We start from the raw sequence: 134,849 nt of genomic DNA, 5'->3' as shown, positions 1-134,849 counted from the left end.
TCCAGTTCTTTGTTGTTAGCGAAACTGGAGGGAACCCAATCAAACCGTCAAGTGACGCAGCATCATAAACGATTTTCTAAGATCATTATGTGACTTTGGGTGAATTTGGTGTAACTTGGGAAAAGTTCATGGAATTAAGAAATACTGCTTTTAAAAATCTTCCATTCCTGGGGGGTCAGCCTGGTGGCGCAGCGGTTAAGTGTGCACGTTCCGCTTCGACAGCCCGGGGTTTGCAGGTTCGGATCCCAGGTGCGGACATGGCCCCGCTTGGTAAGGCATGCTGTGGCAGGCGTCCCACATATAAAGTAGAAGAAGATGGGCATGATGTTAGCTCAGGGCCAGTCTTCCTCAGCAAAAATGAGGATTGGAGGCAGATGTTAGCTCAGGGCTAATCTTCCTCAAAAAACAATAAACTTTTCTATTCCTATCTGTTCATTCCTATCATTCATCTATTCTGAGCACAGTTGCTCAGAACTCACGTCTATGACAGAAAATAAGGATAGAATTGATGCTGAATCCTGCCTCTCCCAAGACATGAGTAACATTCACCCATGTCTAATTGAAAACAAAAAAGCCCCATCAACCATATTGTGCTGAGTTCCAATCAAGTTCCACTTTTTAAGTATAATAATTATTTATCAAAATCTTTGTTACATTTATGTTGCTTTGGTCAAATGCATACTAATAATTTTTGTTGTCATAAGAAAAAGTAAAAGAAAAATTTAACACTTAAAGCCTTACTCTCATAAGCAGCTTTACAACATTAATATTTCAATTTATACAGTTTTATTGCAGAAAAACATGATTGAGAGAGCAATAAAAGACTTTGAATAAAAAATATTTTAACAGGGGTTTTATGAGCTAAGTGGAATGGAAACATAAGATAAATGAGAAAAAAATTAGTTACATAAAATTTTGGTCTGTCAAAGAAGAGTTTGAGCATTTTTAAAGTGGACAATAGCAATAGTAACAAATGTTGGAGAGATTGTGGAGAAAAAGGAACCCTCATACACTGCTGGTGGGAATGCAAACTGGTGCAGCCACTATGGAAAACAGTATGGAGATTCCTCAAAAAACTAAAATAGAACTACCATACGATCCAGCCATTCCACTACTGGGAATCTATCCAAAGAGCTTGAAGTCAGCAATTCCAAAAGTCCCATGCATCCCAGTGTTCATTGCAGCATTATTTACAATAGCCAAGACGTGGAAGCAACCTAAGTGCCCATCAACAGATGAATGGATAAAGAAGATGTGGTACATATATACAATGGAATACTACTCAGCCATAAGAAAGAACAAAATCATCCCAGTTACAACAACATGGATGGACCTTGAGGGAATTATGTTAAGTGAAATAAGCCAGTTAGAGAAGGACAATCTGTGTATGACTCCACTCATATGAGGAATTTAAAAATGTAGACAAAGAGAACAGATTAGTGGCTACCAGGGGAAAGGTGGGGTGTGAGGGGTGAGCACAAAGGGTGAAGGGGTGCACCTGCAACACGACTGACAAACAATAATGTACAACTGAAATTTCACAAGATTGTAACCTATCATTAACTCAATAAAAAAAATAAGCAAAAAAATAAAAAATTTAAAAAAAGTGGACACTAGCAAGTATCAAAATACTATGATGTTTAGATCCCATTGGACACATCTTAAATAGTGAAGGAATAGTTTTATTTTTAAAGGATATTTATAACAATCAGACATGACATTCTTTGCAACTATTAGTTCGAACCCTATGAAATTGTTAGTATTCAAGCATTTTCAACCTAAAAATATGGCAAATTCATAGGATTCAAACTAATATTTAAACTTGTGATAAAAAATTTTAGACGCCAAACTTAAAAATGTGGAAAGAGATGCATACTTTTTCCAAAATTATCTTAGGGAGTATATGAGCCAAGAATTCCAGAGACCACTGCCCTGGAAAAAACCTTCTCTTGCACGTGTGTACAGGGAGCCATGTAACAGCAAGATATGGGAATAGCGTCTGTAAGAGCAAAAATTAGAAATATCCAATAACAAGAGAATAAATAAATAAATTGGAGTATTTTCATAACAAATTTTTATACCTATAGCCCCAAAAATGAAGGAATTAGAGGTACACACATGAATGTGAATGAAGCTTATAAATATTTGGTGAAAGAAGCGAGTCACTTCTGTGCTGACTTCCTTAAGAAAAAGACTTACAGCGTGATAACGTTTAGAAAATTTAAAACATGATATAACGCTATATTTTGTTCTGCAATACAAACAAGTAGTAAAAGTATAAAGATTATAGAGATAAAGAAGCACCCAGTTCAGCCTAGTTTTGACCTGGTAGGGAGGAGGCCCGGGTTTGGATATAGAGATGTTTCTCATATTATCCTTTATACTTTTTAACATATTTTAAATAAATGTTTATAACATGTTTTAAAGGGACCTGAACACTTTGAACAGTAGAAAAGCATTAGTGAGGCTCTGGGTATAAGATAAAGGACAAAATCTTTCAGACAAAATAAGCACAGCTAAATGTCCCACTTACTGAAAATTTAAGCCCCCTCTGAAAGCCATCTTTTCTGGGGGGAGGGTGGAAGTGGGATAGTTAAGGAGAGAGAGCAGCACGGGGATGAAGAAGTGGCACTGTGTGTTTTTAGGTAAGGCGAGTTCCTTATTATCACCGTGTATATAAACAGCGTCTGAATTAAAATGTGAACTTTGATCCCTTTTCCAATTGACGCTGGGTCCAAAGTCTTGTGTCATGAAATAGTAATAGTGGCCTTGACTGGCCGGCAAACCTGAAACCACATGTTCCTTTGGGCTGGGTGAACTTTCAAATTTTCCCCTTTGCTCGACGTATTCAGTTCCTTTCTTGCTGAATGATGTGTCATTTTTAAGTCCTTTCTTCGTTTCTCTTTCAGATACAGCCATCAACAGAAAAGGTGAAAATATTTATAAGGAAGGCATCTTTCCAACGGGAAAATGTCTACATTTTTATAGCACATTGCATCTCATAGTTAAAGATGCCATATGGAGTTCTCTGCCTCCGAATTGTTAGATAATGGTTTGTTAGTTTGTTTTGATAAAGAAAGTTGTTCAGAATTCTGAGTGGGACATCCGTAGTGGGGATGGAAGGATGGCCTTCGGTATTTAGGAAAAAGACTCTCTGGGATAAATTTCCCTTCTCAACAGTGTGTTCAATAACATCTCTGTTTCAACCCCATCTTCTCCCCTTCCACCCCCATCCCTCTCCAGTTACAGCCCTGCCTTTCTCATGCCTTGGTATCGAAACTCCAATACTCGCTCTCTCCTGGGAAGACAGAACCCCTAGGAAGAGTTGTCTACACTCGCTAATCCACTTCCTCTTGAATCCATTCCAATCCATCTTTTGTCCCCTTAACTCCGCTGAGACAAAGTTACCAAGGATCTCCCTGTCACTAATTGTAGTGGCCAACTCTCAGCCCTTCCCTCTCCTTGCCCCTCAGCAACACCTGACACTACCGGCCACTCTCTCTGTCTTACAACACTTGCCGGCTCACCTCCAGGACGCCACGCTCCGGTTTGCCGCTCACCTCCCTGGTAGCATCTTAGTCTCCATTGCTCATTCTTCCCCAGCTCTAAACGTTAGAATCCCAGGGCTGAGTGCCTCCCTGATTTCATCTAGTCTCACCGCCCTAAATGCCATCTGTACATTGACGGTTCCCAAATTTACATCACCAGGCCACTCCCAGCCTCTCCTCTGATCCAGATTTGCATCTCCAATGGCCTACTTAATGGCTCCACTTGAATTTCTAATGGGCATCTCACACTTAAAATGTCCAGAACAACTCCAGAATTCCCTTCCCCGGCACAAACTGCTCTTTCTTCAGTCTTTCCTATCTTAGTAAATAGTAGGTCTGTTTTTCCAATTGCTCAGGCCAAAACCTTGGAGCCATTCTTGACAATCTTTCTTTCACACCCAGACTTCCAACCCATCAGCAGTCCTGTGGGCTCTACCTTCTAAATGAATCCAGAATGTAGTCACTCTTGTCACCCCCATGGGCACCACCAGATCCTAGACCCCATCCCTGGATTTCTACCGGTCTCTCTGCTTCCCCACTTAGCTCTCTTGTGTGTATCCTCAGCAGAGCCCCTAGAGACAACCTTCTAAACACATCACTCCTCTGCTCACAATCCTCCACTGGCTTTCCCCCTCATTCACCATAAAGTCAAACTCCTTAAAGTGGTCAAGGTGTCATTGTGATCTGGTGTCCCAATACGTCTGTGCTCTCCTCCTGCCTCACTCTGCCTCACCCATCTACTCCAGCTGCTCCTTCTAGCTGTTCCTAGAACCTACCACACCTGCTCCCACCTCAGGACCTTTGCAAATGCTGTTCCTTCATGCTGGAAAACTTTCCTGGATTTGCTCCCTCACTTCAGATCTCTGACAATGCCACTTTATAAGAAGACCTTTTCTGTGACCCTATATCAAATAGCATCCCCAAGCTTAATTCACAACCCACTGCTAGGCCTCATTTATTTTCCTAACTCTTCCCACCACCGGCTAGGGTATAACTTTATTTTCGGTGGGTTCTTCTCTCCCTACCAGAACATAAGCTACGCTAGAGCAGTAAGTGTCTGCTCTGTTCAACGCTGAATCACCCACCCCCTGGAATGGTGTCTCACACACAGTCGGTGCTCAACAAACGTTTGTTGAGTGAACGAAGGATGGAGGGAGAGGGAAAAACCAGTATGACTTCCAGGTTTCTGGCTTGGTGACTGTTGGATGGCAGTGTCATTTCCTGAGGTAGGGGCACGTGGGGGAGGTGGAGAGGGCCAGCTGGGGAAGTTTCTCTTGGAACCAGGTGTTACCCCCTCCCCCCACCTAAGGTAACCCCTATTCTGACTTCTGTCACCATAGATCAATTTCTTCCCATTTCACCTTGTTGTGAACATTTTCAAACAAATGGAAAAGCTGAAAGAATAGATAAGCCCAAGCTTATATACGGTGTTCCTGAAAACAGAGAGACACACTCCTGTTGGATGAGGTTGATGTCGCCTCAACACCAAAACCAGACAAGGGCAGTTCATAAAAGGAAAGTGTAAGCCTAGCTCACAGATAAACGTAGTCAAATGTCCTGAATCAGTTACTATCCAATTCACTCCAGCAAAGCACCAACCACGTCTTTATTCTGCGCCTACCCTCAATTAACCGTCTGGCTGAATACAGAATTTATGCTGAAAATCACTTTCCCTCAGAAATTTAAAGGCATTTCTCCATTGTCTTTTAACTTCCAGCGTTGCTACTAAAAAGTCTGAATCCATTCTTGTTCTTGCTTTTTTAGGAATTCTGCTGTATTTTCCCCTCTCTGGAAATTCACAGGATCGTTTCCTCTTTCCCAGTGGTCTGAAATTTCATATTAAATGACTTTCTGTCAGTATGTTGGCTTTTCTTGTGCTGAGCACTTAGAAGGATTAGCAAACTGATATCCTTAACTTCTGGAAGTTTTCATTAAATTATTTCTTCTTTTCCGTTTTCTCTATTCTCTCTTCCTGGAACTCCTAGTATTTGAATGTTGGATCTCCTGAACTCATAGCCTAATTTTCTTATCATTTCTCTCTTATTTTCCTTATCTGTTTGTCTTTTTGCTTTATTTTGGGGAATTTTTCTCACCTTTAGCTTCCAAGATTTCCACTGAGTTGTTTTTTATTTCTGCTACTACACTTTTAATTTCCAGGAGTGCATTTTTGTTCTTTGGATAGTGGTTTTCTGTAGCATTCTCTTCGTGTTTCAGAAAGCATCTTTTTAAAAAATCTTTCTAAGCATGTTAATGTCAGTTCTTTTGAAGACTTTTCATTATGATATTGTTTCTAATGACAAAAAAAGCAAAATCCTAATTCACAGGAGAATGGATTAACAATTTGGAGCATAGTCATACAATTAGATACCTTTCAGCAATTAAAGTGAATAAACTAGAGCTACGTGTCTGAATGTGGATAAATCTCAAAAACATAAGGCTGGGAGAAAAGTAAGCTGTACAAATATATATACATTTTAACTCTATTTATACAACATTTAACAATATGCAAACACAATATTACTTACTGTTTATAGGTCCATTCATTGGTAGTAAATGTTTAAAAGCCATACAAAGGAATAACAAATTCCAAATTCAGGAGAAATAATAAACTCCAAATTCCAAATAGGGAGGCAGGGGAACAATTGGTGTACACAAGATACTTTAAAGGTTATTTCTACTATTTTGTTTCATAAGCTGAGTAGTGGGTGAACAGATTCTTTTTTTTTTTTTTTGATTTTGATATTTTAAAATGTTCATAACAATTATTTTGTTTACATAAAATAAGTGAAGCTATTATTTAAAAATAAACTTAGGGGCCGGCCCGGTGGTGCAGCGGTTAAGTTTGCACGTTCCGCTTTGGGAGCCTAGGGTTCACCGGTTCCCATCCCGGGTGCAGACATGGCACCGCTTGGCACACCATACTGTGGTTGGTATCCCATGTACAAAGTAGAGGAAGATGGGCACGGGTGTTAGCTCAGGGCCAGTCTTCCTCAGCAAAAAGAGGAGGATTGGCAGCAGTTAGCTCAGGGCTGATCTTCCTCAAAAAAAATAAATAAATAAAAATAAAATAAATAAATAAGAATACATAAATAAACTGAAAGTTTGTAGAAAGATCAAGTTTTATTTAAAATAGAAATAAGGAACTTGGAAAGTCAGATCTCTGCTTGGAAAAGTTAGCAAAAAGAAAGAGAAATTAAGAATACAATCCCATTTACAATTGCGACAAAAAGGATAAAATACTTAGGAATAAACTTAACCAAAGAGGTGAAAGACCTGTACACTGAAAACTATAAAACATTGTTGAAATAAATTGAAGAAGACACAAAGAAATGGAAAGATATTCCGTGCTCTTGGATTGGAAGAATTAACATTGTTAAAATGTCCATACTTCCTAAAGCAATCTATAGATTCAACACAATCCCTATCAAAGTTGCAACAACGTTTTTCACAGAAATAGAACAAAGAATCCTAAAACTTATATGGAAGAGCAAAAGACCCCGAATAGCCAAAGGATTCCTGAGAAAAAAGAACAAAGCTGGAGGTATCACACTCCCTGATTTCAAAATATACTACAAAGCCATAGTAACTAAAACAACGTGGTAGTGGCACAAAAACAGACACACAGATCAGTGGAACAGAATCGAGAGCCCAGAAATAAACCCACACATTTATGGACAGCTAATATGCGACAGGGGAGCCAAGAGCATACAATGGAGAAAGGAGAGTCTCTTCAAAAATGTTGTTGGGAAAACCGGACAGCCACATGCAAAAGAATGAAAGTAGACCATTCCTTTACACCATGCACAAAAATCAACTCAAAATGGATTAAAGACTTGAATGTAAGACCCGAAACCATGAAACTTCTAGAAGAAAACATAGTACGCTCTTTGACATCGGTCTTAGCAGCATATTTTCAAGTCCCATGTCTGACTGGGCAAGGAAACAAAAGAAAAAATGAACAAATGGGACTACATCAAACTAAAAAGCTTCTGCACAGCAGAGGAAACCATCAACAAAACGAAAAGACAACCTAACAACTGGGAAAAGATATTTGCAAACCATATGTCAGATAAGGGGTTAATATCCAAAATATAGAAAGAACTCATACAGCTCAACAACAAAAAAAACCCAACAACTCGATTAAAAAATAGGCAAAAAATCTGAATAGAGATTTCTCCAAAGAAGATATACGGATGGCCAACAGGCATATGAAAAGATGCTCAGCATCATTAGCTATCAGGGAAATGCAAATCAAAACTACAATGAGGTGTCACCTCACTCTGGTCAGAATGGCTGTAATTAACAAGACAGGAAACAACAAATGTTGGACAGGATGTGGAGAGAAGAGAACCCTTGTTCACTGCTGGTGGGAGTGCAAACTGGTGCAGCCACTATGGAAAGCAGTATGGAGTATCCTCAGAAAATTAAGAATAGATGTACCATATGATCCAGCTATCCCACTGCTGGGTATTTATCCAAAGAACTTGAAAATGCAAAGGCATAAAGATACGTGCACCCCTATGTTCACTGCAGTATTATTCACAATAGCCAAGACTTGGAAGCAACCTAGGTGGCCATCAAGGGACGAATGAATAAAGAAGATGTGGTCTATATACACAATGGAATACTACTCAGCCATAAGAAATGATGAAATCCAGCCATTTGTGACAACATGGATGGAACTTGAGGGTATTATACTGAGTGAAATAAGTCAGAGGGAGAAAGCAAAATACCGTATGATTTCACTCATAAGTAGAAGATAATAACAAGGACAAACAAACACGTAACAACAGAGATTGGATTAGTGGTTACCATGGGGGAAGGGGGGAGGGCAAAAGGGGCGATTAGGCTCATGTGTGAGGGGATGGACTAGAATTAGTTTTTGGGTGGGGACCGTGATGTAATCTACACAGAATTCGAAATATATTATGATGTACATCCAAAAGCTATATAATGCTGTAAGCAAATGTTACTGCAATTAAATAAATAAATAAAAATAAATTTGTCATGCAGCGTATTTTTAAAAAAAGAAAGAAAAGTTAGCAAAAATACTATGTATACATATAAAGGGATAGCAGAGAAGATATCAACAAAACTTCAGCTGTGGTTTACAAGATGTAAGTAAGTAAATAAACTAGGTTCACTTACTTTCAACCAAAAAGCGACAGTACCCTGAACATGACTGTACAAAAAATGGTCGAGAAGGAATTGCAACAGAAGGGAAATTGTGCGCGAAGAAGGGAAGGTTTTCCCAGCTGGGTAAAAGGACTTCCCTTGTTGTAATTCCACACAGGTGGGTATACGGACCTAATCTGGATATTGTCACGTGCGGCACTTTCCACCTGCCCTGGGGGCGGTGCAGACGGCCCTGGATGTACAGGTGAAGGAAGGAGACAGAGAGGTGGAGCTTTGGGTTGTCCGTAAATGTGAGCGTTCTCCCAAACCTGTGCCCTGGAATTTCTTGATTACTCTGAACGTCTAGTGTTTCTTCCCACCAATTAGGCTACCGTGTGGTCTGGTCTGCATTGCCCTACTTTCTTGTCCCATCAGTATCCCTATACGAAAGTGTCCCTGGAAGAAAGGATGAGAGAGTTCATTCTCCTAATGACATTTTCAATCTGGTCCTTAACGGTCATCATTGTGGCAGCCTGTTATCTCTCCTGCTCTCCCTGCCCCCTTGTGCCACTAGAGAGGGTTGAGACGGCCCCAAGAAGGAACTAAAGCAAGATGTTCAACAGCACTAAACAGATTATTTCAACAGGAACAAGTTAATCACTCTGCCCACCCCACCTCTCCCCATTCCCCAGAGGCACACACTTGCAAGAGTACTTCCAGCACTTTCTTCCAGTGTTTACCTCCATATTTCTAAATAAAATAATTAAGCTGGGGCCGGCCCCGTGGCCGAGTGGTTAAGTTCACACACTCTGCTTCAAGTGATCTCCAAGATCGCTGGTTCAGATCTTGGGTGCAGACCTATACACCACTCATCAAGCCATGTTGTGGTGGCGTCCCACATAGAAGAACAAGAATGACCTACAACTAGGATGTACAACTGTGTACTAGGGATTTGGGGAAAAAAGAAAAAAAACAGAGGAAGACTGGCAACAGATGTTAGCTCAGGGCCAATCTTCCTCACCAAAAGAAAAAGCATACTTTAAAAAAATAAAAAATAAAATAATTAAGCTGCTATTTTATGACTTCCCAATTTTAGAAACTATTTGTTGACTTCCTAAATAAAAAGATGTTGACTTCCTCATAAAAGAGGAGTATTCAGCCCTCTTACACCAATCCTACCACATTTCCCCACCCACTCCTTCTTTCCTTCCCCATATCTTCTCAATATAGTATATCAACATTGTGGTTAAATCAGTATTTAAATTATGAGGACAATGAGGAAATGTCTCAAAATAAGCTAAGAAAAACACTGTGTAAGAGGTGTAAATGGGATGAATAACTTGGATTTCTGGTTAAATATGGTGTATTGAACACAGGTATTTAATTTTATACCTTCCTCAAATCCTATTAAAATGATAGAAATAAGATACAAAAATGATATGAACCCACAAGTACAAATAGGAGAGGAGAAGAGAAAACAAAGCAATCTGAATCATGGAGAAGGAGGAACGGATGTGGCAGAGAGGAAAATGCAGAAACAAAGGGGTTTGCATGTGGGATACCAATAAGAGCATACATTCATCCACTCCTTCATTTAATAAACATTTGTTGAGTGCCTAATATGTCCTAAGCAACGTTCTAGACACGGGGTTACAGCAGTGAACTAAAAAGACAAAAATTCCTTCCTTCGTGGCGCTACAGACTAGTTGAGAAAAGATAGATAAAAAATAAATCAAATATGTATTATGATAAAGGGGAAAAACAAAGCACATAAGTGGAATAAGAAATGTCATGGAATAGTGAAGAAATATTGTCTGGGGTGGCCTGGAAAGGCCTTACTAAGTGTCTTTTGAGAAAAGACCTGGAGGAAGTGGAGGAGCTGTCCACACGGATTCTTGGGGTAAGAAACTTTCAGGCAGAGCGAACAACTAGTGCGAATGCCCTCCTGTGGTGGAAGCGTGCATGGTTGCTCCATCCAACAGCAAGGAGGCCAGTGTGGCTGGAGGGGGTGAGCGAGGGGGAGAGGAGTGAGATATAAATGAGAAAGACAACACTTGTGGAGACCTCAAGATGGAAGCTGAGGAATTTTCACTTCCAATATGGCCAAGTAATCGCCTATAGGACTGACCTTCCTAGATATAATAACTATAAATTCTGGGCAAAATGAAAAAAAAAATTTAATTTAAAAAACAAAACCCTACCTGAGGGCACTGGATTAAAAAAAAAAAAAAAGCCGTGCTACCTAACACTTGGAAAAAACCTGACATTAGTTAACACTCAGGAGAAGGGAATTGAGCGAGTTGAGTTTCCATTTTTCACAGCTTTTAGTCTAAGGGCAGGCCATCTAAAGCTAAGTAGAAAATCCTCAGTCTTTCTAGCCTGAAGGACCGGAGAACAACCACAGCAGCTGGAAGGTGATGGGGAAACGTCAGAGAGAAGAGCGTCAGAGAGAGGGGACCTTAAATTCTGCATATAAACTCTGCCCAAATCCCCAGATAGTGCGTGAATCATATGTACACAAGACGGATATAAACAACCTAGCTACAGATAAAAATCTGAACCGAGATTTGAGATTCAAAGTCTGCATTTGCATCCATTAATTGTCTGCTAAAAGACACCTCAATGCTTTTCAGAGGACTACAACAGAACCCAAAATCTCTACAACATAATATTCACCGTGTCCAAGATTCAATTCCAGATTGCTTACAAGCAAAGAAACAGATAAATGGGACCCATTCTCAAAAGAAAATACAATCAATAGAGCCCAACTCCAAGACGACTCATATGTTGTAATTAGTAGAAAAGGATTTTAAAACAGCTATTGTAACAATGTTTAATGACATAAAAATATGTTTGTAATGAATAAGCAGATAGGAAATCTCAGCAGATAAATAAAAACCATAAAAATAAATCAAGTAGAAATTCTAAAATTGAAAAACAATCAGAAATTTAAAATTAACAGCAGATAGAAGATGAGAGAGGAAAGAGTCAGTGAACTTGAAGCTAGATCAATAGAAATTATTTAATCTGCAGAATAGAGAAAAAAATGAAAAAAATTGAACAGAACTTCAAGGTCCTGTGGGGAAACATCAAAAGGTCTAATATACATTTAATCAGCGCTGTAGAAGAGAGAAATAATGGGACAGAAAAATTACTTACCAAAAATGACTGAAATTTTCCAAAATTTGGCAAAAGACATAAATTTAAAGATACAATAAGCTCAGCAGGGTAAATATGAAGAAAACCACATCTAGGCAAATCATTATCAAATTGCTGAAAACCGAAGATAAAGAGAAAAATCTTAAAAGCAGCCAGAGAAAAGTTATAGATTATATACAGGGAACAATTCGAATTATCATAGATTTCTCATCAGATACTGGTAGAGCAGACAGCAGTTTTAATGTACTGAAAGAAAAAAAAATCTGTCTACCCAGAATTATTCTATATCCAATGAAAATATCCTTCAAGAATTGAGGCAAAATAAAAGTATTTTCAGACAAAAGAAAACTAAAAGAATTCATTGCCAGAAGACCTACACCATGAAATAAATAAAGTGCTTTGGATTAAAGGGAAATGATAGCAGATGGAAACCTGGGTCCTCAATAAAAACTCTGGACACTAAGGCTCAGATGAACTTCCTGGTTGATGATCACACATCGATGTACAGGGAAGGTGGCGCACCCCTCAGGACACGGAAGTGTCATACTTGGGAGCTGGTCAGACCTGGCCCTGTGTGTCTCTTCATCTGGCTGGACCTGGTTTGTATCTTTTATGATAAAACTGTAATCACAAGTATAGCACCTATCATTGATCATATCATTGATCACCTATCACTGATCATTCTAGTGAATTATCATATCCGAAGGAGTCATGGGAGCCTCCAAATTTGTAGCCAGACGATCAGAAGGGAGGGTAGCCTGGGGACCCCCAAGATTGTCATTGATGTCCTTAGGGGTACTGGGAACCCAAAAATTTGTAGCCAGTCAGAGGTGTGGTGTTTTTGGAATTCATGAACTTGCAGCTGGCGACTCCAGTGAGGTCAGTCTGTGGGAGACTCTGCCTTTAACTGTGAGAGTTGATCTAATTCTGGGTAGTTAGTGCCAGAATTGCATTGCATATGGATCAACACAAAAGACTACTCTTTTTCCTCTTGACCTCTTTAGAACTCATACAGCTATTTTAAGCAAAATTTACAACATTATAAGGGGGTGCTCTGGACTGAATTGTGTCCTCCCGAATTCACATATCAAAGCCTTCGCCGGCAATGTGACTGTATTTGGAGATAGGGCTTTAGGAGGTAATTAAGGTTAAACGATGTCATAAGAGTAGGATCCTAATCCAAAAGGATTGGTGGCCTTGTAAGAGGAAGAGAGAGAGAGAGGGAGCTCTTCCACACACGTACACTGAGAAAAGGCCATGTGAGCACACAGCGAGAAGGTGGCCATCTGAAAGCCAGGAAGAGGGCTCCTACAAGAACCCAACCATGCTGGCACCCTGATCTCAGACTTCTAGCCTCCAGAACTGTAAGAGAACAAATTTCTGTTGTTTAAGCCCGACACGCTGTAGTAGTTTGTTATGGCAGCCCAAGCATACCAAGACAGGTGGCGTTTACAACATATGTAGATACAATACCATAAGAACTCTAATATACAGGGTGGGAGGGCAGGGGGCGGTAAATGGTCCTATACAGTTGCAAGGTTTCTATATTTTACATGAAGTGCTACAGGTTAACCCTAATTAGTCCAAGAAAAATTAGGATGTATATTGTAATTGTATTTGTTTCCTATGGCTATTGTAACAATTTACTACAGAGTTAGTGGTTTAAATCAACAAACATTTATTCTCTTACAGTTCTGAAGGTCAGAATTCTCAAGTCAGTGTCACTGGGCAGAGACCCAGGCGTGGGCAGGACTGAGTTCCCTCGGGAGAAGCCGTTTCCTTGCCCTGTCCAGCTTCTGGAGCTGTGTTCCTTGGCTCATGGCCCCTCATCCATCTTCAAAGCCAGCAGCACAGCATCTTCAAATCTCTCTCTACTTTGTCATCGCATCACTTTCTCCTCTTCTCTCCCCCTCTGCCTCCCTCTTTCAAGGACGCTTTTGATTACATTTAGGGCCCGCCGGGATCCAGGACAATCTGCCATCTCAAGATCCTTAATTTGATCACGTCTACAAAGTCCCTTTTGCCATATAAAACAACACTCACAGGTTCCAGGGGATAGAGCTTAGACACCGTGGGCATCGTTTGTCAGTCTACTATCGTAATCTCTAGGGCAACAGCTTAAAAATAATGCAAAGAGATCAGCGAAAAGCCAAGCATAAATTAAAACAGAACTCTAAAAAATATTCAAACCATTTAAAGAAGGCAAGAAAGGAGGCACAAAGGAACAGAAATCAGGAGACATACAAAAAATGTGACAATAATGTGGCAGACCTAAATTCAACCATATCAATAATTATATTAAATGTTAATGTACTAAAGGCTCCTATTAAATGATGGAGGCAGAGCCCCTCCCGACCTCTTGCTTTCTGGGGAGAAGGAACAGATCATCCTCTTCCATTGCTTGCTACACCCACATGACATAATTGCTGCGTATCTACACAAATGCAGCGGGCTGGTCCACTCCCGTATACCCTACCGTCATGCCACCCCTACCCTGACAGACACACACGCACATGCGTATGCACACATGCACACACATACTCGTACTCCCTCAGATCTTCCCTTTCCATGAAGGTAGTCTGACCTGCACCCCAATACCCCGGTTGCAATTATTCAAATCTCCCCACTCACCTCCATGGGGGGACTATATCTTGGTATTTACAAAATTCAACTGCATTCATTTCTTTCCAGGCCAGCTTCACTTCTCGAGTCTGCGAGCTCTCTAAGAGCAGAGACTTTATTTTGCTTGTGGTTGTAGCCCCTGAGCCAGGTGCACATAGGCCATTTGGTTGTTAAAAATTAATTAATATGCAAAATAAAGTGGAAAGTATGGTGGACTATACCCTACCTACTATATCTTATAATAACACACTTGGATAAGGGACTAATTCAATGCAGACCATGCCCTCTGCTTTGTCAAATAATATCGTGCTGACTTGGCATGGTGCCTTATTTTTTTCCTGAGCAAGACTGACACATTGGCTCAAATAAATAAACATTCCTTCTTTGATTCACTTTTTTGGAGGCAATAAGTTCACATGTCAATGAAAAAGCTGATGCTTATAACCTCTCCTCTGAATTAACTTTTACACTTTCATGATAAATATTAAGGAACAATAAACTTTTCTTTAACTTTGCGTCTCTTTGTTTTTCAACGATCTACCTTGACTTGCCCCTGGCCTTCTGCATGGAGCCCACGTCACATCACTGAGATAGAAAAGCAGCCAGCTCGTGTGTGGGGGTGGGAGGAGGGTGGGGAGGAGATGCCCTGATTTGTAGTGTTTGCCAGTTTCCGTGGTGTAAATATTTCCACCAAGGCCCTTCTCAAGCTACCGACGTGACCTCAAGATCTCAGAGCCGGGGCAAGCCATTGTCAGAAAGAACACGTGAGGTCAAGGACGAGGTGAAAGAGACACTCATAGAGACAAGCAGTGGAAGAGGATGTTTTATTCAAGACACGAATAGGAGCTTCCATTTTAACCATTAAAGACACTAATTTTTCTCTGAAATGAGGTCTGAGTAGCTGCTCATCACCACGACTTACTCATGCACAGTCTTAATTCTGGGGGTAAAAAGATGCTCAGGGTCTGAATTTTTTCTCTTACATCCCCCAGAAAAGTGACAACGAAAGAGTTGATGTGCATGGTCATTGGTCCTGTTTCCCACGAGATTTGGGAGCAATGAAGGTGGCAATTGCATGATTGAGACCTAAAAATCCCCTGGGAGAGGGAGAAGGCCCCTGAAGCCTGACCCTGAAATGTCCCTTTGAGGCACGGGGAAAATGTTCATTTGGGGACGAAGAGAGGAGCTGTGATTGCTGATTGGCTGGGGGAGTGGGGGAGGAGGTGCTTTAACCAGGACAAAGAGCTGAGAAGGTGCGGAAAGAGACCTCCAACAGACAGAAGGGCAAAGAAAATTTCTTGGGACCACAAGTGCAGACAGGATGCATGGAGCTGCTGCTTCTTGCCCAAGAGTTTAATGACAAGGTTCCTCCCCTCTGCATGCCAGCTAAGCAGGAGCTGGCAGGGTATTCCCTGACTTTGCCACCCAGCCAGACCTGGAGTCTGCCCCAAACACCATCACAGATATTCCCAGGCTGGAATTCCATCCAGAGACTGGTCATTTGATGCAATTGCACGTGGTCTGAAAAACAAACTCCCACTCAAACATACTGTACTTGGGGAGACTGCAATCTTGATGATCGCGTCTGCCAGAACTCAGGCCCACTCTGACCACAGGATCCTTCTTAAAGGCATGACCAACATAAGTGTGCGCAATTCCACCATGTAATTTTTGTCTGGGAAATGAAATACCTCTGTCGTTACGTCATTTTCCTGAGCATAGCGATCCCTTAAAAGAATAAAACCTAAGTAAGATCCTTTCCCAAAGCTGGTTGTTGAATTAACCTTCTTTTCGTATTCTCTCTTATCTTCCAGGACCTTGTACAGCTTTAGTACACAATCTCGTTTTATCCTCAAAACAATGCATGGAGGTATGTTTTATTATTCTTAGTTCCTGGTCCAGCCCAGAATTCCCACTTCACCTTTCCCTCCTCCCAGTGGAAGGCAACATTGGGCAGCCTGGCTAAACCAGGTCTGAGGAATTGGTTCCCTGTGACAACCCTTACCCCCCTCCCCTGACCCACAGGCCTGACACAAAGACACTGCCGGAAACTCCTGACAGCTGCCAAGCGGGTAGCCGCAGCGTCCTCGAGAGGAATGCTAAACGCACAACAGAGCATTTCTAATTTAGTTTTTATGGGCCTGGGGCTGGGGAAGGGTTGGTGACCAGCCAAAGACGGGTGGCACAATGATGAAATCATGCAAGCCCACAGCACCGATTCATGTCGTGGTGGGAACGGGGACAGGCCTTTGTGCCAACCAGAATGTTCCTGGTTACACACTGCAGTTAAAAATAGTGATGGCTCAGGAGTGGGCATGGTGGTCAGAAAGAAATCTTACTTTATCTGTAATATTCTAATTTTTTTAAAAGAAAGCATATTCATGCATTAGTTATATAGTTCTAAGTTCTCTTTAACATTCTAATAATTCTTAGCCCAGAGCTGTTGGGCAGATGGAAAAACATGAATGCCTGTAAAATGCTTAGCAGAATGCCTGGGACACAGAAAATCTTTCAGCCTTCGTTGGCTGTTACCTCCCACCCCTCTGATCGTCGTTATCACCGCACACTGTTTCTCATTTGGTGCCTGAATCTGTAGCCTGGCAGGAGGCTGGAGTCCGACTGGGCCTTTTCCTTAATCTCCTTCTTCTCCTCAGAGGGGCTGCTCCCATCGCATTTGTAGACTTCACAAGAATTCTCCTGCTTGTGTCATCTCTCGTCGCTCATTGTTTGCAGTGTTTCTGTTAGCACAGCTGCTTCTGGGGTCTGGGAAAGCTCTGAGGACCCCGGGGGATACACATGACAGCAGGTCTGTGGAGCGGGTGGACGGGGAGGGGGTGTGTAAGCAGCCTCCACATCCTGTTCCCACATCTCGTCCGGCAGGCCACCACCCCTTCTCTTCCTGTGGAGTCCCCTGGGCTGGCTCGGAGGAAGGGCCTGTCCGCACCCTGGCTTCGGTGGGCTTCCTTTTGAGCTCACCCACAGGGGGCACATGAGAGCTGGGTGCTCACCGCATCTTAGACCCTCCCAGCTTCACTCATAGGGCCGGGTCCCCTCTGTCCCTGACATTCATCCAGGGACAGGGTAGTAACTGGAAGGAAGCTCAGAGCCTCCAGGGGCTTCCAGCAAGTGGTCCCAGCTCTCCCCTCCACAGCAACCTAGCCCATCTTTCTTCCATGAGCTCCAAGTGTCTGTCCCCACACTGCACATCTCTCTGTCCAGAATTTCCAATGACGCTCATCTGCCCCCATCCCTTTAGTCTCCGTACGGAAAGCCAAGGGCCGAAGACTTGAGTCACCATCCTGGCCCTGCACCTAAGAACCAGCCTTTTCCTCCTACACCGGTGGCTCCCAACTTCTCTGCACCTTAGAATCGCCTCGGACCCTTTGGAGACTCCAAAGTCCTGGCCACGTGCCGGAGCAGTGGACTCACACTCTCTGGGCTTGGGCAAGCTTCAGTGGGTTTCTGTAAGCCCCCCAAGCAATGCCAATGTGTGGACAAGTTTGAAAGCTACTGTGCTCCCACCCAGCACCAAGAGCCCCACAAACGGCCAGGCCCCACGCTAGGCGCTTTGAGTAAGTGGTACCCGTCTCTGCTTCAGTGACCCCTTCTTGATTTCCGGTCTCCGAATGTCAGGATGGATTTCTTCACATGTTAGTGAAAAGCTGCTGGGTAGTTATCAGCTGTTGTCAAGTTGTGTACACAGTGCGCTCACTGAAGCTGAAATAAATTAAAATGCTTAGACGCATGTGCAAAACCACGATCAAAATTCTCCAGCCACAGTTCGATCGGTAGCGGGAGCGGAGAGCGGACCCCAGAGAGCCCTGAGCAGCCCCACCGCCGCCGCCGGCCTAGTTACCATCACACCCCGGGAGGAGCCGCAGCTGCCGCAGCCGGCCCCAGTCACCATCACCGCAACCATGAGCAGCGAGGCCGAGACCCAGCAGCCGCCCGCCGCCCCCCCCGCCGCCCCCGCCCTCAGCGCTGCCGACACCAAGCCCGGCACCACGGGCAGCGGCGCAGGGAGCGGCGGCCCGGGCGGCCTCACATCGGCGGCGCCTGCCGGCGGGGACAAGAAGGTCATCGCAACGAAGGTTTTGGGAACAGTAAAATGGTTCAATGTAAGAAACGGATATGGTTTCATCAACAGGAATGACACCAAGGAAGATGTATTTGTACACCAGACTGCCATAAAGAAGAATAACCCCAGGAAGTACCTTCGCAGTGTAGGAGATGGAGAGACTGTGGAGTTTGATGTTGTTGAAGGAGAAAAGGGTGCGGAGGCAGCAAATGTTACAGGCCCTGGTGGAGTTCCAGTGCAAGGCAGTAAATATGCAGCAGACCGTAACCATTATAGACGCTATCCACGTCGCAGGGGTCCTCCACGCAATTACCAGCAGAATTACCAGAATAGTGAGAGTGGGGAAAAGAATGAGGGATCGGAGAGCGCTCCCGAAGGCCAAGCTCAACAGCGCCGGCCCTACCGCAGGCGACGGTTCCCACCTTACTACATGCGGAGACCCTATGGGCGTCGACCACAGTATTCCAACCCTCCTGTGCAAGGAGAAGTGATGGAGGGTGCTGACAACCAGGGTGCAGGAGAACAAGGTAGACCAGTGAGGCAGAATATGTATCGGGGTTATAGACCACGATTCCGCAGGGGCCCTCCTCGCCAAAGACAGCCTAGAGAGGATGGCAATGAAGAAGATAAGGAAAATCAAGGAGATGAGACCCAAGGTCAGCAGCCACCTCAACGTCGGTACCGCCGCAACTTCAATTACCGACGCAGACGCCCAGAAAACCCTAAACCACAAGATGGCAAAGAGACAAAAGCAGCCGATCCACCAGCTGAGAATTCGTCCGCTCCCGAGGCTGAGCAGGGCGGGGCTGAGTAAATGCCGGCTTACCATCTCTACCATCATCCGGTTTAGTCATCCAACAAGAAGAAATGAATATGAAATTCCAGCAATAAGAAATGAACAAAAGATTGGAGCTGAAGACCTTAAGTGCTTGCTTTTTGCCTGTTGACCAGATAACTAGAACTATCTGCATTATCTATGCAGCATGGGGTTTTTATTATTTTTACCTAAAGATGTCTCTTTTTGGTAATGACAAACGTGTTTTTTAAAAAAAAAAAAAAAGCCTGGTTTTTCTCAATACACCTTTAAAGGTTTTTAAATTGTTTCATATCTGGTCAAGTTGAGATTTTTAAGAACCTCATTTTTAATTTGTAATAAAAGTTTACAACTTGATTTTTTCAAAAAAGTCAACAAACTGCAAGCACCTGTTAATAAAGGTCTTAAATAATTGTCAAAAAAAAAAAAAAAATTCTCCAGCCACACACTCACATATTAACTGTGTTTATAAACAATAAAGGTGAAGACGGAAGCTAATGAAAGATGGGCTTGATTTTTTACAAATAAAATTCCAGGAAACAAACACATATTAGATCCCCTTTAAAAATTTCAATATGAAGTATATAATATCCAAAAGTTTCTCATGGGGTTGCAATTATCTGCAAATTTTTCAGTACTTGAACAATTTGATACACTGTTTCATCATTTTTATTTCTCTAACTAATTGCACCCTGCTTCTCCCTGTGAAAAGAACATGGGTAGACAAACGAATGTTCTCTATTCACTTGATTCAATTATGCACATGTAATTTTGGACATGTGTTGCCTTTAACAGAACTCGATTTCTTTGACTCTCAAATCTTTGGGTCAGTTTGTCCAGTCCTTTATAACTGTCTGGGTCTGCTAAAAACATTGGCTCTTCCAGTGCTGGCCCAGTGGCATAGTGGTTAAATTCACACGTTCTGTTTCAGCAGCCCAGGGTTCACGGGTTCGGATCCTGGACATGGACCTACACACTGCTCATCAAGGCATGCTGTGGCAGCATCCCACGTACAAAATAGAGGAAGATTGGCACAGATGTTAGCTCAGTGACAATCTCCCTCAAGCAAAAAGAGGAAGATTGACAACGGATGTTAGCTCAGAGCCAATCTTCCTCATCAAATAAAACAAAAAAAAGTTGGCTCTTCCTTGGGAAAAGGCACATATGTGAAAGTAACTTTCACACAATTTCTGGGATCACCCAAATTCCTCAAGTCCCCCAGTTCCCCAGTTGAGTCCAAAAATGAGGAAAGAGAAGTCCAAAAGGCTGAGGTGACTCAAGCTGCCAGTTAATCAGGATTCGAACTCGGATCTCCGACCCTACGGCCATTCAGGAGAGACAAGCCCAGGGCCACTTTGCCTCTGTTCAAAGCTTGATTCTGCTGCCTACTGGCTGTGCGATGTGTGCACGTTACATCACCCCTCAGTGCCTCGGTTTCCCTAGCTGAAGATGGGGGCGGGGGGTGAAAACAGAGCCTTCCTCACTTGCTCATCTCCATTAGCCCTACAGTCGTGTTTGCTGTAATTATTTACAAGCGAGGAAAGAGCTCAGGGAGGTAAACCGTTGCCCTAGGTCACCAAGCTGCCGAATGATGTGGCTCCAAAACCTGCAGTCTTGACACTCACCACCCTGGGTCCCCAGTTCCTCCTAGACCCTGTGTGCAAAGTCGTCACCAACAGGGACCAGAGTAGAGCACAGGAAGTCCGGGAGCTGCTCTCAGGAAGCAGCCTTCAAGTTCAACACGGCGAGCCACTTCTCCTGCAGAGGAAGGGCCGGTGAGAGGAACAGGAGGGACGGTGGTCAGCGCTGTGTGGAGGGAAATAAAGCCTGGGGGGGCGGGGGGCTGCTGCCCAGGAGGGGCCTGGCCTCTGGCTCCCTCCCTCGAGGTTGTAGAAACAGCCAGTGCCAGCAGCTCTGGGTGCCAGCAGCACTGGGTGACAGCAGCTCGGGGTGACAGCACAGGCTGGGCTTCCTGGGAGTGTCCAGCTGCAGGAAGCTCAGAGCAGCCCTGGGCTGGGAACTCTGAAAACCCTCCCTCCCCGGACCTGTGGGCTGGGTTGTGGGACACTTTCAGTTTTGTTTCTTCTTCAACAAGAAACAGAAACTCAACAGGAAGACTCCAGAGCCCAGAAATGGAGGGAGCCCTCCAGGTGTGCAGGAACTGGTAAGGAGTCGCTTTCTCTGGCAGCGGACCTGGACCTGGGGCTGGCCAGTGGGAGGGGCAGATGGGACAAGGCTGCTTCAGAAGTGGGGACACGAAGGTCGGTGCAAAACAACGCCCGGGAGGGACGGGGTGGGACTGGGGCCCCCTGGGGTAGGAGGGTTTAAACTCAGTGGCTCTCTGACAGGATGAGACCATGAGAGGTGGTCATGGTTACCTTAACGTCACTGACCCCTGCCCGCCTCCCTGAGATATTTTGGACTTTCTGGGACAATCCAATCCTGAAGCCAAATAGCCAGGCTAATGGTCCCTGCTGGGCTACTCATACTGTCAAGACCTTGAGTCCTAATTTGGGGTTCTGATCATAGGGTCTTCACAGCAGTCATTGAAAGAAAGGGGCCCACGGACATTCTCTGGGACCGCTCCCACCCCACCTTGAGAGGGAGCTGTGGGGTGGGGTAAGAGGGACAGAGCAGGCGTCCAGGACCACCCCTCTAACTCAGGGGGACCTAGCCGAGGAGCGCCTCACTCTCGAAGCTCCCTCCCTGTTGGGGAACCAGGAGGGTCCTTCCCGGAGAGCTTTGCTCCAGCCAGACCCTCCTGGCTCCCTGGTGTCTGAACCAGCTCAGCAAGAAGAGAGGAGAGGACGGGGCAGGGAGAGCAGAAGGGCAAGGCCAGGCAGAGGGGCAGGAATAGAGGGAGGGAAAGTGAAGCACTCTCAGTGCCATCCGCCTGGGCAGTGCAGAAGCCACCAGCCTGCTCAGATCGAGAGGACCCGGGCTCCAGCTACTCCCCTCGGGCCACATCCCATGTGCCAGGGACTCAGGTGTGCAACGCTCATCATTGCTGGGGTCTTCAGGGCCCGTCACTGAGTTTCCTTCCTCCCAAGCTGCCACAAGCAAGAGCTGGTTGAAATGAAAGGAGGCATTCTTCATGAGGAGGACTGTTAAGATCCCCCTGCCCAGGACCTGGGAGGCGCAAAGGCTTGCGTTCTTCGGGGTCTCCGAGAAGGGCCTTGGGACCTCTCTGCAGGTCGCACAGGTCAGCTGGAGGCAGGGCCTCGGTGGATGGCCTCTCGCTCTTGGACACGTGGGGAGCTCTTGCTGTGGAGATTCTGAGTCTGCGTTGCCCTTGCAAGAGGCGTGGGCTTGGCGGGACTGGATCCCAACCGGCCGCGGGCCAAGCAGGGGAACACTTGAAAACAAGACAAAATATTGGAAAGAATTTGATATTTGTTCGTTCATTTTTAAAACAGTTTTACCGAAGTACAGTTGCCATAAACTGCATTTATGGTACAATTTTGAAGTGCACCATCTGACATGTTTGACATAGGTATATACCCATGAAACCATCACCACAACCAAGATAATGAGCCTGTCCATCACCCCCAAAAGTTTCCTCAGTTCCGTTGGTGATCTCTCCCTCCCGCTCCTTCCCAGACACCCCCCACCCCGGCCCCGGGCAATGTGAGAGCTTTGTAGAGCGTCCTTACACTTATTTTATGATTTTGCTTTGTTCTGATTGGGGACCAACATGAGGAGAGGGCATCACCGTCATATTTTCAATGCTTGAGGCCTTGAAAGATCTTCACGCAGCAGCTGGGGTATGAAATATGACTCCATGTTTTATACCAAGAAATAAGCCTCTTTTTCTTCCCCCTTGCTCCTGCAGCAAAAGAAGCCTGGCCTCCGCCCACTTGGCCCTCCACGAGGCCCACTGCCTGCTCTTCCTGACCCTCTGCCCCGAGTGCAAGGGACCCGTCCTCCAGGCGAAGATGGAAGAGCATTGCGAGAGCGGGCACCAGGAGGTGAGGAGGCAGACGCGGAGCAGTGGGAGACCCGTCAGAATCTAGTCCTCGCCGCAGCAACTTGCTTGGCAGCTCTGGGCAACCATCTGGGCCCTACTCACCCCAGCCCCCGTGTGTGAAGTGGAAACGATCATTCTGCCTTTCTCACGCTGAACTGAGTCCACGCCTTGGTTTTCCCATTTCCAATCCTTTCCCTGCAGGCTGATGGGTTCGGCCAAGATGAGGGGTCCCTGTTTCGGGAAAAGCTGAATGTTCTTTTGAGATTTGTGAAGAGGGCAAGCAGGCAAGGAAAGTTCTAGATGGCAGTCATGACTGACGTCAATCAAAGGCTGACTTTTCTTTCCTGCTCTTTCATGTCCATCCCTCCTGGGGTCCCTCGTCTGTCTGTCTGGAGACCCTCTAGCCCAGGCATCCATTTCAACTCAGCGGGTCCCACAAACACTTCCTTTGCACGAGGCTGGTGCTGCAGGGAGACTGAGGTCCCCGCACCTGATCCCCGGCCCCGAGGAGCTCACAGACCCCGACCAAAAGCACAGGGCAGACGTGGAGAGAGGCCGCAGGAGCTGGGTGGGAACTGTGTCTCTCTCCGTGTTTAGGTCGGGTGTGCAATGTGTCAGCAGAGCGTGCCGAAGCACTCGCTGGAGCTTCATGAGGTGAGAGTCAAGTGTGCTTGCTCCTTAACCACCAAGCAGCCAGCCTGGAGGAGAGGAAGGGCGAGGAGGGGCTGGCAACAAAGATTTCCACCGAACCTTTCTCTTCTCACCCAAGTCGGCTTAGGGAACAACAGAGAACTAGCCCACCACAGGGACACAGGTCCTGCTGTCTGGTCAGAAGGGCTTGCCCCAGTCCATGAGCCCAAGAGAGCTCTATGCCCAGAGGAGAGTCCCCGCTCTGGCACTTTCTCTCATTGGCCTCTGTCCCCTAGGGAAATAACACAGATCCACCCAACTGACCAACAGGGCTGCAGTTGCTGCAGGCCAGTGACCATGCCTGTGCTGCCTGCCTCCCCACAGGCCACGGAATGCAGGGACCGCCCCCTTGCGTGTCAGTTCTGTGAGCTGGCCGTGCGCCTCAGTAAGGCAGAGATCCATGAGTACCACTGTGGCAGCCGGACTCAGCTCTGCCCAGACTGCGACCAGCCCATCATGCTCCGAGCGCTGGCCCAGCACAAGGACGTGTGTCAGGGCAAACAGGCCCAGCTTGGGAAAGGTGAGCAGTGCAGGCTGGGGAGGAAAAGGGAAGCGTCAAGGAAAGGGAGCATCTCCTGGGTGGGATGCAGGAACGCAGGCTCCCAACAGGACAGATGATGAGCGTCTGTATGACAGATGTGCATGTCTCAAATTCCTCTGGCTATCCGAGTTCTAGACCAGGTACCAGAGTGGCCTTCTTGTGTGTCTGCTGTGGTCTTCAAATGACTGTTCTAGGGAGACCAAGAGGCCAGGGGGTGGGGTCCTGGGAGCCACAGATGGGTGCAGAGGTAATGGGGACCCTACAACATGGGAGGCCTCCTTTGAACTCCTCCAGCACCATCCCAGCCTGGCAGAGATCCACCTGCCTCCTTTTAGAGATGAGAAACCCATGCACAGAATGAAGCAGGGGCTTGCTAGAGGAGGAAATAAGACTGGATAAACAAGTTGCCCAACACCAAATCTGGAGCTTTTTCCACCATCGGCAATGGACTGAGGGGAACCTGCTGTGGCTCCCAGCCACAGGGCCTGGGTGTTGGCTCCGTAGTACCATTCCATGTTCTCTAGACCCGTTTACCTCTTTATGAGGTATGTGTAAGAGAACACACCCATCAATGCGACAGATCTGTTGACTTCACTGGTTGTTTTGGTAACATGGTAAAGTGGAAAGAGCCTAAAATCCCTTGGATAACACACTTTCCTGGTAAACAACCTACCCAAGGTTAAAACTGGCAAATGAAAAACTGGAATGCTTGAGATTCTTGTTTGTCTCCTTCATTCCAGCATGGCTGGGCTCCAACACAACCAACAAGACTTTAACACAACTTCATCAACACAACAGACTTCAACAAGACAACACAACACAGCTTCAACACAATTAACAAAGACGTATACAACAACGCCTGGTTTGACCCCAGAACTTGGAAATTGGTGAAATGAAAGAGCAGTCAGACTGCATGGGATGGGATGGGTGGTAACAGCTCTCTCCATCTCCTTAGAAACCAGTCCTGCTCCAGGAAAACGTCTCTCCATCGGGGTTTCCTGGGGCCCTGGGTGCAGGTCTGCAGACATAAAGGAAATGATGTGGATGATTTGGCCAAGGGTCGCCTGTGCGGCAGTGCAGGACACTCACGGCCAGGCAGGCCCCGAGAGCAGTTCATACTCATGACTACAGGCCTTGTATGTAGGCAGTTGGGGGAGAGTTGGGCTTGCCATTGTCACAGACAGTCATTTGTGGTATTGCTTCTCTGCTTACCTAGGGAAGGAAATTTCAGCTCCTGAATGCAAATTCAGCTGTTGGTATTGCAACGAAATGATTCCAGGAGATAAGTATTCCCACCACGTGGTGAGTAGTAATTAGTCACTTTCTAATGGTGCCAGTAACTAGTCCATATTCCAAAAAGTGTGATATGAAAAGTAGATTCTGGGCCCAATTTTACATCGCATGCATAGGAAAGGCTCCCATATTTATTTTTGCTTTGTTCCAAAATAGATGTTAGTGAATTGCTTTAGGCTAATTTAGCAAACATAACTGGTCTCCATTTGTGCCAGCCCTTCAAGGAACCTCCCTAACCAGTTCAGCTGTCCTGGTCACCTCTGAACATCTTCCACCTTCAGGGGCTAGACATTGCAACTGTGTCCTCAATAAGACCTGCATTATTATTTTCTGTCCCTTGTGGGAGTTTTCTCCGTCAGACTCTGAGCTCCCTGGCAAAACCGAATGGCTTTCTCCATCTTCCCACAATGACACTGATATCAGGACTGGGTACAAAAAGGGGACTCAGGAGAGGTTTGATGATTTGTTTGATTGATTGGTTGGTTTGCCTGGAAACACTCACAGGCCATGCCTTCCAAAGTTCTAAGCATGGTTTAGTGTGTTAGCTGTGCCAACACAGCTGCGATTGACATATAACATCGCGTAAGTTTAAGGCGTAAAATGTGTTGGTTGGATCCATTGGCATATTGCAATATGACGACCACAGTAGCACTAGTTAACACGTTTATCATGTCACATATCTGTCATTTCTTTTTGCGTGGAGAACAGTTAAGATTTAGTCTCTTAGCAACTCTGGCTCTAATCACTATGTTATAAACTGGATCTCCAGACCTTATTTGTCTGAGCAAGTTTTTTTGTTTTCTTTCCTCTTTTCTACCAATTTGGCAATTTCACATTCTATTTCTATCATTTTAGTAGTTACTTTTCACATTTTAATATGCATACTTGACTTCATAAACTCTAAAATTAATCATATTCTCTACCCTCCTTTCCAACAATATATGGATTTGAGAACATGTTAACTCTGATTCTCTACCCCCACCTTACGTGTAAATGCCGCCAGAATCGAGTTCCACCTTGTTGCATACCGCTCCTTTTTAGTCATTATTGTCGTCGTTTTAAGCAGTTTGTGCCTGTTTGGATAGACCCCCACATTTACCCTTTGCTTCGCTCACATTCCTTCTTGAATCCCAAGCTTTCCTTCTGGGTAAGATCTCTCTCTTCCTGAAATACCCTTCTCAGTAGCTCCTCCAGCAAGAACCTGTGTGTGGGAAATCTTCAGTTGCCTCAACATGTGCATTTTTTTATTATTCTTTTTATTGTGGTAACATTGGTTTATAACGTTATATAAGTTTCAGGTGTACACCATTATATTTCGATTTCTGTGTAGATTACATCATGTTCACCACCCAAAGACTGATTACAATCCATCACCCCACACATGTGCCTAATCACCCCTTTCGCCCTCCTTCCTCCCCCCTTCCCTTCTGGTAACCACCAATCCAACCTCTGTCTCTATGTGACTGTTTGTCGTTGTTTTTATCTTCTACTAATAAGTGAGATCATATGGTATTTGACTTTCTCCCTCTGACTTATTTCACTCAGCATAATACCGACAAAGTCCATCCATGTTGTCACAAATGGCCAGATTTCATCATTTCTTATAGCTGAGTAGTATTCCATTGTGTATATAGACCATGTCTTCTTTATCCATTCGTCCCTTGATGGGCACCTAGGTTGCTTCCAAGTCTTGACTATTGTGAATAGTGCTGCAGTGAACATAGAGGTGCATGTGTCTTTACACATTAACCTTTTCGTGCTCTTTGGATAAATAGCCAGCAGTGGAATAGCTGGATCATATGGTAGATTTGTTCTTAATTTTCTGAGGAATCTCCATACTGTTTTCCATAGTGGCTACACCAGTTTGCACTTCCACCAGCAGTGTACAAGGGTTCCCTTCTCTCCACATCCTCTCCAACACTTCTGGTTTCCCGTCTTGTTAATTATAGCCATACTGACAGGCGTGAGGTGATATCTCACTGTAATTTTGATTTGCATTTCCCTGATAGTTAATGATGTTGAACATCCTTTCATGTGCCTGTTGGCCATCTATATATCTTCTATGGAGAAATGTCTGTTCAGATATTTTGCCCATTTTTTAATTAGGTTGTTATTTTTTTTTGTTGTTGAGATGTATGAATTCTTCATATATTTTAGATATTAACCCCTTATCAGACATATGGTTTGCAAATATCTTCTCCCAATTGTTAGGTTGTCTTTTCGTTTTGTTGATGGTTTCTTTTGCTGTGCAGAAGCTTTTTAGTTTGATGTAGTCCCATTTGTTCATTCTTTCTTTTGTTTCCCTTGCCCGGTCAGGCACGGCACTTGAAAAATATGCTGCTAAGACTGATGTCAAAGAGCATACTGCCTATGTTTTCTTCTAGAAGTTTCATGGTTTCAAGTCTTAAACTCAAGTCTTTAATCCATTTTGAGTTAATTTTTGTGCATGGTGTAAGATAATGGTCTACTTTCATTGTTTTGCATGTGGCTGTCCAGTTTTCCCAACACCATTTATTGAAGAGACTTTCCTTTCTCCATTGCATGTTCTTGGCTCCCTTGTCGAAAATTAGCTGTCCATAGATGTGTGGGTTTATTTCTGGGCTCTTACTCCTGTTCCATGGATCTGTGTGTCTGTTTTTGTGGCAGTACCATGCTGTTTTGGTTACTATAGCTGTGTAGTATATTTTGAAATCAGGGAGTGTGACACCTCCAGCTTTGTTCTTTTTCCTCAGGATTCCTTTGGCTATTCAGGGTCTTTTGTTGTTCCATATAAATTTTAGGATTCTTTGTTCTGTTTCAGTGAAAAGTGTTGTTGGAACTTTGATAGAGATTGCATTGAATCTGTAGATTGCTTTAGAAAGTATGGGCATTTTAACTATGTTAATTCTTCTTATCCAAGAGCACCAATCCAATCCATTTCTTTGTGTCTTCTTCTATTTCTATCAACAATGTCTTATAGTTTTTATAGTTTTATAGTTTTATAGTGTACAGGTCTTTCACCTCTTTGGTTAGGTTTATTCCTATGTATTTTATTCTTTTTGTTGCAATTGTAAATGGGAGTGTAGTCTTAATTTCTCTTCCTGCTACTTCCTTGTTAGTGTATAGAAACGCAACTGATTTTTCTATGTTGATTTTGTCTCCTGCAACTTTACCATATTCTTTTATTATTTCTAAAAGTTTTTTGGTGGATTCTTTAGAGTTTTCTAAATATAAAGTCATGTCATCTGCAAATTAGTTTCACTTCTTCCTTTCCGATTTGGATCCATTTTATTCCTTTTACTTGCCTGATTGCTCTGGCTAGGACTTCCAATACTATGTTAAATAAGAGTGGTGAAATTGGGCATTCTTGTCTCGTTCCTGTTCTTAGAGGGATGGCTTTCCATTGAGAATGATATTAGCTGTGGGTCTGTCATATATGGCCTTTATTATGTTGAGGTACTTTCCTTCTATACCCATTTTATTCAGTTTTTTACCATACATGGATGCTGTATCTTGTCAAATGCTTTCTCTGCATCTGTTGAGATGATCATGTGATTTTTGTTCTTCATTTTGTTAATATGGTGCATCATGTTGATAGATTTGCAGATGTTGAACCATCCCTGCATCCCTGGAATAAATCCCACTTGATCATGGTGTCTGATCTTTTTAATATATTGTTGTATTCGATTTGATATTTTGTTGAGAATTTTTGCATTGATGCTTATAAGTGATATTGGCCTGTAATTTTATTTTTTTGTCTTGTCCTTGTCTGGTTTTACTATGAGGGTAATATTGGCTTCATAGATTGAGTGAGGAAGCTTCCCTTCATCTTCAATTTTTTGGAAGACTTTGAGAAGGATAGGTATTAAGTCTTCTTTGAATGTTTGGTAGAATTCAGTAGGAAAGCCATCTGGTCCTGGACTTTTATTTTTTGGGAGATTTTTGTTTACTGTTTCAATCTCCTTATTCATGAGTGGTCTATTCAAATTATCTGTTTCTTTTTGATTCACTTTTGGAAGGTTGTATGATTCTAAGAATTTATCCATTTCTTCTAGATTACCCAATTTTTGGCATATAGCTTTTCATAGTATTCTCTTAAAATCTTTTGTATTTCTGAGGTGTCCGTTGTAATTTCTCTTCTTTCATTTCTGATTTTATTTATTTGAGCCTTTTCTCTTTTTTCTTGGTGAGTCTAGCTAAAGGTGTTGTTTCTAAAGAACCAGCTCTTAGTTTCATTGAATTTTTTTCTATTTTTTTTTAGTCTTTATTTCATTTATTTCTGCTTTGATTTTTATTATTTCCTTCCTTCTATTGAATTTGGGCTTTGTTTGTTCTTCTTTTTCCAGTTTGTTTAGGTGCACTGTTAGATTGTTTGTTTGAGATTTTTCTTATTTGTTGAGGTAGGCCTGTATTGCTATAAACTTCTCTCTTAGAACTGCTTTTGCTGTATCCCATAATTTTAGCATGTTGTGTTTTCATTTTCACTTGTCTTTCAGTATTTTTTGATTACTCCATTGACCCAATCATTGCTCACTAGCATTTTGTTTAATCTCCACATATTTGTGGCTTTTCCAAATTTCTTCCTGTAGTTAATTTCTAGTTCCACACCATTGTTACAGAAAAGATGCTTGGTATTATTTCGATCTTCTTAAAATTTATTGAGACTTGTTTTGTGGCCTAATATGTGCTCTATCCTGGAGAATGTTCCATGTGCATTTGAAAAGAACATGTATTCTGTGGTTTTTGGATGGAATGTTCTATATAGATCTACTAAGTCCACCTGCTCTAATGTGTCATTTAAGGACAATGTTTCCTTATTGATCTTCTGTTTGGATGATCTGTGCATTGATGTAAGTGGAGTGTTAAAGCCCCCTACTCTTATTGTATTACTGTTTATTTCTCCTTTTATATCTGTTAATAATCGCTTTATATATTCAGGTGCCCCTCTGTTGAGTGCATGGATATTTACAAGTGTTATATCCTCTTGCGGATTGTTCCCTTTATCATTATGCAGTGCCCTTCTTTGTCTCTTGTTACAGTTTTTGTTTTAAAGTCTATTTTGTCTGATGTAAGTATTGTTACCTCAGCTTTCTTTTCATTGCTATTTGCATGAAGTATCTTTTTCCATCCCTTCATTTTCAGTTTGTGAGTGTTGTTAGGCCTGAAGTGTGTCTCTTGTATGCAGCATATATACTGGTGTTGTTTTTTTATCCAATCAGCCACCCTATGCCTTTTGATTGGAGCATTTAGTCCATTGACATTTAAAGTAGCTATTGATAAGCATGTACTTATTGCTATTTTGTTACTTTTTTCCTGGTGTTTTAGTAGTTCTTCTCTGTTCCTTTCTTCTTCTCTTGCTCTCTTCCCTTGTGGTTTGGTAGCTTTCTTTGATATTATGTTTGAGTTCCTTTCTCTTAATTTTTTGTGTATTTATTATAGGTTTCTGGTTTGTGATTACCATGAAGTTCATATATGATGAAGACCTAGATATATAGCGGTCTATATTAAGTTGATGGTCTCTTTAGTTTGATCTCTTTCTAAAAGCTCTACTCTTTTATTCATCCCCTCCCACATTTTATGTTTTTGATATCATATCTAACCTCCTTTTTTTGTATGTGTGTATCTGTCACCCTCTTATCATGGAAATATGTAATTTTAGTACTTTTGTCTTTTGACCTTCATATTTTCTTCATAGGTGGTTGATCTGCTACCTTTACTGTATTTTTGCCTTTACCAGGGATTTGATTGCCTTTTTTTTTTTGTATAATTTTCTTATTCCTATTTGCAGTTTTCTTTTTCCCACTTAAATAAATCCCTTTAGCATGTCTTGTAAGACTGGTTTCTTCATGATAAACTTCTTTAATTTTTGCTCATCTGGGAAGTTCTTTATCTCTCCTTCCATTCTGAATAACCTTGCCCAGTAGAGTATTCTTGGCTGTAGGTCTTTTTCTTTTCAGCACTTTAAATATATCATGCCACTCCCTTCTAGCCTGTATGGTTTCTGTTGAGAAGTCAGCTGGTAGCCTTATGGGGTTCCCTTTGTAGGTCACTTGTTGTCTTTCTCTTGCAGCTTTTAGGATTTTCTCTTTATTTTTAATTCTTGACATTTTAATTATAATATGTCTTAGTGTGGGCCTCTTTGGGTTTATCTTGTGTGGTGCTCTCTGTGCTTCCTGTACCTGGATGTCTTCCTTAGGTTACTTTTTCGAATAGATTCTCTCCCCCTTTGTCTCTCTCTTCTTCTGGGACACTTGTAATACAAATGCTGGTGTACTTGATGTTGTCCCAGAGGTCCCTTAGAGTGTTCTTGTCCTTTTTAATTCTTTTTTCTTTTATCTGTTCAGCTTGAGTGATATCCTCTAGTCTTTCGTCCAGCTTGCTCATCTATTCTTCTGTATCATCTACTCTGCTATTGAGTCCCTCTAGTGCACTTTTCATTTCCCGTATTGTATTCCTCATTTATGATTGGTTCCTTTTTATATTTTCCAATTCTTTGTTGAAGTTCTGAGTGCATCCATTCTTCTCCCAAGAACAGTGAGCATCCTTATAACTTTTTGTTTGAACTATTTGTCAGGTAGATTGCTTATTTATGTTTCACTTAGTTCTTTTTCTGGGGTTTTGTCCTGTTCACTTACTTGAAATGTATTCCTTTGTCTCATCATTTTGCCTCTTTCTATGTGCTTATATCTATGTATAAGGTCAGTCATCTATGTCTCCTGATCTTGCAGAGGTGGCCTTATGTAAGAGATGTCTTATGAGGCCCAGAAGTGTGCTTCCCTCTCATCACCAGTTCCAGACATTCCAGGAGGAACCCCTGTGTGAACCATGTGTGTCTTTCTGTTGTGGCAGCATTGCTCTTGCTGCAGGTGCCCAGGAAGGCTAAGCTGTCCCCCTGGCCAGCTGGTTGTAATGCACAGCTGTGTGTGGCTGCTATGGACCCTTCAGTCACTTTATCAGGTGTGAGGAGCCTCAGCACAGTTGGCTGCAAGGTCTAATAGCACATTCCTGTTGCAGTTTTTCTGTTAAGAGAGTAGGCCCCCAGCGTGGCTGGTTGCTAGACTCAGGGGGTTACAGTTACTCTAGGCCTCCAGCCTGCAAGGGTGTTGTCAGCTCTCTCAGGATTGCAGCTGAGTAGGGCTGGTCCCAGACACGGGAGCACCCAATTGTTTCAGGCTTTGGAAGGTGGGGCTGATCCCCTATGTAGCTGTTCGAGAAGCACAAGTCTTCTGCAGCTGACAAGCCCTACCACCTACAGGGCCACACACACCATCAACACAGTCCTGCCCCGTACTCACACCCCAACTCTCTAAGTGGGCCCAGTAGCTCCACAGCAGAGGTCCCACACACTCCACCCACTCCTTGTGCACACCCTGCCCTGCAGAGGTGAACCCACTCACCTGGCTGCAGAGGATCCAGGCACCCTACCTATTCAAGCCCACAGGTTGCCCGAGGGCTTGCTGTTGGATGGGGCCAGTCCCAAGGGTGGGCTGCCTGCTCTAGCTGAGCTGGATTAAATCAGTGCTCTAGTGGGTGGGGCAGACACCTGCCCTAACAGGTCAGGGGAAGAACTCCAATGGTGTCTGCCTGCATCAATGGCAGCATGCCTGTACTAGGTCACGATAATGGCTGCCACCAAAGTCGCAGTCTCTGGAGAGGTCTCACCCCTCACTGAGATGCACCGAGAGCCTATCAGGTGAATCTCTTTTCAGCAAAGGACTGTGAATCTTTCTTTCTGGTGATATTAGGTTGCTTTCCAAAATGGGTGAATTTGTGTGGGGGCCCTTTAAGAGCAGGCTTTTTTCCCCTTATGTCTGATAGCTTTCCTGGGAGTATCCCCTGTTGTTGTTAATAGCCAGCAAAGCCAGATATTCTGACATTTGTCTCAGCTGTGCTGAGTCCAACAGCTGCTTATTGTGGTAAAGCTCTCCCATTCAGATCCCCCACTCCTCCAGGGAAGGCTGCGTACCTTAGGATTGCTCTCGGCCAGCCATGAAGTGCCACAGTTTGGGAAAGTGGCTTTTTTTCTCTGTGGAAAGGAGTTTCTGCCTTTTCCACTTAAATCAGCACTGTCCCCTGTTGCGGGTGTTCTTTTCATCCAGTTGTCAGTTCTCTCTCAGGGATAATTTTTCCAAGAGTAGTTGTAAATTTGTTGTGTCCACAGGAAGAGTTGAGTTCAGAGTCTGCCTATGCCACCATCTTGACACCAACTTCCTCTGCATTCTTGAATGGTAGTTTAGCTGGATATCAAATTCTAGGTTAACAGTTATTTTCTGTTAGCATTTTGAAGATTATTCCGCCATCTTACCACCTCTGTGATTGCTGTTGGTGAGTCTGCTTTTGGTGTAATTGACATTCCTTTGTAGATAATCCTTTTCTCTGGGTGATTTCAAGATCCTCTCTGCCTTTCATCTTCTGTGGTTTTACTGCAATATCTCTAAGAGAGGATTTATTTTTACTCATCCTGCTCAGAACAATATGCTCAAATATGCTTATTTTTTCTCTCTTCCTCAGGATTTCTCCTGCCTGAATCTAAAGATTTATGTCCTTAATCAGTTCTGAAAAAATCTCAGCTATAATCTCTTTGAATCCCCAAAGTTCTCTGCTCTCCCAACTCTGTATACGGAACATACTGGATATATATTAGACTTTCTGGTTCTAATTTCATGTCTTTTAACTTCCACATTTTATATTTCTCTTTCCTATATTCTGGTTAATTTCCTCAAGTCTATCTTCAAGTTCATTCTTTTTTTGCCAAATCTAATCTGCTGTTTTCAGCCCGTCCATTGAGGTTCAATGTCTGTATTTTTCATTTCTAGAAGTTCTATTAATCTGTCTTTCAAATTTGCCTACTCTTTTTTCATGGAGTCTTCTTCTTTTCTCTTGTTTTAATCACTTTTAATTAATTAATTTTACAGTCTCTATCTTATAGTTCTATTATCTGAACTTCTTAGAAACTAGTCCTGCTATTGGTTGTGACTATGACTCTGACTCAAGGTAGAGTGCTTCCTTGTGTGTCTGTAAGTTTGAATTGTGAGTTTTTATTTGGTGGGACTGTACCTGTGAGAAGCCTGTATGACCTAGTTTGAGGTTGTGTACCCTCCAGAGTGATTTTGTGATTGCTTCTGCCATATATCTCAATTTTTAAGTTAATTCTTCTGTTTGGAAATTCCTAGACCATGAGGCTAATGTAAATCTGAACCCCAAAAACAAAAATGGCATGGACCTGTGGTTTCGAGTTTTTAGGAGCATCAGTTTTTCTTTCCCACACTCAAAGTCCAGCCCAATTCAGACAAGCTTCTTTGCCACTTTCCTTTCCCATTTAGCCAATTCTTTTTCTCTTAGCCACCATCGTTTAGCCCTCAAGGTTCCTAGGTTCATGCAGGAAAAGGGGAATCTTCCTTCCAATTCCCCACCTTGTGTGGATGGGACTTTTCTCTCATCCAAGCCCATAGCAAGACCCCACGTCTCCTCCCAAAGTGTCAGCTCATGTGCTTAACAGGTCAGGTCTTCATTCCTGGAACCTGGGCCTTTCTTTTTCTTGCAAAGTCAGCTACCAACTTAAATGTTTGTCATATTTTATCCAGAATTTCTAAGTGTTCATACTGGGAAGTTTGCAGTTTATCTAGTCTATTGCATTGGCCAACCATTAAAGCTGAAGTCATTTTTTAATTTGTTGTGTTACTTACAAATTGCAGGATAAATGTCGCACAGTCTCAGAGTCTGTGAAATATTTTCCAGTTGGAAAGCCAAGAATTCCTCCTCCATCCCTTCCAAGCCAGGCTGCTGAAGATCAATCTTCCACGGCAGAGAAAGATGTCCGTCCCAAGAAAAAAAATAAAAACAAATTTCCTCTTCCTTCTGAAAAGTCAACAAAGCAAGCACCAAGAGGCGCAAACAAAACCATGGATCTGCCTTTGAAGTCCAAGCCCAAGGCCAGGATCACTTCTCCCATAGAAGATGAGGCAGCATATGACATTCTGAGGAGATGTTCTCAGTGTGGAATCCTCCTTCCCCTGCCAACCCTAAACCAACATCAGGTACCCAGCTTCTGTTCTCTCCTTACCTGGCTGTGAACCATCTGGACAGTGTTTAAAAAAATCTAAGACCTGCGGGATATTTTCAGACATTGATGCTGGAAAGGCGCTTCCAATCTTCCCCTTCTTGTGTGCCCAAATCCATTCTCTCAGGGCACCTGTCCCCTGGTTTACTTGCTTGATCTCTCAGAGGCTGGGCCACCTTTGAAGACAGAGCCGGGACTTCCATCTCTGTGTCTCCAGTTCCTAGCCCAGGGGCTGACCACACCAAATGCTCCAAAACTATTGAGTAAACGAATGCAGCCGCAGGCATCCAGCCCAGCTCTCTCATGGAATAGATAAGGCACTGAGGCCCAGGGATCAGAGCGTTGGTCAAGATCCTAAGTCAGTTGGTGGCTCGCCTCCAGAACATCAAGGTTTGCCTCCAGCAGACTGGAGTTTGCAGCCATTTCCCTCAATATCCTGATTTTTACATCCTAGATAATTTTCTAGTAATAATAAGAATTACCGTTAGTGGTGGTTAACCATTATGTGCCAGTTGCAAGGCAAAGCTCTTTACAAATTGTTAATCTTCATTGGAAACAATAGGCTGGTATTTTATCCCTGTTTTACAGATAAGGACACTGGACAGAAAGGCTGAGTAGCTTCCCCAGGATTATACAATTAGAGAGTGGCAGAGTCCGGCCTGGAATCCACGTGTATAGAGTCCCTACGCTTATGCTCTTAAAGTCCAGACTGGATGCCTCACTTTAAAGAAAAAGGTTTCCTTATTTGATATTTTTCAAAATGCAAAAGTACTAGATTTTGTTGTGACCAGTTGACATAATACCACACAAAGAAATAGAGTACCATTCAGAGAAATAAAAAAGCAAAGTTAGTCTTCCGCCACTCCCACCCCACCTCTCAGGGTCTGCGCCCCAAGACACCACCTGCAGCAGCCTGCTGGCTGTCCTTTCAAAGCTGCCCCTCTGCTCGCACACACTGAACAAGCCCCCCTGGGTTCGATTGTTCTGCTTCCCCCTGCATTACCTTATCTACTCATTACTCCGCCGCTTGCCTTTTCCATTTGATATATGAAGCACACTCTTCACAAAAAGATAGACCTACGACTTTTTTTCTAACTTCTTTACCCATCTCTATATGCACAGACGCATATAACTTTATGAAGATGGTGACCGGGGGGCAGTTCTTACTGCCATATTCTCGTGCCTCCCACAACTTGTCGTTTCCTTCCATACTTTTCTGCGTCCTTCTATAATAGGGTTTCTGGACTTAGCAAATAAAAATACATTACTTGGGACAAAAATAACCACAAAATAATTGCATGGGACATACTTATAACTAAGAAAAATTCTCTGACATTAAAATTTAACTGGGCAGCCTATATTCTATCTGTCCACCCTACTGTATAATTACATACAAACATACACGTTTGGAGTCTAGTTATTCACATTTCTTTGCATCTTAATGTTATGATTCAGCAATACACAGGACAGCCCTCCAAGTCAAATGATGTAGGTTTTTTTTTCCCCGTACTGGCTGTATGAGTCCCTGGTGTGGGTGTCCTCTAATCTGTTCGTCCACGCCCCTCATGATGACAGGCCTCTGTTAAACATCGCCCCCAAGCCTCCCGTAGTCCTCTCCTGGCTCGGTGGGCTCCGTGCCTCTTCTGTGCCATCTGCAGCTGAGGGTTTGCCCTCCGGGAAGTGGGGAGAGCGCTGTCCAGAGCTATCGCGGGAACTAGCACTTCCGACTTTAAACACATCGACCTTTTTTTTATGTCCATTTCTTTAGGAGAAATGCTTGCGGTTAGCTTCATCAAAAGGAAAACAAGTGAGAAACTCCAGCTAGATCTGGAGAGAAAAGGTAACTGCGGACTCAAAGGATTTCATTTTTACACTGCCTTTCCTGCTTGCCTTCTGTGGGAGTCTTTACTTGCAAAAGGAGATGGGTTTTATTTGTTGGGTTTCTTTCTTGTAGAAGAAAAGGTTTGGATGCTAATTATTTTCCTCCTTTTGAACAGAGATGTCGGTTTGTCCAAGAGCTACAGATAAACCAGGAGATAAAAAGACTCTGCTCTTCTGCCTGAGAATTCTGCTCAAGCACCCAGGCCCTACAGCCTGGACGCCCTGGGGAAGGCCGCTCTGTCCCTAGAGAGTAAAGACCCCCTCCATGGAAGCTTCTTGTCCACTTTCTTTAGATTCCTCGCGGTTTTCCGACCCAGGGATGGTGGCTGCCGGGACAGCAGGGTGAGGCAGCGCACAGGGAAAGGGCCGGGGGCGGGACAAGAGAAGCGGCGGCGGGAGAGAGAAATGAGGCTTGCGGTAGGCAAGGGCCAGTGGAGCGCGAACGGGCGCCTTTGAAGCCCTTCGGCAGGGAGATCCGCTGGGGAGACCTGGGGAAACCTAGAGAGGCACTTAGCTACGGGCAAACAATACACCCCCGCCTTCCTGCCTGCCTTTGGGGTGATGCGTTAGGGCTCCAGGCCCTGCCGGGAAGGGAAGGGCCAAGGAAAGTGGTGGGTTAGTGCACCCCACCCTCCCGAAACTGGAAAGATGGGGAGTTTCTCAGGCTTTGTCACGTTTAAGGCTTTCCCTTGGGGGCCCTGTCTAAGTTGGGGAAAGTGGAAGCGGTGGCAGAGCTCGCCGGGTGGTTTCCAAAGGAGATGCGCACAAGCTGGGTGTCCCGAGACTCGACAGGAGCCCGGGCTGGGTCAGGACGGGAAAGGCGGCGGACTGAGCGCACCTGAGCCCCAAGTTCGGGGCAGAACCTCTTCCTGGCATGAAGAGGGAAGGGCGCGGGGCATGCCCATCCTCACCACGCCCGCGGGCCAAGCCTCCTGCCTCCAAGCCCCAGTCCAGGGCACCTCCCCGGACAGTCTGCGCGGGGACACGTCTTGCCCTCCACGCGCATAATCAACTGATCTGGCCACCCCAGGTTTGGGCCCCTGCGCCCAGTGGGGATGAGCAGCCCCGCAGGTGGTGGCGGCGCGTCACAAAGGCGGCCCCTGCTTGACATTTGGCCTCCGCCTCCGTCGGGGCAGAGCGAGACCCTGGAGGTCGCGGAGCCGGCGTGGAGCAGAGGCGGCGCGGGTGGAGCAGGCAGGCGCACCCGCGGTCCCCGCTGCCCAAACCGGGCGCAACCCTGGCGGGGCGCAGCGAGCGGGTAACAGGCGGGCGCGGTGGACGCAGGCCGGGGACGCCCCCAAGCCGGTGCGGGGTGGGGTGGGCCGCCCTCCCCACCAGCCTCCTCCTGGAAGCTTCCGGCCACCTCCCCTGCCTGGTGACCGGACGCCCTAAGTTTCCTTCCAGGGTTGGCAGGGGTGTGATATGGTGGACCGAGCCTAGGTTGGAGAGTCCTTACGCTGGGTTCGAATCCCACCTCCCCAGTTACCCAGCGATCTCATCCGGAGACTTCCCTAACCTTCCAACGCCTCTGTTTCCCAATTTGTAAAAAGGGTGTGTTCACACCTTCCGCACAGGGGTGGTGCAGAAGTCCCTTGGCACCGACTTACTGATGGCAGCTAACACTGGTATAGCGTTTACTCTGTGCTAGGCACTGTTCTGGAGCTTTCCGGGTATCAGCTCATTTAATCCTCCCAACACTAGGAGAGAGGTACTCTTGTTACCCCTATTTACAGATGTGGAGCCTGAGGCACAAAGAAATCCGTTAACTCGCCTAAGGTCACACGTAGCAAGTGACGGCACCCGGATCTAACCCAGTAGCTACACTGCCTCCCACTGGTGAGGAGGTCTTGGGGTGGGGGTGTTCCCAGTAATCACCTGGGACTTTTGGACTACTTGCAACAGCTTCCCCAGCCCACCAACGATACTCTTCCAACCCCACCTTGTGGCTTAAATTCTTCCCACCGGTGGCTTTGCTGGGGCAGAGGGTTTCGCTTAGCTTTTGAATTGGTTTAGCTTTTCTTGAGCATCTCTTAGGTGCTTTGCTCCAGGCAAAGTCCTCAAGGTCACTAGCACCGGCAGTGTATATGTGATTGAAAGCACAACTATATTTCTTCATTTGTTAGATGTTTAAGTACCTACTCCATAGAAGAACGAGGCTGCCCCTAGTCTCAAGGGGTGTGTGGGTCCCGTGGGAGAGAAAGGCTTAGACACAGATTTATAGTCCGGGATGGACACTGGGGAGCGAGGAAGGAGAATGGGCAAGCTGAATATGGAGTCAGAGGCCCGGGAACCCGCTGGAGCCCTGTGTCCTGGATGGGGACCGGCTGCTGCCACATCCCATGTGAAAGTCCACATCTGGATCTGGAGATGGGAGGGCCAGCTGGAGGCAGGAGCCAAACTGTTCTATAGGTGCTGACGGGGCAGTGAGGACAAAGACAGGGGAGAAGATCCCAAGGGAAGTCCCCTGTGGGAGCTCGCCTGAGGATGCTCATGCCACTGTGGTGCTGGTGGCAGCTGGAGCAGGCTGCGGGTCCGTCACAGCAAGAGTGGATGGACGAAAGGTGGGGTGCCCCCCATGGGTTCTATTCAGATGATAGATGCAGTGGGTAAGATGTACATCGAGCAACATGAGTGATGCTTACACGCATTAATTGCACAATTGGTGGGCACACACATGAACAAGAACATGCACATCAGACACAGTGGAATAGTTGCCTGTGGTGGGAGGCAATGGAGTGGGACATAGAGTTAAAGGGGAATAAATAAAATTAAAAAGACATCTTGCACAGACAAATGTCTGTCCTGAACTGAAAAATATGATGAACTTGTCCCTCTGCACCTGAGGCCTAAGAAGTCGAGGTAGGAAACAAGTACAGGAGAAAGAGTCAGAAAGCTCAGGTTCTAGCCTGAGCCCTGTTATAACTTACTGTGTGACCATAGGCAAGTCCCTTTACCTCTCTGGGCCTCAGTTTCCATGTGTAAAGAAATCAACTTCAGATCTCTTCCAGTTGGGAGTTTTTATGAGCCATGATAGTCATCTTGGGCCTCTTGGTAAAGTAGCCAATAAAAGCTTTATGGAGAGGTGAGGTTTGAACCTTAAAGAGTGGAGGGCTGGGGAGAGGAAGAAAAAGGTGGGGAGTTTTCAGGCAGGAGAAATATCGAAAGCAAAGTCATGAAGATTTCAGAAGATGGCTGTGGAAGGTCTGGCTGAGGTCTCACCGTATCAGGAGGGGCCTTCGCCCAGTTCTCCTTTCTACCTGAAGACTGACCACATCACTTCCAGACATGTGGCCCTCCGGCCTTCCCTGGATCCCCGTGACCGTGGCTGGGGTCCTCCACCCTTGTTCTGCCGCTCCACCTTTTGAATGTAAACACAGCCGTCATCAAAGTAGTCAACATGGGCAGCGATTCTCGTCCAGAGAAGGGGACCTGAATTCCAGAGTCTTGGGGAGAGGGCCCAGAGGGAATCCCCGGCCTCTAGGACCCAGCTTGTGTCCCATCCCTCAGGGCCCCTTGACCCGGCACTTCCCACTGCTCCAGCTCCAGTTCCTCCCCTCCCCGCCCCTCACAAGTTAAATTCCAAACAACTTTTAGTTCCCCAAATGTGACCACATCGCGTGCGTTCACAGTTCTGTGGCTTTGTGCATATTGGTCCCTCTGCCCTGGGATGCATCAGTTCCACCACCACCACCGGGCTGACCTGGTCTGCCTTGCAAATCCTACTCACCATGCAAAACTCAGCTCAGACGTCACCTCCTCCAAGCAGCCCTCTGTACTTCTTTCTTATCCAGACAGAATTAATCACCCACCGTTTGTGCTACCCTGCACCACGAATATGCCTGAACCTTTTCCCTTCACTCACTGTGTTGTAACTGAGTCCTGGTCTGTGTCCCTGAGAGACCCCTGGTGGATTGTGATTCCTTACAGGTGTGGACTGGATGGTGACCTTATTACTGCACCCCCCATACCAGCACAATGCCTATTACACAGTGCACATTCGTTCAATTGGGCCTAATTTCTGTTTGGCAGGTAATGGCTCTTCCTTCTTACTCCCCACAGAAAACGAGTGATTGCTTTTCTTTCCTCGTTTTTGGAAGCCCTGCCTGCCACACAGCTGCACCGGGCACCCCGGTTCCTCGATGGACGAGGAACGCCAACTGCTCCAGCCCCAAGAGCAGAGCTGCTGGGCCGCCCTGCCCGATGTGTGCCTGCGTCGTGTCTTCTGGTGGCTAGGAGACAGGGACCGGTCCAGGGCGGCCCTTGTCTGCAGAAAGTGGAACCAGACGATGTATTCGGCTGACCTCTGGCGGTCCAGGACCATCACGTTCAGTGGGAGACCTTCCAGGGTACACGCCTCTGAGTTCGAGTCTGCTCTTTGGTATGTAAAGAAATTTGGCCGTTATCTGGAGCACCTGGAGATCAAATTCCTGAATCCTTACAATGCCGTCTTGACCAAGAAGTTCCAGATCACCATGCGAGGCCTTCTCTCGTGTCTGGGCAAGAGTAACAACCGTCTGAAATCTCTCTCCATTCAGCACCTGGAGCTGGACCGCCTCGTCTGGAGGAACAGCATCAGGACCTCCTTCATCAAAAGCTTGAGCTTCTTCTTAAAGAAGACGGGCAAACACCTGGATTATCTCAACCTGAAGGGGGCCAGGCTGACTGTGGAGCAAGGCTGCCACGTCCTCAACTCCCTGAGCTACTTACGGAACGAGAGCATGGCCTCGGAGCTCAACATCGAGGACTACTTCAGCCATCACCTGGCCATCTACAGCAGCCCCCAATTCAACAAGACCATGGCCACGTTCCGCAACCTGGCGTCGCTGACCCTCAACTACAACTGCCTCTCCGACGAGCTGCTCGAGAACCTGTGTGAGAACAACGCTGGTACCCTCTGGACCATAAACATCAAGTGCCACATCCACGACCCCCACGGGCAGGTCATCTGGGGCATGTCCTGGGCCAACCTGGCCCGGCACGCCACCAACCTGAAGGTGAACTTCTTCTTTGAGCGGGTCATGAAGTACGAGCGCTTGGCCCGGATCCTCTTGCAGGAGATCCCGATCCGGAGCATTAGTCTGAGAAGCTGCTATTTCAGTGACCCAGACTGGTCGATGAGGCCCACCCTGGTGGATCTCCTGCCCACCTTCCGGCACACCCTGCAGGTAGGTATGACTTGGTTGGGGGTGGCTTTTGAGGAATGACTGCCGCTCAGTTTACCGGTGTCCCCCCAGGGAAAGGCCCCCGGCTGCCTGCTCTTGCCTGGGCTTGCACACACTCATTCAATCTCAAATTGAGGTCCAGGGGAATGTTACCAAACCCAAGCCTCCCCCTGGCCCCCTAAGACCACAGCAGATGATAGGAGCTGCTGCTGCTCACTTCCTACACGTGGAACACGAGGAATTTTCTGGTTGGCTGTCAATCAAGGAAAACCCCTATATCCCCAGCTCAGAGCTGCGAGGCTGGAGCAAGAATGGGCCTCTGCAGGTGAGTACCAGGTCAGCAGCCTCCTCCGACCTGCCACCCGGTCCCAGCAGCATGCAGCAAACAGGGGTGACCCCAAACCAAACAAAAAGCCGGTTTCGCCCCAAGTCACTGAAGAGCTCTGAGGTGTGGGCTGTTCTCTAAGCTGGCAGCTCCCCATCTGTAAAGTTGGGATCATTCTTTCCCTCCTAAGGACCTCACAGAAGGTTGTGACGATTGATATTCATAGGTATAAACACCACTACTAACAATGAGGGACTTCAAAGTGCTAATAGCTCATGTGATGCTCACGTAGCCCTCAACTGGGCAGGCAGACATCATTACTATGCTTTGGTGCTACGAAGAACTTGAGGTACAGTGGCCCTCCCATAGTCACCCGGCCAGTCACTCCACTGCAGGGCTGGACCAGCACCTTGGTCTCTGGACTCCAAAAGCATTGCCCCCAAACTCCAGGTGTCGCGATTTTGCACGAGAGCGCCTTCATTCCCAGACCACTTCCTCCATGCACTGCCTGTCCCGTGTCCCTTAGGACAGCCCTTGAAGCACCACGGCCGTCAGGCCCAAAGCCAAGTCGTGGGAATGTCACCGAGTGGTCCAGCCAGTCCTGGCCCACACACAGCTCCCCCTTTGGTGCTTTTCCAGAAGTTAACTTTCGAGTTCAACAACAACCACGAGTCGCTCGACGAGGAGCTGCACCTCCTCATCTTGTCCTGCAGGAAGTTGTTTTACTTCAAAATCTGGGCGTTCCTTGATGTCAGGTTTGTGGAGCGGATCCTGAAGAGTCAGGAAGAAGGGCAGTGTGCCCTGCGCACGCTCAAGGTGAGAGCCCCCAACCCCAGGGCTGCTTCCACAGGGACAGAGTGGGGAGGTCCGGGTGTCCAGCCACGGCGCTTCTGCTCTGAGACGACGGTCAGAGACGAGGCAGGGAGTGGGGGGCAGCGTCTCACGGGCGTCTGCCCACTGGAAATTAACTATTTCCCGGGTGGGAATCTGGAGCTTTCTGCCTCAGTAGTTGGGTTTGGGCTTTTCTTGACTCTGCCAACAATTGTACGTATGCATCATCCGAATTGTTTTCAGTCCCTGAAGGGTGCAGTCCTAGACTGTGTGTGTGCACTGGTGTGTTTCTGTCTCGGCCAGGTGAGAATTTATACAAACAGATATGAGACAAATGAAGAGGACAAGACCCTGCGAGAAATTTACAGGAAGTACAGAAAGCTGATCGATTCAGAGCTTAACTATTTTGTCATCGCCTACCCCATGATGTGACGAGCGCCCTCCAGAGGGAGAAGGCCAGGAGCACTTTGAACCTGACCATCCGGTTCTCCTAGAAGCACACTGGGAGCATCCCCTACGCCCACCCCTTTTCCCTCTCTCTCCTTCTCCCCAGTTCCACACCAACAGGAACGGCCCAGCGAAGGCTGGGACTGCTGGTGACGTGAGGGCCCCGGGTGGCTGTAAAGTGCTATCTTTACCAACTATCTGGGATGATTTCCTTTTTGTCATTTGGTTTTGCTTTTCGACCCCCTCCGTCAGCCACAGAGCCAGAAGCCCAAGGAGGCTCAGAGCCGCATCTTCCTGGGGGACCCTGACTCCTGCTAACCTGTGCTCCTGAAACGGGGTGACTGGCCGGGAAGCACATAGAAATGCCGTTTCTCCCGATTGGCATTGTCAGTTCAGAAAGCATTCCATCCTGGCCAACCTTCACGGCAGAGCCTTCTGACCCCTACGTGGGCCAGGCCCGATCTCCGGTGAATGGGAACCTGCCAGCGTGTCCTCAAAGGGAGCAGGGAAAGTCCCACGTTTAGAAGGAGATTGCTCCGAGCCAGATGTCCCCCGCCAGAGGGAATTCAGCCCCTAATTTATGGGTGGTGTAGACTTGGATCTCTGAGCGTGGTGCCCAGCCTGCCGTGAACGCTTGGTCTTCAGGCGTGGGCTGAACCAGGAGCGGCCCTTATACACATATTTACAAGCAATTTACAATGTCATGGGGAAATGTTCCTAATGCAGTGTTCAGTGGAAAAAGTAGGACATAAAACTGTGTACATAGTGTGATATCAATCACGTAAAACACACACAAGGGTTTTTTTTGAAAGCACAGAAGAGATACACCAAAAATGTGAACGGTTATCTCTGAGTGGTGGGATTATGGGTGGTTTTTATTTTCCTTTTTATGCTTTCCCCCTATTTCTCAAATTTTTATACAGTGACCATATGCTATTTTTATAATTGAGGAAATCTATTGTGTTTTAAACAGGGAGTAATTATAAATTCCTGAGCCCAGGCCATAGACATGTATTGCTTCTGGTCTTTTGAGATTTTTGTGTATATGGGGATTTTTTTCAATAGATATAAATTAATAAAATCTCAGAATACTTTGGACAAGTGTCTCATTTCAAATTTTGTCTGTCTCGCCTTTTGTATGCTGGGTCCATATTTATGCATAGCTTTTTAGGCCTTTGGTAAAGTTTCTATTTATCTAGTCTTTTCAGTTTCACAGAACTTCCACATTCTCTGTCTCATCTGGATGTCCCTTCAGTGCTGGTGGGTAGAGATGGTCCCTGTTTCACTAACATTCAGAGAAGATGGACACTGGTGAGGGGAATGGGGTCCCCAGCTGTGGGGAGCTCCCAGGTGCGGAGGGAGAAGACACCTTAAAGAGTCATGGGATGCTGAAACCAGGGGGCCCCTGGGAGCCATCAAGTGCCAAGTGGACCAGAGAGGAGGTGGTTTGCTCCAGGTGAGAGGGGAGCCTCGGCTGGAATCCAGACCACCTGGGAGATAGACTGGTATTATGATTTATCCATGTGTGGACCAGTTCTGGCTCATTTCCTTTCATCCTCAAATGCAGAATCGAAGTGTAGAGGACTTTTTTATGGGAAACATGTTAACATAAATAACATTTTTTATGAACATGTTTTCCCAAAAAAGTGGATTTGTTTTACAGTTTTGCAAATCTCTCTCTCGTCTGGCTTAAGAGTACCCAGTTGGGTCCTCAGACCTGCTTCTGCGGTCTGTTGCCATATCGCACACCATGTAGCCTCCGGAAAACTCCAGAGAGAACGAGAGTGCAAAGAGCACATCACGTCTTGATGTTATTGTTAGAATAGTTTTGACCCCGTGGATCCCTTGACGAAGGTCTCAGGACCCTCAGAGAGTCCCCCACACAGAGAACCACTGCACGGAGATGCGGGTTCCTCTGAGGAACCGGAACAGGATCAAGACCAGGAGCGCCCTGGTAGGACAATGCAGAGCACGCGAGGTTTCCAAACCCAGCCACAGTCAGCTGGACAAGCAAAGCCTCCTCACCTCCAGGAAGTCAGTGAGATTCTTCCTAACATTTATGTTTTTAAAAAGCCTTGCCAAAATTCATGGATGAGTCTTCAGGTAAAAATACGTTGAGGCCAGGGGCTGGCCCCGTGGCTGAGTGGTTGGGTTCACGCGCTCCGCTGCAGGCAGCCCAGTGTTTCGTTGGTTCAAGTCCTGGGCGCGGACATGGCACTGCTCGTCGGGCCACACTGGGGCAGCGTCCCATATGCCACAACTAGAAGGACCCGCAACGAAGAATATACAACTATGTACCAGGGGGCTCTGGGGAGAAAAAGGAAAAAAATAAAATCTGAAAAAAAAAAAAAGAAAAAAAAAATACGTTGAGGCCAGAGATCCTGGTTTCAGGATATAAACGCCCCAGACCCAGTGAAGCCTCGGTAACGCATCAGCCATGTGACCTCTGACAAGTCGGTTCATGCTTCACGCCCCAGTTCCTCATTTGAGATCCTGTTTGTGAAAGGGCATTACACAGTGCGGAGCTCTGCTGTACAGGGACAGGAGAGCCCTCTGGAAGAGCTGGAGCCCCTGTTCCCTCGCCCCCTCTGCCCCAGATCGCCTGATGCACATCCCTGCTGCTGTCCAGGCCTCAGTTTCCCCATCTGTACAATGAGGTTGGATAAGATCAGTGGTTTTCAAACTGTGCTCCCTGGAGTCCCCTGGGGGACCCTGCTGGGGGAACCACGGAGAGTTCTTCCCTGACACCGTGCTATGCCCAAAGGGGCTGTCCCTCCAATTCTTACTTAATCATGATTCTCCCATAAGATTGTGTTTGACAAAGGTTCTGAGAGAGAGAGAAACGAAAACACTGGTCTGATCCATCTCCAGGCCCATACTCTGCTCTGAGACGGGTTATCAGTCAGGACACGTTCCAGTCTAAGTGTCAGAGGGCCCAACAGTGGCTGAAACCAATAGTTATTTTCCTTACTATTGGGAAGCCTAGAGTGAAGTGGCTGCTATTTGCTTCGGGGCTCCCCGGGGTTGGGACTAGTTATCTCGTTATCTCTGTGCCCTTCTCGCCCTTTCGCCGTGGTCTCCAGAGGCTGCTGCAGCTCCAAAGACCTCAGCTGTTCCGAGGCAGGAAGGAGGGGAGTAAGGGAGGGCGCCAGCGGTCCGAGTCCTTTCCCGAAGCTCCCAGATGACTTCTGCTTTTGCTGCACAGGGCCCTCGGCCCCTCGCTGACAGGATGTAGCCCCAAAGTCAGTCAGGTACAACAAGTATGCTCAGATGCAGGTGATTAGGAAGCCCGGAAGCCAAATCAGCTCACACCATTGATTTCATCATCTCCCCAACTCTTCTCTTCTACATTCGGGAAGCCGAGTGCCTGGTTGTGGTTCCTCAGCATGAAAGACCGCTTCGGGCATTTACCCGGGACCTGCGTTACCAAACCCCTCCCAAACCTAGAGGCAAAGAGTGGAGTTTAGGTCATCACAGCAAACAGACTTCTCAAGATCGAGACATTAAAGTCTCAGGCCTGAACAGAAAACTTAAGCTCAGTCTCTAAATCCGGCACTGAGGCGCTGTGAACAAGTTATTAGCTCTGTGCCTGGTTTCTCTGCCTAAAACCCTCTCCGTGCTATTCAATGGTGGGCCATAAGGGTTTTAGGAGTGTATGTGCTAGAGTCAGCCTGCTTGGGCCTGAGTCCTAGCTGTATGACCTCTCAAAGCCTCAGTTTCCCCACCTGTAAAATGGGGATAGTAACAGTTTGTATAAATAACTCATCATAAGCACTCAACACGTTAATGTTTGTCATAACTGTGGGACTACCAATGGGACACCTGTCTTCCAAGGCTATAATTGTCCCCCTTGGTTTTGACTTGAGATTGTAACATCCTTCATAGGGCCCACACCCAATTCCTCTGGAAACGCATTCGGCTCTCTGAGACCCCTTGCCTTTGTGTAGGCCATACCACCTCCTGGAATGCCCCCAGCTTTCTACCCAGCAGACACCTATTTCTCCATCAAGAGCCCACTCGGGGGTAACGCCCACTCCCAGCCCTCTCGGTGAGCCCACTCGTCCAGTGGAGCGGCGTGGCCTATGAGTCACAACCCTCTTGGGCGGTGGCCACGGAGAACCCACTGGGAGCCAGTAAGCAGAAATCAGATGCAGTATGAGGATGCTTGAGGGTCTCACAGAAGCCACGGAAGCCCAGGGCGTGAGGAGCCGCCTGCAGCCGGGGGAGCGAGAGCAGCGGGAAGGCGGGGGGTCTCCTCTCTTTCTCTAGGTGCTTCAGCTGCCATTTCTTCTCTTGCTGCAAACTCGCTTTCTGTTTCCCGTCCACGGGACAGTCAGCAGCTGCCATCTCACTCCCCAAAGCCTATATCTCCCGTATTCAAGGGAGCAGCCAGGTGGGACCAAAACCTCCCAGTCCCACGTCCACATGCCTCAGGAGAGGGGCTCACTGCCCCACCTTCCATTAGCTGCTCCCTCCTGACCCAGTCCCCCGGGCAATGGGGGAGGGGTAGCATGGCCAGTGGTGCTCATACGGTGGTTCCCGCTCCATCGTGGAGGGGAAGGGACAGGCCCTGGAAGGGGCCTCTGTGCACAGGGGAGTGCAGGAAACTACATATAAGCAAGAAGTTACCCTGTGCCCTCTTTAGAGCCCTGTTTCACATTCAGAAGCAAGGTCTGCCGCTCCACCCCACCCCTCTTCCTCATGCGCTGGTCCCGGCAGAGCCACTCGCTCTTTTCCTAACTTGCTGAGGGAAAGCAACTAACTAACTTCCCTACTTGCTTTCCTTCCTAAGGGAGCAAGTAACAGAAACCAACTTCTGGATACTCAAGCCAAGAAAGAGGCTATATTGAGGCATCTCATAGAAAGAGCAAGTTGTCCAACTCTGCATGAGGGGACCCAGCATAGCTGTAGAGACCACAGCCACAGGAATTGGTGACCCTCTTCTCCAGAGCCCTCTGGTCACTCCCAGTCTCTGTGTGCTTCTAAACGCCCATCCCCAGAAGGCCAACCTAGGATGGCCCGGCTGGATCAGTGAGCCTCTCTGAGGGCAGGTCATATGATAGGGACATGGTTGTGGAGCCCTCCCTGTGTTTATGGGGGTGTGGTTCTCAGAAAAGAAATTATTGGGGGTCAGGAAGTTAGCTCAAGCAGCAGTGGGAAGAACCCTGAGTTTGGGGCCAGGATCCAGCCTTGCCTGAACTCCTAGGGGGACCTTGGGCAAGTAGCTTTCTTTCCCCCATTCCGCTCTGAATCTCTGTTTCCTCATCTACAAAATGGGAGAGTAGGACTGAGTGACCACAGGGGTCCCAAGCAGCTCTCACAGTGACAGCCGTCTGTCCGCTTGAACGTTCTCTTGCTCCAGAACCCACCACCCGGTAGCTAAACCTTAAGGATTTTCCCAGAAGGTTCTGAAGTTTTCAAAAGTGAGAAACGAAAGCAAATTCTCAGAGAAAGTGATCTACATCTGTCATAGACTTAGCCCTGAGGTTCAACACTTTCCACCACACAGTCGCTCTTATCCACAAAGAGACCTCAAGGACTCCAAAATACAGAGGATTTTCCCATGATGTCGGGAGACTGCGAGGGAACAGGGGCTGTGCCAGCTTGAGGCACTCTTTGACTTGGCTTGTTACCAACATGTTAATCTCTCTGTTAACATAAAGCCATCCTTCCATGAATTTTAATTGTCTCAATAAATTTGAGAGATGCTAACTCCCCCCATGAAAGAATCTTTGTACCTAATTGAGAGCTTCCTTTGAAATGCCGTTTATGATCTATGGAATGCAGTGGGAAAGATTTTATAAAGATATTGTCTTCTTCAAGGATCTAAGGAAGATACCAGGGCCACTCTTCTTAAACAAGGATCGCTGTCATGATTCTCCGCGATAACCCCCTTACGTAATTTACATGTAGAGGCAGACAAAACAACAAGGATGAATGAGACATCATCATTTGGGAGACAGCTCGGGCCAGCGTGCTGCCACTTCCCTCCTCTGGACTGGATACTTCTCAAAGTCTGCATTCACAACTTTAAGGTTTATGACTTCCAAGACTTATAAGGTACAATGTTATAACTTGCAAGACTTCCAACTTATTGTTGACTGTAGCCTTGCATACAATAAATGGGGAGATGTTGCCCTATTCCTGCTCTGACCTTTCAGCTTTTCTTAGTCCCTGGGGGCAGAATATGTACCAGTAGAGAGCAGAGGCTAGTATTTTTCTTTTCAAAGCACAGCCTAAGATAAGCATCTTTAAAAAGAAGTATCCACACCTCTTGATTTCTTCCTCCCATACTCCATTGAGATTGCTTATGGCAAAGTGTCCCTAGTGATTGCCTAATTGCCAAATCTAAAGGATGCTCTGCCTTTCTTGGCTGATGCTCTGGAGCATTCCACCTGCTGACCACCAGTGCCTGGAAACATTCTTCTACTTGGGCATCCGTGACACCACGTTTCTCTGGCATCTTCCACTCCCTCGAAGTTTTCTTCTTAGTCTGCCTATAGGATCCTTCTTCACCCAACCTGGAAGTGTGGGTGTGTCCCAGGGCTCAAGCCCAGCCCCTTCTCCATGCCCCTCAAACTCCCACGCGCCCCATGACTTCTACCACCGCCTCTCCGGGTGCCTCCCAGCTCTCTGGCTGCAGCCAAACCTTTATCCTACCACAGGATCCTCACCCTCAACCAGTGAGCTTGTCACTGTCACCTGCCCACCCCACCCTCACTGTAGGAGCCCTTCTCTTCCCACCTTTCCTCTCACCAGAGGTACCCCCGTTTACCCTGTTATCCAAGCCAGAAACCCAGGAGCCATCCTTGATTTCTCTCCCTCCCTCGCCCTTGTACCTGAGCAGTAACCAAGTCCCGTAATTCCTAGACATATCTGGACTCTGTTCTCCTCCGCTATTGCTATGCTCACGTCTTAACTCAGTCTCACCTTATGTCTAGCTGGATTACTGGGCCTCCAATGTGACCTTCAGGCCTCCGGTTCCAAGCTCTGCCCACCCCCATCCCCCACCCCAATCTGCTCTTGCCCACCAGCACCCTGCTCTTTCAAGCTTCCGTTTCTTTGCACTGGCCTTTCCACCTTCCTGGAGGAGAGCTTTCGGCTCCTCTCCTCCACAACACTAATTCCTACTCATGTTGCACCGTACGTGCTCACTGGTTGGTAACGGTTGTCTCCGCTATTATCATCATTGTCCATCACATCTCAGTAGGTGTCGCCCCCTCCAGGAAGCTCTCCCTGATTCCCTACAGCTGTTCTCACGGCCGCGGCTGTCCTTGCCTCTATCACAACATCATCCCAGCTTCCCTGTCTCCCTACACCTGCCAAGTGATAGGCGCTCAATGAATGTGGGATGAATTACTTTGAAATTTGTACTTTTTTAAAGACCTGGTGGTACTTTTCAATATTTTCTTAGTTCACAGATGCTCTTTTTCAGAATATTAGAAACTAACTCCTCACCCGAAAAAAAAACTAGCTACATTTATTGAGCACCTGTTACATCAGGCTCTATCGTGGGTACTTTACACACAATGTCTCATTTTATCTTCACTGCAACCGGCAAGAAGGATGCGACCCTAATTAACCACTGAGCCTCCCAGAGCCATATTCACAAGGAAGGATGTCTCCCCAAATCTTCCCACCCTGCTGGCCACACCCTTGGGCACAGGCCTCCTAATCCCGAGTGGGCACAGACCCTGAGGTCTGCCCTGCAAGCTGGTGAGCAGCGCTCGAACCCTTCCCAGCCAGAGCAGAAGCGCCCGCAGAGATTTCCGCAGGGCAGAGAGGAGGGCCCCCCTTGTTGGGCATGGGGAGGGCTACATATCCGATCAGCACCTCAGAGATGATGCTCAGGAATGGGGCGGGCAGGTCACGGCACAGATCAGCATTAAGCTGATGCCCTCAGCCTCAAAGAGGGTTTCTCCATCCAAGGCTGACAGCAAAGAATCTCTGGACGGAGGAACACTTGGACTGTCAACCTCCTGGGAGCCAGGCCAGGCCCACGCCCCACACTCTTTGTGCCTTTGTGCCCCAAGACACTATGCAGGGAGCATCAAAGATAGGAACGGGTCTGGGCCATTTCAGAGAATCCTCACACTTTGCTGGTGGCCCTGGGAGGGGGAGGGGCTTTCCGGGCAGTGTCTGAACTAGAACCCGGGTCTCCCGCCCCCGGCCACCCGTGCTCTGCCCTACGCCACCAGGAGTCCAGTAGGCTTCAGGGAACCAAAGGTTAGCGCAGAGGGAGAAGCAGTTCCATGCATGGAAGGGCCGAGGTAGTGAAACCCCACTGGGAAGGTGCTCTTCCAGTGTCAGCAGAACTGACGATGAATGAACGTCAGTTTCCCACAGCAGAGCTCTTCCTCTGACCGTCACCCAGACGTATTCTTGAAGTGCTGTGACTCAGCCAACAGCAGCCAGCTCTAGGCAGAACGCTCTTTGGAAAGAAATAGTATATGGGAACGGTCTTGGCGAAAACTTTAGAGGTATGTAACCATTAAAATAATTATAAAGATGAAATAGCAACATGGAAAACTACTTGCAGTGTACAATTAGGGAAGAAAACAATTATACAAAATTGAGGCTGTGTCATGAGCCTGTGCAGAATTTATGTGGGTATAACGGTGGGGTCTATTAAAAACGGCTCATGTCTACTGAACACTGGCTTCCCCACGGGAGAGGCTCTGTATGAAGCCCTTCCCATAAGATCATCTCACTCCATCCCACAGTGACCCTCCGAGGCAGGTATTGTTGGAGACCTTGAACTCAGAGATGTCTGACTCCAGAACCTACACTCGCTAGCCGTGGACTTGAATCTGTGGCAGAAACGGGAGTAATTTTTTTCTTTTCCTTTACGGTGACTTGCATATTAAAAATATATATATATATATTCCTAACGATTACTAACAATCTGGAAACCAACACCAAATTCACACCCTCCATTTACATTCAGGAAAGAAAACAAAACCCAGAAATTCTTTCCCTGGGGCTAAAGGACACGCTCTGCCGGCCCCTGGAAAAGCTTCTCTTGGGGGCCCAGGAGCGCGGCCCCCTCTTTCCTAGGCTGGCAATCTTCAGACTGCAGTCACTGGGCTCTGAGCACTTGCCAAGCACCCTCCATAAGCCGCCCCACCCCTGCCCTGTGGGTACTGACGCCTCCCGCCTTCCCAGAGTGTCACTCAGAGCTCCTCCTGCCCGAGCTACCCTCCCCACAGCTGACACCCATATCCACTGGTGCCCTTCTGAGCCCCCGCTCCAACCTGTGAACAGAGATGTCCTCTGTTACCCTCATACCCCGTGAGCCCAGCAACAGCATACTGGCCCACCGGCTCCTCAACGCCTCCCACTAGGTCTACTTTCTAAGAGCTGGAGGGCTCCTTGGCCCTGTCCTGTCCTCTTCATCTCACCCAGGACAAAGAGGCCCAGAGAGATGCCTGCGGTGTGGGCGAAGGCTTGAGGGGACTCCTGCCCAGGGCCACTCCTCTCTCATCTAAGTTCCTGTGACTTGAATACGCTTCCCGTGGACCAGCGGGGGTCTAAGTCAGCAGTCACCACATTGTTTTCCAGGGAAAAGGAATCTCGAGAGCCAAGAGAAGTGTCCGCCTGCCCTCTCATGAGTCAGACGGGCATGGTCTGCATAGGGGATCCAGCCCGACTACTGAACTGAAATAAGTCTGAACAAACGTCTTGGACCCCTCTGCCAGGCCCCAAGTCCTGTGATTGTCTAAGAACGGCCTGTGCTAACACAGGGCATTCACCTGCTAACCAACCACAGCACCTGAGCAGCAGCAGCACACAGCCGAGCGCCCGAATCTCGGCTGCCCGGCCGGCCTGGAATCCTGGGCACGAGGTGGTGCCGGGCTCACTGCAAGTGCTGCCGACCTGAAATGAGAGTCCTGTACTACCGTTTGGTGACACGGTTTAATGAGAATCTGAACTATCCCTACGTTTAGCAGACAGCGTCCGGACGGAGGCCCCCGGCCCACTCCCCGTGGTCATCCCCATCCCGCAGCGGGATGGACTTCCTCAGGTGCATACACAGCACCTCGTCGATGTAGATGGTGTTCTCCTTGACCTGGATTTCCTCCTGCAGAGCGAGTTGTCTGCGATTCAGCCCTTTCAGCTCTGTATGAGCTTGGGCTAATGTTTCCTTCAATCTAGGAGAAGAGAAAGAAAATAAGGGAATATATTGCTCTGCAGGGGAAAAAGAAATGTATTCATGTATTCAGTGCAGAAGCCAAATGGATACTTCCTCTCCCTCTCTCCTCCTTAAGACAGAGATTTCAGATTGGTGGCCACGGGCCAGATTCACAAGGCACACAAACCGATGAAGTGCCAACATTTAAAACTGTAGGTTTTTACCAAAACATCTGGATTTGGACTTTAGAAAAATTTAAACATTGGGATCCCTTTCCTGCATGGCAGCAACCAGCTGGAGTTAGGAGAGACCACCCCCTAGGAAGGAAGTCCAACGTTATGCACGTAAATGTACTCACGCACAGAGGGCTCGCCCACGCTGGCACCGCCCAGTCCTGCTCCCCGTCCAGGCTTAAAGGAAGCCCCAGGGCCGTCTGCCCACCAGCTCGCCTACCTTGCAACGCTGTGGGTGATGTCCTGAACCTCCTTCCTCAGCCTATACTGCGCGACATCGCGACACAGCTCCACGTTAGGCCGATGTGTCCTGGTCTCCAGGCGTGTGTGAGCCACCTTAGCAGGCCCTTCTTGATCAAGGATGGCTTTTTCAAGAACAGCCACGTTTTTCTCCTGGGAAGCAACCTCTTCCATGACCTTACAAAAAAGATTAGAGTAGGTGAGGTCGGGGGTGCTCCTCAAAACTCAACAGCAGGCACCCTCAGGAGGCCTGTTGTGATCATGTAAGCCAGGAAGAGGGGACCTCTGATTTCTACCCAAGCAGGGCCCTAGAATGAGTCTGACCTCTCTTCCCTATAGCAGTGGTTGCTGGTGGGCAAGGTAACTCACCCAGCCTTAGAGCCCCACAGATGGGATGCCCATGACCGGCCGTTGTTACCTCATCGCCTTCCCAAATAATGTGAAGTCCCTGGAGAAGGCCCTCAGCAAAGGCTGGAGGCTGCCCATTTACCGTGGTACGAAGTACCTTTGCCTCATGAGCAGAAAGCTGCCTGTTTCCTTATCAACCCAGGGCCAGCATGAGTTCTGCCCCTAGAAACCTGAAGAAGGAGAGTGAGCAGTTTAACCTGAGTTTTGTTGGTTTCTTTGATGGCGGCTTTGTGCCAGAAAAGATTACGTAGAAGTTAGTTGGGTTTTTAGATTAATACTTAACGAGTTTGAAAATTTATTTCTTTAAGTTTTTCTTTTTAAAGACTTTGCGCCATGGAAATTTCTACACAACAGTGGATAGTATAATGAACCTCATGTCCCCATCATCAATTCCGGCAGTGATCAATACATGGCCAATCTTGCTTCATCTATAACCCCCTCTCCTTGACCCTGCCCATCAGCTTAACTATTGTAAGGCAAATCCCGGATATTATATCATTTTAGTCTTAAATACTTGAGTATGGTTTCTAAGATATAAGGACTCTTTTTTTTTCTTTTAACATCACTACAACATCACACATACTTTATCACACACAAAGAATGATCCTTTAATGATATCTAATATCCAGTGTTCAAACCTTCCTGATTGTTTCGTATTTTTTTGTAAGAGTTGGTTTGTTCAAATTAGAATCCAAATGAGGTCCACATATTGCATTTGGTTTTCTTAAGCCTTTTCTCAACATTTCTTAAGCTTTTCTCAAGTTCAATTCACAGATATTATACTATGTTTAAATTTAGCAAATGTTAACAATCACTTTAATTGATTTTAATAGTTGCTCCCACTTCAAACTTGGTTAAAATCCTTTGAACATTTATTTAAAGCGGCATTTATCAACCTTATATATAACATATATATAGAATTTCTAAATTTGATATATAACTTTTTAAAAATACTTGAATTGTCTTCACAAACAAGCCCTTCTGGAGTTCTTAAAAGATCTTGTCAGTCTAGTAAACTAGTAAAAATGATTAACCTTAAGTTCTCTTACATATTTTAATGCTGTCCTCAAACTTAAAATTTCAACATAAAATCATATGTCTAAATTAACTATTTAATTACATATTTTAAGTCATAATTTTTTTAAAAACAGGCCAAATTCTCTTAAATTTTACAAATACTTAAAATATCCCAAATGCCCAGATTCTTTAAAACAAAACTACTAACACTATGGATTCAGTAAAGTATGGTCAGGAGTCAGCAAACTATGGCAAATGGGTCCAATGCAGCCTGCCACCTGTTTTGTACAGATTGTGAAATAAGAATTTTCTTTGAATTAATAGACTTTATTTTTTAGAGCAGTTTTAGATTTACAGCAAAATTGAGCGGGAAGTCTAGAGTCCCCATATACCCTCTCTCCCTCCACACAGCTTTCACTATTAGCAACATCTGGTACTAGTGTGGTACATTTGTTACAATTAATGAACCCATACTGACACATTATTATTAACTGAAGTCCATAGTTTACGTCAGAGTTCACTCCATACGTTGTACATTCTATAGATTTTGACAAATGTATAATTACACGTAAGCACCGCTACAGTATCATACAGAATGGGTGTCACCGCCCGAAAAAACCCCTGTGCGCCTCCACGCCACCCCTCCTTCCCTTCCCACCCCACATCTGAAGCCCTGACAGCTACTGATCTTTTCAATCTCCGTAGAGCTGCCTTTTCCAGAATGTCATAAGGTTGGAATCATACAGCATGATTCACACAGTATGAATTTCAGATTGACTTCTTTCGTTTAGTGATATGCACCTAAGTTTCCTCCATGTCTTTTTGTAGTTTTTGATAGCTCCTTTCTTTTTATCGCTGAATACCATTCCGTTGTACGGATGTAACAGTTGTTTATCCATTCACCTACTGAAGAACAACGGGGTGCATCCAAGTGTGGGCAATTATGAATGAAGCTGCTATAAACATTCACATGCAGGTTTTTGTGTGGACATAAGTTTTCAACACATTTGGGTAAATGCCAAGGCGTGAGAGTGCTGAATCATATGCATAGGCTTAGTTTTGTAAGAAACTGCCAATCTGTCTTCCAAAGTGGCTGCACCATTTTGCATTCCCACCAGCAACAATGAGAGCTCCTGTTGCTCCACACCCTTGTCAGCACTTGGCGTCACCAAGGTTTTGGATTTTCTATAGGCGTGTAGCGGTATCTCGTTGTTTTGTTTTTTGCTTTGTTTTGTTTGCTGAGGAAGATTAGCCCTGAACTAACATCTGTGCCAATCTTCCTCTATTTTACATGTGGGATGCTGCCACAGCATGGCTGACGAGTGGCGTAGGTCTGCGCCCAGGATCCATACCAGTGAACCCAGGCCACTGAAGTGGAGCCCACTGAACTTAACCACTACACCATGGAGCTGGGCCCTATCTTGTTGTTTTGATATGCAGTCTCTAATGACATATGACATGGAGCATCTTTTCATATGCCTAATTGCCATCTGTATATCTTCTTTGGTGAGGTATCTGCTCAGATCTTTTGTCTATTTTTTAATTGGGCTGTTTGTTTTCTTATTATTGAGTTTTAAGAGTTCTTTGCATATTTTGGATAACAGTCCATTATCAGATATGTGTTTTTCAAGTATTTTCCCCCAGTCTGTGGCTTGTCTTTTCATTTTCTTAAAAGAAAGGTTTTTACAGTTTTAAATGGTTGAAAAAATCAAAAGAATAATATTTCATGTGAAAATTACATAAAATTCAAATTTTAGTGTCCATAAAGTCTTATTGGAACACAGTTACGCTCATTCATTTATATATGGCTGCTTTTGAACTATAATGTGCACTAGACTGCATGATACGCTCTCACTGCTTGGCGCCACTGTCCAGAGCAATACAAGTCCCAGTGACACGGTTACAACTGGACAGCTGTCCAAGAGCTATGTGTATCACTATACAGTGACATCTTATCTTATTTTTTATTACTAGTGCACACCCATCGTGCTAAAACAAGAAGAGTAGGCCTCATGTGTTGCACTTTTAAGGCACAGCGAAGTGTCAGTTTTGTTATCAGTTAGATAGCAGAGCACTGTGTTTGACATACGACACTACAGCTGTGCTTAAAAAATACAACATACGTCAACATCACCAGACTAAGCACCCCTCACAATATCCCCAGGAGAGCGATGATCTGAAAAATTAGAAATTCAAAACAGGGTATCGCATCACTGCCGAATTTCTTCACAAAAATGAAAATGGGGCTGCGATCAAACGAAGGTTCCAAGTGGCTCATTTGTCAGCGAAGCAAGGAAAGCCATTCACCAACGGCGAGTTAATTAAATCATGTTCGATCGCAGGAGCGGAGGAGGGTGTCCAGAGAGTATGAATTTGTTGAAGCCTATTAGTCTTTCCGCAAGAACAGTTGCTCAAAGAGTTAAGGACATTGGGAACAACATCGATAGTCAATTGAAAAACAAGGTATGTGATTTCGGATGGTTTTCCTTTGCTCTTCCTGAGTTGGCAGGTGTTCTGATGCTGTCAGTGGCTGTTTATTCGAGGAGCCAGCACTGAGTTTGAAGTGACTAAACAATTAGCCTCTCTGAACAGTCACATGAAATAACTACAGGTGCGGATGTTTTCAAAAAGTTGAGAAAACATGAAGTCAATACAACCTGAAGTGGAATCTGCTATGAAGTGTTACAGCCGATGATGGTACAAATATGTGCTGAGCAGAAAAAGGCTCAGTTGAACGTATTTACAGAGCTGGTGGGAATGGAAGTTATTTCAAGCCTATGGTTATTCATTTTTATTATTCATCAGAAAGTACCCTGCAGAAAATCTTTGGATCTAGCACACGTTATTGAACCAGCACTGTCAGCAGTGTCTTCTTTAGCTCTCACGGATTCGACCATCACCATTTGTGTGAGTTCTGTCAGAAACAGAAGCTGAATATCCTGACTTGCCCCACTACTCAGCAATTCAGTGGTTTAGCCCCAGTAGAATTTTCTCGTGGTTTATTTTAGCTCAACACCAAGATTGCAATTTTTCTGAGCAAAGAAACCACCCTCAACCACTATTACCAACCCTGAATGGTTTTGGAAATTAGCTTCTGCCCCAGACTTAATAATATTTCTTAACGAATCCAACCTAAAATCATCAGGCAGGATGGGACTAACATGCAAAGCTTGCACTGCGGGAAAGTCATTCCAACAACTAACGTGATGAAATCACAAGCAGTATCAAGCTGCTCTAAGCACTTCCTGTGCTGTCAGAAATTAACACAAGAAGCAAGACCTCCACTGCCACCCAAATTTTCAGAAGAAATATTTCCCAAGCTCCGGCAGCGTCTTTTGGACCTCAAAGAAAGTGCCAACGAAATTTCCATATTTCAAAATCCACTTAACTGTGCAATTGAAGAGCTCCCACCCCTCCTTCAACTAGAAGTGATTAATCTGAAATGAAAGGCCATGCTGACAGGCAAGAATCTAACAGGATTCTATAAATGCCTTCCAAGCGAGGAACATGCTCGATTAAAATCGCATGCTCATAGATTGTTATCACTACTCGCCAATGCCTAGCTGAAGGGAAAGACATTTTCAGAGACAAAATCTAAAATCTCGTGACAGATTAGCATTAACAGATGAACATTTGCAATAGGTTTCGATAGAAAATACTGACTTGGAACCCCCACAAAAGAAATTATCATCCTCCCCCCAAAAATGCCCTTTTTCTCATCAGTAGACCTATAAAAACTATATCCAATGATTGTTATTATATTTTTTATTTTGTCAATAAGAATTTGTGGAAATTTGTTTTCTTTCTTATTATGTAAATGCCTACACAATAGCCTTGATTTTGCCTCTAGGCCCACAAAGCTTAAAATATTTACCATCTGACCCTTTATAGAAAAAGTTTGCTGACCCCTTAAGATAATCTTAACCCTGGGTTAGGTTATTTTAAACATTGCTATTCTTAATTCTAAATCTTGCTGGGGTTAAAATATGCTTTGCTCAATAAGGAAACAATTGTGTCATGGAAAATAAAATGGGGGTTACTGTACCCTTTAATCTGAAGCTGTCTTCTCAGCTACAAATTGAGCTGAGTCAATTCACAGCCAGGGCAGCTTCTGGCCAGAGGATAAGCAGAGGATAAACAGAAGGAGCCTTTTCTCATAGAACTTAAGTCCGTGTCTCCAAATGGGGACAGTGGTCTCACAGTCGTTCCATGTCCACATTCCCTAACCCTCCCATTCCCAGAATAACGCCACCCTCACCCAGCTGGCTGTGCCTTTTCATTGAATCTTAAAATGTTTTTGCTCTTAAGAGATGTAAATAGTTTCCCCCTGCAAACTCCTAAGGCCGTCCGAACTGATGGAACCCTGCATTTATTTTTCATATCCTCTCTGTCTCTTAGGCTGTGACTCTTCCAAATATTAAAATGATTTCAGATTAAATGTTGGTTCTCTCTCCAGGCTCCCTCTGATTCGTGGCTGCCATCTCTTAGCTCATCTCACTTACATGAACCCACTTACAACGCTTCCCACAGTTGAGGAAGGAGACCCTGTTCCCCTTGAGCCGTGCCAACATAGTAGCCACCAGCCACCTGTGGCCACTGAGCAGTGAAATGTGCCTCATCCTAAATGAACTGTGCTGTAAGTGTCAAACACATGGCAGATTTCGAGGACTTAGTTTTTAAAAAAAAAAAGAATGGAAGATATCTCATTAATTATTTATGTTGACGGCATGTTGAAGAGATATTTTTGATATATTGGGTTAAATAAAACATGTAACAGTTCATTCCACCTACTACTTTTTACTTTTTGAAGTGGCTATTAGAAAATTTAAACTGACACGTGTGGCTTGCATCATATTCCTCCTGGACAACGCTGCCCTAGTCTTGGTTCTCTCAGTTGCAAAGCCCCTGCCCCCGCCCCTCCTTCCACAGGCTGCCCCCTGGATGTGCTCTTGAGGCCACCTGGTCCCTCCTGCGGTATGAGGCCAGAAGGGGACACGGTCTCTGCGTTTCCACCACAATGTGTTGGGGAGCGACAGGTGCAAGCTCAGGAGTCAGACAGACCTGGTCTCAACACCCAACTCTGCCACCTGTTAGTCACAAGGCCTTGACCAAGTAGCTAACCTTCCTCAGTCTCAGTTTCCTCATCTTTGAAATGGGGATGATAACGCTATCTACCCATTTCAGGGTTGCTAAGGCATAGAGGCATATACATGGCACACCCAGCACTGGGCCTGGCACTCGGTACACGTGGCCATCACTCTCGTTATCAGTGTAGGGCCTCACCACCACAGAGAAGAGGACCATCGACTCTCAGGTTCTAGTTACCTTCCACATCCAATGGACGGTTTCTTCCAAATTTCCTTTCCACTAAAATCTTTTCACTCATATTGCTGCCCCTAAGCCATTCTGTGCCGGTATCATTGATTTTTTTAGACCCCTGTGAAAGACTTCACTTTTGTCCCTGTTGGATCTCACCCAATTTGTTTTAGTCTATCATTCCCGCCAGTCCAGACCATCTTGGATGTTCACTTTAGACGGCGCTTCCAAGCCCTCAGCCGGACGGCTCCTGGCTCCTGCAGGGGCCCCTCCTCCAGCAGGACTGGGCTTCTTCCAGGCTCCGGCAGAAACCAGCTTCTGGCCTCTGACAGCGGTCTCTCCTCCCCTCTGCCTTCGCATCTCAGATCCGTCCTTCCAGGCCCAGACTAAGTTCTCACTCCACCAGGAAGACTCTGGAATATTCTTTGGCTACCTTTATTATTATCATTGTTATTCATTAGCCAATTTTTACTGATTATATATTATACTGATTATATATAGACAAATTATATCTATGTGTGCGTGTGTATACATAAAACTGAGATGTGCCAGGCATTGTTCCAGGTCTTTGATCTGGGTTGTCTAATTATCGCCTGGCCAACCCTGGGAGGTGAGCACTGTTGCTGTCCCTGTTTTATCCATGAGGAAACCAAGAAACAGGAAGCTTAAGTATATTGTAAATATTTTATATTTTCTGTATATTATGATGTTTTGACACCTTAAAAACCTTTTTAGGTGGAGAGACTGTGCCTCCCTGGGCTAGCCAATGCTTAGAGATGGCAGAGGACCCAGCCTGAGCATGCCTTTGATACGCAGACTAACCAGTCCAGAACCGGACCTGCTCTGTCTGGCCCTTACACCCCAGGTGGCGACATTCTTCTGCCATCATCTCAGGGCCAGGTATCCAGCAACTAGGGACCGCTCTATAGCCCAAAGCCCACTGAAATGGTTCAAACTAGTGGGTCTTAAACTGTTCCCCCTGCCCTGCCGTGCGTGTCCTGAGGAAACCCCAGGAAGAGCCATGGCCCAATCCTTCCCCTCACTCCTGTCATCCGCCTCCTGACCACCTTAGTGTCTTTCCCATGTGGCCCTGCACGGCAGCCTTGCCTCCTGTCCTAGGATCTGTGAGTATAAGAAACTTTGTTCTCTCCTGGGCCTCCTCTCTGTCTCCTCCTACAGCTGCACCTGACTGACCATCTCATAAAAGAACACAGAACATTAGGTAAGCTCCCCGAGATCACACGCGAGTGTTGAAGCCCAGTTCAAACCAGGGCTGTCTACACTGGAGTCTACACGCTCACCCTCAAGGCTCATCCACCGATCGTTTCGCTGAACATTGCAGTGTGACCCATGACTACCTTCTGCTTTGTCCTGCTCATCGTGCCGGTAAACCTTGTCTTACGACCGGACTCCGGGCTCCAGGAGAGCGAGGTGCGCATGCACCAGCAGGACAACAGGGCTCTGGGAGCTGAGCAGGCCTGGGCTCTGGTCCCAGGCTGCCAGCGCTGCCCCCTGGGGAACCCTCTGCTCTCTGTGTCTCAGTTTCACCATCAGTAAAATGCAAGGGGTGGGCTAACAGCGGGCCCCGTCAGGCAGCTGTTACTGTGCCAACGCTACAGGTGAGGCATGAGGCTCAGAGAGCTCGAGGGAGCTGCTTAGGCACTCAGCTGATCTGTCACAGGGCTGGGATTCAGACCCGCCTATCTTCAGGCCAAATCCAGCACTTGTTCCTCTAGACTCTCCTTCTCAGTGTCCCTGAGCTCGGCCTGTGGGGTGGTCCTACACGCTCAGGACCCAGGGTCCCTGCTGGTGAGGGAGGGGTGCCGGAGCTGGCTCATGTGGGCTCTGGCTGTTAAATATTCAGGAATTTCTCCAGACCATCGTTAAACGGGTAGCTTGAAAGTGACCATGGTGGAAGTATTTACACCACGAAAATCTGTAAATTCTACAAATCAGGGCCTTTTGGTTTTTCCTAAGAGCCAGTTTACCAGCACACCACATAACCAGGAGGGACAACCCGCCAGAATCCCAAAGTTGCAGCTGGGTTTGGACAAATTGGTTGCTTTCAACTCACGGAACTTGAGTCATAAAGGATGTCTAAAACCGTATAGTCTGTCTCCATATTTCACATAAAGAGGATCTGAGGCCCAGAGTGAGGGGACGGCCTGTCCTTGCAGCAATGAGTGACAAAGGAGACCCAGAAAAGGATCAAGTCCCACTCTAGTCCCCAAAGCCCAAAGACAGCAGCTAAGATGGAGAGATGGGAAGGACCTTCACCCCTTAGCTACCCGCGATCACAGCCCAGAGGCAGCTGCCCGGCCCGGAGGGCCTTCCAGGTCTCCTGGTGAAGACGTCCACTCTGAACGTCCTCTTCCTCGTTCCCTCCAGGGAGCTCACCTTGGCCAGATGATCAGCCAGCTTGTCCCTAGCACCCTTGGTCTCCTTCAGCCCGTTCCTGAAGGCCGTGTCCACCACATCACACTGCTTGTGCAGGTCGCTGGCCGTCTGTGACAGGACTCGGTCCACCAGCACTTTCAGCAGCAGGGAGCTGTTCCTCTGCTTGTCAGCCTTCTCCACGTTGGTGTTGGAGAAGTCCAGCCAGTCTTCCAGACTCACAGAGCTGAAACAGAAGCCGTGCATTCAGTCACAGCACACTCGGGCGGGGAAAGAGGGTGTGGGGAGGGGACAGGCTCCTGGAAACCCACTGGAAGCTAAGGCTACCTCCACCGTCAGAAGCACCTAGACCATTTCCCCATCTCTAGGCAGAGTGAACAGTGGTCTGTCAGGGGCCATGGCTGTCGCTTTGGGGAAACCTGCCTGCTCTGTGCCAGGCACTGGGCTGGCACTTCACAGACATTATCTCATTTAATCCTCACGACGGCCTAGTGAGCTAATGCTCATAACCCCCATTTTAGAGATGAGGAAAACTGAGGCTCAGAAAGATGGAGCAACTTGGTTAACATCACACAAGTAGTGACAGTTTGAGTATCAAAATATATAACAATAGTAACAAATTGTAACACATTGAATAAAATAGGAAACCGCGCGTCCATACTGACATAAATAAATAAAGGAATAAATTGCCAGTTTGACAAGCAGCTGCTTTATGTAACACTGATGAATCTCAAAATAATGTTGATTGGAAGAAAACTGACACACACACAAAATAGACAGTACATGACGCTGTGGACTAAACACGAAAGCAGGTAAAACCAACCTATTAGGAGTCAGGAATGCGGTTATCTCAGGGGAGGAGGGCGGGGCTACTGATGGAGAGCAGGACAGGGCAGGGGTCTCTGTGTTAGCGGTAATGTTTCATTTCTCGACCTGGTTGGCGGTTACATGGGGATGGTTCACCGTGTGATTAGAGGCAGCCTCTGGGGCGGCCCCCAGTGACTCCTGCCTGCTGTATTCACACTGTTGTGTAACCCGCTCCCGCTGAGTGCTGTCATGAACTCATTTTGACTCATTTCTCACACATAGAAGTAATGAGCTGTCATTTCTGGGATCAGGTTGAAAGAAGATGGTGGCCTCTGTCTTGGGGCACTCTCTCTCTCTTGCTTTCTCTTGGATCGCTTGATGTGGGAGAAGCCAGCTGCCATGCCATGAGGCAGCCCGTGGAGAGGCTCACATGGGCAAGCCCTGCCATGACCACCCATCAGCTTGGCAGTGGAGGCCCACCCAGACCCCAGCCAAGCCTTCAAGTGAGACTGCAGCCCCAGCAGAAAGCTCAACTATGACCTCATGAGACGCGAGCTCCAGGCACCGGCTGAGCAGTGCCCGGGTTCCCAACCCGCGGAAACTGTGAGATAATGCATGTTTATTGCTTTAAGCTGCTAAGTGTGGGGGTAACTTGTGAAACAGCAAAAGATAACTAAAACAATGATAATTCATTAATCTACGTTTATTAGTATTGGTGCACTTTTCTATATGCATGTTTTACTTCAAAAAAAAACATTTTAAAACTTAGAATGAGTTAGGTCTGTGATGTAACGTTAATTGAAAAATATAAGTTATATATTACAGAAAAGATATATAGTATAATCTCATTTTTGTAAACAAAATAAAATAGGTGTGTGTGAGTGTATACACACGTTTGTATGAGCATCCAGATAACACTGGTCATCTCAGGAGGTTAATCACGGGAAGCGTTGATGGGGGAACTGACTAAATTGGCCTTTATCTATTTTTAGAATACTTATTAAAAACATGAATAGGTAAAGAGACAAATTTTAAGTATTTAAAGATTTTATATCAGACCTTCTTAAAGTGGGGCCTAACCTGGAGGACCGAGCCACCTCGGAGCCCTGTGTCAAGGCAGACACCGCTCAGCACATGCCTTTGCCCCAGGCCTGCCTCTTCCCAGCTCCCGGCCTCCTGTCAGGGTCCTGCCTGTCCGCCCGAGAAGCACTGGGACATCACGCTTCAGGGAGCCAGACGGCACAGCCAGCCGCAGTCAGGGACACACTCACTTTGGCTCAACCCGCATGACGTTCTCAGAATATCGGATATTTGGCGAGTTGTTGTTGAGTGCGAAGCAGATGTCGTCGATGGTCAGGGCCACAAACTTGTCCTTCAGATCCTTTTCAAGATTGTACTTGGCAGAGCGGTTCAGCCTGAAGGGAGAAGGTACAGGTTTCTCCCTCTGGAATGCCCAGATGGCACCTACAAGTTCTCGGGAGACCCTGGAAAATGAAGCTACAGCCAGGTCTAGTACAGGATGTCGGCCCTTCCTCCCCACCTCCCATCCCCCAACACACACATACCGTTAGATACCTGGTGACAGAGTCCTGGAACCAAGCCTGGACTTCAAGTCCCTCCCTCCAAATGTGACATTTTCTGATGTCACCGCTGTGACATACTGTATGTGAGAGGTCAGCCCTAGCAGGAAGCAGCTCCAGTGTCCTCCAGTTTATGATCAGGGTGACTCCATCCCCACCCACCACCAGGGGGCGGCTGTCATGGAGGAGAGGTTGTCCGGGTCTCAACTCTGAGTGTTCCCGGGGCCACCTCGGAGCGTGGAAGGCACTGGTAGGAGGTTAAAGCCCATTCTTTGGGTGCCATGGGCCCGGCCCTTTCTAGATGTGCCCAGCGGAGAGGCGGAGGGCAGGCCCGGCACAGCCGTACCTGATCTGCTCGGTCGTCTCCTCCAAGGTGCGGGTCAGCAGGGCCATCACCCCCTGGATGATGTCGGCCTCCTTTATCAGTTCCTGCTCCACCTCATCGTGCACCAAGTCAATGCCCACTCGCTTCTCCCTGACCGACAGAAAGGTCATCCAACACGTGCAACTCGACACGTGCTAACATCTGGGCATCTAGAACTCTCTGGACAAGTGGCTTGAGCAGCGCCTCAGCCATCCGGACAACGTGGTGGGGGATGTACCTTACTCAGCGTCTATGTGACTTTAAAACACAACGGAGAAACACTGACCAGTACCTGGTCCTTGCTCTGAAAAATACCCGGTGGACTTTTTCCCTCAACTTGGCCATCAGTCCTGAAGCCTTTTCCTTCTTACCTACTTATTGGAAACATGGTCTTTTGACTTAGAATTTTAGACATATGTTTCCTCCTTGATCCTAGTCCTGTTTTTTGACAAGGACTTATATTATCATACATACTATGATATTATTAGATTTACAATAATAATCATGCCAACATTAACGTTACTCACCCCGAGCGCGCACCGTGTGACAGGCACTGTGCTGAGCTTTTCTGGTGATATTCACACTTAACCCTCTAGAATTCAGGAGAGGAAACTGAGCTTCAGAGAGGCTGAGTAAAGGACCCAACATCACAGAACTGGGGGTACACGTGCTTTTAACCTCTATGCTATGTTACTGCCCACATTGCCCAGTCACTGCCGATCTTTGTCCTTTTCCACCCAGCATGGCAGTGCTAGAGAGGAAGGCTCCACCACACACCAGCTGTGTGGCCTTAGGCACGCTATATAACTTATCTGTGCCTCAGTTTCCTCTTTTGTGAAATGGAGCGATCTACAGTCATGTGCTGCATAACGATGTTTTGGCCAACAACAGACCGTGTATACGATGGTCCCATGAGATGAGGACCATACAGACTCCGTGTGTAGTAGGCTAGACCACCCAGGTTTGTGTAAGGACACTCTATGATATTCACACATGACAAAATCGCCTAACAATACATTCCTTAGAACGTCTTCCCGTCACTAAATGATGCATGACTGTATTAGCACTTCGTAGGGTCGTGGCGAGGAACAGATGAGCTATGAAAGCAGACAGCACGGTACCCAGCACGCAGAAGCACATACTCAACCAACTTAGCAACATCGACACCCTAACCACCCTTAGGGCAAACCTGAGCCAAGTGGATGCTGGCCCCTGGCCACCTGCTCTGCCTTTGCATCACAGACTCTGCATCCAGCAGGGGAGGCTGCTCCTGCTGGCTGCAGGGGGTCCTGGCTAAGCCCACTGAGGGCACAGGGCTTTCCAGGAGGGAACAGTGCAGATGGAGCCTTGGGGCACTGGGGAAACTTCGAGTAGCTCAGTACACGTTAGCACATCCCCACTGCTGGGCATGGGACACGGGCCTGGAGAGGTCCCTGGGGGCCCAGGCGTGACCAACTTTGTTCTCTAGGCTGAGAAGTTTGAACTTTATTTTGAAGGGATCAGGGCGTGGGGTTGTAAATGAAGGATTTTGAGCACAGGGATGAGCTGTACAAATCTGCATTTGGAAAAGTGCACTCAACAGCCAGTGCAGAGGATGCACTGGATTGGCGGGGCCTCTGCCGGCAGCAAGAAGACCTGTTAGGGCACAGCAGCCAGGGCCGTGACCGGGAACAGGTCTGGAAATCAGTACTACCCCAGAGAGGACCATCCCACTCACGGGCCTCAGAGGAGAGAAATGATAATAAAAAGGGATGCTTTTGCAGTGTTCTCCGGAATACAAAGTGCTTCTGTGTAGCTCTGGGTATTGGAGCAGATTTGTCCTCTAGTAACTCTATCCACTCTGCCTGCCCAAAATAAAGACTACCATTTCCCAGTTTATATTGGTGTGGCCTTGTGACTAGGCTCTGGTCAATGAGATGCAAGTGGAAATGGTGAACGCCAATCCTAATTATTCTTACTTGCTGGAATGTAGACATAATGGCTGGCGCTCCAGCTGCCACATTGAATCATGAGGTAAACTCAGGAGTGAAAGCCAAGTGGAGTGGAGTCACAAGATAGAAAACTTGACACTGTGGCACTGGCACTGTGGCACACCATGCCAACCCTAAACTGACTATCTCCAGACTCCTTAAATGTGAGAAATAAAATATCTTATTCAAGTTCAATGTTATTTTGCGGTTTTCCAATTACCCATAGCCAAACGTAGTCTTAACTTATATTTAAGTTAGTCAAGAGCAGAGTTTAGACATGAACCTAGTCCAGTGCTCCTTCCACTGCCCAGCACCATGGGCATGCCAAGATAATGTCAGGCTCTGAAAGAACACATCCTCATTTGCCTCGTTCTAACCCATGACCTAGCACAGTCAGCTCCCTACCCAGCACTTCATTTCTCACAGCAGATGATCCATTAGAGGAACCCTCCTGCCCACCTGTACTCCAGGCACGTCTGAGTGATGTGCAAGGGCTCCTTCAGGCTCTCCAGGGCTTTCTCCAATCGGGTCTGATAGATGAGTAGATCTTCGGTCGCAAACACAAGCTGCTCAAGTTTGTCATCTAACTCCTTCTTCCAGAATCTGATTTCCTCGAGTCTTTGCTCTGAAGCACACGAGAAGTCACACCAGGGTTAATCTACTCCCAAGGCAGCCAACGTTTGTAAAAGTACCTGAGATGCGCTCTTCTCCTCTCAGGGCTGTGCTACTGGGGGCAGTACTTCACCTTCGTGAGTGTTTCCTGGCAGGAAGGGAGGAAGGGACCGAGGGAGGAAGGGAAGGAAAATATTTCTTCTTACATTCAACCTCAAATTAACCCAAAGACCATTCCACACTTGACTCTAATCCTTCAATCTCCACTGTTTTAAATAACTTTTAATTTTATCAAAGATATAAATGTATACTGTTTGAAAACAATTCTCTGGCCCGCCCCTACCCATGCCCACTTTCTGGAAGCAACTACTTTTTAAACACTTTTAGTATTTCTTCTGACATTTGCTTACCCAGCTACTTATTCATTATCAGTTTTAATATTATCTATTGATTTCCTAGGATGAAAGATAAGGATTTGCTCTCACACAACTTACACAACATGCTTCTGCTTCTTCCATCTTCCCAATGTAGTCATATCCCCATGGTGTTAAATAATAATTTCATGCTGTTTATATTATCCTAAATATGTAAATGTTACTTAAACCTGAACCACGTAATATGCTGTGATAGATTTTTTTTCTTGTACAACTTTTTGGGTTTGGGACGGGTTAATAATTGTAGTTTTGATTCACTTTCTGTATATTTATTATTAGTTTTTCTTCAAACTTTCTGACAGAACTATAAACATCCTCTCGATATATTCACACCCACCAAGTCCCTATTGATTTTGTGTCTTTCCTAGAGTCTCTCTTCCCGAGCTCTGTCTCCTCCTGCTCCATCCTGGGTGGGTGGCTGTCCAGTTGGCCGTGTGGCTGTCTTTCATCCCTTGACCCTGCTTCACCATCAATCTAGGAACTCCCTTCACCCTTCTCATGGGTCAGCGTTCTATTTCCTGGATTCCATTCCTTCGTCTTTCTTGGTTTACTCCTTCAATGTGCTGAAGCACATCCTTCAGGAGCTTCCTAAGAAATGGATGCATTTGAAAACTTGCAAGTCCGAAAATGCTTTTACTCTACCCTCACCAACTGATTATATTTGAGTATAGATTTGCAGGTTGTAAATAATTTTCATTTAGAATTTTGATGGTATTGCTTCATTTCCTTCCAGTTTCCAGAGTTTCTGTTGAGAAGTCTGATGCCATTCTCACTCCTGATTCTGCATATAAGACCTGAAAAGCTTTTAGGAATTTCTTCTCTATTTTCCTAGTGTTGTGAAATTTCACGCTGGTGTCAACCTTATTCAATTATTATGCCAGACACTAGGCATGCCCTTTTAATGTAAAAACTTAGCTCTTTGGGTTCTATGAAATTTTATTATCTTCTTCTGTGGACGATTTCCTCCACTCCATTTTCTCTGTGCTCTTTCCGGAACTCCTATTAGACATTGAGGCCAGATGGATCCTCGAATTCTGTTATCATTTCTCTCCTGTTATCTATCTATTTCTTCGTCTTTTTTTTTTTTTTTCCTACTTCTTGGAGATTCTTCAACTTTATCATTCAACCTTTCTTTTGATTTTTAAAAATGTTCTGCTCTCATGTTTTTAATTCCCAGGAACACTTTCTTGTTCTCCGAATATTCTCTTCTTTAAGACCCTTCTTGTTCCATGGACACGGCGTCTTCTCTAAGCCCCCTGAGGGTCTCACAGGGGATTTTTCCTTTTGCTCTGTGTTCTGTCTGTTTCTTTAGTCTCAGTGTGTTTGATTGCTTGTTTGTTTGTTTTGGTGTCTGTCATATTAGAGCCTTTCCTCAGATGTTTGGTGATCCCCATATGGTCATATTTAAGATAAAATGCTCAAATGCTAAGTGGACTCTCTGTCTGCAAGGACACGCTTGTCAACCAGAATGCCTTATCGTGATCAGGCAGGGCCTGGGCACTTTCCTGGAGGATGCCCAAATGTTAGCATCCACAGATCTTCCCTTTCAGACCCATTAGTTTCTCCGTGGAGAAATCTTCTAATCTCCTCTCCGAGGATATACACCTGGCTACGAGTGTCCTGGGGACCAGGGACTGGAAAATTACAGTTTAGTAAGTAGACTTTCACCCAATCCCTTCACCGTTAGCCTTCTGCTGGGGTTGGGGAGAGCCAGAGCGGGGAAGGGCTCTTTACAAAGACTTTCAACCAATCTTGTTTCAACTTCTATCCTGAACCTCCAGCTTCAGAGGTCATTGGATGCTTCCAATTTTGAGCATTTCCAGGTTTCTGCAGCATGAACGTGTAGCATGAAGCAGCTAGCTTCTCATTGTCCTCCACCCATCCAGGCCTTCTGCAGTCCCTGAGTGTGCCACCGCTGGACCTTTGGCTTCCTAGCTTTCAATATCTTGTCTTGAGCATTTGTCTACTGTTGCCTCCCCTTCTTCTCCCTCCAACCCTGCCATCCTTGAGGCATACTTTCCATTAATCCTTTAATACGACTTTGTTGCAATTTTTAAAGGAAGGGAAGACAAATGCAGCATTCAAAGTGTGAAGTAACCCCCCTCACACTTTGTAACTGACTTCCACCCTCACCTCGCATCCTCCACTACCCTACTGGACCTGCTATCTCAATGGTCACCAATAATCTTCAAGCCACCAGTTCAAACACATTCTTGCTCAGCTCTCAGCCTCCTTGACATTTGTGCAACCACTGATACAACAGAAGACTTCCTCACCCATGAAACCGTCACCTTTTGTTTCCATGACCCTCGTCTCATCTTTCTGTTCATCTGCCTGAGCTTTTGTTCCCCAGCTCCTCTCTTGCTCCCCTTATCCCATGCCCTCTTCTCTTCTCTTTCAATATATTCCTTGGGTAATTTAATCTACATCCATGGCTTCTATTACTATCATTATTGATGACTCCCAGATTTCAGTCTCTACCTCCTGAATTCTAACTGGCTACCTACTGAGCTAAACCTTCCAAATTCAAGGGCTTCCTCAGGCTTGGTCCAGCCTCATCTCCCTCTTATCTCCATCCTGCTGTTCTCCCTCATGTGCTCGGTACATCAGCTTGGACATCTAGCCATTCACCATAAATGCTACAATATAATCCAATATACTTATCATTGAGCTCGTACAATGTGCCAGGCACTGATGAGGTCCAGGAGATACATTGGCAAGTCACAGCCTCTGCGCTACTCACAGTCTGTGGAGCAGACAGGTAAACAGATAATTTCAATTCAATGTGACAATTCTACACTAGAAACTGTGTAAGAAGTACAGTGGTGGCTCAAAGGAAGGAAGCTGGGGGAGGTCAACAAGGCTTCAGAATTGGGGAGCTGTTTGATATGGTCTTCAGACTTGAGGCCTTGAGAAAGATCTCTCCATTAGAGTTGAAAGATGTAGAAGGGTAGGGAGGTACGTTCAGCTTCTTCAGTGCCACATGAAGGACTCTTTAATTTGTAGACCACAGAAGACCGTTATGGGTTGAATTGTGTCCCCCAAAAAGATATTTTGAAGTCCTAACCCATGGTACCTTGTGAATATGACCTTACTTGGAAATAGGGTCTTTGCAGAAGTAATCAAATTAAGAAGAAGTCATACTTGATTAGGGTGGGTCCTAACCCATTGTGAGTGGAGTCCTTATAAGAAGAGAAAACAGAAGACACAGAAAGGAGAACACCATGTGAAGATGCAGAGACACACAGGGAGAACGTTATGTGACAATTAAGGTAGAGATTAGACTGACATATCTATAAGTCAAAGAGCACCAAAATTTGCCAGCCACACCAGAAACTAAGAGAAAGGCATGGAACAGATTCTCCCACGAGAGCCTTCAGAGAGAGCATGACCCTGCCAACACCTCCATCCCCCATCCCCAATCCTTCAGTAAGTTCTGTTGATCCTGTCCCCAAAATGTGATTCAAATTTTCCCTCTTCTCTTCATATTTACTGACATTGGGTCCAATATAATAATTTGGAATAATTTTATTACTTGTCTTTTTATTTGTATTTTGTCTCTCTCATTTGCTAGATTGTGTCTGCCTTCTTCAGCTTTATAATCCTAAGCATCTAGCACAGTCAGACATATTTGTCGAATAAATATTTGTTGAATGAATAAATCCTGGTCCCATTAACCAGGATAAGGAACTATAGAAGTAAGCTTTTCAGGAAAGTAACAAGTTCGTTTTGGGATATATTTATTTTGAAGTGTGTGAAGGACATCTAGGTGGAAATATATGACAAGTAGTCCTCCACTTCCATAAGAAGCTCTGATGAGAAGTTAGAGCCAAAGATTTCTCCTTGCAAAACAATAGCACAAATAGGATAGGGATAGTAATAAAATTTCTAGAGAGGTCATCAAGAAAGAAAGTATAGAGGGAAGAGAAGAAAAAGCGCAGGGTGCCAAGAACAAAACACTAGGAAATACCAATAAGGGATGAATAGAAAAAAGAAGAATCAACAATGTAGAAGAGGAAGAAATAGCTAGAAAGAAAGGAAATGAACCAGGAGAGACTTGTGTCGCGGAATTCCAAAAATATCCAGCATTGTAGAGCAATCAAGTCAGATGAAGACTGAGTGACCAATGGATGGGGAAATTGGGTAGTCATTGGACGAGACCAATTGGAAGTGATTGCTCTCTCCTCTAATCTAACACTGCTCCATTCATGCCACTCATATGGAATAGATCCCACCATATCCTGGGTATCGGGTGCCCAGACTGCAAGGTATCAAGGGCAGACACAGTCTGATATGTCTGTACTCAGCACCAGCACAGGAACTTGCAAGTTATTTTAACTTTTTATTGAAGATCATAAACCTACAGAAAACACACATAGAAGTGTACAATCAATAAGTTTTCACAGTGAACACACCCATGTAACCAATAACCGATTCAAGAAAGAGAACATTAACCAGGACCCCAGGAGGCCTCTCATGACCCCTTCCAGTTCCTATCTCCTCCCATATATCAGTGCTGACATCCAACAATATAGATTGATTTTTCCTGTTTTCTCTCCTTACTTTATGTAAATCAGATAATATGGTGTGTACTCATTTGTATCTGGTTTATTTCACTCAATAGTAAGTTTGTAAGATTCATCTATATTGCTGCATGTAGTTGTAGACGAGTCATTCTCTTTGCCATATGGTATAATGCCGTTTATCCATTCTACCGTGGATGAGCATGTGGAGAGTTTCCAGTTTGGGGCTGTTACAAAGAGCACCACTTTGACCATGGCAGCATATATCTTTGGCAAACATGTGTATGAATTTCTGTTGGGTATATAGCTACAAGTGGAAGATCTAGGTCACAGCGTATGCATACGTCCAGCTTTAGCAGATACTGCCAGAGCTTTCCAAAGCAGTTACACCAGTCCATACTTCCACCAGTGGGTACCAGAGTTCCAGTTGCTCCACGTCCTCTCCACTACTTGGTAGTTTTCTTTTTCTTCTTCTTTTTTCCCTCTTGTCCTCCCCCCCTCCCCTCCCTCTCTCCTTCCTCCTTCTCCGTTTTCTCCCTTTTAGTCATTCTGGTGGGTGTGTAACAGCATCTCAGCCGTGACTTTAATGTGTATATGCCTGCTGACTGACAAAGTTAGAGCACTTCTTCACATGTTCATTGGCTGTTTAGATTTCCTTCCTCGCAAGGTATCTATCAAATTTCTTACCTATTTTTCTATCGAGTTGTCTGCCTTTTTCTTCTTTATTTTTAGAAGTTCTTTATATATTCTGGATGCAATCTTTTGTCAGATATGTATATTATGACTATCTTCTCCCACTGTGTGGGTTGCTTTTTCGATCTCTTAATGGAGTCCTTTTGATAAACAAAGTTCTTCATTTTAATATAGTGCAATTTATTATTTTTTTCTTTTATGATTGGTTCTTTTGTGTCCTGCTTAAGAATAAGAAATCTTGGGGGCTGGTCCGGTGGCATAATGGTTAAGTTGATGTGCTCTGCTCGGGCAGCCTGGGGTTCACAGGCTTGGATGCTGGGCGCAGACCTAGAACTGCTCATCAAGCCATGCTGGGGCAGCATCCCACATAAAAAAAAAAAATAGAGGAAGATGGGCACAGATGTTAGTTCAATGACGCTCTTCCTCACAAAAAAAAAAAAAAAAAAAAACAGAATACGAAAGCTTTGCCTTCTCCACGCCATAAAGAATGTACTCCACTAAAAGTTTTATTGTTTTACCTTTCCCACTTAGCCATGCACTCCACCTAGATTTGATTTTTATATATATATGAGATAGGCGTCAGGATATAATTTTTTCCATATGAATATGCAATTGACCAATTTATCGGAGAAGCCATCCTTTGCCCACTACAGCGCAGTATTGCTTTTGTCATAAATCAGATGAACGTGTACATGTGGGCTTGCTGGTGGACCCTGTTATGTTCCATTGGTCAGTGACTGTCTATCCTTGCCCCTACCTCACTGTCTTAATTACTGTCGCTTTATACTAGGTCTTAGAGTCTACAGTGAAGGTCTCCCAGCTTTGTTCTTCAACACAGCTATATCCATTCTTGACTCTCTGCGTTTCCATATGAATTTTAGCGGTTTTCCAATTTCACCAAAAACTTTGCTGAGATTTTCATTGGCATTGCATTGAATCTACAGATAAATTTGAGGAGAACTGACATCTTTAAAATACGGAGTCTTCCAATCCATTAACTGATATAACCCTGCATTGATTTAGAATTTCTTTAACTTCCTTCAATAACAGTTTATAGTTTTCAGTGTGGAACTTTTGCATATCTTTTGCTACATTTATTCCTAGGTATTTGATGTTTTTTAATGCCATTATACATGGCTAACTTTTTAAATGAATCAACAAATCGAAGAAGGTAAGTAAGGTTAAGACCTTGAAAACTGTTTTCACGCCTATTGAAACACAATTATTTTGAAAAATGAACGGTGCATCCTCATTTCTAACACCTACCGATTTGCACAATTATTTAGGACAAGGCTGACTATAGGCTGGTATCAGGGGCCAGGATCAACACATCAGGAGAAACCTAACATCTGACCTTGCAGGCCTGAACGAAGCTTTGATTTATTGGAGATTGAAAAAGTAGCAGCCCTTAGACCAGGTTTTATCCACAGACGTGTTTGCTCATCCTGCCCAGTGTTATAAATAAATTAAATCAGTTCCAAACATTTAAAAAGTGGGTAAAATTCCAGCTTTTCAGATTTCCTTTAAAAAAATTAGACAATCAGGCAATGCTGGGCCCGTATTCCTTCTTAGAGAAAACAGGTCGAAGTTGAATATCAGCTGCCTCCTTCGATGGAGCACATGATCTCGGGGTCCCACGGTCCCCACCACTCCCTTGAAATTGTATTGTTAAGAATGGAATTGTCAAGAGAAATTTACTCTTCTTTTAAAACTCAGCTCAAACGTTCCTCTCTAGGAAATTTTTCCATGTCCAGTGCCCACCTCTCTTCCACTTTTGTCCCCCTTACCCCAGCACCTAACTGGTCATACTCTGATTATCAATTTTTGTGCTTCTCCTCCTCAAGCCAGAAGCCCCTAAAAAGCAGAGACTCTGATCCTTCACTGTGATATTCTCAGCGCTTAGTCCATGGATGTTCTTAGATGCTCAATAAATGTGTATCAAATCAGTAAAATAACGAATGATGGGTGGCTGAAAATCAGGCTGGTTTCCATGTCTCTATCTTAGGGCAGTGAACTTAAACATAGAACCTGGAGAGTATGCATGCCCCTAATAGTGCAAGAAAAATACATTGCCACTCCCAAACATGAAATGCAGATGACAGTATAACTAAATCCCAACAGTCTCATCCAAATACGCCACACATACACAAAGTGTGTCATCTTACCTAGTTTCTTGTTCACATCACTTTGAGATTTTCTTGTGGTCTTTTCAATTTCATCCACAAGCCTCTGGCTTTCAGCCACCAGGCGCTCAGACCGGGACCTTTGGGCCTCTGCTTTGTGGCACTGGTTCTTGTTGGCAATGTGCCACTCTGAGGGCAGGAACTTGGGTGGATGCTGTAGCAATCTCGCCATTTGAGGTTTCCAAAGCCCTGATTAAAGGCAGACTTTTTTTAGATTCACTGAAAGCCATTTTGTCCTTTTTTAAATGTTGATTTTTATTAAAGTGTGACATACACACCGAAAAGTGCATAAATCATCATTTGGACACAAAATGAACACATCTGTGTAGCCAGCACCCAGATCAAGAAATAAGCATCATCAGCACCTCGTGCTTCTCCCCAGTCACTATTCTCCACCCCCACCCCCACAGCGTAACCACTATGCTGACTTTTAATGCTATAAATTAGTTTTACTGTTTTTCAACTTCATATAAAGGAGATCATACAGTACGTACTCTTTCGTATCTGACTTCTTTCACTCAACATTTGTAAGATTCATCCGTATTGTTCATATAATTCTAGTTTGTTCATTCCCATTGCTGTGTGGCCTACTCTTGTATGAATATACCGAAGTTTATCTATCTTTCTACGGTTTATGGATATTTGGGTTCTTTCCTTTTGGGGCTATCACGAGAATGCTATGAATATTCTCATATGCGTCATTTGGTGAACACATGCATGCATATTTATGTCTCATCAGAACTGCTGGGTCATACAACAGTGTTTGGTTTTAGTTGATACTGCCAAACAGATGAACCTAGACACGTTTTCTTAAAAACCGAACAAATGTGACATCTATAAACAGACACTTGGGTATTGAGCCTATTCAGCAGATAAAAGAAACAACACCTTCCTAGGACAAGGAAAAGGAGAGAACAGGAAGGAGAACACATAAGAAGGCAGCAGGCAGAGGCCAGCAGAACAGAAAGACTAAAATTTCCCTACCTCCTGGGCACACAGCTCTGTCTGACAGTGAGAACTGCCTTTCTCAGAGAGGGCTGAAATCGGCCCCCACCCACATCCCTCCCAAAAGTCTGAGCTTCTGCCCTAAAAAGCCTCTGGATCTCTGAAGTCCTTCAAACATCCAAAGATGGAACTGGCGTCCGATCCTAACAAGGCTGAGCACTCCAGGCTGCCAGCCGCCTTAGACAACATGGGGTCTCCTACTTCATTCCCTCCTATGGCCTCTTTCAAATTTGTCTGAGTGTAGAGCTCAAAATTCAACCCAAGAATCCTGGATAAGTCTGAGTAGCCTCCAGAGAAATCGAAGTCAGGGCTAAATTAGGTCGGAATTAGACCTAAATTAGGGCTGATCCCAACGGGCACAAGGCTTTGGGTAGGGCAGTTAAGAGTTGGTGGCGTGGGGCCGGGGTTTACTTACCTCTGCGCCACAAAGAACTACTACACAAGCTCAGGAGGGGAGCCTCCTTCCCACGGGAGTCCGGAGCTCTTGCAGAACTGGGAGGTAAACAGCGCGGTCTCCATGGTAACCGGTGACGCGTCCCTAGAACAAAGGGGGCGGGTTCCGCAGTGAAGCAGCAGCGCCCGAAGGCTCTGCGCAGGCGCAAGTTCCTCCGTTTCCCCCACCTCCCAGCGCTGGAGACACACGGATAGGGCCTGGGAACCGTAGGGCCAGATGCTCGGACATCTCAATCTATCATGAAGACGCCGGACACCAAGCAGGAGACGGCGACCAAAACCCCAAGCTGGGAGTCAGGACAACGGCATCTAGCCCTGGCCGTGCAGCAGGCTGGGTCACCGCGGGCCACACAGCTACTGTTGGGTCGGAGCCACCAGGTTTACAGTGGGGTTGGGCTGAACGATGCCTCTAGGTCCTCGCAGCCGTAGGCCGGCTCGGGACTACTAAGCCGCAGACCCGGCGCTGCAGGGAAGAGGCACGAGAGATTCCTGGGTTGTCGCAGCCCGGACAGCTGAGGAGGAGGTAGAGCAGGCGCCGGGCCCCGAGCCCCGGGCCCACCCCTAGGCGGACGCCGTCTCTAGCCCGGAGCGGTGGCTGGACCCAGAGCTAGGAGTCAGCAAGGTTTCTCCAACTACAAAATGAGGGTATTGGAGCTCCCAAACTAAGAGTACAGTGCTTGGAATATATTCTTTATGGTGGTAGTACCGGTAAAGCACTATTATATAGAAAATAAAGGAATTACACAGTGGGGAAGATATGCGGATTGGAAACGCTGACCTGAGTCCTGCCCACGCAGCCAGAAACACAGAAAATGAGTATTCAAATCTCCCACCCGTATGGTAAACCGCGCCGCCGCCCTTTACACCAGCCAATCGAAGGCAAGCGCTCTCTGAGAGCAACCAATCAGAGGAAGTCTTGCCTCGTGCAGCCCGCCCCCTACGGCTCGCCGGGCAGAGGGAGCTCCCTGCAGAAATCGGGCAGCGTCATGAATATTAAACATGCCATCTGTCCAATAGCATGCGGAAGAGCTCGTGTTGCATATTCATATCCCCGCCCCCTCAGCGGGGCGCTATTTAAGCAGCGAGGTTTGGGGCACCTCCATCTCCGCCCGGTGGGAGAGTCTCCCGTCCTGGTGCTGGTGGGTAACCTGGACATGGAACCCGGGTTTTCCACCCCGGGGATGCGAGCCGGCGGGAGCCGCCCATGTCCCAGCCCCAGCTCTGCGTTCAGACGGACACCTGAAGAGGGTGGCTCTGGCTCCCGCGTGCGGGGCGGGCGGACGGGCGGGGCTCGCGGCAGGTGCCCGCTGCGGGGCGGGGCGGGGGCGTCCTCTACTACTTAAGTGAGGAGGGGCGGCGTCCTGATGGAGCTAGCCGCCCCTCAACTGCCTCTGCGGGTTCCTGAGCCGGTCCTGCTTCGGAGGCCCCGACCCTGGAGTCGCCCCCCAGGTTACAGATTGGGAAATCTCTTGGAACTGTTGGAAACATGATAGAATTGGCAAAAGTACATGAAATTAGCTATTTGAATTATGATCGTGGTCACCATTGTATTTTGCATCAGTATACAAATTTAATCCTCCCACTCCCCCACGGTGGAGGGGGATAGAAAAACCTTGAGACCCTTTCCGAAGAACTAAGGCTGATAGCTGAGTCACCGCTCCTCTGCTGGTGTTCTGCCCTCTGAAAGGCCTAAACTTGGATGGTGTTGCATCTCATGAATGCTTTAAAAAAAAAACTCTCCTTCAGATATTTATTCTGGAGTTTAAGTGTAATTGCAAGTATTTGAAAATATTTTCAAAGGAAAAGTCTAATTTTGCACACACACACAGGCCAGCAAAGGAATGAGTCCAACAGAGGAAGTATAGAACAACTTATTATCAACAATTACTCAGTGTATATCTGGCACTAGTATGTGAGGAGGGAATAATGGTATGTAAAGCAGATATCCAGCACAAGGCTTAAAGTTTGCAAATTAATAAGCATACAACCAAAGCTTATATGCAAAGTAGAGATACTCAAGCAAGGTGCATTGAAGTTTTAAATGATTTTGATATTTCTGTTGTTTGGAATACAGCTGTTTCCCAAACGTCAGTCATTCTAGTACCAATTTCTTAATTTTTAACATCCATGCACTACCTGTAAAATCATTTTGATGTTTTTCCTCAAATACACTCATTTTTACATGTAAGCATAATTATTTTAAAGGGAGACTTTACAAAGCTACCATAAATGGAAAACTAGTATCAATTGCATGATGGAGAGTAACCATAAAAATAAGTAAAATGAAACAAAACAATATCATAAAATTTAGCATTGATTAAAAACAATGAGATAAAAGTAGTGATAAATCTAACCTATTATTTAAAACACCTACCTATTTGCACAATTTGAAAGCAAGTTCTTCAGTAAAAAGAATGGACCTATTTCTATGAATAAATATTTGGCTTGATGTTAGTTTAAGACCAATTGTTTTTTACTTTTGGTGTTTATCAGAACTAGGGATCTCAACTTACTAGTAAACATATTTAGAAAAGTTAAAAGATATAGTTACTCCTCAAAATTGGTGACTTCTGCCCAGCAGGGAGCTAAGTGTAACACTCCTGTGGGCCCAGGAGGGAGAGGAGAACAAGATATAGTGAACCCCAGAAGTCTCCAGCACGAAGTCCTGTCATTATCTGGCCTCACCTCTTGACACCTTCCATGCAGAATTGAAGGGTTTCATTCGGGAAACCCAGCTGATTTTAAATAGCTACCATGAGTTTCCTCCAGAGTTGGTATAAGTGTTTCCACAACTGGCCTCTTCCTGTTGGAAGGAAGGCCTGAATGGGCAGCTGAGTGCAGGCGTGGGCAGGGGGCCCAGGCAAACAGCCCCAAGTCCCTCTGTGTCCACTGGGAGATGGACGATACAGAGAAAAATTAAGTCAGAGAGGATGGATCCAGAGATGTAATATTTGTCAAGTAGAACTTCCAGAAGGGGGAAAAATAGAGAATGTCAAACAAAAAATGGAGAGAATGTCCTTGAGCTGAAGACTCAAGTCTTTAGGTTGAAAGAGCCACCTGAAACAATTTTCACATACACACACACACACACACACACCTCTACCTATTCTGGTGAAAGTTCTTGATTCAAAGAATAAGGAGGGAAGGAATGAACAGGTATCGAGCTTTTCATCTATGACACAGGTTGCTAGAAATGATGCTAGAATAATACCTTCAAAATTCAAGAGAGAATGACTTCAAATCTGAAATTTGAAAACCAGTCGAAACACCTCATGTATGAGAGCAAAACGATTTTTTTGGACATGCTAACACTCAAAAAGTTGAGTGTACATTCTTTTGGGAAAAAAAGAAATTAGTAGAGCAAAAGTGAAAAATCTAGAAAGAAGAAGACATTGACTATAAGAAACAGTGGAACTGTGATGAAGAGAAACCTCAGTGTCAGCAATCAGCTCAAATTATAACAAAGTTAGAAGAGTTCTTGAAGAATATCTTTAAGAAGAATTATACAAACTGTATGATTCATAACCCAGAATTATACACTGGTGAGTTGAAATTATATATCTCTTCTGACCAATAAAAAGACAAATAGAAATTCTGAGAAAATTTAAAGTTGTACAAGAAAGTTAGAACTATGAATAAACTTAAAATTTGATGTGATTTTTCAGAGTCCTATATGAAATGGAAGAAATGGTACCAAGTTTCAGCAGCCCCTTCAGGAAGGTGTTACTGATCACCCCGGCTGAACTCATTCGCTCTGCTTTCATTCATTGATTCATTCAACAGCGATTTATTGACTGTTCTCTGAACTCATTCTCTGCATTCACCAACTCATTCATTAATTTGTCCAAATATTTACTGAACATCTACTAAGCACTGGGACTTGTGCCTGGCACTGAGGATGGAAGATGACAAGAAGACATCGTCCTTATCTTTTTATGGAGTTTACTATCTAGCTCTTTTTTTACTCTGATTCAGATGGCACCATAGACCTTGTAAATTTGTTATTTTTACATCTTATCTTTTCCTGGATCGAAGAGTTGAAATCTTATTTATATTTGCATTTACCCAAAAGTAACCTGCACAAAATTTTTCCACAGGGGAGCTCCATAAATAGTTGTTTATTATTATTATTAATAGCTGTTATATCTATCAAAGTTACAAATACACATGCTATTTGACATGGCAATTCATTTCCACATCTAGAGATTTATCCTACAGATACATCTGCACGTGTGCAAAATGATTTATACAAAAGTTATTCGTTGTGGCGTTGTTTTTAATAGAAAAAAATTTTTAAATAACCTAATGTCCACCAAGAAGAAACTGATTAAGTAAATTATAAAACAGACATTGAGTGGGATACTTTTCAGCTGTAAAATATATAATTAGGAATCTTTTTATATATCTTTGATATGAAATAACCACCAAGGCATTAAAGCTATTTATTCATCCAATGGATAACTACATGTCAGGTACCAGGTACCAGACGTGTAACAGGAATACGGTGGTGGGCAAGGTAAAGACTCCTTTTGTGGAATTTACATTCTACTTGAGGAGACAGAACAGTTTGAATGAAAATAACGAGATTCTGATTAGATTCGTGGTATGTATTAACCCTCGGTTGGCTAAGTAAACACCCATTCCCAGCTTTCTCCCCTGCCTTCCACCACAGTAGAGACTGGAAGAGCTGGGTGCTTGCTTCCTCCGCTTGCTGGCATCTAGGCTAGCCACATGACGTGGTTCTGGCCAATGCAACATAAATGGAAGTCTACTGGGGGACTTCTGGAAAATCATTTGGTTTTTTGATTGAAAAATTTTAAAAAGAGCAGGTATATTTAGCACCATCGCCTTCTCCCTTCTTCCCTGACTTGAATGTGATGTGCAGAGTTAGAGCAGCCGTCTCTGCCAAGATCTCTTCAATGAAAAAAATAAATAAGGTTCAGACGAGGATACATAGTATTCTACCATTGTCATGATAGAAAAGGTAAAATGTAATTGTTTGTGTGCACATAGAATTTCCCTAGAAAGATACATAGGAAACTGGCCACTTGCTGGTTGCCTCTGGGAAGGCATCTCCAGGGCTGGGGTCTGCGGGGGAAGGGAGATTTCACTGAATACTTCTCTATCACTTGAGACGTGTACAATATGCTATCTTTTAACAAACATAAAAGCTCTGTATAATAATAAATTGTTTAAGTAAATGGATGACACAAACAGGGGCGCCAAGAGAAGAGCAGATGTGGAAAGAGTTGGGGCAGAGCTAAATTATTGTTTTGAACCCAAAAGAATCCTGAAGGGAGCTGATGGAGGTGCATGGGGTGGTGGAAAATACACCAGCTGGAGGCCTGATGCCTGGGCTCCTCCCTGGATCCCACCACCTACTAGCCTCAGTGTTCTTGTCCACGTCAATACCTGTCCTGCTTGGCTGACGACAGTCATAGGAGAGTATTCTATGGAAGCAAAAATGCCAGCAAAACATCAGTTATTATTAATTTCTTGTTTTACTTTCATACAGTGCCACCATGACCCTTGAACTCTGATTCGGTGGCATTGCCAATGTTCTTGGGATCTGTAGCAGTTTCTCTACCCACTGCACCTGTATACAAACTGTATGATTCGTAACCCAGAATTATATCCTGGTGCGTTGAAATTATATATCTCTCTGACCAATAAAAAGACAAATAGAAATTCTGAGAAAATTTAAAGTTGTACAAGAAAGTTAGAACTATGAATAAACTTAAAATTTGATGTGATTTTTCAGAGTCCTATATGAAATGGAAGAAATGGATGAGGAAAAAAGTATCTTCCTCCATATGAGGGTAGTGGTAAGATGTGAATTGTTTTCTATCTTAGGTTTCACTGTGGAACAGCGAGTTCATTGATAAGAAACCATCAACGTTTATTGCTGAGTACAGACTCTTTATGTTGAGTCTCAACATCTTAGGCCATTGTATGAAGTGTCCTGGGTCTGTATCAGGGGCTTACTCCTCTGTTGTATGGCTCTATTCAAAAATCAGCAGTTAAGAAACACGATAACGTAAGAGCTTTTCGTTGGGATTTTAAACTTCCACCAGCCTACCAAATAACTGTTGTGCGCTTTTGAGGTCCTTAGAAGACAAAGAGGATGCGCAGCGTATGCTTCTGTGTTGAGATAGCCCGTTTCCACTGCCAGGAAGGACTAAGAGATGCTCTCAGCCATCTTTCTTTCATGTGGTCCCAGCAAAGCCACAAGCCCTGTAGTATTTTCCCAATGTCTGCCACGCATGGTGAACTCCCCCAGTTCTGGTTATTCAGAGCGCACATCTGGAGGATGGCTGGCCGGGAAGCTACTGGGCTTCAGAGCAGTTGAACCCAGGACCTAGCATGCTCCCTTCACTGCGGTGTGAGTTCCTTTTGGGCTAGGAGTGAGTCACTACGCCCACGGTGCCTAGCGTCCCTGCGCGTCCAGTGTGTGCCCAGGAAGTGTATGTTGAATGAATGTCTCTAATCAGTGGAGCTCTCTGGCCATAATGAAAGTGAGCAGCAGTGACATAAGAATCCACTTCCCCTAAGTGGCGGGGAGACGTCTGAGCAAGTCCTATAGCCTGAATTAGTGTCAATATCAGGAAACAAAATACTGAGTAAAAATCAGTGTGCCAACTCTTTCTGATTTTTGTTAGCCAATCACTGTTTACTTACTTTTTGTTAAATACCATTTTATTCCAGATAGAAAAGCCTATGAGACTCAGATTCTCTTTTTAAGCTTGCTTTTGTTTTCCCATCGAGTCGATTTAATTATGAAGATTTTTTTAAAGGTTATTATACATTTATGAATTCCAGTTATCAAAAAAACTAAAATATTTCAGGACCTTAGAAAACACACAATTTGAGTGATTTTTTTTATTGTTCCTCTTGACTACCTATTTTCAGCTTGTGAAAATTAGGAAAGGATGCTATCACGTTGTTCTTTCATCTCAATACTCCTTTTATTTTGACGTACCTTTCTGATAGCTTAAGTACACCTTGTCCTTCTATTCCTTCAAACTTTTTAAGCATTGAGTGTATACGGTACTCGAGTTTCTACTCATCTTTATTTTGCATGAAAGGACTTTGGGAAGCAATTTTGGTAGTTTTTAAACCTATAGGTTTGCTTTTTTTTTTTTTTTTTTTTGAGGAAGATTGTCCCTGAGCTAACATCGGTGCCAATTTTCCTCTACTTTTTTGTGAGACACCGCCACAGCATGGCCTGATGACGGTGCGTAGGTCCACACCCGGGATCTGAACTGCAAACCGAGGGCCACTGAAGTGGAGCACACAAACTTAACCACTATGCCACCAGGCTGGCCCTACAGGTTTACTTCTGAGTTTTTGAGATACCTTTTAAGAGAATCTGATTCTTGGAACTGCAAGGAACTTGAAAGGTTATCTGGTCCAATCTGATGTTGAAATATCCTCTATTGCATTCCTGCCAAGTGTTGGTCCAGTGCTTGCACATGGCCAGTGACAGGGAACTCATCTCCTCCGTGGCAGTCCTTTGGGCTCCTGTGCTGGGCAGGCCTTCCTGTGGTTGCCATCCATGGGTGCCATTTTACATATTGGGCCGTACAGAGTGGATCTGCTTTCCCTCTACGTGAGCTACCTGTAGGTATTAAGACATCTGCCCTTTCTCCTCTAAGAAGTCTCTTCTCCAGGCTAAATATTCAGGTTCCTTCAGCCCTTCTTCACGTGACAGTGTTTCTAACCTTCCATCATCCCCTCTTTCCTCTCGACTCGTTTCAGTTTACCTACAGTCCAAAATTGTATGTCATCCTTCCATACCAGAAGGGAGTGATTATTATAATGGAACAGGTTTCCTAGGATGACCTTTTAGCATCAAAACACCCCGAACAAGAGCTTTTGATCATAATGCCACTGATTAACCCGAGCCCTTTGCAGATCCTGAAAGGAACTGCCTAGGAGAGGCTGAGGGGCGGGAGCCCTGGGTCAGCGGTGTAAGGAGGGGCTTCTAGTGCCGATTCCACCAATGACCCCTTGACCCCTTGAGCAATTCACTTCCCCTCCCTGGACCGCACTTTGCTTATCTGTAAAATGACAAGGAGGGCACCACGGAACCCCAGAATTCCAAGGTTCTGCGTAAACGTTTCAGTGGTTTACAAAGGTTTGATTTTTATTTTAAACTCTCTATTTTTAAAACTGTAGTAAAAATGTGAGCAATCCAATCTATCATATATTAAAATGTTACATGCCCATTTAGCTCATTGGTGCCAACCAACATTCTGCTGCAGACCTCATACCAAAAACAGCCTTGTCAGGTTTTTATATTTTTGAACTGCATCTAAAAGTGTCTTTCATTAGGAAGGGTTTATTCGGCAGAGCTTTTTAAAAATCCAAGCCTGGGTGTGTCTATTCCTATGAAACTGTTTAGTGAGGACATAGATGCCGCCTTCAACCAATGCCAGGCAAGCCTCCAGCCACCTGCAGGGATGTGTTCTCTTGTCAAAGGCAACAGTGAGCTGTACGATCACGGGAGTGCCCGTACTAGCCTTAGTCCTTATGACGTCTAGGATGTTATTTGTCTGGCATTTATACTTGTGACAAGGAATGAGAGAGATGGTGAGTATGTCTACTTTGAAGCCAGAATTTTCCTCCATTTCCTCATACAAGCTTTAGAATCAGTCTTTGGCTGAAGAATACACTGAGTTTGCAAGTCTGGAAAATAAATTAATCTCACTTGCTAGTACCTATCTGCAGGATTTTCTCCTTATTTGCAGCTAAATTTTTAGATAAAGAAAAGTAACAGCTACTGAAGCTGGCACAGTGCTGGAACTGGAATCCCAGCCCCACCTCTTATTAGTTGAGTTGTCTTGGGCAAAAAAATGGGATTTTAAGGGCCTGACCGTAGAGCCTGTAATCTAGCCACGGTGCCCATTATCTGAGCACCACACTCACTTGCGTGCTCACAAGAGACAGGCTGGTCATTTTCAAAGTGGTCCAAAGTGACCTTTTCAAAGTGTGATGCCAGAGGCTTGACTGAGACCTCTTCTGAATCCAGCAAGACATCCAGCCCATATGTGCCTTCTGGAGCCTGAGCTAAGTGGCCACATTATGTCCTTCATCCTGTGCTCTACGATTCTCCTTAAGGAAAAGCGGGTGCGTGAGCCGTCCTGTGAACACTCCCCATCTCCCTCCTGTAAGCAGCTTCACACCACCGCCAACAGCCTGGGCAGGAGCCCTGCTTCCAGGCTGTCCTACCCCTGGAAGCATGGGCTCCTGCACCGCCAGCGAATCTGGGCAGTGCTTTGGCAATTTGACTTGGAGGATAACAAGCGGCCCCTCATCTCTGAGACTGCCGGGGTAACTTTTATGAAACGTCTTCTGTCTCAAGTCTTTACGGTTTTTGCTTTAGAGACACTCAGAATAATACATACGTATTTGACCAGACTTAGAAGGCTTGTTCCTGGCTGCTTTTCTAGGCAACCAAACCAAACGCTGAACATGCTAAAATATTCCAGGCTCCGCAGGTACGCCAGAAATAAGGCCAAATGTAATCAAAAGGAAGCAAGAAGGAAGCTATCGCTTTACAATGATGCCGATGTGCGTAGTGTTATTCATTGCGGCCTTGTTGATAACAGTAAAAGACTAGAAACAACTCACAACGCCCATCAATAGGGCGCTTGTTAAATAAACTGTGGTACCTCTTACAGTTGTAAACTATGACGCCATAAAAGAAAGAGGAAGGTCCTTTTGTAGGCAAATGAAATGATTGCCAAGGGATAACGTTAAATGAAAAACAACAATAAAAACCAAGGTGCAGAAAGGTTGGTATTGTATGCTATCATTTGTGTAAAAAAGAGGGGAAAAGAAAATATATTCATATTTGCTTGTAAATGCGTGAATACCTTTGGAGGGTATGCACAGGCAACCAGGGACACTGGTTGACTCTGGAGGGAGCTAGGTGGCTGGACCAGCAGAAAGGGGCCTTTTTGCTGAATATCCTTTTATATCTTTTACATTTTGAACCATATACATGTATTACCTGCAAAAATAAATAATTAAAGTTTTAAATAAATTGACTCTCTAGATCGACATCAGTAAGTAGGAACAAGAGGCTAATCCTGTAACAAATAGGACAAGGGGCTGGAAGATTTCACTTCTAATGATCAGCTATCAGTCACTTAGGACCAATCACTTAACAAAAAAAGAGTCACCACAGGGCCGGCCTGGTGGCGCAGCGGTTAAGTTCGCACGTTCTGCTTCTCAGTGGCCCGGGGTTCGCTGGTTCGGATCCCAGGTGTGGACATGGCACCACTCAGCAAGCCATGCTGTGGTAGGCGTCCCACGTATAAAGTAGAGGAAGATGGGCACGGATGCTAGCTCAGGGCCAGGCTTCCTCAGCAAAAAGAGGAGGATTGGCAGTGGTTAGCTCAGGGCTAATCTTCCTCAAAAGGAGAAAAAAAAGAAAAGAAAAGAGTCACTACATTTGGTGATGATAAATAAATGAAAAGTAGAAAGATATATTGGAGTATACGAGGAAGGCATTTGGTTTAAAACTAATTCGGCCTGACCTTGTTTTTCCAAAAGGGGCTGATATGGCCTGTTGAGCATGCTTTGTACATCTGCTTTAAATATTTACTATGTCCCAAAGACAAGAATGATGCCCCTAAAGACAGGGATGTAACTTCCCCCATATTAGCATTTCCTTTAGGATAAGCATCTCTCCCTAAACTAAGGATTAATTACTGACCTGCTGTGACCACCTTGCAAGCACTCACCTTGGGACCACCAACCTGCTGACCACAGATCTGCTGTGCCGGCTAAGTGTCTCGCAACTATTGTAAAAGGGACATTCCTATCATGTGTGATGTATGCTGTTTGTTCCAAGACAGTATACAACCACCCTGTACACCCTACTTCTTTGGTACCCTTCTTTCCTTGGGAAAGGAAGGCCTGAGGCTAGTCCTCAGATCTGGCTCATAATAAACTCACCTCAATTTTGATTTATAGATTGATTACGGATTATTTGCATCAACAGTGATTTACTGTAAAGAAAGCTAAAATCAGTTTTCTGCTTTGGTGAAGCCGTCACATAAACTACGTTTGTGTGGTTCTCTTCAAATTTCAGTTGCTGATAATCATTTCTTATTGTAGTTAGGCACAGCCCAGAAGTGGTCCAGGTGTAATGATGAATAGATATCTTGTGGTTTTCCTGAATATCTAATTAGTTGTGTGCCTGCGTTTCAGAAGGATTTTTACACTATTTACGCATTCAGTTGACAAATCCCTTTTTGTGTTCCACTTGCTGCGTAACGCTGTTCCCGATGTTTTAGGTTGGGCAGTGTGGGGTCAGCCTCCGGAATCAGACCTGAGTTCAAATCCAGTTCAGGCTCATAGCAGCTGTGTGATCTTGTCTCTGCCTCTCAATTTCCTCATCTGTAAAAAACGGCCACAACAAGGGGCCGGCCCCGTGGCCGAGTGGTTAAGTTCACGCGCTCTGCTTCGGGGGCCCAGGGTTCCGCTGGTTCGGATCCTGGGCGTGGACATGGCACCGCTCCTCAGGCCATGCTGAGGCGGCGTCCCACATGCCACAACTAGAAGGACCCACAACTAAAAATACACAACTATGTACTGGGGGGCTTTGGGAGAAAAAGGAAAAATAAAATCTTAAAAAAAAAAATTTTTTCCTTAGACCTACCCAGTCAGAATCACCAGGGTGGGGCTGGGGCATATGAATATAGCATGTACTTATTTCCTATGTAAGTAGGTAATACATGCTGGTGCTTAAAAACTTAAATAACATAAAGGGGCATGCAATGGAAAATAAATCTCCCTCACATTCCTTTCCTCTGGTTCCTATTCCCCTCCCAACGGGCATTCATTTTTCCCAAAGATATGTGTCGTTTTTTCCTAATCTTTTTTCTCTGTGTTCTTCAGATCAGATAATTTATATTCTTCTGTCTTCAAGTTCATTGGCTGTTTATTAATTTATTTATTGGTCATTCCATTCTGCTGTGAAGCCATCCAGTGAATGTTATATTTCAAATATTATATATTTTTAGTTCTAGAATTCAATCATTGGTTATTTTTTTTAAATAGTTCCTATTTCTCCGATGAAATTTCCTATCTGTTCATTCACTATGAACAATTTTTCTTTATATCCAGTACTTCTCCATGGTATATTTCCCCTTAACCACAAAAAAAAAATTTTTTTCCACTTCTGTGTCATTCTCAGATGAATTCCCCATCTAGAGAATGAAGAATTAGACCAAGTGACCTTTACAGAAAAAAAAAAATTATTACCATCTCTTAAAATCCTGTATTCACCTGGCAAGCAATTTTGAATTTTAGTCTTTACTGAAAAATAAATGCTGCCTTTGAAAACTGCATCATGCATCTAAACTAAATGAAAGCAGCATATACACTGCTAAGTGATTTGAGTGAGAATACATCAAAACGCACTGATTTTGCACATTTTTTAATTGGAGATGTTTCCTCTCTCCCCAGTGCCTCGTCACGTAAGATGGAGAACTTGCAGCACACGATCCTAAGGGAGCTCCTGAGCTCTCAGTGGCAACAATTAGAACAAGAACACTTTTGCCACCTGCCCCACAGTCACTAGAATAATGTCGGCCCTTGAGTCCATTAGCTAAGAGAAAGCAATTCTCTCCCGGCCACTCGCTGCACTAGGAGAAAACACATTTCCTCTGCATGAAACAAAAGGAAGCAGAACTTCTGCTAAAATGATGCCCAAGAAAATAATTTATTTTGAAATTAACTATCCCATCTTATATTAGTCATAGTCCTATAATTAACATATAGCTAGTATATATTATAGTCAGTGAAAATTGCTTTAAAGATGAAATTGGGCCAATACTAAGAAGGGCACTTGGAACAAAATAACCACTTAGTAATCTTTTTTTTTTAAATGAATGAATGCCAAAAAATTCAAAATATATGATTAAACTGGATTGTATTTCCTAATAAAAATACCAGAATCTTCCAAGAAAAGTAAAGTTTGAGGGCTTTTTTTTTTCCCTTGAAAGGCATTTTTTAAATATAAATTTTGTATTTAACAGATTTTTTAAAGAACAATTCCATACTATGGCGGAGTATGTCTGGACACAGGAGTTGTCTTTGTTCTCTATGATGAAATTATCACACGCATCAACAAGATCTGAGGATCCAATTCCTAAGAGAGGAAGGTGGTAATGGACACAGGTGGAAGTCAGGCCTTCTGCAGAAGTTTGAACAACGGCCTGATCCTGTGAGTTGTAAAAGATATTTTAAAATTAGTATTGCATAAATGAAAACTACTCTAAGATATCACCTTACACCCATTAGAATGGCAAAAATAACCAAAACAAAAAGTAACAAATGCTGGGGAGGTTGTGGAGAAAAAGGAACACTCATCCACTGCTGGTGGGAATGCAAACTGGTGCAGCCACTATGGAAGACAGTATGGAGATTTCTCAAAAAATTAAAAATAGAAATACCATATGACCCAGCCATCCCACTACTGGGTATCTATCCAAAGAACTTGAAATCAGCAATTCCAAAAGTCCCATTCACCCCTATGTTCATTGCAGCATTATTTACAATAGCCAAGACATGGAAGCAACCTAAGTGCCCATCAACAGATGATGGGATAAAAAAGATGTGGGATATATATACAATGGAACACTACTCAGCCATAAAAAAGGACAAAATCGTCCCATTCACAACAACATGGATGGACCTTGAGGGCATTATGTTAAGCGAAATAAGCCAGAGAGAGAAAGACAATCTGTATGACTCCACTCCTATGTGGAAGTTAAACATGTAGACAAAGAGAACAGGTTAGCGGTTACGAGGGGAAAGGTGGGGTGGGGGGTGGGCACAAAGGGTGAAGGGGTGCACCTACAACATGACTGACAAAGAATAATGTACAACTGGAATTTCACAAGGTTGTAAACTTTCATAATCTCAATAAAAAGTAAAAAAAAATTAGTATTGCATATTAAAAATTATGTGTTAATTATTGTTCATTGTGTTAAATGTTAATTGCAGACTTGTTAATTGCATAAAAATATGACATTTCTTAATATTCTACGTAAAAGTACAGTTCAGAATGCTAAGCATATGTTTATTGTTTATAAACACCTATCTGCTGGCATTTTTGTGGGCCAGGCAAAGTCTGATTGGGCCAAACCCAGGAAAATGTAAGTATATTTATTCTCCTTTTGCCACATTGTCATGGCCTGGTGCTCCTGATGGCTTCAATGGTTTCTGCTGCTGAATCTTGGCAGAAACCATGGGTGCTTCTCAGAAAGTGGGTGACCCTGCAGTGATCTGCGTCAGAACCCCCAAGGGGCCCTTGTTAGAGTGTGGATTCCCAAGCCCCGCCACAAACCCACTGAGTCGGAACTCAAGTTTAAGAAACGCTGCTCCCTCAGGGGTGCCTGCTCTGTCCTGCCAGTGGTCTTCCCTTGGGTTTCACTTTTCCACAGGAAACAACATAAATCTCAGATTGTCTTTGCACTCGGACAAGTTCCCTTTGTTGATCTGATACAAGAATAGCTTTTTGTGCTGCGACGGTGGCTTTGCTGAATGGATGCCTTGTATTTGAGGAGAAGAAATTTAGTGCCTCATTGCTCCCCATCACTACCGGCCCTGGTGACTCTGAGGACAAACCAGCTTGGATTTCACCCTGGAGGACTGACATTTCGCAGAGCACATAAAGCCACTTGAGAGTCAAGATGAGGCAGCGCAAAGTGTCCACTGCGCTTTTTGTGTGGTGGTTTTCTTGTCTTTGGCCATTTGTCAGGCACAGCAGCTGACGCTGCTGAACTAAATGAGGTAGGAACATTCAAGAGTCGAACCAGCTGCAAGATGCTCCCCTGGAGGGTGGAGCAAAAGCCGCTAACCCACTTCCTGCCCTTTTCACAACTCACTCCACACATGGGATTGGAGGAGAGGAAAATTTATCCTCTATCCTCTTACGTTTAGTCCCTGGGGACCTGCAAATTAAACTGACAAAGATTAGGAGGAAAAAAGGCATACAATTTTTATTGATGTTAATGTTTTTATGTGCATAGGAGCTTCACAGAAAAGAAATGAAAACTCCAAGCAGCAGCTAGACTAGGGGGCTTATACACCATTTGAACAAAGGGCAATAAATTGTGAAGAATTGACTAGACAAGGGAAAGGAGACTTGGGCTTTTAAGGGCCATAAATTGTGGGAAAGTGACTAGGAAATATATGGAGAAACTAATAGAAGGTAAGAGTTATTTTAGTAAGGTCTATTTATGCAGACTCATCTCACTGTGAGCCCAGTCTCTGGTGATGAGAGCCATCCTCCTCTTCCTGGATCAGAGGCACACCTTCCTCAAAGGAAAATTCATGCCTGGCTTTTAGGTAGACAAGGGCAGGGCAGAGAACTTTTCCTGCATCTGTTGCTTCGCAGTTACATTCAGCTCAAGATAATCCTTACACCAAAGTAGCATATTTTGGGTGGCATCTTCTGATCCCCTTCAGTATCATCAGCTCATTCAGCTGGGGAGAATCTGGAGAGGGGCCAGCACAAAAGGAGGATTGCAGGCAGTTCCTTTGAGTCCTAAGTGCAACCCGTGTGCAGACCCATTGCCCCGCGCCCTGGTGACGCCTGCTCTCCACTGCCCCAGAATTGCCGCAGACTAACTTGCAAGCGGCCCTCTGAACGCCGAGGAACCATAGGAGCGGAATTGATGCGTCCATCAGCTAGAAGAGTCCCGCAGGAAGGTAGCATCTTAGTTCAAAGGATTGACAATGAAATAGTAAGAAATTTTTGAAAGAGTTTTGTGAAATACGTGGATGAGCCATATCTTGAAACGACCCTAATACTATGAAAAATAATAAATAGGGTCCTATTTAAAATTTAAGCAAGGACCTAAATGCAAGGAAACCATTATGTCCCACTAGAGGGCGCTGTGGTAGCAATCTCGTAATGTTCATAAAACAGGCGAGCAAGAACCGACGAAGGGAGGTGGTGATTCGTTTATCAATCTGTGATGAGAACCGCTTTGAGCAGACACAAGAATCAAATACCCCTTTTACCGTAGGGGGTTTGTCTATATGACATGAAAACTACTCAGGCGGTTGTTTTTTTTTTAAAAAAAGTCAGAACGACATTTTTTTTTTTTTTAAAAAAAAGCAAGTTGACTGACTTGAACAGAACGGAGTTGCTTTCAATCAGTTGCTATGTTGTTCTGTTGCTATGTGGTCTGGTCCAGGCTACAGACCAAATCAAGGAGATCGCATTTCCTCTGCCTCAGCCTTTTGAAAAGTTTCTTACCCCTCAGAGTCCTCGTTCCAGTTGTGCCCAGAGTAACAAAGTTTGTGCGAAGGTTTAAATCAGGAAAGATAATGAGGGTTAGAGCTTTTTTTGAACTCTGAGTGCCAGGCTGGGTGCTTCGCGTGGATTCTCTCTTTAATCCCCAGGGCAGTTCTCTGAGCTACATACTATTATTATCCTCTCCATTGGATAGATGAGGAAACTGAGGCCCACGGAGGACTGAGGGCTTGCCGGTGGCACACAGCTAATCAGTGGCAGCGGTGGGATTCAAACCTGGGCAGACGGAATCTAGATCCCAAGTCTGAGCAATTTCGAGGCAATTAGTGCCAAAGACAGAACCAGAACCCGGGTCCGCTTGCTACAAATTAAAAAGTGACATTGATGTTGAAAAAGATGTGTGTGGGCAGGAAGGAGTAGAAGAAAACCTCAGAAGAGGGCTGAGGGGAAAGACACAAAATGACTGTGTTTGCAAAGAGGCGGGTTCATGCCAAGAAAGAAGAACATTCTGGGCTGAGCCGGGGTCCCCATATATGCTGTATGCACAGTGCTGGAGTGTCCAAGCCAGAGGGATTTCCCCACTGCCCCCCCAAAGTCCACAGAGCCTTGAGCCCCTGGACTGGCGGGCTTCCCAGGAGAAGCTCACAGAAGACTGCTTCTTGCTTCAGGCACAGAATAGGATAGAGAGAAGTCCATCGAAATCCCCACAGCCCTTATTCAAGTACATCCCAAAATTGTAAGAATCATTATAATTGCCACCACTTGAGTACTCAGACGTCAAGCACGGCACTCCAGCTTGTACTTGCCTTAGCTCACTGAATCCTCGTAACAACGCTGTGAGGTGAGCATCTGTCCACCATCTGGGAATCTGATGTAAGGCATGTGCGGATTATGAGCAAGAATGCACGTCCTGCACTGAAACTGGTTATCCTCACCGCCCTCCCTTATCTCTGAGCAACACAGTCGATTGTGTTAGTAACATGCAGCCCGCTTCGGAGGGAGCGTGGCAGATTGCTACTCCCCCCTCCCAACCCTACTTCCAATGGCAGTAAAGGAATAGAAAATACATATGTATAAGCCTATAAGGGAGAAAATGGGAGACAAGACGACATGGATAAGAGAATTCCACAACCATTCGGAAGACGGAGAGGATGACAGCTAATTCGGCAGAGCTGGGAATCACTTCCTGGGTCCCTGCAGACAAGTAGACCAACAAGCAGGGGGGAGCAGCCTTGTAGAACTCTAAGTCCTGAGGACTCGGAGGTACGAGGTCTGTAGAAGGTGGGAATGAGGCGTGGGACTAAAATCAGGGGCTGAATGGCCTGCACAGGGCGTGGTTGGACTCCCTTCCTCCTCCTGCTTTTGAAAGTGAGCCGGCGTCGCAGGCAGGCGGATCCCAGCCCTCTCCACACACCCATCGGCCCCCCACTCGACTCCACTGCCAGCAGATTTCAGAGGCTCTCTCTGGATAACTGAACGGCTCCAGAGAAAAGAACTCCAAAGTCTGACATTTTGGAGTCCCGCCCCAATGAAAAAGACAGTTTGCTGCCCAATCACCTTGTAGTGCATCCTTCCCAGTGACAAGTGAAGCGAGTCCCTTCCTGTCATGTTTTTCGGGAGCCAGGCTGAGACCAGAATGGGCAGCCGAGGATCACCTAATGTTTAAGGAAAGCCTCCAACTTGAAATGTAGGGACCCAGGGGCTGACCCATGGCTAGGTGGTTAGGTTCGCACGCTCTGCTTTGGCAGCCCAGGGTTTCTTGGGTTGCGATCCTGGGTGCGGACATGGCACCGCTCATCAGGCCGTGCTGAGGCGGCGTCCCACGTGCTACAACTAGAAGGACCCACAACTAAAAATACACAACTATGTACCAGGGGGCTTTGGGGAGGAGAAGAAGAGGAGGAGGAGGAGGAGGACGAGGAGGAGGGGGAGGAGGAGGGGGAGGAGGGGGAGGAGGAGGAGGAGGGGGAGGAGGGGGAGGGGGAGGAGGGGGAGGGGGAGGAGGGGGGAGGAGGAGGAGGGGGAGGGGGAGGAGGGGGGGAGGAGGAGGAGGGGGAGGGGGAGGAGGAGGAGGAGGAGGGGAAGGGGAAGAGGAAGAGGAAGAAGAAGAAAAAGAAGAAGCTTGGCAACAGATGTTAGCACAGGTGCCAATCTTAAAAAAAAAGAATGAGGGGGGCTGGCCCCGTGGCCGAGTGGTTAAGTTCGCGCGCTCCGCTGCAGGCGGCCCAGTGTTTCGTTGGTTCGAATCCTGGGCGCGGACATGACACTGCTCATCAAACCACGCTGAGGCAGCGTCCCACATGCCACAACTAGAAGGACCCACAACAAAGAATATACAACTATGTACCGGGGGGCTTTGGGGAGAAAAAGGAAAAAAATAAAATCTTTAAAAAAAAAAAAAAAAGAATGAAAGAAAGAGACCCAAACAAACAGGAAAAAAAGAATCTACAGGAATCTAGAGATGATGCAGGGAGCAGGAAAAAATGTGAAAATTAGAATCCTGTAAATAATTCTTTCAGAGAAGTAAAATAAGATGTTTTACCCATTAAGCAAGAGCTGAATGTTATTTTTAAAGGGATTAATGAGAAAACAAGAATGATACATGGAAATATTTTAAAAGGAGTGTAAGAATAAACCCCTTAAAAGAAAGTTTAGAAGATAAAATAGAACAAAAGGAGATTTAAAAAAAAATAATAATAATTGAGGAAAGAGAAGAATCCTCATTATCTTCCAGTCCAGGAAGTCCAATTTCCAACTAATAGCAATTCTACAAAGAGAGAGAACAGGGAAAAAGAGAAATGGAAGGAAGGAAATTCTAGCAAAAACAATACTGTTTCCCAGAACTGAAGGACATGAGTCTCTGGGTAGAAAGGCCCCACTAAGTGCCTGACACAATGAATAAGGACTCACACCGAGATTCATCATCACAAATTTCAGAATACCCTGAATAAAGAAAAGATTTTCAAAGCTTCCAGAGAGAAAAATGTGATCACAATGGCACTGGACTTCTAAATAGCCACACAAATGTTAGAAAATAATGGAGCAATGTCTTCAAACTTCTGGGTAAAGATGATTTTCAGCCTAGAATACTTGGAACCAGATGAGCAATGAAGTATGAAAATGGAATAAAAGCATTTCAGACATGCAAAGATTCAAATTTTTACCTCAAATGTGTATCCTCTGCTAAATAGCTACTGCAGGATGTGCACCAACCAAATGAGAAAGTAAACTAAAAAAGAAGACGTGGTACTAGGAGTCATGGGATTCAGTACAGGAGGGCAGTGAAGGGAAATGCTGGGATGACAGCTGATAGAGAGCAGCTTGTCCAGAGGGGAGCAGGAGGATGGCAGGCTCCAGGAGGGAGGCACCCAAAGAATAAAAGAAAATGACATGTTCGAGGATATAGAAAATAGTATCCAGAAATGTTGAAGCATTTGGGGAAAAAATGAGCAATTGGTATATAGAAAGCTAAGCAAATAAAAACCAAAAAGTAATTATCAATTCCAGGAAGTGAATGACTCATGCAAGGGGCATAAGGTAGAAATGAACCTAAAGCATCTAAGGACTCGTAAGAAGAGAGGGACTCAAGCAGAACTGAGGAGCAGAGGAGACTAGGGGATGATGTCAGAAGGAAGAGGGGCCAGGCCATGAAGGGCCTTGCAGACCATTGTGAGGACTCTGGCTTTCACTCCAAGTGAGACGGGAGCTGCTGCAGGGTTTTGTGCTGACGAGCGATATGATCTGACTTACATGTTACCAGGATAATTCTGCCTGATGTGTTGAGAATAAAATTGTAGGAGGGGAAGGTAGGAGCAAGATGCTATTGCATCTGGAACGCTTTGCACTGATGCAGGTGAAAGACAATGACAATGACCCAAGAGGATGATGGTGGTTTGAACCGGGGTGCTACCTTCAGAGGTGGGGAGATGTGGCCGGGTTCTGGGGAGACTTTGAAGGCAGAGCCAAAGCATTTCTTGACGTACTGGATGTGAGGTATGAAAGAAAGAGAGGAGTCAAAATGGCTCCAAAGTTTCGTGTCTCAGCAACTGGAAGGGTGAAGTTGCAGTCAATGGGGACCACAGTTGGGGCAACGTCCCCATGATCCAACCCAAACTTAGCGGTGTGCACCAACAACAGTCATTGATTCTTGTTGGCTCTCGTGGTTCTGGAGTTGCCTGGGCTCAGTTAGGCAGGTTTCCCTTGGTTGTTGGGGCTGGTGTCATCTTGAAGGCTTCCCCCGTCACTTGTCTGGTGCCTTTACTAGAAGATTCAAATAGCTAAGGGACGAGATAGCTGGGGCTCCTCTCTCCCTCTCTGTGGTCTCTCTACATGATCTCTCCAGGGTGGTGGCTTCAAAATAGCCAGACTTCTTACATGGTGGCCCAAGGCTCCACAGGAGTGTGTTCCAGGACAGAGAGGGAAGCTGTATGGCCTTTTGTGACCCAGCATCAGAGGCCACACAGCGTCACCTCAGCTGCGTTCCACTCCTTAGAATCGAGTCACCATATTCAAGTGGTGAGGGGATCAGATTCCCGCTCCTGATGGAAGGAGAGTCAAAGAATTTGTGAACATGTTTTAAACATGTTAAACATGTTAAATTTATGAGCAGGTTTTGGGAAGAAGATAATTCAATTGGGGAACTCTTTGAGTTGAACGCTATTTACATAGTCATAATAAACACTGACCATTGCCGGAAACAAAAATTGCAATATGACCACACTGGGGGGACAGAGGGGAAGGAAGCGGTGGGGTCACAGTGTGGGAGTGCCAAGTTCTCATCCCCCACGGTGGGCAATTAGTGAACATACACAAAAGGAAAACCCAGAGAGAAGAGTAAGACAATGTCAATTAGGAATACAGGCATAAATACAAAGGGAAATGCCTGGAAGAGGCAAGATGGTGCCTTCTAGAGAGCGACACAGCGTGAGCGAGTGGGAGGGGGAGGGGAGCCAGGGTTTTTAAATGTCTTTTAGTACCATTTGACTTCTTAATTGTTGAACATGTATTACTTTGATAAAAGTTTTTAAAAGTATGTAAATTTTGTTTCAGTAAATTGATTTTTAAAACTCTGTAGGAAAAAAAATAGCCAATCCACATGGCAAAGGCAATTTTAGAAAATAGCCCAACGCAGTCCCCTTTCCACTCTGGGGCTCCTCCCTCCTGTCTCTGGGCCTGAAAGAGAGTTGAAACCTGCAGGGGCCACAGTGCACAACCCAGGGCACCACCCGTGTGCTGCTGTCCCAGCGAGGACCCCTGAGGACCACCGCTCCCAGCCTCAGACGCATCTCACAAATCCCCTCCCCCACCCTTCCAGGCCAAGGGCAGGGCTGATGCCCATTTGCAAGAGAACAAGTTCACATATTCATCAAGAGATGGAGTGGAGATGAGGAGCCAGGGCCCCCGGCTTATGGTTTAATGGTCTCACCATGCTAAAAATGGTGTTGCCATCACAGTAGAGTCTACTGATAGTGTGAGATGGGGGTAGGGGAGAGACAAAGAAGAATGTTCTTGGAAGGGAAGTCCATCCCTCTAAATTAAGTGTATTATTTTTCATGAATAAAAACACACCTGTCATGAAATCCACTGCCTCTCAAAGATACTTGATACAGCAACTGTGATGGCCCCTGGCTGAAAATACTCCATTTCCCCTTAGTCACTCTCCTCAGGTCAGCGTAAGCCTGCTGGATAAAGTAACTGAAAGTAACAAACAGAGCTCCTTCACCATGAAATACCTTGGCCCCGAGGAAAACTGCAGCGAGGGGCCAGGGGCACGGTTCTGGGCAGAATCTTTGATTTTTCTCTTGAGAATCAGTCCCCATGAGGGGCTGGGCCTGGTGTGCCTAGAGCAGCCCTGGGGAGCGGAGGGAAACGCCACAGCGGGAGGCAAGATCTTGTACATCAGTTAACCTTGTGCAGACCAGGGACCGCCAGCAGAGCTAACTAACCCCGATTTGTTGTTAGTTATGCAAAAAGCCCTGCTCTAGCTACGTCAAAGCCTTTATTAAGTGACCGAGTGGCCTGGCAAAAGGGGTCCCCCAAATTTGCCAACGTGCCATACAATGGTAACCATGATGGCGGAGCAGTGTCAACAGGTGGGCAGATGACCTTGCCACAGTCAAGTCCACAGAGACCACTGTGCACCTACTGTGCGCAGACTCCGTCTGAGGCCGAGATGGCAAAGCTCCATCTCTGCCCCCAGCGTGCACGCGGTGGACAAGCTGGCTAGGATGCCCTCACTTTCCTCAGCGGCAGTTTGCTCTGAGCCTGCTGCGCACAGTGGGGTTAATCCAGTTTGTTTAACTACGCTAGGGACAGGATCCCAGTATTTACTCTGCCGCGGGCAGCATTCTAGTCTTTGGAAAGCGCTGCCCTGTCGATCATTCTTTGGTTCCCTGAGCAAGTGGAGGGGGTTGTGGTCTGCTTCCCCTCGCTGGCATCATTCTCTGACCTAGTACAGCAGACCCCCAGATCTCTGGCCAGGTTCTCGGCACTTCTCTATTCTAAATGAATTTGATTTTTTCCCCAGTCTCTAGATAGTGACTGAAGGGAATGAGACCAGTGGGTTCCCTGTGGCATTAATCGCTGTCCTTCATCCCGGGGCCGTGACGCGGCACTCTGGGGATGAAACCTGAACCCTTTAACCAATAGCGGTTCCAGTCAAGCCTGAGCAGCCAAGTCACAGCTTGTTACCTTCGGCTTCATTTATTAACATCTGCTGAATAACAAGCCCCGGGATGGGGAGCATAACTCTGACCCCCGGGGCCTCCTCCCTCTGGCCCTCAAGAGCCTCTGGCGACTGGAATTGAAGCATCTTGAACAAGAATGTCCCACTGGAAAGAAATGCAGTGGCACCTGATGAATTCTGAAAGCCAGCACTTAACCTTCAGCACCTTGGGCTGGGTCCATGGGGCTAGGGACAACTGATTCCTTCCGCCAGTTCTTCCTGTACTCGCCTGGCACCCAGCAACCTGCTGACTCGGCAGCACTGGCCTCCATTCAAAAAATACTCTTGGAGCACGGACCATGTGTCAGGCACTTGCCAGGCCATGAGGACCCAGTGGGAACCCAGGCCCACTGCCCTCACGGGGCTTATGGTCTAGTGACAAAGCAAGAGTCGTGAGTGACAGGGCAAAGTCCCCGTGCTCTAGGGACAGAGATGGCAGAGGGCTGCCAGTGAAGGCCTCCCCAAGGAAGCGATGGTTAGACTGAGCCCTGAGCATGAAGGAGGTGAATGGGGCAGAGAGAACAGGGGAGGACAAGGGTGATGGTGAGAGTTGGGGCTGGAGACACACGGCCAGGGTAGCTGGTGGCATTGCTTATCCTAAGGACAATGGGAATCCATTCAATGGAGGTGGGGAGGAGATCAGATCTGCATTTGGAGAAGATCATTCTGATGGCCGTTTGGAGAATGGATTCGAGAAGACCAAGAGTGAAGGCCTGGAAACCAGTGCTAGCAGATAATTGTCCTAATCAGATCAGTGATCTGAGCCAGATGAGGTTACAGGACAGAGCGGATGGAGAAAACTGGCAGCAAGGGGTGCAGAAATCTCCCTTATATAGAAAGAGCTCTTAAAAGTCAAGGAGAATAAAAGAAAAATGGGCAAAGGGCACAAACAGAGAATTGATAGGAAAAGACAAATGGCCCATAAATATGACAATATGCCCATCTTCACTTATAAGAGAAATACAAATTGAAACTATAGTGATAAAACCATCAGTCACCCAGGAGACGGACAAAAGTTCAGAAGTCCGACAGCACTCACCTGGGGACAAAGCGAATTGGGGGAAACAGGCCTTCTCAGAGTTACTGGTGGGAGGGCAAACGGAACAAGGGCTATGGAGGGGAATCTGACAGCATCTAACAAAGGACGTGCTTCTCCCTTAACCCAGCAACCTCATTTCCAGGACTGAACCCTGAAGATACACCCCCACAAATGTGTGACAGCCTACGCACAAGGCTGTTCATGGCAGCACTGTTTGTACCAGCAAAATATGGAAAACAACCTAGATGCCCTTACACGGGAGACGGTTGACTATGCTATGACCTCGCCACACAGTGGGGGACCATGCGGCCATCTCACAAGGATGAGGAGCATCCCTACGAAATGATTTCAGCTGTTAATGAGAATAAGCAGCAAGGTACAGAGAGAGGATATGCTAGGCTACCTTTTGTGTAAGAAAGAAAGTAAAATAAAAACATAGATGTGTATTTGCTTATCGTTGTGGGAGAAAGGGAGGGAGGGCTGGAGGGAGGGAGGAAAAAGAAGAAAAGACACACAGGGAGGATAAACCAGAGACTAAAGGGGTGAGCAGGAGTGGATGGAGGGCTACGACAAGGAGGATTCCTTTTTATATAGTTTTGACTCTTGAATTAGATAAAGAATTTACACATTCAAAAAATAAAATGAAATAATGGAAACACACCCTCAATCGAATAAAAACAAGAACAAATGAAACTGTGTCAAATTTATAACATGACATCAAAGAAAAAAAAAAGAGTAACTTTTGAGTGCAGTGTCCCGTGCACCCGAGAGGATGTGTTCCAGGGGAGACAGAAGGCTGCGGAGGAATCCTGAACTTCACTTAGGGGGTTTGTCATTGGCAGTGGCCTCAGTTTTAGAAAATTATGAAACTGTTGTCTGTGTATTATAGAAGAAATTTGTCAATATATTGAAATTGTTAGGAATCAGGACTATTGGAGAAAAATAAATGTAAATATGGTATAGAGGAAAGTGCAGATGAGTCCTGTGGTCTTGGATGTAAACTAGAGGTCAGTAAACTTGGGGGCATCTCTCTATAAAATTTCTTAGCTGTGTTCATGGAAAGGGCCTAGAAGCATGACACCCAGTAGCAATGAACACACCTAGTTCCTGGATCTTGATTGACAAATACGATTCCTCACTAAAAGAGACCAGGATTTCTTGAAGAAACGGCTGATTTCAGGGTTGAGACAAAGAAAGTCAAAGGGCAGCCTGGAACATCTCATGCCAGAAAGCAAGGAAGGGCCCTGAGGCTGATGAGGGCTTGTCAGAATGACCCAGAGCTGTCTTCTCCCACGGGACAAACTCTGGATAATTTGAGCATCAAAATAATGACGACACTAAGGGATCATAGCACATTGAATTGAAAAAAAAAAGAGAATCCATGAGTCCATAGTAATTCTCAAAATACAAGGTAGGAAGAGGGAAAGACTTTCTTTAGAGAGGAATGCCAGCGAATAAATATAGAAGAAATGATGGAATTTAAAAATCACCATTTTCAACCCCCAATATAATTACAGATTCAGGCAAAAATCAACTGATAATCCTAAAGGTGCTGGGGAACAGGATACTCACACCTTCTTGAGAGTGTCACCCACAGATTTCTAACTAATTATGAGGAAAAGAGCGCCCTGGAAAGATTGACGGACACCCCCTCACCACGCAGTCAACCCTCCCACGGCCAACAGTGGGCAAGCCCGCGGCATGTCCTCCTGATGGGAGGCCGTGGAAATACCCATTGTGCGAAACACGTTTCACCTGAATCTAATCAGGAGGAAACAGACCAATGCAGGCTGGGGGACAGCCTATGAGGCAACTGGCCTGGGCTCTTTAAAAGATTCGAATGAAGAATAGATAGTAAACAAAAGGTGGAGGGACTGTGCTAGATTAAAAGAGATTAAAGAGATATAACAACCAAAGGCAATGTGTAAACTTTGATGGGATCCTGGGCTTTTAAAATTTTTTAACAGCCATAAAAGGCATATGGGAACCATTAGGGAAATTTGAATAGGGACTGTCCATTAGATGAATAAATCTTCGATTTCTTAGGTATGCTAACATACTGTGCTTATGTAGGAGAATGTTCTTATTCTTGGGAGATTCCTCCTGAAGAATTTAGAGCTGAGTGTCGTGATATCTGTACCTTCCAAATGGCTCAGAAAAACGGAGACAGAACACAAACACAGCAGAGTAACAATCAAAGCAAAGGTGTACACATGTTCATTGAACTCTGCCAACTCTTCTGGAAATTTGAGAATTTTCAAAATAAAACCGTGGGGAAAACTAATAGCTCTGATGTTGTGGGACACTCAATAGAAGAGAAATCTTGAGCCGCCACTGGCAAGGGTGTTGCAAATGCCTAGTTCACAGTGCACAAAAGGAAGTGAATTGCTTTGGCAGTAGCTCCACGATGCTAGGTGCAAGGGGATGCGCACCCAGGTCCTGAGCATGGACAAGGGGTGGTGACCATGCTGCCATTTGCTGAGGTGGCAAACACTGGAGAAGGAGCCAGTTTTAGAGGCAAAAGGAGGTAAAACATTCAATTTGGACATCCACAAACTCCCAAAGCCCACACCAGCTCTGGGTGATGAACCCCTGATGTAAAAGATGGAGCACAGAGTAGAAGACATAGACAGCACGGAGGGGCAATGGATAGAGGAGAAGGAGGCCATGACAGAGCCAGAGAAGGTGGGGGGACCCTGGACACTGTGGGTGGGGTCATGGACACCAGAGATCCAACAGTGCAAATGGACATTTGTAACTGTGATTAAAAGTGGAGTTTGTAAAAAATACACATTTCACCTCTGCCTATGTGACAGCACTGGATCAACTCAAGGGTTGAAGGTGGAGAGTCAAGATGCACCCAAGCGTTGTCTGGCATCTCTCTGGTGCCAACCATACCGCCTGCCCCACTGATTCGGATCCCCGTCTGCTCTCTGTTGCACCTGGTCGGACTGTCTCCCTCCAGCAGAGACTGCCTGGACACCCCGGACAGCGCAGCATTCTCAGCCCCATCCTTCCTGGGTGTTTTCTTCTTGTTTGGTGCTTTCTAAGGAGAAGGCAAGCCCGGGCATTTTTAACATGCTCTTTCAAAAGAAAATGAAGGCTGTTTGATGTCAAAGGCAGTCCCAGAACCAAGAGATAAGAGATCAAAGGCTCTAAGTGCAAGCCCAAACCAAATCTTAAAAGCGAGAGAGATAAGATGGATAATAATCACACCAAGTCCATCTATCATTCAGCAGGAGCTGATGATCAGTGACCCTGTAGACGTGACAGCACAGCCGGGAGAGGGAAGGAGAAGGAATCAAGCCAGTCATCTCAACAGGATAATCAATTGATCAGAACGAGTTGGTCACCTGTCCCCAGATGGAGAAACTCAATCCAGACTTGGTTCTGCTGGATTGGTGAGATGTCCCACCCAAAATCGACCAGCTGAAGTGGCATTTTGAGTCTGCCATCCACTTGCCCAGAGTCCTATAGACCCAGTATGGCAGAAAATAAAATATTCTCTCATGCTGGTCTCCTCCAGTTACAGAGTAGTGACCACTGCAACTGGGAAAGCCGAGAACTTTTCGTCATCAAACACATTTGCGAAATTCATTGGCTTTAACAAACTGTTCCCCGAACACCTGGCCTGTGCGTTCTCCTCTGACCAGCATGTGCTATATCATATTCAGAAAGTGCTCATAAGCTCTTCCTTGCCTTGAAAAATATCCATCAGCTGTCAGAAAAGCTAAAACCCATCTTGGCTCTGGTGAAATGTTCACTTCAGGGAAACACACAAGCCAATTTGGTCAGACTTAATAAGTTTTAACAAAATCCAGGTGAAGGAATCGATCTGGAAAAGCAGAACCTTACAAGCAGCTCCGAGAAATAATTCCCTCCGGAGAGGAAAAAAAAGATGTGAAATCTGCAAGCAACTTGAAATTAGATTTCACAAATGGGAACTTTGATGTAACCGATCTAAAATGGGGGTTTCCGCATGTCTTGAGGTGGTGACGTCTTCTTGTATTTTTCCCCCCTGCCTCGGTCTTTGTCCTAGAGGTGATCGAGTTTAAAACCCATTACATTTTATGAGCCCTCATTGCCCCCCTCCCAAAAGACCACAGACAAGAACATCATAGAACCTACTTTAAAAATATCTAGTCTGTATTATTCTGAATGTGAGACATGAGGGACACCATTCCTCAAGCTTGAGAAAATTGTTCCTTATACGTATGGTGATGGATAAAAATTAGACTACCGGGGTGAGCACGAAGTGTATTCACGTATTCAGGAATTGATAAACAATAATGTACACCTGAAATTACACAATGTTATAAACCATTATAATCCCAATAAAATTACTTGGGGGAAAAAAAAGGAAAAACAAGAAAATTGCTCCTTGTTCCGGCAGGATCTGCCCTGTTTTATGTGCAGAAGTGCAAGGCCGTCTGCAAATCAGGAGACCTCTATTCAACGTGTGCGCAGACTCAGTAACATATAGGCTGCTTTTTATAGAGCCCTTGTGTTCCCAAGTTGGCTTCAGGTTTGAAACTCTAAGCTTCGGTATGAAAGAAGACCAGGCGCTGTGTCTTTGCTAATAATAGGGCTCACCTTCCCGAGCCTCCAAGAGACGAGAGAGCTGGAAAGGAAGGGTTCCCACTGCAGAAGAATCCAAAGGATGGAACAAGACTGAGGCCTGAGCACACAAATCTGCCGAGGCTACTGCTCTGCCGCGTCCCCCCAAACAGCTCTGCTGTGTCCCCCCCGTCACCCCCAAACAGCTCTGCCGTGTTCCCTGTCACCCCCAAAAAGCTCTGCCGTGTTCCGTCACCCCCAAAGAGCTCTGCCGTGTCCCCCGTCACCCCCAAAGAGCTCTGCCGTGTCCCCCGTCACCCCCAAAGAGCTCTGACGTGTCCCCCATCCCCCCAAAGGGCTCTGCCGTGTCCCCCGTCCCCCCAAAGAGCTCTGCCGTGTTCCCCCGTCACCCCAAAGAGCTCTGACGTGTCCCCCGTCCCCCCAAAGAGCTCTGCCGTGTCCCCCGTCCCCCCAAAGAGCTCTGCCGTGTTCCCCTTCACCCCGAAAAGCTCTGTCCCCCCAACACACAAGGGCCAGCCGTGACTCCCAGAAGGCACACGGGCACTGGTGTTTAGAGCCCACTACATGAGCTGAAGACACACATTAGCTCCTTAAAGGGAGGTTCTAGAAGTTTAGGGCTAAAATCCAACCCAATTAGCAAACGGTTCTAGAATAAGCTAAAGGCTGTGGCTTTACAGAATCTAAAAATGTTCTATTGAAAGCCTACCCCCCAAACAGCTGTGAAAATAAACCAGTGCCCCTCGACGGGCTTCCTTCACGTGGGGGACCACCCGACAACCTGCCGTCGTGGGCCACTGTTTATCATAGATACGGCAGTCAACATCCAGGGACAGACCCGCAATGGGGGACTGTGGGTTCACGCTCCTTCCACAACACAGAGATGGGCGACTGACAGGCAGATGGAGAGAGCGCAAGTGGGACCTTCAACCTCCCGGGCAGGGATGGAAGCACAGAAAGAGTTAAGGGTTGGGGGGGGGGCGGATTTAAGATGTTCATTTGGAATGCGTGCCAAATCCCTCACTCACGGGCCCCACCTCTCCGAAACAGAAACAACGAATCCCAAGCGAAGTTCGACACATCTTTTTATGTACAAATGGTCAACGGTACAGATGGAGTTACTTTTTATAAATATCTGCAGCCAATCCCCTAAAAAAGCTGTGAATACAAACTACCTCTCTGCACAAAGGGCCCGTCCGTCCCCAAAAGTGTTAACTTCACGAGAGCCTATTCTTAGCCAAACACTTGTGGGGCCTCCCGGGAAGGACAGGAGCGCGCTGGGACTGGGCGAGGGCCTTCCCATCTCCCCAGAGAGCCGAGGTGACTTGAAGGTCATCTGTTGCCTGGGACCTGGGAGTGATTAAAGTGTTTCTTCCCAAGACTTCGGTAGGTCGTCTTTGTCAAGCTGCTGATTAAGCGGTCTGTTTCCTGGCACTCGCCCAGAGGGAGGGAGGAAAGGAACCCACAATAGTGTGAGGAAGTCAAAAACTCTGGGTATTTTGATAAAAAACACTCAGTAATCAACGTAACCCTGGAAAGCCAAGGAATCGGATTCACCAGAGGCAAGATTGTGATTGAGAGTGCCGGCATCTACAGACAAGCGTTTTTTTTAAGGAAGATAATTACTTAGCACCAATTTCTCTCTCTTGGCTACTTTTTCCTGTTCCCTGGAGCCCTGGGCTGTGATGGGTCGGAGCGCAGCTCAGCGGGACGTTGGCTCCGTCACACAGCCCGGCGGCCGGGAGCGCAGTCACACACCACAGAGCAAACAGTGCTCACACCGCATTGCAACTGTTCTCGGGGGTCATCCTGACGCGGGGACACGAGTGGCCCCACAGTCGCCTCCTGGGGTTGCTCTTCGGCTCTTCGGGCCCAAGGGCCTTCACTCAAAGCGACGCAGGTGGTTGTACAGCGACTGGACGTAGGTGAAGACGCACATGGGGTCCGGCTTGCGGCCCATCACCATCATGTCCTCAACCTCGATGAGGCGCTCGCAGTTGGCCAGGTTCCTGAAACACAGAGCGCCATCAGCACCACGGGCCCGGCTGCCAGGCAGCCCCGCAGCACAGCTGTCATCACTGCCCAGGACAGAACCAGCCTGGAGCTGGGGGTCCCCAAGAGCCCCAGGAGGGGATGCAGATAACCCCTGAGGGACCCCAGGAGTCACACAGTCTAACGCAATGTTTTCCAAACTCCCACATCCAGGAACCACCTATACCACTCATATTTTGATTAGTTTAACTAGACTAACTTTATGTCAATTTTTGGTGAAATTAAGTATCACGAAATTAAATTCCACTAAAAAATTTACTAATTTAGGCCCATTTCTATTAATAAAAATTTAATTCCAAAATTAAATTTCACTAAAAAAATATTCAGGGGCCAGCCCGGCCAGTGGCACAGCAGTTAAGTGCACACATTCTGCTTGGGCAGCCCAGGGTTCGCCGGTTCGGATCCCGGGAGCGGACATGACACCACTTGGCACGCCATGCTGTGGCAGGCATCCCACATATAAGATAGAGGAAGATGGGCACGGATATTAGCTCAGGGCCACTCTTCCTCAGCAAAGAAAGAGGAGGACTGGCAGCAGATGTTAGCTCAGAGCTAATCTTCCTCAAAAAAAAAAAAAAACAAGGTATATCAGCAGTCTATGGAAAATCAGCATGACCTATAAAAGTAAACGTAAAATGAATAAAGTAAAAAATAAGTTCACCCACATCCCTCCTAAAATAATGTTTAGAAACCTCTTTTTTACCATGACCCACAGTTTTAGAGATTTTTCATCACGATTCAGCACACATACACAGAAGCAGAAATAGTTTCGCAAAAATACTGACCCTTTCTACTACCCATGTTTTCTCTCTAAAATTTCATCTTTATTTCTCTCCCCATCTTTTTTTTTTTTTTTAATGCTAGTCACGAACCACTAAATTGATTTTACTATCTGCTGATGGGTCACAATGTGAAATTTAAAAAATTGCCTAAAACCATCCTGCGACCCCCTCCTAGGGCCCTGTGCTCACGCCCTGGGAATCACTGATTTAACTCTTGGCACACGGGCGTAGATGCGTGTGCGAGCAGGGGCTTTCTCTGGGCTGGAGAGAAAGCTGTTGCCTGGGCCATTCCCAGCTGGGAGGGGAATGAAGGCCCGGCTTTGAGTCTCGTGGAGGCGGGAAGGTGAGGACCCACAGTTAAGGCACCTCTGGAACACCAAGCAATGCTTCTCCTGGGCACCAGATGTGGCTGGCCTGACGCTATCAGGCAGAACCCAAAGAGCAAAAATGATGGCAGTCGGTCCAACCCTCAGTGTCCTTCCTCCAACCGCTGTGCGCACTCTCGTGGTTCCAGGCCCCAGTCTCTTTGTTCCCACGTGGAAAAGTGCATGCGCACCAGGGTTCACATCCCAGCGCCATCCTTACTAGCTGTGACTTTGGGCAAGACGCTTAATTTCTCTGGGCCTCAGTTTCCCCATCTGGAATAACAGCCACGTCACAGCATGGTGTGAGGATTACTGAGCTAATCCGTGCCAACCAGATGGAACGGCATACAGAAAGAGTTCAGTCAACATTAGAGATCATTACTGGTGCTGTTTTTATTATCATGACTCACTTTAAAAAGCAGAGAGGAGCATGGGGGAAAAGAGGCCCAAATTTGAAATCTAAATAACTGGGGTCAGATCCTGCCTCTGCCATTCGCTTCACCTCTCTGTGCCATTTCCTTAGCAGAAAATCAGATTCCCATCTCCACTCCCCCTCCCAGCGAGCTGGCGGGTCGGGGGCGGGGGTGGGGGGTGGGCGGGGGGCGTGACGGTGGGGAGGGTTGTGTGCCTCCATGCGGCTCGGACCCCAGAGCTCGTGAGCCCGTTTGTGTGATTCAGGCAGCACTTTCTACCAGTCCCCACCGGCTTCTGGGGCCATGTCCTCCAAAGACAAGGACCGTCCACTAGCCCGGGGCCCTGCTCTATGGTGCTGGCCCCACCCCAGGCCTCCTATGAGAAACCAAATGTCAAGGTGAAACGGAGGCATCGCCGCCTCCCCCTCGGTTTGGAGCAGGTGGCCTGTAAGGGAATCCAGCAGCTTCGTGGGGTGGTGAGTGGGTCCGGCCCACTGAGTGGGCACCCTCGCTCCCCCGGATCGGCTATGGCAGGGCTTGGAGTCAGGAAAGTCAGTGGTCTGATGAGGAGAGGCATGCAAAGGTACTTCGTCGATGGTCAAGGACGGAAAAGCTGAGTCTTTCTGAGAGGCAGGGCCCTGAGTTCACCTTCCTGAGCTATCAGCTTAGCATCTGCTGCCCTCCTCCACACCTGCAGCACAGGGAGCGTTCCCCCACACCCCCACCGCCCACCTGGGGCCGCTGTCAGAGGATCCCAGGTGTGTGTGAGCAGCTTCTGCACGTGTCAGGTTATCGCCACCGACAGCAGGGGCCGCAGCGGTCACCCATGTTCAATGAGGGCGGCATCAGAAATCCAAACCTCGGCCTTGAAAGAACAGTAATCTCACCCTCCGAACATCCCCATCAGCAGCACCAAGGCTCTCTGCGGCTTGCTCACCTCCAGGTCCAGGGAAGCGGCCCTAACTTCCTCCAAGGACAGCTCAAAGCCTTCCGCAGATGGCTCTGGCCTTGAGAAAGTTTTCCTTTCTGTTTCTAATCCTATTTTGCCTCTTGGTACTTTCTACCTATTGGTCCCACATGGCTATTCTCAGTCTAATTTTTTCCACCCAAAAGAGTGGAAACATGTGGGAAGAGAATCTTCATATCCACGTCTTTCCATGAATCTACACATCTCTGGTTCCTTCGGTGCGTGTCCAAAGGGTACATGGGACCCTCTCCTCAGAGCTGGTTCTAGTTTCTTTCTCGCCCTCTTCACCGCAGGAACTCAGAATTGCTGGCACGTTCCAGGTGTGTGCAACCCACACAGGGAGAGGGAGCCAACCCTTCTTCATCCCTGAGGCTGCATTTGCCCTCGGAGGAATGACAGCCCTGCCCCTGCCCAGGCAGCAAGTCTTCACCATCGGGGTGGCGATCGGGATGGGCACTGAGGCCTTACCCCGGCATCACCCTTACTGCCCAGACAGGAAGCCTCGGGCAAGGTGCCCGGCTTCCCCCAAAACAACCAGGGGGCTGGGCCACTTCCACCTGGTCCGCACCCCACCCCAGCCAGCTACGACGGCAACACCAGTACTCCCAGAAGCTGCAGACACAGCTCCTGAGACAGGACATGAGGAAAGGAAAAGGATGATCAACACGGACTTTCATAAAAATATTTAAGTCTCAACATATCAGAGGCCCCAAATTGCCTTTTAAATTTTTTTAAAAACCTGCTTTTGTAAAAATCAGACAAGCTTGTTTTAAACAATTCAAACAACATGGAATAGTCCAAAGGAGAAAGCACGAATCCCTCCCATGTCGCTGCACAGCAAGACCCCAGGGAGCATGTGCTGCCGCCGATGTTCAGCGGACTTCCTCGGCCCACTCTGTCTGGGGTTGAAGGAGGTTTAGGGGGTTTCTCTGACTCCTAGCCACTGTAATCTTCGGCCACCACAGGGCTGGCCTGGAAGGCAGATGGAGGAGGGGCTGGAGGGGTTATTTTTATTTGTTTAAGCCCTCTCTAAATGCAGACCAGGATGCCAGGGCTTGGACTACAGTCTCCTCTCTGGTTTTAGACAGAGACACATGGGCCCTACAAATAGCCTGGAAGCCCCTTCGGGCCCGTGTAACCCGAGAGCAGGACACATTCCCCGCAGGGCAAGTGGGGGCCTCAGGCCGCACGGCGGGCTCCGGGGATGTGGGGAGAAGGGTGCAGAGGGTCAGGCACCCATGAAAGGGGCGGTCCTCCCGCCTTCCAAGTCCTGAACACCTGTCCCACAAAGGGAGTCACTCTGCTGTCAACACCGCATCACTCGCACAGATTAGGCTGCGGGGAATCTTTGGGACTGTAAACTGCTGGGGGAGGGGCAGCACAAACCACTTTCACTCCGTGGGTTCCTGATACATCTCTGTGCCTTGAAGGCACTCGCTCCTGAGAGGGTCTGGAAACACTGCCTTCCTGATGTGAGGTGGACCCGATGTTTGGGCACCCCATCCATGTCCTCCTTCCCCTTCCAAAGGTTGTGCCTTCATCAGAGGCCAGCTCCTCCCATCCCACACTGCCTGCTCCCAAGGTGCCTTTCATAGCTCCATCCTGCTGCCCTAAGGGCGCTCCGTGGCTCCCACAGCCCCGCGTGTCTGCTTGGCTTTTGCTGGTGAACCGAAGGATATCTGTTAAGACACCGGTAGCCAGCATCCTTGAGCAGGTGTCCCTGTGCTTTCTTTCCAGCTTTCCTAACCAGCCTATTGTCCCAGACACTAGGCGATCCAAGCTGCTGTCCTCCCAGAGGCCTCGAGCAAGCCCACCTTCCCAGCCCTCTCCCCGTGTACCTGCGAGACCATCTCCCTGCCCAGACTCTGAGCAAGCTCCCCACACAGGCCGCCGTGGGTGCCCCTCTCCGCCCCTCGAGTCAGCAGAAATGCAAGAACTCATCTCAGGGGCCCCATGGATCATGCTCCCCTCCCCAGCAGGCAGCAGGCTCAGGCCACGGGGAGGCGGGGCCCAGTTTTTCAGCCACAGTTTGCTCTGGGGAGGAGGGGGGCAAAACCTGGAGCAGCCTCCACCGCTGCCCGCCCCCCAGGGCAGGAATAGAAGAAACATCTGTGTGGAGTCTGGAGGCTCTGCAAGCTCAAACCTCGTGCTGGGAAAGCGCAGCCACGAACTGCCTCTGCTCCAGCTGCCAAGGGAAGCTGTGTTCCCTTCGAGCAGGGGTGCAGGGCCACAACGCTGCGGCCCAGGGCTCCCTCTCCCTGCCACAGCCCAGCCTGGTCCAGGGTTCAGCGTAACCATGGCAGCCAGGGCATGAGACGGCACCACGGGGCCCACGGACTTGATGGAGAAGAACTCCGTGAGCCAAGTGCAGCCTCCTCTCGCTGGGGTGGGTCTTGGGGTGCCTGCATCCGAGCCCAGGCCCCGCATACTCTGATGTCTGATTTTTGACAGTGGCCATTTCCAGGCTTCGAGCAGCTGGGCCTCCTCCCGGTGAGGCACCCCCTCCCCAACGCTGTGCCTTACACTTGGCTCTACTTCCCCATCGTCTGGATCCAGTTGCATAACACGCTCCATCCAGAGCTGTTTCTGCAATTAGGATGACAGCTAATCCCAAGCAGCCAAGAAAGAGAAGGCTTTTAAAGTATACAAGGAGTTCTTATGACCCCAAGGGGGCCGAGAGTCCAAGCGCGTCATCCGACAACACGACAGGGGCCAATACCGATATTCCAACAACTCAGGCCAAGGCGCTGGGAGCCAGTCTCCATTCCGCCCCCAGAGCAAGAGCTGCCGCTCCAGAGAGGCTGGCTGCCCAGCTCAAGGCGAGACCACAACACCAAGTGTGGGTCTCATAAGCGGCTGGCTCCCACTCCTTCGCTGGCCAGGCTCAGGGCCGGGTGTGGGGCGCTGCTATTGGGGCTGGGAGGCTGGGCTGGGAAAAGAATGAGGAGGCAGGCAAGGTCTGGGGTGAGGGCTCCTCCTGGACACGTGCACAGGGAATGCAGACTAGAAACAAAGGTGGTCAGGCAGCGAGGGATCACAGAGGCTCACAGCCCCAGGCACAAAGACAGGGGGGCAGGAGAGAAGGCCTTTGGGGAGGCCTTCCTCCCCTTAATTCCACGAAGCTTAGCATCAGGCAGCCTGAACACCTCATCTGTGCCCTGTGCCTGCCCTGGGGGCCTCCATGGACCACAGTGATAGCTCCTTGCCCTCTGCTTTCTGACCCTGTTCAGCCAACAGGAGGCCGTGGCATGAGGCAGGAGGAGGGCGGGGGCAGAGTATTTATTCCCCGCTCCCTCCTGCCAGGTCACAGTGAGCTGGTTGCATCCATTGCCCAAAAGCTGCGCTGCCAGCAGCCAGCCCTCTCCACGCAGCTCTGCTCCCCGGCTCCAGAACCTCAGGCTGATCCCCCGAGGGTGCGGCGCCACGCCTGGCTCGATTCCCTCACTCTTGCTCACACCTTCGCAGGAGTCCCTTAGTGAACCCTTCTCAGCCTGAATGTGCCCCACCAGAACCCCTGCTCCGCCACTCTCCCGATGCCTGGGGATTGCCCTCAGCCAATAACCAAACCCCAAACCGGCTTCCCCAGCACCTCTGGATCCCAGAATCGCTCCCGCCCAATCTTCTCCCTACGAGCGGGTCTTAAGAAGGTAAGCAGTTTCATGTCAAACGCTAGAACAGTGTTTAGAGGAGCAAAATCTACTCATTGGAGAAGTTTCTGACACGTGCCCCAGGCAGAGCTTACTCCATTTTCTGCTGATAGAAGCTGTGGCTCGCCCAAGCAACTGCATCTTCCACCAGCCCGGAGAGCACAGACTCAGTGCTCTGGGGACCCAACCCCCCTGGGCTCCCGGACTGCCCTCCAGAAGCCAGGCACACAGCAAAGAGGGCAGGTCCACTGGGAAGAGAGCCCCACTCTACCACCGCGTGCTAAGGAAGGCGGGCAAATCCCCCTGCTCCAGGCCTCAGTATCCCCATCTGTACACGAGGCAGACAGGTTGGACGGCCTCAGGGTCCTTGGCTCTGTGGACAGCTGCTCCATATCCTGCCCGCCCCCGAGCTCCACCGGGGCAGAGGTCAGGTTCAGCGACTGGGCCGGGGCTGGCAGCCAGCAAGATCCGCCATACTCACTCGGCCATGGTGAAGGCCAGCTCGAAGTTCTTCTGCCGCTGCGTGGGGCTCAGGGCGCTGTAGTCGAAGGCGTCAGGGAAGAAAGAGTGCACCAGGGCGCAGAAGGCCATCCCGTCGCTCCAGCTGGAGGAGAAGTTCTGCAGGTCCACGTGCTGCCAACGAGGCAAGGCCAAGGCCCGGAGGTGAGAGCGGGGCACGCAGCTGCCCCCCACCCAATTCAACCCCACCAGCAGATTCTTCCAGCCTCTCCCAAGGCTACCACCCACCCAGCTCTATGAGCCATAGTCGCCAGACCTCACCCCAGAAGGGGCACTAAACCAGGCTGCTCAGGCAGACGTGGGATTCTCGGGATTTCCAAGCACTTGCTGGGGGCAGCTGGGGACCGACCGGGAGGCACAATTTCTCCAGCTCCTACCTCTCCTCCCCAGCCTGGGGTTCCTGCCCTGGCCAGGCAAACAAGAGCAGGGGTGGTGCTCCGTCAAGCCTCTGCCCGGGGGTCCCGGTGCCGGGGTGGCACGCTGGGCTCACCTGGTAGCCGAGAGTCTTGTTTCGGCACCACTCGAGCAGGAGCTGCTTGATACTGCTGGCGCTGGCCACGCCAAAGCTCTGTGACCGCTTCAGCTTCGCCCGCGACTCGCCTTTCCCCCTGCGGAGCAAGGGCGGGCTGCCGTGGGGGCTGTGGGGCCATCCCTCAGCAGCCAACTCCTCCCAGAGGCCGGGGAGGCCCCGACCATTCCTACCACCAGGAAGATACCCCACCCATTCTGCTAGCACGTGGCCTCCCTCACCCCACACCCACGTCCACGCATGAGCCATGCAGACCAGCCACACAGCCTCCCTTGATAGATCTGCCAGGATCAAACCCCCTTGGCAGCCTCGGGTCCCCTATTTATTCCCCATACTGGGAACTGGGGGTCACTTGGCAATCCTGGGACAGAGGACCTGAGCCAGCGTGGCCCTGTGGCCCCGCCCTTTGGATGGAACACACTTCCCCCTTCCCTTTATCCCATCTGCCTTCTGAGCCTTCCTCCAAGGCTGTCCTCCCTGATGGTCTTTCCTCGCCGGGAGGGAGGGTCTCCTCCTCTGGGCCCCAGGATCCTCCCTAACAGCTGAGATCGGGTTGTCTGGGTCAGTGGAGACACTTCTGGGGTCAGCTGCCCTCACTAGAGTCAGAGCCTCAGGGGCCAGGGCTGGGGGTTGTCTTCACCATCACACAGGCCTGGGCCGCACACAATAGGCATCACTACCATGCACTGACAGGAGAGCTGGATAAAGGTACAAAGGCGGATCCCATCTCCAACAGGGGGTTTGAGGCATGATGGGGGCCAGTAGGCACTCAGGTTCCACTGTGTCACCTCCCAGTTCCTGCCCATCCGGTCTCCCTACTCAGGCCCCAAAACCAAAGGAGGGCGGTCCGGGGCCCCTCTGGCAATTGGTGGGGGGGGCTCTCATCCAGCCTTACCTGGCTCCCTGCCCCCCAGCCCACCCGGTAGCCCAGCCCTGACCTGTGTCTTGCCTGAGAGGTCACCTCTTGGGGAACCGGCCCCTGGAGAATAGGACAGGGCCAGGTTTGCTGTGCTGTGTCTACCTGACCCCAGTCTGGGTCTGAGCCTACTCTGGGGCCCGGCCTGGTCTGGGGGGGCGAGGTCCGTACTTGCTCGCTGTGTCCTGCTCCCATTTCTCAAACAACGCCTTCCGGGCCTGTGCCCCCGAGGTGCGGGGCAGTGTCTGCGACCTCACCAGCTCCCGGCGACGCTCCCCCTGGCGAGGGGCCTGAGTCGTGGCTGGTGGCTGCGTGGATGGGGGCGACTGGGGTGGTGTCACCAGAGGTGGGCTGAGGAGAGAACCGCTGTGTCAGGAACATAGATCCAGCCGTCACTGGCTCACACAGGCCCCAGGGTCCCCCACCCCACTGAGTGTGAAATGAAGCAGCAATGGGGCTACAGGCAGAGAGGAAGCATCACTCACTCCAGTCCCAACCGGTTCAGCAGGTTTTCTGAACTGCGCTGCTGTCTCAAGCAGGCCTGGCCAGCAGTGGGCCCCCTCTCTGGGAACACTGACACCCTGGCAGGTGGCAATGCCTGGGGCGGCCAGGGGGCATCCTCCGTGGGCAGGAGGTGTCCTCAGAACCAGGCCCACCAGGACCGGGCCCCCCCCCGACCACCACGACATAAGACCCCCATTGTTTTCTCCCTGAAACAGTCTGCCAGAAAGTCACAATTCTCCTTTTATTATTAAAAGGAAAAAAAAAAAGCCAAGCCAGCCCCCTACCTCCCCCTTAGCTCCAATCACAGTCCAGCTGGCCTGGGGGGGTATGGGGACAACCACAGGCCAGGAGGTGGCCTACACCTCAGGGAAGGCCCCGCAGACCTGCCCCAGCCCAGGCCTCTCCAGGCGTCCCCTTGGTCCACGCGCAGGAAGCACCCGGCTCTGAGGGACCCCAGCCAGCCCGGATGGATGAAGAGGAAAATGGGAGGTCCTCCCACCGTCCCTCCTTCTGCGGGGACTGAGACACCCCTTCCAGTCCTTGGACAGACTTGCTTTGCAGGGTTCACAGAGAGACCAGCCTGCAGCCATCTTTCTTCAAACCAAACTCGCCACGAGGCCCCACTGCCTCCTTCCCCTGCCCAAACCCCACCCAGCAACCCTGCTGCCTTAGTTCTCCAGAGGCCACAAGCCAAGGAGGGTGCCTCCTCCTGGGGTCAGCACAGGGAGCGCCCGGCAGGGTCCTGGGCAGCCTGGGTCCAAGGCAAAGCCCAGAAGTTAAGGGGCAGTGACGACCCCACCTACCGGGAACAGGGGGCCTGACTCACCTGTCGTCGCTCCTTCCTGCCGTCACTGCCCCATAGCCAGAGCTCGACAAAGACCGTGGCAGAGAGTTCTTCTCTGCGGGACAAAGGGAGGGAGAGAAATAACAAACCTTGGCCTTGGGGAGGGCCAGCCACTGCCTGCCTCCCGCCCCCTCGGCCAACAGTTGAGGAGAAAGGAGGTTGGGAACATAGAGCAATGACATCAAAGAGGTCTTTTAAAGTGTCCCCACCTGCTTTTGAGAGCACAGGGCCCAGGGCCTCCTGGGCTGCGTATCCAGCAAACACTCTGTTCCCAAGCCCTCAATTTTGGAAGCCCACACAGCCCCACCAAGGACACACCACTGAGGCCTGACCACAGGCCCAAGACAGACGCTGGGGGATGGCGCCGAAGCCTGCAGGGTAAGAGGCCCCCTTCTAAGCACAGCCTCGACCTGTACTGAAAGCTGTGGTCGTCTCCTGCGGGGGTGATGCTATCTCACAGCTTCCCCAGGGGAGGAGCCAGGCAAGGACGGGCCCCAGCTGATGGAGCAGACGGGCTAGGGAAGAGGGGCGCGGTGACAGGCAGAAGGGGCGCTGGGGCTTGGTCCCAGGTTTTCGGAGTCTCTCAGCAACCCCCCCAAGCCCCTGCCCACCCTCCCACCTCGAGGTGGGGTCTGCCCCCAGGCCAGGCTCTCCCCCTAGGCTGCCCTCCTGCTCCTACCACTCGGACTGGAAGTCCAGGGTGTGACAGCCTCGCTGGGGCTCGAGCCGAGGCCCCCCAGGACGGCGGCAGACGTGGGAGAGAGAGCTGCAGCTGAGGTCTCTCCAGAGAACCTCTCGGAGACTCGGGTGACAGCTGTGACGGGCTGGTGAGGCAGCCGCAAGGAGAGGCTCACAGGGCGAGGTTTGAGGGGCTCTGGTGCCGGGAACGACTGGGCAGCCTCAGGGGGTCCATCGCCTGGACCTGGAACATGGGACCAGCAGGGGTGGGGGCAGTCAGCCACGGCATCCACAGGGGCCTCAGACCCCCCCAGAAGGACTCCAGCCTCCGTGAACCCTCTTCCCCCCTCCTCCAGGAAGGCCTCCCTGACCACTCCAGCTCCCTGATCTCCCCCTACTGGGGTCCTCTCACTGCTCCAACCAGAGCTGCCATCTGCTCCAACTTCCCCTCACAGCCCACTCATTAAATACTAGTTGGTTTATCAGTCCACTCTCTACCGTGTTCAGTGCGTGGACAATTCCTCAGCCCCTTGCTTGCATTCCTCCAGAAACAGGGAAGCTCACTACCTTTCAAGATTTCCCACTTCCCTCTCTGTTTAAAAAGTTCTGCTTCATACTGAATGAAGCTGCTCTCCGGGCAGCCTCTCCACCCATTAGAGTTGAGGCTCAAGTCCCCCATCCCAGCCAAGGGACGGCCTGGCACAGAGGCACGGCCGAGGCTCCGATCCCCATACCTACCCAGCCACCCATCCTCTGTCGCCGGCCCCTACCTGCCCCCGGCTGGTGCCCGTTCTCGATGATGCACGAGTTTGAGGTCCTCCTCATCTCTGACTCACTGGCTTCATCAGCATGATCCACACTCTAGAGAGACACGAACACCGTAGAGGCCCCAGCCAGGACCAGCAGTCCACTCCCAACATTGCTCTCCCAAGCCCCTCCTGGTTCTGGCAGGGCGAATGGCACTCACGTGTGAGACAGCCCACCCCCGAGAAGGACGAGGTCACACAGCAAGCTGGGGCAGACCCAGCCCCAGCTGCTGAGCCCCTGGGAGCCTGTGAGGCTGCCACTGAACTCATCCCAGAGCCCAAAAATGCTAGGGACAAAGGTCAAGGTGGAAGGTTCCGAAGGAGTGTGCAAGCTGGCCCCCCCCCTTCCCCCAGGCTGGACCAGATGACCTGGGTCTGGAAAGCCTGGCCCCCACTCATCCCAGCTGGGCAGGGAGGCATGGCCGCCTGTGTGGGAGCCGCTGAAACCCAGAGACATAAGGTCCTTCTAGGCTGATGATGGGCACTGGTGCCCTCAGGCTGAGGACTCTTCACCGGATGCAGGGTCACGAGATTTGCCCAGACGTCTGGAGTACAAGGGCCTGATCGGTTCCATGCGGCCCCTCCAACCCCTCTGGGCTACAGCAGTTGCGGGAGGCAGTACAGAGAGTGAGCCAAGACCAAGAGCCATCAGGAGAGCCTGGCATCCTGGCTGTACCACCACCCACCGTGTGACCTGAGTCAGGTCATGACCCCTCTGGGTCTCAGTGTCCCTGTTTGAGATATTGGAACAGGCTATACAAGTGCCATTTGAGCACCTACCAAGTGGCAGGCCCTTTTTCTGGACATGCCACTTAGACCAACTTGCTTCTGTCCTCCCAGATAGGTGTGACCAGCCCCATTTTACAGATGGGACCCCAGGGCTCAGAGTGGGGATGTGCCCTGTCCAAGGTTACACAACCAGAAACAGCTGAGATGTGCGGCCAGGAGGAACATTCTCCTCAACCGCGGTCCTGCCCTTCTCACAGTGAGGGAGGAAGGCAGGGCTCACAGTGTCTGTAAGGCTGGTGGGGTCTGTCTGGCAAAAAGGTGACCGAGGCCAACCCCTACCTGGGGCTCCAGTAAGAGCCCATGATGGGTGGCTTGGTAGGTTGGCTGTACCTCTCTCTAGATGCCTCCAGGCTGGTCCCCTTGTCTACAAGTTTCCCAGATGACAAAAGCCCTTTCCTGGCCCCAGACAGCTCACCCACCCCTGCAACCAGGGCAAGAAGTGGCCACCCTGCCATGGGGGAATCAGCCTGGTAGGGGAGTCAGGACCACAAGCTGCCACTGCTGAGCCAGCAGGAGAGTGCGTGCCTCAGACAGACTTCATCCAGCCCAGTGGGCCAGGGAGGGCTTCCCAGAGGCAGGGGGACCTGAGCCAAGCCGAGAATAAGCCAGGTGGACGAGGAGGGGAGGGTATTCCCAGCAGAGAGACTAGTGTCTGCAAAGGTAGACAGACATCGAGGCACAAAGCATTCTGATCTGGTGGCTGCAGAAGCACCACACAGCCCAAGGTGCCAGCCCCCAGAGCCTGGACTTGACTCCTTGGACAAGAAGGAGCTGAAGGTCGTCAGCTCTGTGTGTAGGAACATCAGTCAGAAGCCAGTGAGACAGTGGCATGGAAGGAGGAAATGGGCAGTAGAAAGGTAAAGGGCAATAAGGACTCAGAACCTGGGGGCAAGAGGGTGGATGTGGAGGGAGGGGAGGACGTCATGCCTCTTCCAAGCCTGGGCTTCCGGCCTGAGGGACATGACTAGGAAGGGAGGTGGCATTGGTAGGAAAACAAGGACTTCAGTTTTGGACATGCTGAGTGGAAGGTGCCCCTGAGGCATCAGGGAGTGGAGGTCAGGAGGTAGCTGGATACTTGAGTCTGAAGTTTAAGAGGAAGGATGGAGGAAGGATGGAGAAACAGGAGTCTCGCTTCCAGAGCACAGCTGAGGAAGAGCTGGCTCGGGGCTGACGGGCCGGGATGAGGCACCACCTGAAGGGGCAGAAGAGGAGTCTGCAGAGGAGAACGAGAAGGAGCAGCAGCGGGTTAGGAAGAGAACCAGGAGAACGCTGGGTAAGTGCATCAGGAAGGCAGGCAGGCCAGCGGCGTCCACAGGTGGCCTCAGGTCAAGGAAAAGAAGGGCCAGATGAGATCTAAAAAATGTCCACTGAGTTTAGCCAAAAAGATGTCGCTGGTGATGAATCAAGGTGGGGGTGGGGGCAGGAGACGGCCTGGGGGAGAAGCAGAGGAGCCATGGAGAAGACACAGTAACTAGCCATGAGGGGAGGGGGGAAAGGGGTTTGAGCTCCAGCAGGGGGAGGGGACCCTCTGCAGGGGGAGGGGGCGTCCCCGGGGAAGTGGGAGAGGACAGGACTCAGAGTCTGGCTTTGGGGAGGAGGCGACCCTCAACTCCCGATTCAGGAGGATGGAGGGGGAGGGGCCACACCCACTGGCAGGAACAATGGAGAAGGGTGGGGGCATCTCCTGGCACCCCAGCAGGAGGGCACACCTAGAGCTACACTGGGCCAACTTGAGACCAACTCAGCAGGGGGAGGAGAGACTGCCAGTCCATCCTGAACCCCCCACCCCTCACCCATCCCCGGGGCTGGCTCAGCTCTGGGGTCTCCATGTCCCGCCACCCACCCTACTCTGGTCCAACAAGTTCCACAGGTCCAGGCAGGGGCCTGGAGGGACAGCCTGATGGTGAAACCATCTCCCCAGGAATGTGGGTCTCTCTGGGGGGCCCCCCCAGATGCCCGCCCCTGCACGTTGCAGGCCAACACCCCCCATGAAGCCCCAGGGGACCAGATGCCACGACCAGACCCAAAGTAGGTTCTGGACTAGCTGGATCCTGCCAAGGGCTCTCCAGTTAAGCAAGGAGGGAAAGGGGATGGAGGTAACTCATGCTGGGAGGGGGACTGAAGCTGGAGTGGGGGCTGAGCCCAGACACTGGGGTCCCCCTGCCCCTCACTCCCCCACCCCTGAGACTGGACCCACTCCTCATCCAAGGAAAGTGCTCTGCCCACACCTCAGGCCAACGGACAAGGGGGCTATTTGGAACCTACCCTCCAACCCATCATCACACAAGCCCGGGGAGGGGGTGGGGTCACCTCTAACCTCACACAGAGACTAAAGGCAGCAGCAGAGTCGAGGTCTGGGACTTGGGTCTCCTACCCCAACCCAGGGCCCTGTCCACAAAGCGCTCTGGCCTTCCAGAGGGCAGAAAGGTCAACTCAAGACAAACCTGTCACCCAGGACCTGGGGTGGGGTGAGCCCTGGGCCCTGCGGTCTCAGCCAGATGAGGGGGAGACAAGGAGAGTGGGTACCCACCTCGACGGGACCTGAGCCCTTAAACCAAGGGGCTGGGCTGGAGCAAGCACTTCTCCCCATCCCCAAGCCACCCAGGGGGCCGGCACGCTCTCCCAGTGGTCTTCCTTCGTGGGGCAGCCTGCTTCCACCACAGGGAAGGGAACCAGGGAGGGACCCCTGTGCGGGGCCAGGGTGGAAACCACTGAGAGCCCTGGGGACGGGCACTGGTCCTGTTGAGCTGGCTCTAGCAGCCCCAGATTCCCATCTGGGCTTTGTCTTAAAGAAGGGGGAGGCTGCCCATGAGGGACCCCAGGCCTGGGAAGGCTGGGGGGTGAGGCGGGGATGCAAAAAGTCTGATTTCAGAGACCTTCTCACTGGGAAGATTTTTCACACCCTTGTGAGGGTAGGAATGATATTCTGGGCATTCTCAGTGCTGCCTGACCCCATGCGGGCTCCTGCGTGGACACTCGCATGCCCAGCGCAGCCCGCAGGCACCAGAACCCCCATTCCGAGCTGGCGAGCACAAACACGGCTGCCCTGGCTGCCCCGCCCTTCTCCTCGCTCACACGCCCTTCTCCTCGCTCACACCACGGTTCTAAAGCCTCGATTCAAACTTCTCCCCAAAGCATTTAACTCTCTTATCACACAGTGTGTCTGGGAAAGGAAGGCAGATAAGGCGGCTCTGGTTTCTCTCATGGTCGGCCTCCCGACACGGAGCTCCTGGCAGTGGTTCCTGACGGACACCACTGCCTTGGCCACGGGGACCTGGGGGCTCCAGCTCAGCTGAGGACACTTTCAGGGAACAACTCTGGCCCAGCCTCCAGGGCCAGGCCTGGCCTCAGGCTGCTGCCATCCACCACAGGCCCCCAGCCGGCTCCCTCCACCCACCAGACCACAGCTGCAGCTCTGTACACACTTTTGTGACCAACAGGGCTGACGTCACTGTTATAACTACCCGCCCTGCTCAGCACCAGGGGCCCCACAGGGCTGGGCCAATCCCCCTTGGTTTCGATACAAGGAAACTGAAGTCCAGCTGGGAGGAGATGTCCCCAAGGCCTCACAGCAAATGCGCCAAAAGCAGCTCCTGTCTGCCGCAGGGTCTGAGGCCTCCTACAGGGAGTCCTCCTTGATTACTTCCACCCAACTGCCCTGCCCTCTCCCTCTTCTCACAACCTCCCTGGCTACTCACTACCTAGTAAAGTCAAGGTTTGTGCACTCAGAAGCGGATTACTTGATCAACTCTTTCTGCACTGAATTCAGGGCACATCTGTATCCTGAGCATGACCCACCTCCAAGCCCCACAGTCCCCAGTTTGAAACAACAGGAAGCAAAAGGGTCTCAAAACAAGGGTCTGTAAAGCTCGTGCTTGTTACAGAGGGGCCGTGTAAACAAACCAGCCTCCACAAGGCCTGACCGCAGCCACCACTGTCTCACGTGTGCGTCTGAGACCCTCACACCTAGACCCCCCTGTGACAGGGCAGTAAGAGAGGACAGAGGATCAGCCGCACTGGCACCCAGCCGCGACTCCGTCCAGTCTTGCCCCCGGAGCCCTGAACCCCTGTTCGTGACCAACAGCCCGATCCCGTGTTCCTGGTCACAGCACATGAGCAGGAACATGTGGATGGCTCCGCACGGCACCCTCACCGCCAGAAGCAGGCTGGGAGCCTGTGTGGGCGCTCCTGGGAGGTGGGCTGCAAGAGAAGTGGGACCGGTGCTTCTGGAGTCTGGCAGCTGCCTCAGGCCAAGGGCGCTGGTGCTCAGGGCACCGTGAAGCCTCCGGCCCCGCTGGAGACCTTGACCATCCTCCACCCACGGTGCTAGGCTATGCTGGCCCTTCCACTTCACCTCAGGCCTTTCTGAAGTCCGCAGCCTACTCCCCGATTATGTCTCCACCCTCAGCCCCCAGCAGGCTGCAGCATTCCTGCTCAGCCCCAAACTCTTCTTCCAGAAGGACTCCCCTCTCTCAGTTTCTAAGAGCGCTCTCCGTGCCTCCTAGCTCCCTGGCAGTTCCTCTGCCTCCGCCCAGGGCTCCTGCCTCACCCTCTCCTTCTGTGCCACCGCCCCGAAGACCTCGCCCAATCGAGTGCTTCAGCCGCCAGCTCTGCCCTGCTATCTCCCTTACCTCTGGCCGTGACCACTCTTGTGCACAAGATCCATGACTCCACCTCCAGCACAGCTTCGCCTGGATGTCCCACAGCCCCTCAAGCTCAGCACAACCCAAAGGGAACCCGGCATCGCCACCAGATCTGGAACCCAGTAGTCCCCAGGCAGGGCTCCTCTCGGCTTCCGTGCTCACACCCAAGGACTCTCTCACTCTGCTGATTTCCCCGAGACCTCTCCCCAGGGCAGCCCAGCTCTCCAGCCGCCCACCACCGCCCAGGCTCAGACCGTCCTCCCCTCCCTCCTCGGACCATCACAGTTAAGGTACCCTGTCCCCAGCCTCCCTCCAACCAGCCAGCCCTCCTTGAGGGAGCTTGCCAGATACAAGGAGGACCCGGTCCCTCCCCTGCCCTGCCCCCCTCACCCACCACCCCCCTAACCAAGAGGACCAGCTCACCCCACACGACTAACGGCCAATTCCCACTGGAAAAATCTTCTCACGTATGTACATGTATGCATGTATGCATACACATATATGACTGAGATTATTTTTCTTAAAACTTAGGCAGCTGCTTCCATGAGCAGACACGTAGCAAACGTGCATTAAAATAAAACCTCAGAAACAGCCGATGACACAGTTTATCAGGCACCTGTGTGCTCAGTGGTGATTTTATATCATAGGACAGAGTTAAGTGTATCCAGGTTTCCAGACACTTCACACGGAGCACTGGAACACCCATGGGCTCTGCCACCAGCACTGCTTCAAGAACCTCCCACCCCCGGGGGACAAAGCCCGACTCCACTGCCCAGCATCCAGGGGGCTTCACAACTCACTTATCCGCTCTCACACCCATCAGGCTCCCCTCCGGCCAGCGAGTCCTTTTAGCCTTCCCGAGGCTGAATGCACACCACCACACCACCCCCATCTGCGCCAGCAGCAGCACAAAGCCTTCCTGGGACACCCACCGGGAGGAGACTGTCCTGTCTGGAGCAGAACATCTGCTCTGGCTGCCCTCAGCGCTGGGCCTGCTCTATCTGGGGCCATCTCCCATCCAGCTGGGACCTCCCAGGACAAGGGCTAATGTGATCCTCCTCCTGGCCCCCTTAGGTGCAGCCCAGCTCACAGGGATCATCTGAATGTGTGATGGATTGAACCAAGGAGGGGCAGCAGGTGCAGACTACCCAGACCCAGACCCCAGAAACCCAACCCCAGAACATATGCCTGAGCAGAGTGGAAAATCCCACCTCAGGGCCACTGAGCATACAGGGGAAACATTCTAACCTGCCACTCCAGGAGGCCCCATGCTCAGGGTACGGGCTGGTCCACACCGGCCTCCACCCCACCCCACGCAGTGCGGGCCTCTGGCCAGCAAGTGACCCCGGGAATCTGGAAACTGCTCAAGGCTGGTTTCCCCGTCTCTCCCTTCACGGTGAGGGATTTACCCCCTGCGAGTTCCCAAACGCGCGGTGGGGCTGCAGCCTGAACAGACTGCGTCCTCCGCCCCGCCCCCACCCCCCCCCCCCCCCCCCCGCCACGAGGGCTTGAGTTCTCACTCTGGGTTAATCAATAAACGAGCCGTCAGGCCTCAGTGAAGCGGCAACGCGGGGGGCGCGTGAACGGAGGTGGGGGGAGTAGGGGCTGCTGACCATTCCAACACGCCCGCGAGGCCCCAGGTGGTGTTGAAGGGTCAGGAGCCAGACCTCGGCGCCCAAGCCCTTAGTGTCATGGGACAGAGGGGAGAAGGAGACAGAACTCAGGGCAAACATCGGGCCCGGCTCCAAAGCAGGGAGGGGGCAAGAGACAGGTGCAGAGGGCAGGCTAAGACAGCGCTTCTCCGGCCCTCTTCCACTCCGGAGCGGCGGCCGGACCCCCGCGCCCGAGGCCCGGCGGAGGGGCAGCCCCGGCCCAGCAGCCGCACGCGGGCGCACGCACTCGGGGCAGAGGGGCGGCCCCAGAGCGCGGGGCCCCGCTCCCCCGGCGCACACGCACCCGCGGCCACGCTGCGCGAGGCTCACCTGGCCGCGGCCGGACAGCGAGAAGGTGGCGTGGCTGGCGAAGCGTGCAGTGCCCAGGCGGGGCGCGCGGTCCCGGCCGCCGGGCGCGGGCGGAGGGCTGGGCGTGCCAGGCGTACCGGCAGCGGGGGACAGCCCGGTCGCCAAGCCCAGTGCCTCCACCTGGCTCGTCAAGCGCTCGAGCTGCGACTGCAGCCGCTGGTTGTCGCGCTGCAGCTCGGTCACGGTGCGCGCCAGCGGGCCAGCCAGGCGCAGCGCCTCGGCCACGCGCCGCTCCACGCCGCGCTGCAGCCCCTGCATGTCCTCGTGCAGCGCGCGCACCGCGCCCTCCAGCGCCGCCTCGTAGCGGCCCAGCGCCTCGCGCACCGTGCGCGCCTCCTCGGCGTCGGGGGTCGGCTCCATGGCCGAGCAAGGGCGCGCGGGTCTGAGTGCGGGCCTAGCAAGGAGAGAAGCCGAGCTCTACAACTCCGGGCCGCGACTGGCCGCCCCGGTTGGGTTCGCCCGAGGGGCGGCGGGAGGGGCGGGCGGAGGGCGGGGCGGCCCCGCGAGCCCCGGGACTGGGCGCCGCGCGGGGCGGGGCCTCGGGGGCGGGGCCGGGGCTCACTCGCGGCCAACTCCGGACACCCCCCGCCCCTGGAGACCCGGCGGGTGGGGGGGTGGCGGGTGGTGGCGGGGTGGGGGGTCCCCCGGTGGCACCGAAGGAGCACAGCTCGCCCTGCCTCTGCTCTCGCGGGGTGCGGAGCCCGGGGAAGCACCTAGTCCGAGCGCCCCCTCCACGCGACCCCCGAGGAGCGGCGTGCAGCCTGGGGGAGGGGCTGCGGGCCCACCGGAAGAAGGCCTCGACCCCCAAGTGGACTTTACTTTGGAGACCATAGACGCGGATTATGCGTTCCCTCGGGGCTCTTACTCGAGGGCCTGCTCCTGCTGGGGATGGGGACTCCCCTACTACTCCAGGGACGGGAGAGCAGTAGCAGCAATTCCCAGAACTGCCACCCTGACCCTCACCCTGTGCCCCCCAGTGCCCTCTCTCCCCCGGGGGCACGCTCTCACAAGCATATACTCACCTGTGGGATCTTTGCCTGGAATTTCTTGCACCTGTTATAAGACCTAAGCGAGAAGAAGACAGATGGTGAGGGCCCCGCCCTGTCTCTGCAATTCTGCGTTCTCCCCTCCCAGCCCCACCCTGTGTAGCAAGATCTTTGTGTCCTTCCTGCCGGTGCTCAGTAGAACTCCAGGCTCACCAGAGGGCCCCTGTTAGGGGATCCAGGAGAGGCGGAGGTCAGACAGAGGAAAGGGTGTGCTTAGGGCTGAATCTCCAAATCCTGGGACCGGTGACTTTGGACCTAATCATCTCCCCTCCCCTCATCAGAGTCTCAGTCGCTGACCTCTATCCACAGACCAGGGCTCCCACCTCTATTCCCTCTCAATGCTCCTTTCATGCCTAAACCCCAATATTCCTCCCTTCTAAACCCACTACCCCCAAACCATCAGAAGAAACAGAGAATGGAAGCAGTCGTTGCTGCAGGAGGATAGGACACAATGAGCAAAGATGCTGTTTCCGTGTGTATTGTAAAACTGATTTAAAATAAAAATGGGGACATCCCATCCTTTGTGCAAAAAACATTTCCCATCAACCTTCTCCTTCCCAGGCCTGGCCCACCTAAAGGAGGCTGGGTGGCCTGGCAGGCACAGCCAGATGCTGGCAGGAAGGAGAGATCTGAAGGGCTGTTCCTGTCACATTAGGCTTCCAAAGATATTTGCAGCCACAGACCTCCTGGGCTGGCCTGCACTGCCCCAGAGAAGCTGGATCAGCCTAACAGATGTCGAGTGCTGATCCCCCCCCTTTCCCCCCTCCACCATGAGGACAGGAAGAAACGCTGGGTTACCTAATCCGAGGAGCCTTCCAGCAGTTATTTCATGAGAAACTCAAGTGCCAAAAGGCATGCATGTTTGTGTGTGTGAGTGTGTGTGTTCCAAGTAGCCGTCTGGACAGGGTGAGCCTGCGTTCTTTCTCCGGGTAGAATCTTTGATAGAGCCTGTCAGAGATGCTGCTGCTGCAGCTTCGGCCCCGGACAGCGCTCAGAGCCCCCACAGGGCTGAGCACGGGAGCCTGGAGTTTGAAGACTCTGGTCTCAGCCAGAAAAGCCCAGTCCTTTCTTTTGCAGGACCCGGGGAAGGACCACATGGGGAAGTCTTGGAGGGACTAGACAGCTTCATTCTTGGCCCCACAGCTGATGTGCACCTGGGCATGTGCCTGGCCTAGGTGGGGAGTGGGTGTGGGAGGAGGTGTAGCCTTTTCTCCTATCCTCCAGAAGGAAGGCTGGTGGGGTCTCTGGGGCAGGAACCCTAATACAGAGGAAGAGGTGGTAGACTGTAGAGACTGGCTGCCCCGAATCCATCCACACTCTCCCAACTCAGATGGGTTTATCTGGTCTTTCCAGACCCACCATGAGAGTCTCTGGGAGGTGCTGCGTGGGGGCGGGGCACGGCTCCATCGCTGCTGAAGTAGAGCCTCTGTCCAGGGCAGAGATGGGGCTCACTGTGTGTTCTGGGAAGGCAGACAGTGCAAGAATCAAACCATCCCCCTTGGCTCTTGTTCCTCAGCCATCAGACCACTGAGTCAGTAGCTGGAGATGAGCCTAGGAGAGGAGAGAGGAACCAGAAGCGTGAGGAAGAGGGGCGGAGGGGCAGGGAGAGGAGGTGGGAGGTAAGGAGGGGGCAGACGGAAGACCAGCACCACCACCACCAAGGGCTGGCTCCGTGCCAGGTAGGGTGAGGCTGCGGCTTGGCTCCCAGGCCCAGGGGCTCCTCTCAGCCACCCCCTCAAGGGCCGGTCCCCCCACCTCCTCCAGCTCAGCCCTGCCCAGTACCAGGCTGTGAGGGAGGTGAGAGCTGATGAACCAGGCTGAACTCCCTCCACATTCACCAGCCCTGATGTCAGCCAGCCAGGAGGCCAACCTCCCACTTGAGGCCTGCGGGCTCTGGCGCCTGCCCTTCCATCACTCGCTCCCTTGCCTGGTTCTGGCCCCTCCGCTGCCTGCTGGTCCCTTGATCTACTCCAGTTCTGGGCTGGAAGCAGGATGTGGGACAAGCCTTCCCCCTCCCAGTCACCTCACAAAGTCAAATTCTTGCCATGCTAAAGCCATGAAGTTAGAATCAGGGACCGAGATGGGGAAACAGAGGCCCTGAGAGGGACAGGGACTGGTCCTAGGACACACAGCAAGGCATTCCAAGACAGGACTGGACCCCAGGGCCCAGGCGCACATTTAAGAAACTTCTTTTTCCCCTGCATGCTAGTCCCAGTGCACCTCCCGGGGCAACAGTCAAATTCAGCCAAGTCTGGGCAGCTCCCTCCTGCTCCCCAGGTTGGCCCAAGGCTCCACTCCCCTGGAATTGCTCCCTGGAGTCTCCAGTACCCGCTTTGGCCCTCTGGCAGTAGCCCTTGAGGACTGCTCCTCCTCCTCCTCTCTCTCCTGACTCCCCTCCCACCTCTGTGCCTTTTCCTCCCCGGCGACCTTCCTGAGTGAGCATCCTTTCTCTCATCTCTTGACTGTGGTGGTGCCCAGCGCTCTGAGCAGACCCATTCTGGGTGCCATCGCCTACGCCCATACCCATGCAGGACCCCCACTTCTCTTCCTCCAGCCCACCCCCTCTCTGGACACCCAGCCTCTGCCCTGAAGGTCCCGCCTACTCCCCACACTCCTCAGGTGCTGAGAACACACGCCGGGCTCACGGGGTGGGGAAAGGATATGCGACGTGGGATGGCTCAGACCTCCACAGTACTCTCCCCACCTGCCCTCTGCCTGGTCCCACCTCTCCACCTTCTGTACCCCGGCTCCGTGTGCATGGGCACAGTGCACACACACACTTGCATGCACGCGAAGGACCCCATCCTCAGCAGAGGCTGTCTGTCTCAGGCATTCATCCATCACCACACCTGGAGCAGCAACTGGCTTTAGAAAGAGCTCAATAAACACTGGGTGACTGAATGCCTGGGAAAAGGTGACTCACTGGAGAGCCAGTGGGACCAACAGGCCTGCTGAATGGATGGACAATGGGCAGAGGGAGGTGAGAGCGGCGAGGATGGCCCCCAAATGCTGCCTTCAATATCTGGGGTATGGGGTTCATTAGCCAAGATGAATCATGGAGAGGGTACATTAGAAGGGATGGTGAACCCTGGCAGGCTCACAGGCACCAAACAGAGCCCATCTCCAAGGTCACATCGCACTAGGTCACGGGGTGCGATGCACTGGGTCAAAGGTAGGGGCTGACCTCACTGGGGGGGGTCCCTCCAAGCCCCTCGGCCAGGAAGGGCTTAGGTTGGAGGGTCACGGGCCAGGCCAGACCCTGCCACAGCCTCCACGCAGCCCTCTGCTTGCTGGGGCAACTAAGGGGCCTGGCAATCCAGCTTCTCCCTGGGGAAGGTGCATGAAAGCAGCCATACCCCACTCCTCAGGGTCCACAGCTGCAGGCTCCCAATGGGAACAAGCTAACAAGCATTCAAAGGGGAAGTACACTCCAGGGCTGGGCCCCCGGGCAAACATACCATCCCCTGCTCCTCCTGCCAAATCCTGAAATCCAGCCTCTGTCCTGGAAACCGTTGCCTTGTTATGAGATCCATAGGGGTGGGACCGCAGGGCTTATATTTATCTTTTCCTGCCAGGTTTCTGGGCTCAGGAGCCAAGGGGAGTCCAACCAGGGAGGTGGGTGGGAGCCACAGCGGAGGCTGTGCAGGAGCACAGACTCAGGGTGGGCAAGTCTTGTAGTCTGATCTCCAGCCGGGACCCAGAAGAGGGACACTTGGGGCTCTGCCCTCTGCCCACAGCTCCGCCTGCCTGAAGCAGAGCCACTGGCGTGCATCCTGGAACCCTGAGGCCCCTGGGAGGTTGGGAAGAGACCCCTGCCCCCCTGGATCCCTCCAACTTCCCTCCACCGAACCCTCCTTTACACTCCATCCCAGGGGACACTCTGCCAGACACACATGGAAACTTGTAATGTTCATCTTTTTCCCATGTTGTATCGGAGGGCATCATGCTTGTATGTACATGTGTGCATGTATCCGTGTAGAGGAAAGACGTGGGACTTATGGAGTCTATAGTACCTGCATGTATGTGTTGCCTGGGGGGCATGTGTTCATTTGCAAGTACCCATGTTTGTAGGAAGGATTTTTATGCACTTGCTCATAGGCGGTGAACATGTGTTTATTCACTCACGTATGTATGTGTGCCTGCAGTACACGTACCAACATAGACATCAGGGTGTGTCTTATGCCACTGTTACTCTGCACATGCTTGTACATGTATGTCATATGTCTACATGTGCTCACGTATATCAAATGTTTGTGTGCTTCATTGTGTGAGCATGAGTGTGAGTTCGATCATACATGTCACATGCCCCATTTCTGGCTGACTCTTTAGCCAGACCCAGAAGTCCAGTCCGTCTCCAGAAGGCACAGATGCTGGGTGCTAGGGGGCTGCTCTGCAGACTCTTGCATATAAAATCCTAAGGATGCCCCTGATTTGGGGAGGCATAGTAGAGAGCAGGGCTTCCCACCCTCCTGGACAAACGTTGGGCCCTCTTGGTCCCAGTGGAGGAGAAATTCCCCACAGGCCTCTACTGGAGTCCAGACTACCCAGAGAACAAACAGCTCTGCACGCATCCCTGAGTGGAGGGGCTTGTGGTCCTCGCCCTAGAGGTGGGGGCTGCAGAGGGTGTGGAGTGGAGACAGCTGCTTCCAGCCCAGATAAGGCCCATGGGCTCACATTTTCCATTTCCAGGATCCTCCCCCTCGGGTCCCAGCCCCTAAGCCCTGGCCCTATGGCCTGGCAAGGTCGCCACTGACTCATCCTAGCTCCCCGCTCCCACCCTGGGAAAGGCAGAGCCCGGGGGGAGACTGAAGTCGGGGAAGAGCAAGCACCCTAGGCCTCAGGCAAGCAGGAGCGGAGCACACACCTGCTGTAACTTGTCCTGGAACACTGGGCAGTGGGAAAGTGGTCAGTGGGGCGGGACGGGCCCAGCCTGGGGCTCTCACAGCTAATATCCTGACCCTTGGGCCTCCAGAAACTCACCCAGAGATGGGAGGAAAGAGGACCAGCCCCTCCTCTCAGAACAATAGTCCCTGCGTGTCTGCTTTCTCTGCTGGGCCCCCAGAGAGCCTTGCTGCCCCCAGGACCTGCCCCGAGAACCAGCCCACAGCTCCCCGAGACTCAGAGAGGCAAGTGGTCATCGTTTGGGGGCCCAACTGGGCCTCAAACTCTAGGTTCCTTCTCCCTGCCCCCTCCACAACTCCCCACCCAAAGGCCTGGCCCCTCCAGCCCTCTCTGGCCTGCCTCCCCTCCCCCTGCCAGGACTATTTATAGGACCCGGCTCAGTGGCCTCCTGGACAAGAGGAGCCAGAGCTCGGGGCTACGGCTCACCGGGCCTTCCCCAGGGGCCCCGCAGGCAGGCAGTGTCTGCTTTCAGCCCAGCAAAAGGCCACGTCACTCAGTGAGCAGTGGGGGTGGGGAGGCCAGACTGAGGAGGGGGCTGGGCTTCACCCTCTGGGGCCCTGTGCAGCCAACAGGCAAGCTGGGTTTCCTTAGAAGCATTTTGGAGACGCACTGGGACTTGGGGCTTGTACGGGAGGTCTCAGGGGGCGTCAGCTCCTCCTTGGCAAGGCCTGGATGATGAGACCAGTATCGGAGCCCACCAGGCTGCCACCTCCCCTGCAAGCCCCGAGAGGCACCTTGCTCTAACAAAACTGTCCCCCTGACCCTTGGATGCCCTCCACCAACAGGGAATGCCATTCAAGGCCCTTCCAGCAAAATGCACAGAACTCTCTCACTTCTGCAATTGTGCCTGCGCTGGGGCCTCTCTCTGAAGCATCCCTGTCACTTGCCATCTGTCTGACCAACTCCCGCTCATTCTTCAGATCTTCAGGG

General features: G+C 48.3%; 5 protein-coding genes across 20 annotated transcripts; 3 read left to right on the top strand and 2 right to left on the bottom strand.

The window, feature by feature from the left end:
• Positions 1 to 18,228: 18,228 nt before the first annotated feature.
• LOC139073954 (Y-box-binding protein 1) lies at positions 18,229 to 19,522 on the top strand. The gene has a single exon (XM_070560959.1). It carries the CDS (start codon positions 18,362 to 18,364, stop codon positions 19,334 to 19,336), a length of 975 nt encoding a protein of 324 aa, XP_070417060.1. The 5' UTR covers positions 18,229 to 18,361; the 3' UTR covers positions 19,337 to 19,522.
• Positions 19,523 to 21,050: 1,528 nt separating this feature from the next.
• Positions 21,051 to 38,018, top strand: XAF1 (XIAP associated factor 1). 5 transcript variants are annotated; one of them, XR_011523182.1, is made up of 11 exons: positions 21,057 to 21,111; positions 21,432 to 21,500; positions 23,169 to 23,304; positions 23,901 to 23,957; positions 24,318 to 24,513; positions 25,275 to 25,670; positions 25,751 to 25,836; positions 35,502 to 35,843; positions 36,455 to 36,601; positions 37,635 to 37,706; positions 37,864 to 38,018. XR_011523182.1 is itself a non-coding variant. In XM_008519355.2 (9 exons), exons 2-8 carry the CDS (start codon positions 21,469 to 21,471, stop codon positions 37,689 to 37,691), a joined length of 906 nt encoding a protein of 301 aa, XP_008517577.2. In that variant the 5' UTR covers positions 21,051 to 21,111; positions 21,432 to 21,468; the 3' UTR covers positions 37,692 to 37,706; positions 37,864 to 38,018. The 5 variants fall into 5 exon arrangements, 1 of the variants encoding a protein (XP_008517577.2); XR_544796.2 differs by lacking the exon at positions 25,275 to 25,670 and having other exon boundaries at positions 21,054 to 21,111; XR_011523181.1 differs by lacking the exon at positions 36,455 to 36,601 and having other exon boundaries at positions 35,545 to 35,843.
• FBXO39 (F-box protein 39) lies at positions 37,956 to 45,610 on the top strand. Of its 4 annotated transcripts, none has more exons than XM_070560958.1 (4): positions 37,956 to 38,089; positions 41,807 to 42,912; positions 43,874 to 44,050; positions 44,369 to 45,610. In XM_070560958.1, the coding sequence occupies exons 2-4, from the start codon at positions 41,887 to 41,889 to the stop codon at positions 44,495 to 44,497; spliced, it is 1,332 nt and encodes a 443-aa protein (XP_070417059.1). In that variant the 5' UTR covers positions 37,956 to 38,089; positions 41,807 to 41,886; the 3' UTR covers positions 44,498 to 45,610. The 4 variants fall into 4 exon arrangements, with proteins under 4 accessions (XP_070417059.1, XP_070417056.1, XP_070417058.1 ...); XM_070560955.1 differs by lacking the exon at positions 37,956 to 38,089 and adding an exon at positions 38,782 to 39,005; XM_070560957.1 differs by lacking the exon at positions 37,956 to 38,089 and adding an exon at positions 38,857 to 39,005 and having other exon boundaries at positions 41,777 to 42,912.
• Positions 45,611 to 54,413: 8,803 nt separating this feature from the next.
• Positions 54,414 to 79,751, bottom strand: TEKT1 (tektin 1). 3 transcript variants are annotated; one of them, XM_070560953.1, is made up of 9 exons: positions 79,620 to 79,751; positions 78,839 to 78,961; positions 77,401 to 77,607; positions 69,433 to 69,598; positions 66,986 to 67,114; positions 66,331 to 66,474; positions 64,256 to 64,478; positions 55,098 to 55,294; positions 54,414 to 54,663 (listed from the first exon to the last, which is right to left on the bottom strand). In XM_070560953.1, exons 3-9 carry the CDS (start codon positions 77,588 to 77,590, stop codon positions 54,456 to 54,458), a joined length of 1,257 nt encoding a protein of 418 aa, XP_070417054.1. In that variant the 5' UTR covers positions 77,591 to 77,607; positions 78,839 to 78,961; positions 79,620 to 79,751; the 3' UTR covers positions 54,414 to 54,455. The 3 variants fall into 3 exon arrangements, with proteins under 3 accessions (XP_070417054.1, XP_008517575.2, XP_070417055.1); XM_008519353.2 differs by having other exon boundaries at positions 79,655 to 79,747; XM_070560954.1 differs by having other exon boundaries at positions 66,331 to 66,543; positions 79,655 to 79,689.
• Positions 79,752 to 108,564: 28,813 nt separating this feature from the next.
• On the bottom strand, positions 108,565 to 129,129 carry SMTNL2 (smoothelin like 2). Of its 7 annotated transcripts, none has more exons than XM_070560948.1 (8): positions 128,994 to 129,129; positions 120,483 to 120,573; positions 119,714 to 119,956; positions 119,017 to 119,089; positions 117,858 to 118,037; positions 116,732 to 116,849; positions 116,204 to 116,355; positions 108,565 to 109,505 (listed from the first exon to the last, which is right to left on the bottom strand). In XM_070560948.1, the coding sequence occupies exons 2-8, from the start codon at positions 120,535 to 120,537 to the stop codon at positions 109,379 to 109,381; spliced, it is 948 nt and encodes a 315-aa protein (XP_070417049.1). In that variant the 5' UTR covers positions 120,538 to 120,573; positions 128,994 to 129,129; the 3' UTR covers positions 108,565 to 109,378. The 7 variants fall into 7 exon arrangements, with proteins under 7 accessions (XP_070417049.1, XP_070417046.1, XP_070417052.1 ...); XM_070560945.1 differs by lacking the exon at positions 128,994 to 129,129 and adding an exon at positions 127,933 to 128,510; XM_070560951.1 differs by lacking the exon at positions 128,994 to 129,129 and adding an exon at positions 127,199 to 127,580.
• Between the last annotated feature and the right edge of the window lie 5,720 nt (positions 129,130 to 134,849).

This window comes from Equus przewalskii, chromosome 10 (assembly GCF_037783145.1).
Source record: "Equus przewalskii isolate Varuska chromosome 10, EquPr2, whole genome shotgun sequence".
NCBI lineage: Eukaryota > Metazoa > Chordata > Mammalia > Perissodactyla > Equidae > Equus > Equus przewalskii.
Note: the sequence above shows the minus strand (reverse complement) of the source record. Positions and strands in the feature narration are given on the sequence as shown.

Excerpts from the sequence above, each read along its gene's own strand:
- LOC139073954 (XM_070560959.1), top strand. The coding sequence starts at position 18,362 with ATGAGCAGCGAGGCCGAGACCCAGCAGCCGCCCGCCGCCCCCCCCGCC.
- XAF1 (XM_008519355.2), top strand. The coding sequence starts at position 21,469 with ATGGAGGGAGCCCTCCAGGTGTGCAGGAACTG. Across the intron at positions 21,501-23,168 it reads CTCCAGGTGTGCAGGAACTG|CAAAAGAAGCCTGGCCTCCG; the intron begins GTAAGGAGTCGC and ends TTGCTCCTGCAG. Across the intron at positions 23,305-23,900 it reads GCGAGAGCGGGCACCAGGAG|GTCGGGTGTGCAATGTGTCA; the intron begins GTGAGGAGGCAG and ends CTCCGTGTTTAG.
- FBXO39 (XM_070560958.1), top strand. The coding sequence starts at position 41,887 with ATGGACGAGGAACGCCAACTGCTCCAGCCCCAAGAGCAGAGCTGCTGG. Across the intron at positions 42,913-43,873 it reads CCTTCCGGCACACCCTGCAG|AAGTTAACTTTCGAGTTCAA; the intron begins GTAGGTATGACT and ends GTGCTTTTCCAG. Across the intron at positions 44,051-44,368 it reads GTGCCCTGCGCACGCTCAAG|GTGAGAATTTATACAAACAG; the intron begins GTGAGAGCCCCC and ends TGTCTCGGCCAG.
- TEKT1 (XM_070560954.1), bottom strand. The coding sequence starts at position 77,590 with ATGGCGAGATTGCTACAGCATCCACCCAAGTTCCTGCCCTCAGAGTGG. Across the intron at positions 66,544-66,985 it reads GAGACGACCGAGCAGATCAG|GGTCTCCCGAGAACTTGTAG; the intron begins GTACGGCTGTGC and ends TTCATTTTCCAG. Across the intron at positions 64,479-66,330 it reads GTCATGCGGGTTGAGCCAAA|CTCTGTGAGTCTGGAAGACT; the intron begins GTGAGTGTGTCC and ends CTTCTGTTTCAG.
- SMTNL2 (XM_070560945.1), bottom strand. The coding sequence starts at position 128,331 with ATGGAGCCGACCCCCGACGCCGAGGAGGCGCGCACGGTGCGCGAGGCG. Across the intron at positions 116,850-117,857 it reads GAGCAGGACACAGCGAGCAA|GGGGAAAGGCGAGTCGCGGG; the intron begins GTACGGACCTCG and ends CTTGCTCCGCAG. Across the intron at positions 116,356-116,731 it reads ACAAGACTCTCGGCTACCAG|CACGTGGACCTGCAGAACTT; the intron begins GTGAGCCCAGCG and ends CCTCGTTGGCAG.